The 143,955-nt window shown below is 41.1% G+C and overlaps 2 protein-coding genes across 3 annotated transcripts; both read left to right on the top strand.

Moving 5' to 3' along the window:
- Positions 1 to 22,867: 22,867 nt before the first annotated feature.
- ndufc1 (NADH:ubiquinone oxidoreductase subunit C1) lies at positions 22,868 to 36,634 on the top strand. The gene is made up of 4 exons (XM_072584090.1): positions 22,868 to 23,044; positions 27,923 to 28,026; positions 34,081 to 34,165; positions 36,353 to 36,634. Exons 1-3 carry the CDS (start codon positions 22,999 to 23,001, stop codon positions 34,138 to 34,140), a joined length of 210 nt encoding a protein of 69 aa, XP_072440191.1. The 5' UTR covers positions 22,868 to 22,998; the 3' UTR covers positions 34,141 to 34,165; positions 36,353 to 36,634.
- A 9,759-nt stretch (positions 36,635 to 46,393) lies between these two features.
- On the top strand, positions 46,394 to 113,800 carry mgarpa (mitochondria localized glutamic acid rich protein a). 2 transcript variants are annotated; one of them, XM_072584089.1, is made up of 7 exons: positions 46,394 to 46,620; positions 53,923 to 54,026; positions 55,629 to 55,734; positions 72,482 to 72,694; positions 83,823 to 84,035; positions 113,349 to 113,419; positions 113,780 to 113,800. In XM_072584089.1, exons 1-7 carry the CDS (start codon positions 46,530 to 46,532, stop codon positions 113,783 to 113,785), a joined length of 804 nt encoding a protein of 267 aa, XP_072440190.1. In that variant the 5' UTR covers positions 46,394 to 46,529; the 3' UTR covers positions 113,786 to 113,800. The 2 variants fall into 2 exon arrangements, with proteins under 2 accessions (XP_072440190.1, XP_072440189.1); XM_072584088.1 differs by lacking the exons at positions 113,349 to 113,419; positions 113,780 to 113,800 and adding an exon at positions 85,189 to 85,521 and having other exon boundaries at positions 46,395 to 46,620.
- Positions 113,801 to 143,955: the final 30,155 nt, after the last annotated feature.

The raw sequence follows: 143,955 nt of genomic DNA, 5'->3' as shown, positions 1-143,955 counted from the left end.
CAGTCGACCTCAATCAGGAATAAACTGGAAGTTGCTGATGATCCCCTTTAAATAGGTTGAGGGTTCTTTCTGTTGATGAATGCATGTTCAGTTGAACAAGTTCAAGAGAGGACTCTAGCTGGAGGATTCACATTGAAAATAACAGAATAGACTCAAATTTGCATAAGAAGGTGACTGATGTCACAATCTGCCCAGATTTTATACCTGTGGTACACATTCCCAGTTCCTATGCTCCTATTCAGCCAAACTCATCCCATTGCAGAAAAAAGTTCAGAGCAACTTTAGACTAATGCAACACCCCAAAAGTATGATGTTATAAACTGATTTTAAAAATAAGTGAAAAAGAATAGGAACAAGATTCCTGCTGAAAGTACTCACTGAACATAAACTGTCAGAAAAGCTACATCTAAAAGGCATTTGACTTGAAGTTCCTAATGTATTAACAGATCATTTGGAACACTTCACAATTTTATACTTTCTCTTTTCAAAACATATGTTGATACATTGAAATGCTTTCAGAGAACAGCAGAATGATTTCAAAAGTTAGGGCTCTAAGCTTGAAAAGGGTAGCCAAAACAGAACTGGTTATCATCCGAAAAAATAAACTTTGATGGAGACACAATCCAGGTCTTTAAAATTCTGAGGATCGTTTCTAATAATGGTTTGTGGATAAATGCACTGTGTATTGGAAATATGCCATGTAGATGAGAGGGATCAGGCTTCTTTCACGGTCTGTGATTAACAAATCTCTATGGCTGAGTAAAGGAAAAAAATGGCTGGGTTCTGATTCCAGAACACTAACTGGTGCTTCCTGGTGGAAAATATGCGTCTATAGAAATTAGAGTTGAGCAATGAATCCTCACAATTACCGGTTAGCTTGTAAGGGCTACAGGAAGGACTTTGCACTGAAGAAATATCAGCTCCATTTCATAATTCGAATGGACATAGACAACGTCTGAACATGCATTCTGTGCAAACGTCAGTTCTCATCTAAGGAACAGTAGTTAGAATTAAATTGTATTGAGCAGAACACAGCCTACAATATAATAATAAAATTATATGCACTGCCATTGCATTAACCAGTTAGAAAGTGCTTAATTCATGGGCAGATTGAGAGAAAAAACGCATGTTACAAACTATCAGTACAGAGAGAAATTGGCATTGAAACAAATTCACACCACTTGTCATAAGATAATAAATTGTAATCAATCACTCACCATCATATTGCACTTTTTATCAGAGCAAAACCGTCCTCATTATAAAGGAGCATTTCTCTGACTTATTGTGAAGTATGAGACTCAAGATTTGATACTGCATATAGATATAGGATTTTATAATTTTAAAATAACAATTTATAATTTACAAAACAACAATTAAATTTTCTACATCTATACTTCTCCAGCTGACATTGATGTATTGTTTTGTATCAACAGATTCGGACATTGTTTTGTACTTAAATTTAAATTTTCCTCTTGGTTTTCTCTTGTTAGACACTGACAAGTGGATGATGTTATTGCAATGAAGTCTCAAGATAAGTGAAGCCACTGACACCTTCCAAAGAATGAAGTGTATGCAAATTAGAATCAATTCCGTTCCTTGTGTTAAAGCTGCTTTAACACCTTACCATCAACATCTACAAAGCAATGTGGATTCTTTACCTTCAAACATCTTCCCTACCGAAGGATTGATGGAAGCTATGGATATTTGCATATCTGGGGTTTGAAAGAAAAGGAGTGATGGAAGAGGAAGGTGAAGTTAGAGGGTCAGAGATGGTTGACCTTAGCTGAAAATCACAAGGTTTGGATTACACAGGTTCTGCTATTAAAAGGTATATGTTTGCAGAGCATCTGCAGACAGTGGGGAAAGTGCTGATCAATTAGAGAAGTCCATTAGCTATTCATTTGGCATTGTGAAGATGGTTCCTTAGCATTTAGTACATCGTGAAATCCAGCCAACTTCTCCAGACAGATTTTAATCACATTCCTGCATGACACAACCCATAAAAATAGTCTTTGTTCCTGAAATATACTTGGTTTGCTGCTGTTGAAGCCCAATTGATGACAACTGTCCCAATGTGTCTTTGCTGCTATGAAACAGGAAAGTATCTCTTAAGAGTTCTTCCCATTTTAGTGGAGTCATTAAATCTTATTTCCTGAAGATTTTGTGGCTTTGTGAAAACAGTGCCAAATTTTCAGGAGCCAGACAGGGATACTTTCATGTGAAATAGCTGCATCCCAGGAGAGCAGCCCACCTGAGCCCTAATAACAAGACATTCATCTCACAGCAGGGCTTGGTGGCTGTGAAACCAGAGACACCTTGGTCTCATAAACCTCGCATTGACTTACAGTAGCCAGACACTTTTGGATCCAGGACGTCTTGAGGTCTGGCATGAGTTTAAAGTCAAGATTTCATACCTTCCATTGGTACCACTGTAAGGTATGATATTAAGAAGACTTATAAAAGAAAGCAGAGAAAATTATCAAAAAGAGGTGGAGGACATATCTCATATATTTGTTATAATTCATTCATGTATCATGCTGGAAATAGAGCCCTGTCATTCCTGAGTCATCACAAAAGTAAAAATTTTATAAAGTATGCAAAGTTCCCCAATTTATCCGCCCCTTAAGATCCAGGGTAATGAAAACAATGATCAGGTTTTTTAAACTGAACAAGAATTATTATTTATCATAAGTAATTGGACTCTAGCAATGGGTAAACAGTTATAAACATAGGCATATAACACTATTAAGTAAAGCTTTTAACCTCTGCTCACATAGACAGACTATAAAATAGGGAAAATAGGTTATTGGGTGGGGTGTGTGGGGGGGCAGGGGGGTGTTGGAGATGGAAACTGGAAAGCGAGTTCAGTAGTCTTTATTTCCAGGTTCTATGGTTGAAATGATTCTTCTAACACCTCTGCTAGTCAGCATATTACTTTAGGTATCTTTCTCCAGATGCTTCTACTGTTTGGTAAGATACAAAAGATGACCAATTCACTTTGCAGAATTTCACAGGTCTCTATTGTGTGGAAACAGGCCATTCTGTCCAACAAATATTGACTTTGGAGGACACAGAGACACTCCTGAGCTGAGGAAGAACTGAAAACCTCTCTCTCTAGATTAGAGTTGTGCTGGAAAAGCACAGCAGTTCAGGCAGCATCTGAGGAGCAGGAAAATCAACATTTCGGGCAAACGCCCTCTCCCACTGCAACTCCCAGGTCATTTCCTCTGCCCTGAAGCTCTTCAACCATGTCCTGAAACAGATTCGCTACCAGCACCATTCCAATCTAGAATCTGGTTTCCAGCATCTGCAGTCTTTGTTTTTACCTAGTTGATGAAAACCTCTCTCTCTCTCTTTCTCTCTCTCTCTCTCATTTATTCCCAACTTCAGGTTTACTTGAGAATCAATCACAGTTTTTGGCAGACAAAAAGGTTTCTGTCATTGGGATAATTAACCACTAGTCCATAGACCAATAAACTTCTCATTGCCAACAAAAACTATGTCAGTGCAATCATTTCCAAGTCAAAGTTCAATTACCACTGTTTCAAACAGTTGTTTATATGCTGCTTGCAATAGATGATAGGTTACTTGTTTTCAAGACATACAGCCACGCTTTCAAACAGTAGTTTTTAAAGAGCTCTTTCTCATTTCAGTCCAATTATTAAAAAAAGAATATAAAAGTCCTGATCATTTATATACTGTTCAGGAGCATATCTGAACTGCACCCAGATTATAAACACTCCGAGGCAATCAAGCATCTCACTAGTTACGGGCAAGTTGTACAATATAATAACTGAAAATAGTTTGGGAGATGACATAATCCATGTCTTTAACATACAGAAGGAAAGAGTTATGCAGGTTTTAACAGGTTATTTATCTGAATGATTTTCATTTTATTGGAGGATACATATGTGTAATCTCTCAGCCGAGACAGAGGCCTTTACTTACTATAGACAGGTTTCCATCAAATCTACTAAATAACAATAATCTCCATTAAAAAAGATGAATGACCATCAGGTTAAAAATGACTTAATAACTCAGGCAAAGTAAATGTGCTCAGTATCAGTCTTGTGGCTTTCTTAATAAATAATCAAAACTGTAATTCAGAAGGGCTGAAACCTTTACTTCATGTCTGCATGCATTTGAGATTTAATCTTAAACTCTCTAATTTTAATGAGAGAAAGCAACATTTCTAGAGTATTCTTAAAACTCCTTTTAAACATTACAATATGTTAAATGTTCCAGTACGTGTGGCACCTGCAATTGTCTTTATATTATACCTTGAACATCACAAAATGGTCAAGACACTTCATGGGGCCACAAATTATGGCATCAAACCATGTAAGGAGACATTCAATCAATTTATTAAAAACTTGGTCAGAGCTCATTGGTCATTGACAGTTCTGTTAGAAACTTAACAAAGATTTATGAAATACATGGAGGCCTTTTTTAAGTGCACTAAATCCAAATGAAAACCATTGGTTTCCTTCTTCCTCATATGGCTTAGCTATTTTCACTTTAAATGCATCTTTACTATTTGCTTCAACCACTCCATGTGGTGGCAAGTTCCACATTCTCAACATTCTTTGATCGAAACCTTTTCTTCTGAATTCCCTTTCAAATTTCTTTCCAATATGCAGTATACATAATCCATAGTTATTTAAAGACTGTGTCACATCAATTGCATCAAATTTTCAATGTTATATTGGACAGAATCTTATAGGTACCTGAACAACATGCAATATGGCAGAATTATGCGAAATGTCAAGCTTAAGAAACAGATCATAACACCATAAGAAACAGTAACAGGAGTAGGCTGTTTGGCCCTTGAACCTGATCTGTCATGTAGTTGGATCATGATTGATTCAACATTCTTCACATTCACTTTTCTGCCCTTTCCCTTGATTCACTTTTTGATCAAGAAACTATTTATCTCAGCTTTAAATAAACACAAGGACTCGACTCCTACAGCTTTTTGTGGCAAGGAGTTGTGGAGACTCTCAACATTCAGAGGGAAGAATTTCTTCCTCATCTCAGTCTTAAATTGGTATCTGTTTATTCTGAGATATGTCATCTGGTCCAAGACGCTCCCAAGTGGGGAAACATCCTGTCAGCATTCATTCTGTCAAGCCCTTTAAGAATCTGGTGTGTTTCAATTAGATCACCTCTCATTCTTCTAAATTCCAATGAGTTCCAACCTGTTTAATATTTATTCATAAGACAATCCCTCCTTGTCAGGTACATCCTGGTGAACATTTTCTGAACTGAAAATTTGTTTCCTGAAGAAGGGCTCATGCCCGAAACATTGATTCTCCTGCTCCTTGGATGCTGCCTGACCTGCTGCGCTTTTCCAGCAACACATTTTCAGCTCTGATCTCCAGCATCTGCAGTCCTCACTTTCTCCTCGAACATTTTCTGAACTACCTCAATGAAATTGCAGCTTTCCTTAAATAAGGGGATCAAAACTGCTCGTAGTACTCCCATGTGTCACCAGCACCTTATATAGTTCGCAGTAAGACTTCCGTACTCTTATACTCAAGCCCCCTTTAAATAAGGGTCACCATTTCATTGGCCTTCCTGATTACCTGCTGCACCTGTGTGGTAACAAGTACCCCCAATTCCCTTTGCGGTGCAGATCTCTGCAGTTTATCTCCAGTTAAATAACATACTGTTCTTTTATTCTCCCTTCCAAAATGAACAACTACACATTTTCTCACATTATACCCAGTTTGTCAACTTGTTTCCAACTTAGGTAACCTATCCAATATCTCTCTGTAAACTGATTGTATCCATCTCATGCCTGCCTTTGCACCTACTTTGTGTCGTCTGCAAATTCAGCAACAGTACATTCACTTGCTTCTTCCAGGTCATTAATATATATTGTAAACAGTTCCGGTCCCAGCACTGATCCCTGTGGAACCCCATCAGTCACAGGGCCAACCTGAAAAAAAAACCCCTTTTCCCCACTCACTGTTTCCTGCCCATGAGTCAATTCTCTGTCCATACCAATACGCCCCCTACAACACTGTGGGCTCTTATTTTATGACTTAATCTTTGTGAGGTACTTTGTCAAATGCCTTCTGGAAATTCAAATATAACACAAGTATTCCCCTCTATCCACTCTGATTGAGATTTCCTCAAAAAACTCTAATAAATTAGTCAGACACAATTTCACTTTCATGAAGCCACTATGACTCTGCTTAATTTGATTATGATTTTCCAAATGTTCTGCTATTACTTCCTTAATAATTGATTCCAATACTTTTTCCAACAATAGATGTTAGGCTAATTGGCCTATAGTTACCTGCCATTTGCCTCCTGCCTTTTTTCAATGGGGATGTCATATTCACAGTTTTCCAATCCTCTAATACTTCAGTAGAATCCAATGATTCTTTTGGAAAATTACAACCAACACATCCACTATCTCTGTAGCTACATCTTTTAGCATCTGTGGATGCAAGCTATCTGGGCCAGGGGACTTACCTGCCTTAGTCTTGCTAGTTTGTCCAATGCTACTTTTTTAGTGGTGATGATGGTACTTAATTCCTCCCCTGTATTATTTAGTATTAATGGAATGATTGATGTATCTTCCAACCTAAAGACTGAGGCAAAATATCTGTTTAACTCCTTGCTCTCTAAAACTGTCTCTTCAGATTCATTTTCTATGGGACGTATGTCCACGTTGACCTCTGTTTTCCTTTTTTATTTAAAGAAGTTCTTAATTTCAGTTTTTGTATTCTTTGCCCTCATAGTTAATTCTTTGTCTTTATTATCTTTTTAGTTCTCCTTTATTGGATTCAGAATTTTCCCAGTTCTTCAGGGCTATTACCAACAGTGACCTCCTTGCATGCTTTTTCTTTCACCCTAATATTCTCTTAACTTCCTTGGTTAGCCATGGTTGGTTTATCCCTCTTTTTGAATCTTTCCTCCTTATTGGAATGTATTCTTGCTGAGAGTCCTTACATGTCTGCTACTGCTCGCTTACAGTCATTCTTGCTCATTTAACTGCAAAGTTTACTTTAGCTAACTCTATCCTCACTTCATCTTCGTTCCCTTCATTTAAGTTAAACACAATTGTTTCCAATTATAGTTTCTCAATCTTGAACTGAATATTAAATTTTATTGTGTTATGATCACTACCTCCCAGGAGATCATTTACTCAGTTGTCATTTGTTAAATCTGCCTCATTACCCCATGGCCAGATCCAAGGTAGCCGGTTCCCTGGCTGGTTGCCTGACATATTCCACATCCATCAAAGTTTCACCTGCACATCCACCAATATCATTTATTGTATCCATTGCTCCCGATGTGGTCTCCTCTACATTGGGGAGACTGGGCGCCTCCTAGCAGAGCGCTTTAGGGAACATCTCCGAGACACCCGCACCAATCAACCAAACCACCCCGTGGCCCAACATTTCAACTCCCCCTCCCACTCTGCTGAGGACATGGAGGTCCTGGGCCTCCTTCACCGCCGATCCCTCACCACCAGACGCCTGGAGGAAGAACGCCTCATCTTCCGCCTCGGAACACTTCAACCCCAGGGCATCAATGTGGACTTCAACAGCTTCCTCATTTCCCCTTCCCCCACCTCATCCTAGTTTCAAACTTCCAGCTCAGTAACTGTCTCCTTGACTTGTCTGGACTTGTCCGACCTGCCAATCTTCTTTTCCACCTATCCACTCCACCCTCTCCTCCTTGACCTATCACCTTCATCTCCTCCCCCACTCACCCATTGTACTCTATGCTACTCTCTCCCCACCCCCACCCTCCTCTAGCTTATCTCTCCACGCTTCAGGCTCACTGCCTTTATTCCTGATGAAGGGCTTTTGCCCGAAACGTCGATTTCGCTGCTCGTTGGATGCTGCCTGAACTGCTGAGCTCTTCCAGCACCACTAATCCAGATATTGCTTGAGGAAGCTATCCTTAATGCATTCCATGAATGTGCTGTTGTAGTTACCCTTTCCAATTTGATTAATCCAAAATTAAAATCACCCATAATTATTGTTGCATTTGTTTTAGATGCTCCTATTATTTGTTGATTTATAGCCTTTCTTGCAGAGTGTCAATATAGTAGATGTCATAGAATCCCTAAAGTGTAGAAACAGGTATTCAGCCCATCGAGTCCACAGTGTCTCTCAAAAGAGCATCCCATCCACACCCAATCCCCTGACCCCGTAATCCTGCTTGTCTTTTTATCATGGCTAGTGAAACTAATCTGCACATCTTTGGACGGTGGGAGGAAACTGAAGCACCCAGAGGAAATCCACACAAACACAGGGAGAATGTGCAAACTGCACACAGGCTGAGGATGGAATCGAATCTGGGTCCTTGGCCCAGTAAGGCAGCAGTGCTAATCACTGAGAGACCGTGCCACCCACGACAGCACTCCCACCATCGTCTTCTTTCATTTGCTGTTTTTTTACTGCCACCCAAATGGACACTATATCATCACTCACAACTATTCATCATTTCATTTCTTATTAACAGTGCTACCACTCCATCTTTTCCATCTCTCCTGTCTCTCCAAAAGATTAAACATCCCTGAATGTCAAGTCCCCAGTTTTGATCTCCTTGTAACCATTGCTTTGTGATGGTTACAAGAGCAGATTAATTTAACTCTAATTGTGCCATCACCTTGTTTACTTTCATACAAATATTTTGTGCATTAAGATACAATGCGTTTAGGTTTGCTCCATTTTCGAGTTTCCCTACACTTTTAGGTTCCTTGGTACAATACGACATTCAAATATGCTGTCCCTTACTTTTATTTTCTGGTAACAATCAATTCTATCACTAAACTTTTCCTATACTACCTTCTCTTGTACCTTTTGCTTTTTAAGATTTCCATGCAAATGATCCTGTCCTCCACACTCCTTCTGTTTAGTGTAAAGCCCGATCTACAGCCCTAGTTATGTGATTTGCCAGGACTCTGATCCCAGCATGATTCAGATGGAGTCTGTACCATCAGAACAGCTTTCTCCTGCCCCATTACTGATGCCATATCTTATGAATTCAAGCCCATTTCTCCAACACCATTCTTTCAGCCATACATTTACCTCTTTAATCTTGTTGACTCTGTGCCAATTAGCTCATGGCTTAGGTAGTCATCCTGAGATTATCATCTTTTTGGTTCTGCTTTTTAATTTAGCCCTAGTTGCTCCTATTCCCTCTGCAGAACCTCTTTCCTTACTCTACCTATATGGTTGGGACCTATGTAGACAATGATAGCTGGATCTTTCTCCTACCACTCCAACTTCCTCTGTAGCTTGGAACAATTCACTGCATATTTTAACTGAGTATTGGGTGTCCTGGCAATACTCCCACAAGGCAGCAGTGAGGTTCTATATCAGGGGATTATTGCTTGTTAACAATCTTCTTAACTGCAGATGTCTCCTCATTACTATGCGGCATTCTATCATACCACATTCCACAAGCACATTGGACACTGAGAATTCTCAACATGGAAGTCAGGTTGGCTACCTGGAGACTTTAGCTTGCTGCTTACCAGAAAGGATGTCCATGTTAGACGCCTGGTACCAATACCTTGGGGCATGCTCCATGGGCATCATATATGCACTTCACACCTATGGCCATTGTGTGATACGTGCTAGCCATGAGAGCCCTCATGGCACATGTCAATCCACTTACAATCCATTTTGCAATTTAATGCTGTAGGACACTATGGCAACCATCATTGTAATGCTGCAACAAGGTGATTTGTGTTTAGGGACACACACCCAACTCATTCACTGGACCAGATGCATCTCCCACCTGTTTGCTTCCTCTTTTTGACATTCATTCACTTTGTGCCTATCTGGATCTTCATAGCATCCCTTGCCTTGCCTTGCCTATTTTGATCTTGCCTCTCTGTTAGAGCTACCAGGCTCTCAATACACTGCACTGCCATTCTGTTTAGTCTAGTCAAAAAATCAGGATGCCTGTCATAGCTATCAGTAGCCCTCAGTCAAGGGTGATAGCCTATAATCAGGGGTCCTGGCACAATAAGTCAAATGCAGCTTCTGCTCCCAGTCCAGGGGTTTGGACACAGCCAAATGTCAGGTTATCAATCACTCACCTTCACTCCTTTCTGACCTATTGGTTTTGTTCAAGAGCAAGAGAGAAGCAAGTGTGATGAAAGTGGGTGGTGCAGTTATTACATTTTGGTACAGGTAGCAAGATGTCCCAAGTGGTCGAATAAGAGTTGAGGCAAGGGAGAGCAAATGATGGAAGATGTTGCAGGTAATATTAATTGTGGCAAAGCAAAGGTGTTGATGGGAGGTGGGTACAGAGATGGAGTGAGTGTGAGGTAGAGAAAGAAAATGCTGCACTCATGCTGGAGTGGAGAGGGTGATCGATCTTCTTCCTACATTGCTGTGCATTACTTCAGACAGATGAGAGAGCATTGACCTCTGATCACAATGCCATGGTCTGGTGTTGTGGCCTCCACTGCCAGTCCTGCAGGAAGAGGCCATCTTGCTTCTACACCATCCCATCTTCCAGGATCTCCAAGTCCATGCTTGCAAAGTGGGGTGCCAATTTTCCCTTCTCAGCTATGGCTGGGCAAATATTAAGAAACCATGCAGGACAGGTCCACATGTTTCGAATCTGGTGACATGTTTAGTAAGATGCAGCGAGTAAACTTCTAGGCCTCATGGACTGAAATCCTCCAAGAACTTGACAAAACTAACATTTAATAAAAAAATCTGATTTTTCTTGCATTAGTTCTCTTGCCATCCATGAAATTGAGGCTCCAACTTAATCATGTAATACTTATGGGTTAATGATTGGACCGATATATGTAGAAAGGATGTTGTGTTTGTTCAATCTATGCTGTAGACTGCCTGTCAAAGCATATTTATTAAAATTCTGCAGATGCCAATGATTAAATAAGGTCATGGCAGACAAATATTTACAGCTATGAACTGTTAAAGTATTTTCTCAGTATATGCACAGTTTCTTGAAACATGATTGCGATGGTTGATGTAGTAGAGTCTAAAAATAGAAACATTATAGAGACATCGGCAAAGTATGCATGTGTACAACCAGACAAGCAGAATAAGCCCTTGCAAAATCAGAATACGTAATACCCCAAAATAACTGACCAAACTTCAATTTGGCTATTAATTTGAAATAAACTAATGAAAGTTAGCATTAAAGCAAAGATATGAATGAGTCAGATTTTTCTGAATGCAAAAAAATTGCAACAAACATACTTAAAGGACTGTTCAGCATCAAAGCTGGAGCAATGAAGACCAGGCATCAGATACTGCCACCTGCATCACCCTACATCATTTCAGTACAGGGAGCTTAAAAATGAATGTAAGTTTAGCTTAAAAATGAACATAGGTTCAGTCCATTGTCTGTAATAATTCTTTCTGACACTACATTAATATGTTTGTATGCAGATAGCCATTCTATTTTAAAATTATGTTCATTATGTGAAGCAGATTGAGGTAGTACAATGTGATACAATCATATATGAACGTAAATGTTTACTTTTTGGGTAAATAAAATAATCAAAGTCATTCGTATGAAAACAAAAATGTGATATTTTTCTACATATTTCCTTGAAAAAAATAAAGTTTATTTATTTAAGTTGAGTGCAACATGTAAGGTTTAACCTCTGACCTTTCAGCTACTGGAAACAGTTTGTCCTTATTTACTTTTTGAAGCTATTCATTTTTTGGAACTTTTAAAATCAAATCTCCTCTTAATCACCCTGCTCTGTGGAAAACAATCCCTTCTTCCTCCGTCTCTGTATAATTAAAGTTCCTCATTCCTGAGACCCATTCTTAGAAATTTTCTCTGCACCTTCTTTAACTTGACAGTCCTAAAGTAAGGTATCAAAATTGGGCCCAACTTTAACTCATTCAAAACCCATTCATTTACTGATACTCCACAATTAAATTTCACATGTTCATATCATAGTCTGCCTATATCCTCCTAAATATGCTACGATGATTGTTATCTTTTACTACATACTTCTGTGTTGTCTGCAAACTTTGAAATTATGGCCAAATCCAATTCATTAATACATATGCAATAATGTTTTATGTATGGTGGTCCTAATGGCAACCCTTGGGGAACAACACTGTATATTTCCCTCCATCATATAAAGGTAAAGTTGCCATTGTCTTACCAGACCATAGAGCTACTCTCTCATTAGAGAGAGAGAGAAAGAGAAAACTGGTGCTGGTTTAACCTCAAAGTCAGCACATCTCAGGCAAGGGGGAGAGTTTAAAAAGAAATGTCCTTTATGCTAACTTCAGTTGCTTTGGGAACTGAACCAATGCTGTTGGTGTCACTCTGCAGCTAGTCAAACGACCCTCAACAATTTATTATGATGAAAAAGATCATTCTGCTCATGTGTCTGCACTGGCTTTCTGAGCATTTTAATTTTGTGCCAACAATCTGCTTTTTCTCTGTGTTCCACATTGGATAAAGTCTTCTCAGGCAATGTTAAGAAAGTTGCGAGAGTTGTGTGAAATCAGTAGTAAGGAGATTTCCAGTTTTGTTGAGCAGTGAGATGGAATTCTTGGCCTGCCCCTGTGTGATGCTAGTATTAAGCATAGGTCACAAAATCTCCGAGAAGGGTGCAAAGAGGGGGAAAGAAGAGGCATCCTGGAGCCCAGCTCTCTCTGATTTTGCACCTTTAACAATGACATCTCTATACAGCATCTTCAAGCGACAGCCAAGCTGCATAGCATCTTGTACTTTGCGGTGAGCATTAACAGACTGACCAGATCCAGAAAATCACCTCAGTGAGACAGCCTAAGAGTTGAACAAGCCCTAGATGGAAGGGAAAGCCAAAATAAACAACTATACACCCTGAAATGCCAGCCAACCCTCAGAAACAGGAACAGCCTGCCCCAGCATTATTAAGTGGGCATTACCAGTTCTTGTTGATAAAGTGTGGAGCTGGAAAAAAGCACGCCAGGTGTCAAACAGTATCAGAAGAGCAAAGAGTCGACATTTTGGGCAGGACCCTTCATTAGGACTGGTGAGGGGGAAGGGGGCAGAGAAATAAGTAAAGGCAGCAGGGTGGGGCTGATGAGAAAGGTAGGTGGGATGGCAATAGACTGATGCAGTTAGGAAGTGAATGGGATTGGTCAGTGTGAAGGGTGGGGCTGATGGGTGGGAAGGAACATTGACAGGTTAGGTCAGGTCAAGGGGTGAGACAGAGAGGGAGGGTTGGACTAGGGATGAGGTTGGGATTGGGGAGATTTGGAAACTGGTGAATTCTATTTTAAGGCCCCTCTGTACCTGGCACTTGCCCTGTGGCCGCAGGAGGTGCAACACTTGCCACCACACCTCCCCTCCTACCTCAATCCAAGGCCCTAAAGAATCATTCCAAGTCTGACAGAGATTTATCTGTATTTCCTCTAACCTGATTTACTGCATCCATTACTCCTAATGTGGTCTCCTCCACATTGGACAGACTAAGCGCAAACTCGGGGACCGGTTCAGGGAACACCTATGGTCCGTACGCTCTAATTAATCCCACCTCCCAGTCACCAGCCGTTTCAACATCCCCTCCCACTCCCCCAACAGCATGTCCATCCTGGGCCTGCTTCACCATCAGATGTAAACTTAGGAATCACACCTCATCTTCCACCTTGGAAGCTTACAACCACAGGGCCTTGAAGTGGAATTTACCAGCGTCCAAATCTCTTCAACACTCCAATTGACACTTAGCTAATTTCTGAAATAATTCAGCCCATTGTTTCTATTTAAAACATGTCCCCTTAAGTGCCTCAGTCGAAACTGCCTCCACACTTCCAGATGGCCCTGGAAGTTCTGTGTCCTACTCCTAATTACTCACTGAGTGACCAAAGGTTTTTCTCACTTCACATTCGCTTTAAAATTGTGTACACTGGCCCTCGATCCATTCATGAGTGGTAATATTTCTCCCTATCAACTCTGTCCGGATCCCTCATGATTTTGAAAAGTTCTTTCAAATTTCCTCTTGGCCTTCTCCCCGCAACTGAATTATCTCCTCCCACAACAATTCCCAGAAATCTCCTCTGCACACGTTTCATCATTCCTATCGTGTGCTGCTCAGTATGCAATACTGCAGCTGAGGTCTTATACAGTTCATCATAACTTCCCTCCTTTTGTACCCTCTGCCCTTGTTTATGAAGCGTCGAATACTGTATGCTTTACTATCAACTCTTTCTACCTGTCCCGTCACCTTTCATGACTTACATACATATATACGCAGGTTTCTTTACTCTGCACATTCTTTAGAATAGTACTCTTTATTTTATTCTGTCTCTCCATGTTCTTTGTTTTCTAGTCTCTTAAACTACCTTCCATCTCTGAGCCAATTCTGTATCCATCATCACATAAATTCAATGGGCTTTAATATTGATAAGTCTATATTTTTGTGGTATTTCAACAAACTAGCTTTGGTCAGATTTTGAAACAAATACAGTAACCTGATACATTCAGAGAAGCCATCAGAAGCCCTTTGCACTCAAGTCAAGATAACCATTAATTTGTTTTCCTTGATTAATTCAAAGGAGCTATTTTATGTCAAGTAGAACCCAATATGGTTATATCCTTGAATTTAAATAAGCTATTTTATGCAAAGGAATCATTGCATCTGACAAAACAAAATAAACAGCAGCTGAAAAGGAAATGCTAATATAGTCCTAAATGTTACTTTAGGATTGTCTGCAAAGCTTATTTCAAAAGTCACAATCTACTTCTTGTGGTAGAGTACTAGAATTTCCTGCCTATGTATTTCTACCTCTATTATTTTAGTTACAAATAAATTCAGTCATTTACCCTGTTCAAAACAATTCAATGGTGTTAAAATGTTGTGCTGACCCAAATAGAGTCATAGAGATGTATAGCACAGAAACAGCAAGGTTTGTGAAGGTTTGTAGCTCAGGTTGAGGTTTAGGGTGTAGGTTTGCTCGCTGAGCTCTAGGTTTGATAGAAACAGACCCTTCAGTCCAAGTCGTCCATGCTGACCAGATATCTCAACCTGATTAATCCCATTTGCCAGCACTTGGCACATATCCCTCTAAACCCTTCCTATTCATATACCCGTGCAGAAGCCTTTTAAATGTTGCAATTATACCAGGCTCCATCACTTCCTCTGGTGGCTCATTCCACGCATGCACCACCCTCCGCATGAAAAGGTTGCTCCCTATCCATGCCCATCATGATTTTATAAACCTCTATGAGGTCACCCCTCAGCCTTTGACGCTCCAGGGAAAACAGCCCTGGCATATTCAGCCTCTCCCTGCAGCTCAAATCCTCAAAACCTGGCAACATCCTTGTAAATCTTTTCTGAAACTTTTCAAATTTCACAACATTCTTTTGACAGGAAGGAGACCAGAATTGCACGTAATATTGCAAAAGTGGCTGAACCAAAGTCCTATTCTCCAGTATACAGCTTACCATGAGCAGGGTTCATTATTCGAGCTAAACTAGCCCCACCATGGCAGTAAACTTGCAGATTTGGTTCATAACAACAGATTATTAAAACCAATTACCGAATAATTTACGTGAAAAGGTGTTAGGAAAAAGCATGACCCCAGACAGAGACTTTAGGGCAGACGGTAAGGTTTCAATTTCAAACTGATTTTATCACCACACTGGAAGCAGGCTGTAGGCTGGAACTGCAAATTTGCCATGGTGCAGTTTGTTTCCCAGAATTTTACAATGACACCCCAGAAATTGAAACCTTACTGTTTGCAAAGGAGTTACTTTATGGTTGTCTGCAAAGCTTATTTCAAAAGTTACAATCTGCTTCTTGTGGTAGAGTACTAGAATTTACATTCTTTTAACAAGTGAAGAAAAGCAAAAAGAGCAATTTGGACAGCAAATGCATTCATCCTGCACAGGTTTACCTCTTTAACCAGTAGGTTAGTGGTATGGAAGAGTGGCTTTTGGTGCTTCCTTTTGAGAGGAAGCATCTGGGCTCCTCATAATAGCACATAAGAACACCACCCACAGGATTGCAGTTACTACCTTGTACTTTTGTAGTTGTATTACTGAAATGTGACAAGATAAACAAAACCCTTTCTGCAGTTTTATTTCTTTAAAAATCTTAAGTATACACACTCTGCAGCTGAACTTTTATCCTGTTGGAAGTAAGTGTAGTAGTAACTTTGTGCTGCCAATGAATGCACCTATGTATTGACATGTCCTTGGCTCTGGCTTATTTCAGAGAAGCAGCTTCTGGGGGTTGAAACTACTAGTTCACAGCCACGAGTAGCCATTTAAAGTGCTAATGGAGGGGATTCTTCACTCACTCTTTGTTTTATCCAAATGATGCATGGCCCTCTGATGCTCAAAGATGCTCCCAGCCTGATAATGCATGATCACAATGTCTCTGGGTGGGGTTGCCAGCTGTTCATAACTTTGAGTGCTCCTATTGCCACACTTCATTGTGTAGTCCACCTATTATCCTTAATTAGATGGGCTCCAAGTGGCCTCTGAATTGGCTGCTGCCTCTGAATGTCCTCTTTACAGAGTCCCGCCAGGGACACCTCTAAGCCCCCAATCCTGCAATTCAGCATATTACCAGGATTAAAACCCTGGAATTAAAATTCAACCTCATTTGTCTGCTTGTTTTATTTTCTTTATTTATATTTTCTATTATTCAGCTAGCAACACAATTATGATCTGACAAAATGAAGTCACTGAGGCAGGTATGTGAATCATAGTTTCTGTTTGTACTCAACATGCCCTGTAGCAGACCAGCCTATGAATTCTGCTCTTTAACTATCACCTGATTAAAAGTGATTGGGGCAGCAGTTCAGAAATGAGGATTTTCAAGTTATATGACACTGCCCTGTATGCAGGTAAGGAACTCCCCTGCTCACTATATTCTTGCTGACAAGTTTGAGACTTCACATAATAAAACTGTCTCCAGATTTCTGGATTTAGAATCTAACAATCTTTGATGTACTTTTTATTAGCAATAACAGCATATATCACAAATTTCTTTCAAACTTTATTTTATTTTTTTCTCTATCTGAGGCTGTTTTATGTTAAGTTTTGTGTTTTTATCAACTTCATAAAATGTTTCACTCAATGAGTATTTATTTTAAAAGGGTTTAGATACTGTTGCAAGTATCAGGCCTGACACATGCAGGATGAATAAATAACAAAGATGTAAAAAAGAAAGATTGGACTTGAGTATGACTATCAATATAATATTGAGCTGCAAATGTGTTGCTGGAAAAGCGCAGCAGGTCAGGCAGCATCCAAGGAACAGGAGAATCGACGTTTCGGGCATAAGCCCTTCTTCGCCTGTTCCTTGGATGCTGCCTGACCTGCTTCGCTTTTCCAGCAACACATTTTCAACTCTGATCTCCAGTATCCGTAGTCCTCACTTTCTCCTATCAATATAATATTGAAAATATTATTAACTAGGCTAATTAAATACACATCTGAAGAATGTTTGCCTCTGATATGAAACAGGTGCTGCACTGGGAGAGTTGTGATGATTCATCCATGGTATTTCTTCAATGTGTATGTAATTCAGATGAAAGGTTCCAACCCGAAAAATCAACTCAACTGCTCCTCTGATGCTGCTTGACCTGCTGTGCTTTTTCCAGCTCCACACGTTATCGACTATGTCACTCAGAAGCAATCTACTTTCATTGCAGCAAAAGGAGACATAGAAGTGATTGAACATTTTGTGATTCTTAACTAGAAGACAACCCAGACAACTTCGGCCAAGTTTTCACAATTAAGGAGTACAAGTATAAACCAACAAACCTGAAACAATACTACAGCTTAGAGACTTCTATTTTCATCCAAGATCAGCTTATAAATGGAACAAACTGATAGTACCTGCGATCAGTACGCATCAGCTATAACAAGGGTTAAATTAGTATCTGGCTCCAAATGGAATTGAAAGCTATAAGTATAAAATGTTCTACAAAATCAATGCTTTCTGATGCAATAAGAGTCACATAAATATCGCCAATAGTGTTTTATTAACTAGATTGCAATGATAGCAGATGTAATTTTAATTTTGCTTAATTGTCTCATGAAGAGTTTTTTCCTTCTTGTTCGATGCTGTTAGGAGACAATATTAATTGTATGGAATTCCCTGGAGGAGGGAATGGGCTTATGAGCCATAACTTCATTATGAAATCTTTGTTTAACCAGTTTATTTTTGTGTGTTTCAAGGAATGATTTTAAATGAAGCAAGAAAAGTAGAGAAGGCACAGCCAACAATGGGGGTACAATTAAATCAAGAACGGCCGAAGGATTTTGATGATGTCCCAGAAATCACTTGGTGGGGGAGATACAGAAATAAAGAAGGACAAGACTATGGAGGAATCTGCAAAAAAGGAAGAGAATTTTAAAATCAAGGTATTGCATTACCAGGAACTAATGTAAATCAGCAAACAGAGGGTGTGGGGTAAACAGATCTTAGTCTGAGTTAGGGCATATGTAGTAGAGTTGTGGATGACCTCAAGTTTATGAAAGGTAGAATGTGAAGGGTCAATTAGGAGTGCATTGAAATAGGAGAAAGTAAGGATTGCAGATCCTGGAATGTGTGGCACTGGAAAAGCACAGCAGGTCAAGCAGCATCCGAGGAGCAGGAGAATTGACGTTTTGGGCATAAGTCATCAGGAATTTCTAACAGAGCTTAAAAATAATAGCTTAATCTTGCCAATATTTAATTGGAGGAAATTTTTGTTATCTAGTACTGGATTTATGACAAACAATTTGACAACTTAGAGGCAGTGGAGGAGTTAAGGGTGGTGATGCAGAACCTGGTGCTTCCACAGTACTTGTGCAGAATGATTCACAGTTTTTGAATGTCATTCAGTATGTCAATGATATATGGTGGACATGGTGGTGCTTGGCGCTGGGGTAGGGCATGAGTGGATGCAAGGATAAATATTTGGGAGACACCAAAGATAATGGAATTGGGAAGAGAAACTGTTGTAGGTGATATTTTTGCTTTGATCTCATGTATAAAAATGGAACAGGACTTCGCAATCTGTTGTAGCTGGATGAGAATGGAATGGCATTGGAGGAAGATGGTTTGATCATAGAAACATAGAAAATAGGAGCAGGAATACGCAATTCAGCCCTTTGAGCTTGCTCTGCTATTAACTATGATCGTGGTTGACCATCTAACTCAATACCCTGTCCTGCTTTTCTCCCTTTAGCCCCAAGTATATCGATATATCCAATTCCTTCTTGAAATCTTACAATGTTTTGCTTCAACTGCTTTCTGTGTTAGCCAAATTCACAGGCTCACCTCTCTCTAGGTGAAGAAAGGCATTGAATAGGCGTAGAGTTGAGGAACCGCAAAGGAAAAGGATCCTGATAGGAGTTGTATACAGGTCTCCTAGCTGTAAGCAGGACGTGAGAAAGAAAATAAATCAGGAGATAGAAAAAGCATATAAAAAAGGTACTATTACAATAGTCAATAAGGATTTTAATATGCAGATGAACTGGGAAAATCCGCTACCAATCTGGGTTGGTAGCGGATCTCAAGAAAAGAAATTCATGGAATGTCAGCGAAATAGTTTATTGAAGCAGCTGCGGTAGAGCCCTATCAGGAATAGGCAGTTCTGAATTTAGTGATATGTGATGAGGCAGACTTGTTCAGGGAACTTAAAGTAAAGGAACACATTGGGGGGAGGGGGCAATAATTGTAATATGATAAAATTCACTCTGTATTGTGAGAGGGAAAAGCTTGAATCAGATGTAATGGTATTACAATTAAGTAAAGGTAAGGCTTTTTTCTTATTCACTCACAGGATGTGGGTTTCTCTGGCTAAGCCAGCATTTATCACCCATTCCTAATTCCCAGAGGGCAGTTAAGAGTCAATCATATTGGAGTCTCATACAGCCCAGACCAGGTAAGGGTGACAGATTTCCTTCCCTAAAGGACATTAGGGAACCAGATGCATTTTCCTGATGGTCATCATTAGACGCTTAACTCCAGATTCATTTTATTGAATTCAAATTCCATCAACTGCCATTGCAGGATTTGAACCTGGGTCCCCAGAATATTAGTTGAGTTTCTGGATTAGTAGTCTAGCAATAATGCCACCAGGCTCTCACCTGAAGTACAAAATAAATAAGGGAGGAGCTTACCAGTGTTGACTAGAAGGAGAGTCTGACAGGGAAGACATTGGAGCAGTAATGTTTCATCTTCGCCGTCCTTATTGCTTTCTTAGTTATCCACTGTGTTTTCATTTCCTTTGGTTTCCCATTAATTTTCACCACATTGTATGCTTTTTTTCTTTTGCTTTGATGCTGTCCCTAGTCAACTGTGATTGCCTCATCCTCCCTTTAGTATCTTTCTTCTTCCTTCTGATGAATTTCTGCTGTGCCTCCCGAATTACCCCACAACATCCTTCTGAATAGGAGGGAGACCAGAATTGCATGCAATATTCCAAAAGTGGCCTAACCAATGTCCTGTACAGCCGCAACATGACTTCCCAACTCAATGCTTTGTCTGATAAAGGAAAGCATACAAACGCCTTGTTCACTATCCTACCTACCCGCGACTCCACTTTTAAGGAACTATGAACCTGCACTCTAAGGTCTCTTTGTTCAGCGACACTTCCCAGGATCTTACCATTAAGGATATAAGTCTTGGGCTGAAGGGCCTGTTCCCACGCTGTTGGAATTTGCCTTTCCAAAACACTGCACTTCACCTCTACCTAAATTAAACTCTATCTGCCACTCGTTGACCCATTGGTCCATCTGATCAAGATCCAGTTGTGCTCTGAGGTAATGTTCTTCGTTGTCTACTTACCTTCAATTTTGTTGTCATATGCAAACTTACTAACCATACCTCCTGTGTTCACATTCAAATCATTTATATAAATAACAAAAAGCAGTGGTCCCAGCATCAATTGTTATGGCACACCACTGGTCACAGGCCTCCAGTCTAAAAAGCAACCCTCCACCACAACCCTCTGTCTTCTACATTAAGCCAATTCTGCATCCAAATCACTAGTTCTCCCCGTATTACATGTGATTTAACCTTGCTAAACGGTCTGCCGTGAGGAACTTAGTCAAACGCATTACTGAAGCCCATATAGATCACATCCACCTCTCCGACCTCATCAATCCACTTTGTTGCTTCTTCAAAAAACTCAATCAAGTCAATGAGATATGATTTCCCACGCACAAAGCCAAATCAGTCCCTGCCTTTCCAAATGTGTGTAAATCCTGTCCCTCAGGATTCCCTGCAACAACTTGACCACCACCAAAGTCAGGCTCACCAGTCAATACTTCTCTGGCTTTTCCTTACCATCTTTCTTATATAGTGGCATAACCTTAGCCAACCTCCAGTCTTCTGGTACCTCACTTGAGGCTACTGATGATACAAATATCTCAGCATAGGGCCCAGCAATCAATTCCCTAGCTTCCCACAGAATTCTACAAGAACACCTGATCAGGTCCCAGGGATTTATCCACCTTTATGCATTTTAAGACGTCCAGCACCTCCTCCTCTGTAAAATGGGCATTTTTCAAAATGTCAGAATCTATTTCCTAACATTTTATATCTGCCATATCCTTTTCCACAGAAAACACTGATGCAAAATACTTGTTTAGTATCTTCCTATTTCCTGTGGTTCCACACAGACACAGCCTTGCTGATCTTTAAGGAGTCTTATTCTCTGTCTAGCTACCCTTTTGTCCTTAATATATTTATAAAATCCCTTTTGATTGTCCTTAACCCTGTTTACCAAAGCTATCTCATGTCCCCTTTTTGCCCTCCCAATTTCCCTCTTAAGTATACTATTACTGCCTTTATACTTTTCTAAGGATTCACTCGATCTCTGCTGTCTCTACCTGACATATGCTTCCTCCTCATTCTTGATCAAAACCTCAATTTCTCTAGTCATCCAGTATTCCCTACACCTCCTAGGCTCCTGAAATGTCATGAGCTTTCCTCTCTGGTACTCTTTATGTGATATCCAGATATCCACAACCCTCTGGGTGAAAAAAAAGAAAAATAAGGTTGACCTGCTATCAGAGGGAACAGGTATGTCAATGAAAAAGGACAGAACATCCTGTTATCAGGAGGTGGCACGATGGCTTAGTGGTTAGTACTGCTACCTCACAGTGCTAGGGACCCGGGTTTGATTCCTGTCTCAGAAGATAACTGTCTGTGTGAAATTTGTCCATTTTCCCCATGTCTGCGGGGGTTTCCTCCCACAATTCAAAGATGTGCAGACTCGGTGAATTCAGGGATAGGTTCGGTGTAGGTTAGGTGCATTAGTCGGGGTAGTAAGCGGATGGGTCATGGTTCGGTGTGGACTTGTTGGGCTGAAGGGCCTGTTCCCACGCTGTTGGAATTCTAATTCTAACTCCTTCCAACAAAGAGAAAATCTGGAACTCGCAGTTGGAGAAGATTTCAAGGTTGGGATTTGATTTTTCAGGATGGCACGGTGGCTCAGTGGTTAGCACTGCTGTCTCACAGCACCAGTGACCCTGGTTCGATTCCTGCCTTGGGCAACTATCTGTGTGGAGTTTGCACATTCCCCTGGTGTCTGTATGGGTTTCCTCCGACAATCCAAAGATGTGCAGGTTTGGTGAATTGGTCATGCTAAATTTTTGCCCATAGTGTTCAGGGATGTGTAGGTTAGGTGCATTAGTAAGGGTTAAATGTAGAACAGTAGGGTATGGGTCTGGATGGGTTACTCTTCGGAGGGTCGGTGTGGACTTGTTGGGCCGAATTCCACACTGTTGGAATTCTAAATAATTCTTCATATATTGTTCCAAAATAATTCCCACCCCGTCGCCTGCCCAAGCGACAGCCACGCCCCTCAGACAAGTGGCTCCATCAGCGTGGCCCTCTTGATTGACAGTTGGCACACGGCCCGTTCTGTGCGACGATTGGGTGGCCGCTCGCGCAGCCGCAGATTCGCGGGAGTGCTCGCGCCGGAGCCGTTGGGGCGGGGGGAGAGTGGGCGGACGGAGAGCGACGACACCAGCCGCCATCTGCATCACGGTCGGCGGCGCAGGCAGAGAGGGCCGTCTAAAATGCCGGCTTCCCGCGTTCTCCTGAGGTCGGCCCAGATCACTCGAGGTGGGTGCATGAGGACGGGCTCAAGGTCAGGCAGGAGAGGCCGGGCTGACATTGTCACCGGGGCCTGTCAGCCCGGGGTCCTCTCCTCAGCCTCTATCAGGGTTTCGGTGTTGAATGTGTGGAGCCTCCCCCCCCCCTCTCTGTCTCCATCCCCTCCGCGCTGCAGGCCCGGGTTTTCGCTGAGACGTTAAACCAAGGTCCCATCTCTTGGTGGAATAAGAATGACAGTCTGAAATGTCTGAAGTTTTGGTCATATTCGACTCAAAAGTCGTTCATTTGTCTGCAAAGACCTGACGGTTTTCTGTTTACCTTCCCACACATCCGTTGCGAAAAAAAGTTGGTCCTCGAATAATACTGAGTTTTTATTTCTCCACTGCACCAACTGGATGTTTAGTTTAAAGTATGCACAGCTTCCTGAATATTAATCCTGAATGTGTATCCTTTTGTTGGAGTCAACCTGTGTCTGCTTGTCCTCCATTCTTAGTTTGAATTCATTTTAAGGCTTGTCTTTTTCTTATTGCCTCGATAAGATCACCTTTCTAACTGCCAGAGAAGGTGATAAGCTTTGTTTTTAAATAGGATGTTTTAGTCTGGAGTGCTGTAGCCAAGTAGGTGGTTCAAGTGGTTCTGTTTAAAAACTTTAACAGGTCATTGGATTTCTGCTTGTAAAGGTAAAATTTGATAACGCTTTAAGGTTTTTATTCCTGATGAAGGGCTTTTGCCCGAAATGTTGATTTCGCTGCTCGTTGGATGCTGCCTGAACTGCTGTGCTCTTCCAGCACCACTAATCCAGTATTTGCTTTCCAGCATCTGCAGTCATTGTTTTTACCTCACGCTTTAAGGTTTGATGAGTCTACTACCTCCCTGTAATATATTCTGCAATTCTTCTTCCAAATCTGAAAAGCCAAGGATTCTTCAGTTCCACATACTCTGGCTTCTAAAGCATGTAATGATTAAAATGGCACAACACCAGGTTATAGTCCAACAGGTTTAATTGGAAGCACACTAGTTTTTGGAGTGTCACTCCTTCATCAGGTGATGTATATTCCTGATGAAGGGCTTTTTCCTGAAACGTCGATTTTACTACTGCTCGGATGCTGCCTGAACTGTACTTTTCCAGCACCACTCTAATCTAAACTCTGGTTTCCAGCATCTGCAGTTATTGTTTTTACCTAATGATTAAAATGATCCAATTCTGCGGAAGGATTACTTGACCTGAAATGTTAACTCTGATTTCTTTCCACAGATGCTGCGAGACCTGCTAAGCCTTTGCAGCAATTTCTGTTTTTGTTAATGATTAAAATTGTTTTTTTGTGCTGCTTCCCTGGAATTTTTGTGAGCAGAAAACTACAATTTCATTGCACGTTTCCCTAGTATCTTTCGGTTTCTTTTATTGCACTGCATTAGATTAGATTACTTACAATGTGGAAACAGGCCCTTCAGCCCAACAAGTCCACACCAACCTGCTGAAGCGTAACCCACCCAGATCCATTCCCCTACATTTACCCCTTCACCTAACGCTACAGCCAATTCACCTAACCTGCACATTTTTGGATTGTGGGAGAAAACCGGAGCACCCGGAGGAAATCCACGCAGACACGGGGAGAATGTGCAAACTCCACACAGTCACCTGAGGTGGGAAATGAACCCGGGTCTCTGTCACTGTGAGGCAGCAATGCTAACCACTGTGCCACCATACCACCCATTGGTTGGACTTAAGACGTGTTGAACCTGCAGAGGCTCCCTGATCTATCTTGATTCCATACTTAATCATTTTCACAACATTTATGAAATACATATGTTGCCCACTTGATCCTTCCTGCAAGTAATACTCAATATTTACCTGTCACATTTAATCTACTATTGTTCTATTCATATTTTGTCAAGGTCATTCTTCTTAATCCTTCACCTATTGAAGTCTATCTGCTAGTTCATTTAGATGTAAAAGATCCTCTGGAACACCAGAGGAGTCTTCTGGCTACCCATCATGAACCAATATTTTATGTTTCTTCAGCTATTTGTGCCTGTCTTTGTTTACATAACAAGTGTTACAATTCATTGTTTGGAATTTTTTGAAACATTTAGACCCTGGATTAGTTTCTAAAGTAATGCCTAAGATCTGCCTTTAAAAACTGAACCTCCACTCCATTCTCTCAAAACTCCATTCCATTTAAGATCTGCTATGTGCTCCTCTGCCATATTTAAACGAATTGCAGAGGTTTAATGCATTGATTAATGTATATATGAATGTGTAATATTTTTGTTCCGATACTATAATGTTACATTAAATTGCAGACATGCTTCCTCCTTTGTGGTCATGACTTTGTTTGCACCAAGCAGTTTGCAATGTCAGGTTACTGCAGTGTTCAAAATTCATTATTTCCAATTTCAGAGCATTGCTGAGAGCTACAAGAACCAAATTTGTTCTGGGCAATAGATTTATGTTTTACAGCTGAGATATAAATACAAGAGGTTTTCAAAAAGGAACACTTGATCCAGCCCTCAAAAGTGTGTATGACGTGATATATGTAGGCAGAGTAGAGTACTGAAATGATAAAGTTAGGTCCACAATTTTAGCTTGGCTGGTGAAAGCAAGATTGTCTTCACAAACATTTACAGTATTTAGCATGCCACTTGTTTCAAAGCCATCGATGACTGTATCGGTGCTGCCTCATGCTCCCACGAGGAGGTTGAACAGTTCAGCCACTTTACCACAGTTTCCACCCCGACCTCAAATTCACCTGGACCATCTCAGACTCCTCCCTCCCCTTCCTCATCCTTTCCATTTCCATCTCGGGTGACCGAATTGACACGGACATTTATTATAAACCAACCGACTCCCACAGCTACCTAGACTACACCTCCTCCCACCCTGCCCCCTGTAAAAACACCATCCCATATTCCCAATTCCTTCGTCACCACCCCATCTGCTCCCAGGAGGACTAATTCCAAAACCGTACCACCCAGATGGCCTCCTTCTTCAAGGACCGTAATTTCCCCCCAGACGTAGTCGATGATGCCCTCCACCGCATCTCTTCCACTTCCCGCTCCTCTGCCCTTGAGCCCCGCCCCTCCAACCGCCACCAGGACAGAACCCCACTGGTCCTCACCTACCACCCCACCAACCTCCATGTCCAACGTATCATCCGCCGTCATTTCCGTCACCTCCAAATGGACCCCACCACCTGGGACATATTTCCCTCCCCACCCCTATCAGCGTTCCAAAAAGACCACTCCCTCCGTGACTTCCTCGTCAGGTCCACACCCCCCACCAACCCAACCTCCACTCCCGGCACCTACTCCTGCAACTGCAAGAAATGCAAAACTTGTGCCCACACCTCTTCCCCCACCCCCCCCCTTACCTCCCTCCAACGCCCCAAGGGACACTTCCATATCTGCCACAAATTCAACTGCACCTCCACACACATCATCTATTGCATCCGTTGTACCCGATGTGGCCTCCTCTATATTGGGGAGACAGGCCGCCTACTTGCGGAATGTTTCAGAGAACACCTCTGGGACACCCGGACCAACCAACCCAACCACCCCGTAGCCCAACACTTCAACTCCCCCTCCCACTCCACCAAGGACATGCAGGTCCTTGGACTCCTCCATCGCCAGACCATGGCAACACGACGGTTGGAGGAAGAGCGCCTCATCTGCTGCCTGGGAACCCTCCAACCACAAGGAATGAACTCAGATTTCTCCAGTTTCCTCATTTTCCCCCTCCCCCCACCTTGTCTCAGTCAAATCTCTCGAACTCCGCACCGCCTTCCGAACGTGCAATCTTCTTCCTGACCTCTCCGCCCCCACCCCACTCCAGCCTATCGCCCTCATCTTGACCTCCCTCCACCTATCACATTCCCAACGCCCCTCCCCCAAGTCCCTCCTCCCTACCTTTTATCTTAGCCTGCTGGGCACACTTTCCTCATTCCTGAAGAAGGGCAGATGCCTGAAACGTCGATTCTCCTGTTCCTTTGATGCTGCCTGACCTGCTGCGCTTTTCCAGCAACACATTTTCAGCTCTGATCTCCAGCATCTGCAGTCCTCACTTTCTCCCTGTAAAAAAAAAAATCTGGGTGGGTACATGAATAGGAATGGTTTAGAGATATATGGGCCCAATGCTGGTAAATAAGGGGAGGTGATGGCCTTGTGGAACAAACACAGGACTGTTAATCCAGAGATCCAACTAATGTTTTGGGCACCCAGATTCAAATCTCACCATGGCACGTTGTGGAATTTGAATTCAATAAAAATCTGGAATTAAGAGTCTAATGTTAACCATGAATCCATTGTCGATTGTCAGAAAAATCCATCTGGTTCACTAATGTCTTTTCGGGAAGGAAAATGCCATCCTTACCTGGTCTGCCCTAAATACAACTCTCGATCCAGACCATGTGGCTGACTCTGATCTGCTCTCTAGGCAATTAGGGATTGGCAATAAATGCCCTCACCCCATGAATAAATAAAAGGAACTGCATTAATTTAGGATATCTAATTGGCAGAGACAAGTCGGACCAAAGAATCTGTTTAGATACAATACCACTCTCTTACTCTGTCATTACCCTGAACAATCCCTGTTGTGATGTGCTGAAGCTGAGACGACTGACCTCCAGCAACCACAGCCTTTTTTTGGTACCAGGAATAATTCCAACCTAATCACCAAAACTAATGGTGTTGGAGAGGTTACTCGTTCAAACTTCTATTTGCATTACTTACAACCCAGCTACTTTGGGTTTTTAGATGTCTGTTGTGTGTCTTTTGCAATTTTGCATATATAATATAATATAAAGAACTTTTTTAATAGCAAAATGGATGGAGCACTGCTGCAGGCAATGTTTGAACAGTTTAGTAAATAAGCATATTTTCTGTTTTCAGTTTTGACTCGTTCTGCTTTCACTGCAAGAAAACCTGACTACACAAATCCCAACTGGTTGCGTGTTGGTCTAGCATTTGGAAGCACAATAGCACTGTGGGTGATGGTAAGTAATTCTGTAGAAATATCTGAAGGAAAAAGACAGGGGCAACTGTTCCAATAGTCAGCACCTTACTTAATTGTTAAACTAGAAAGCAAATGTATGACATTACAATTATATGGTAAATGTGAAAATGAACATTATCCAGTTTATGCAATAAGTAAAAAAACACTTTGAGTTCTGCTGTTATTAATAATAGTTTTGGAAAATTGGTGTGGCATAAGGAGAGGCTGCAAGTCAGAAGGCTGGACATGGTTGGGGTGAGGCGGGGAGGAGTTCTCGGAATGCACCCAATTGGTTGAAGCTACAAAAACAATGTTAAAACAAAATTTATGACTTTAAATGAGATATTAGGCTTCAAATACTTGATTTAATGCAGGCAATGGTAAACCGATGATGTGAAACAAGGATTCTGGTTCAGACTTTCTCAATATATAATCATGACAAAAAGCAATGTTTCCATAAGCTGACTCAATGCTTCTTGGTGGTAAATTTGCACATTATGCTGACTCTGGCTCTGAAATTTGCACATTATGCATGCCATAAATGAGGTAACCTGTCAATTATACTTTTATTCTGAAGTGATCAACCAGAAGCCACACAATTCCCAATGCACTGACCTAGGAATTGCCAAAGTTGCTTAATATCAGACTCTTACATTTTTAAAAAGCTTATCTATAAATGCATTTTTGGCCGATGTTACCATCAGGTGAAACATCATGTGCTCTTTTAAACTTGTGTCCAGTAATAAATCAGTGTAAATAAAGTCACCCTAGCCAAAGAATTGTAAGTACATTTTGTGGACTGGCACTAGGTCCAAATATAAAGCTAAAAGACTTTTGACTGATTTTTCTACCAAAAGAAATTCTTCCTCCAGATACTTACAAGCTGATTGTACAAAACTTTTTTAAAATAAGGAACTGTTTAAACCTATTTGGAAGTTGCAATACATTTTAGTTTAATCACAATGTACAGGCGAATGTCATTGAATGTTTGATTTGAATGTGTCTACAATTACTACAATGGTTACTTTATATCATAAATATTTTGCTTGATGAAACTTTGTATGGTTTCAATTACTATCGAGTAGTAGTGTGAGTACATGGGGCAACCGCACATATGCAGATGGATCACAGTACACCTATCTCCTGCATTTGGAATATGTACTACGTTTATTTGCAAACAAAATAATTGCACAGAAGTAGAACAAGTTCGCGATCACATTAATACTTACTAAATACTGATTTGTCTGCAAATGTTACTTTTAAAAATGTCCTTTAAGAAACTTACACAGTATGATAATCTGTAAATTGGAGTAAAGCAGTCTTTAATAGACTTCTCAATGTGATGTTCCTAAATAGTTCAAATGATGTTTTGCACAGTGCAGGTGTGACTTTCGACTCTTTAGAAATATTCTGAAGTACATTTTTCATGTTCCCCTGAACTTTGAATAGCAAGTTATCAATCAATAAAATTCTGAGTGATAATGCCTGTATTTTATGTGAATCTACATCTTGCCTGTAAGCTCATGCATATTTGACTTGCCAGCACTCAAAATCATGCATTTGACTGGAACTTAGAAAATTTTGCACTGTCCGTTAAATTGTAGTAGTTTAGTTTAGCTAAATCTTGAAAGCCTTGGAGCATTGTTTTGAAAATCACATTGTGATTCCCCTGCTACCAATACTAGTCTAACCTCAGTGGTGGGAAAGTTATTGGAAAAATGTGAGGAACAACATATATCATCACTTAAAGAGACACGGACCAATCAGGAATAGTCAGCATGGATTTGTTAAAGGAAGTTTGTGTTTGACAAATTTGATCCAACTTTCAGAAGAGGTAACCAGAAATGTTTCTGAGAATGATATATTTGATCTGATCTACAGGGCCTTTAACAAGACTTTTGATTATGCAGACAAGTCAAAAAAAAGACCCTGTGCACTCCAAGGTAGATTTGCATATTAGATCCAAAGTTTGCTAAAAGACAGGAAGGGGAGAGATGATTTTGTAACTGGAAGTCTGATTTCTGTGGGATACCACAGGGGTCAGTGCAGGGCCCTTGCTAGTTGTGGTCCGTATTAAGAATGGGTTTTAAATATTGGGTATGATCATGAAGTTTGCAAATGACAGGAAAATTGATAGCATGGTAAACATTGAGTTTAGCCATAAACTGGAGGAGGATATTAATGGACTGGTCAAGTGGCCAGACAATGGCAAATGGAATTTTACATGGAAAATTGAGAGGGAATACATTTAATGAATCAAGATATTATGCTATCAATGGAAGCACTTGGAAAGTCCAGAAGATCAGATGGTTCATATCCACATATGGTGTTCATATCCACAGATCCCTGAAGATAACAGGGTGGATAGATAAGAATGGTTAAGAAATGTATAGGATACTTGCATTTAATATTAGTTGAGGCATAGAATATAAATGCAAAAAGGTTGTGCTGGAACTGTATAAAGTGCTAGTTAAGCCGTAACTGTACTACTGCATGCCATTCTAGTCTTCTCATTTTAGGAAGAATGTGATTGCACGTAGAGAGGTCAGAGGAAATTTAGTGTGATGCAGCCTGTGCTTTAGGGTCTGAGCTGAGAAAAGATGAGATAAACTGGGACTGTTTTCCTTGGAGTAGCAAAGGTTGAGATGGTGGGAAGCTGATAAAAAGGTGTATAAAATTATTAGGGACAGAGAGTGGATAGGGGGGCAGTTTTCCCATGAGTACAGGGCTCAATGAGATTTAAAGGGAGTATTGAGACAGTTTTTTGCAGAGTGGTGGGAGTCTGGAACTTGCTTTCTGAAAAGGTTGTTGAATCAAACTCTAACATTTAAGCAATACTTATTTTCAGTTGTGTTGCCATAGCATTCAGAGAATTGGGCCAAGAACTGGAAAATGTGATTTGTGTACTGAAGACTTGTTGACTGGTTCAGACACAATGGGCCAAATGGCTTCCCTCTGAGTGTCTACAATAGAGAATCCTACTTAACATCTGTCAAAACGTATTTCTAATTTTTTCATAATAGAATGACTTTCTTTATCCAGAGTCATCATTTCCCCCTTTTAAGGTTGACTTCAAGTAGGTTTGCATCATGTGGATACTGTAGTAAGTTAATGCTTGAAAATCCCTGTGTGCTCTTCGTCAGTTCCTCCATCCAGGCGAGGATAGTTTGCATTCTCTAATAACTGAGGAAAGTACTGTTTTTAGATGGCAATGTTTCAATTGAATTTGCAAAAGCAATGCTTGTGGCAGATCCCCTATAAACAGTGGGCTGCACTTTGGGTAGAAAATCATACGTGAACCAACTGCTGCAATTTACTTGGGGAAGGCTGTTGCATTGAATAAATTTAGATGGTTGGTAGCATTTATTTTTCATTCATGGAATGTGGGCACCACTGACTAGGTCAGCAATACACCTTTCACTGTACTCTTGTATTCCTATGTTTGAGTACATGTGGCAATAAAATTGAATTCTAAAAAGTTATTTATCTTCCCTAAATTACTTTGGAACTGATGGTGGTGGTAAACTGCCTTCTTGAATCACTGCAGTCCTTGGGTTGTAGGGGCACCCAAAGTGCTGTTACGAAGGAAGTTCCAGTACACACTGCTGCCACTGTGCATCGGTGGTGAAAGGAATGAACGTTGAAGGTGGATGAGTCGCTAGTCAAGTGTGTGAAGGTGGATGCATTGCTAGTCAAGTAGATTGCTCTGTACTGTATGGTTTCAAGCTTCTTGTTGTAGCTGCACGCATCTAGGTAGCTGTAGCATAACCTTGTGGACAGTGGGTAGGCATTAACGTGATAGTTGAATTATTTGCTACAGAGATCTTAGCATTTGACTATCTCTTGTAATCACAGTATTTATATTGCCTGTCCATTTCAGTTTCTGACCACTGATAACAGATAGTCATTGTTTTTGGGGATTTAGCAATAATAATGCTGTTGAATTTCAATGGGTGGGTGGTTAGATTCTATTTTGTTGGAGATGGTCATTGCTTTGCACTTGTCACATGAATGTTACCTGCCAGAAATCAGCCTAAATCTGGATGTTGACCATGTCTTGATGTATGTTTACCTGGACTGCTATAATACCTGAGGAGTCATGAATGATTTTGAACATAGTGTGTTCATCAGCAAATATCTTCACTTCAGACCTTATGGAGGGAAGATGAAGCAGCAAAAGACGGTTGGGCCTAGGACACTATCCTGAGGTGTGACTTTCAGTGACCGTCACCATCTTCCTTTCTTCTAGATATGACTCCAACCTGCAGTCCCCGACCTCCCATTGACTCTTGATGTGTTGGAGATAAATGCTGCCTTGATGTCAAAGGCAGTCACTTTCATCTCGAGTTCAGCTCTTTTGTGCAACTTAACCTTGGTCCAGTTAAGGTCAGGAGCTGAGTTACCCTGGTAGAACCTAAATTGAGCATGACTGAGCAAGTTATTGCTATGAAATTGCCATTTGGCAGCACTGTCAATAATCCCTCTGTCATAGAGTTATACAGCACTGAAAAAGACCCTTCGGTCCAACTTGTCCATGCCAAACAGATATCCTAAACTGATTAGTCCCATTTACCAGTATTTGGCATACATTCCTCTAAACCCTTCCTATTTATGTGCCCATCCAGATGCCTTTTAAATATTGTAATTATACCTGCCTCCACTGGCAGCTCATTCCATACACACAACACTCTCCGCGTGGAAAAAGTTGTTCCTCAGATCCTTTTTCAACCCTCCCTTCTTACCTTATACCTATGCCCTCTAAATTTAGACTCTCCTACCCTGGGAAAAGTCCTTGGCCACTCACCCTACCCATGCCCCTCATGATTTTATAAACCTCTATAAGATCACTCTCGGCCTCCAATGCTCCAGGGAAAAAAGCCCTAATCTATTCAACCTGTCCCTATAGCTCAAACTCTCGCACTTTGCTGTTCAAGAGTAGACTGAAAGGTGGTAACTGGCTGTGTTGGATTTGACCGAAATTTTATGGGCAAGATATAATTGGGCAATTGAGGATTTTTGTTGCATTGTGCCGATTAAAGTACCACCTGCATCAACTGTGTCACAACATGTCTGAATAGGTTGATTAAAATAATTATAATTAGGCAATTTTCCACACTGTTAGGTAGATGCATATCACCAGTGACATGCATTACCCAGTGACAGATGGAGGAAAGAGCCATTCATATGTACTTCCAATTATTATGTGGTGTTTGTTCAGATTAGTCCTGTCATGAGTGGTCATTAGTAACAATTGATTGCTGCTCAGTTGTTCTATAAAGGATCTTTTAAAAAATTAACATTTCTGTTGTTAGGACAAATTTATAGAAATGTCATTCCGAATGGATGCACCACTCTATAGCAGAGTCCATTTTCTGACCGTTGTTAGTTTGAATTGTCCTGCATTTGTGTAAAGTCTCTCATCTTTCTTTCTCACCTCCTTCAATGCATGCCATGCATAAGAAAACAAATTTGTTTTGAGCAATCACTACCAAAGACCGTGGTCTATACCTTGTGCCTTGCCCCCACAATCTTGTGTGTTCATTCAGACCTTGGTGGCCATCATTCATGGGTAAATACCAGAGGTAGAAAGGAGTTAACAATATAAAACCTCATGTTAATCTCACAATACGGAGAGTTACTGGACAATATGTAGGAAACATACCCAATGTATCTGTTCCTTACAGATTTAAAAACTCACGCTAAGATAGCATTTTCAAGAAATGAATTGGAATGCTTTTGTTTCCTTTTCCCCTTTTTAGGGGTACTTCTGTCTCTCTGTTTTTTTCCTATTTAAAAACTGGCGTGGTATGATCCTGTGGTCAGCAATAAGGATGCATTGAAGCATATAACAGTACTCTGCTGCTGCCCCACCCATTAAAGACTAACACTACAAGTTAGAGATTTGCAAAACATAAAGCTCGTTTATGAAACTGACAGTTTATTCATTCATTTGATTAAGTTCATTCAGTTGATTAAGTTCAATTGTATGAAATAACTTTATGAAGGTATTCTCTACAAGTCGAGTTTATTGTGCACCATTCTGTTAAATGTTCAGCTCTTCAACCAACATGAACATGATGTCCAAGAATACAAAGCACATCATGGAATCAAGTAACTGTCCAACTGCCATTCTATGCACAGTAAGTACAAAAATTCAATATATTATTAGCCGTATGTTTAGAATGAGACAAATTCAGCAAGGAATTTGTCACATTGCCATTGTTTAGGAGGTTGTTCAAAGCTACCTTTCATCTAAGATAGTCATGATCAAACTGTATAATATACTGGACAGATTGTGCCTTTAATGTTGCATCCATTTGAATGCTATGTCCACTTTGCTGACTAACTAGGAAAGGTTTGCTTGTAGGAGACTATACACAAGGCTGTTCTGATTATCACGGATCTGAATAATGAGAATAGCGGGTACCTAAGAGATCATTTAATAGAGTTTAAGGCATTGAAGGGGAAGAAAAACATGAACCTGAAATACTGCTCTGAGTTGAGTTGAGGGTTAGAAAAAGGTGACACATTTTCAAGCAAGCAAAACATAAATTTTAGACTCATCTCAGGAAGTCCTCAGCATGAACAGTGTACTTCCACAGTGATTCCACCTCTTTCTCAGACTGTTGTCTCAGCCTCCACTGGCTTGTAAGCATCAAATAGGTATCTTGTTTGTTCTGATGATTAGTCACTGAGCCCAAAAGGTTGGCTGTGCTTTCTCTCCACAGATGCTGCCAGACTGGCTGAGTTTATCCAGCAATTGTTTTTGTTTTAGGTATCATTTTTGGCCTTGAGCTGGACAGCTGAAGCTACATGTCCCATCATGAGGATTACATGCCCCCACCTCCAATTAGGGAGATTTAAACCAATCCTTGGATAAGCACATGGATGATGATGGGATAGTGTAGGGGGAACGAGCTGAGAATAGTTCACAGATCGGCGCAACATCGAGGGCTAAAGGGCCTGTTCTGCACTGTATGGTTCTGTGTTCTATAATGCCTGCATTATTCCATCATCTTTGAAACAGTAAACCAAGTTTTTGTTGATTTCAAACTCCACTGTTACAATGTTCCCTAATCATCCTTCCATCTTCATCCTCAAACTTGACATCATCCAAACTTTGGCTACCTGTATCTTAAACCTATGCTATGTCCTGTTCACTATTACCCCATATGCTCGTTGATCTACTTTGGCTGCTGTCTACTCTTCCATCGATTTTAACATTCCCATCTTCATATTACATATGTACAAGAGTAGGCCATTCAACTCCACAAAAACTGCCACCAAATTAGATTGCAGATGATCTGTAGACAGATTTTGGCAAGTCAATGGTAATTAGCATGGTCATGGTCACTGAAACAAGCTTTCACTTACAGATTTAATAATTGACCTTAAGTGCCATCACCTGCTCTGACAGGATTAGTACCTGTCAACAGGGCATTAGTTTGGATTACTAGTCCAGTAATATTGCCACTAAACCACCAGCTCCCAGAATTAAGAGAGCAAATTTATGCATATCCTAGCCCTCTTTCTCTTCCCTGTTGGCCTCCTTTTCTTCCTTACCTGATTTACACCTTTTACCCCTTTTTTATCCTGAAGAGTGTGACTTATGTTGGATATATGGCTGAGTCTCAAACATCTCTGGGTAACCTGGCTAAGATATCATGATTTGTGTGGATAATTAATATTCATGGGCTGTTGGACCATGGGGCAAGTTAACTCTATCTCTAATAAGTCTAATAAGTGCAATCAAGATTTCTAACTTTAGGGCCGGCATCATAGCTCAGTGGTTAGTACTGCTACCTCACAGCGCTCGGGACCTAGGTTCGATTCCAACCTCGGGTGACTGTCTGTGTAGAGTTTGCGCATTGTCTACATGGGTTTCCTCCCCCAGTCCAAAGATGTGCAGATGTGCAGGTTAGGTGAATTGGCCATGCTAAATTGTACATAGCTTTCAGGGGTGTGTAGGTTAGCTGCATTAATCAGGGGTAAATGTGGGATGGTGGGGAACTGGGTGGGTTGCTCTTTTAATGCTTGGTGTGGACTTGTTGGGCCAAAGGGCCTGTTTCCACACTGTAGGGATTCTAATTCTAATTCTTTGTTGCCCTTCATTGTTTTAGTTTGTATTGTAGATGTGTAATGCCCCTGGCTGTCATACAATGAGAAACAAAGTTGAGGCAATTTCACTGAGAATCTGTAATAGAACAGGAAAATGTTGTCAGCTGTTATAGAATAGTACTGGACCACATGGTCACTTTCCTAGTAGGTTCATGGGACAAGTCTTCAATTTAAAAAAAATAATTTGTAAACTCTTTTTCTATCTACAGTACTTAGAAATAATTAATTGAAGGAACACTGGCTTATGATAGAGTGCATCAGGAAGATGAAAGCCATTTGTCAAATGAAAAGCTTGAATTGACACCTCGAATTACCTTTTACTTATTCTTAATAAAACAGACTCATTCTGGAATAAGTGAAGAGAAAAAAATCTATATCTGTGCCTCATTCAGTGTCAGCATTGTAATATATTTGTGAAAATTGTGAAATGTACCATCTGCTGTAAACTGAAATGTTCCTGTGGTGAATAATAAATGTAGTGGAAGGTCTTACTCAGTGTTGTACTTGTGCTTTTTTGAAATAAATCTGATGTTTTCATTGATATATATTGCCTTGAGAGTTCTAACAATTTTTCCATCTCTGTTTAATTCTTTGCCACCACCATAGTTCTTAACCACCTGCCTCTCCCTGACATGCACATTTCCCAATCAAACAAGAAATGATTATTTGCTGCTTGTTGTGAAGATGGACTAATTTCTACTTTGTCTTTTTCATAAATATAAATTCCTTGTCCTCAAAGTAGCTTGGTTGACATCAATGATTTCTATAAAGGTTGAACTGGCTTTGTATGACTATCTCCAGTGCTATGCTGACTTCCCAGCACATTTGTTCAGTGTTGTATGTTTTATCTTTTTTATTAATTCATGAGATGTGAACATCATGGGCAAGCCCAGCTTTGCCCATCTCTTCTACTGGAAAAAAGTGGTAGTGAAGCACTTGAATCACTACAGTCAATGTGGTATAGATATACCCTCAGATTTGTTCAGAGAGGATTTCCCAGATTGTGTGCCTCCAACAGTGAATAAATGACAATTATAGGCTGTTTTAATCCATCTACACATGTCTTCAGCCAGGAGTCACTCTATAATAAGTTGGAGTTCTGACTAATTTGTTCCGAGGAACAGTAGAATCAACTTTTCGGACATAATTCCTTCATCAGATGAAGGGTTTATGCCTGAAACATTGATTATCCTGCTCCTTGGATGCTGCCTGACCTCCTTTACTTTTCCAGCACCACACTTTTCAACTCTGATCTCCAAAATCTACAGGCCTCACTTTCTCCTATTTCAACATGGAGACTATTAATAGAAAAACTTGATCTCATCTTCCTTAAATGGTGCTGTATATTACAAGATGAAACTTGACAAGTTTTGTTAAGGCACAGGGGTGAGCACAGCTGCCACACAGTGCCAGAGACCTGGGTTCAATTCCCACCTCCGGCAACTGTCTGTGTGGAGTTTGCACATTCTCCCCATGTATGCGTGGGTTTCTTCCGGGTGCTCCGGTTTCCTACCACAGTCCAAAAATGTCTGGGTTAGGTGAATTGGCCGTGCTAAATTGCCTGTAGTGTTGGGTGAAGGGGTAAATGTAGGAGAATGGGTTGCTCTTTGGAGGTTCAGTGTGAACTAGTTGGGCCGAAGGGCACGTTTCCACACTGTACATAATCTAATCGTATGGCACGACCAGCTGTAGCACCCACGACCACCGCATGCAACACAAGATGAAGAATTTTCTTATAATGCTGGATGGCCCTAATTGTGCATTTATTTGTTTTGGGGACTGGGGAGAATTTTATTTTGACCTTTATGCTCAATGCTTGGCTATCAAGTATCACGAGATGAACGTGCCAAGCTTTCTCCTCTTGGAGACTGGACTTGATATGGTTGAAGGCCACTAATTTTTAATATTAGCTCAGTTGGCTGGATGGCCAGTGTGAGCACAGAGCGATATCAATAGTGTGGGTTTGATTCCCGCAGTGACTGATGTTGCCATGAAGGACTCTTCTTCTCAACCACTTTGGCATGAGGCATGGTGACCCTCAGCTTAAACCACCACCAGTCATGTCTCTGTAATGAGAGCAGCCCCATGGGACAATGGCAAGCAACTTTACCTTAATTTTTTTTTTGGCATCATTTACTTTGTCCATTACTTTGTCTCATCTGAAGAATGACAATGTGGCCATCACAGCTTGGTTTGATTCGATGATTACCTGATGCACTTGATGGTAGCTTGGACTGCTAGGGACTTGGTTTTGATTTCATTCTTGAGCAACTGCCTGTGTGGAGTTTGCACATCTCCCCATATCTGTGTGGGTTTCCTCCAGGTGCTCTGGTTTCCTCCCACAGTCCAAAGATGTGCAGGCTAGGTGGATGAGCAATGGTAAGTTTTCCCACAGTGTCCAGGGACGTACAAGCTAGGTGGATTAGCCATGGTTAATGTAGAGTTATAGGGATATGGTAAGGGGCAAGGTGGAACTGGTTGGTTCGCTCTTCAGAGCGTTGGTGTGGACTCGATGGGCTGAATGACCTGCTTCCATGATGTCTACCCAGCTGCACCTTCCAGCAGAAATGACAGGCTGATTTTTCTTTCTTTCTTTCTTTCTTTCTTTCTTTCTTTCTCAGAAAGGAGGTCATGAGACCAATTACAGCACTCTAACTACTGCCTTTTCTGAGATCAGCTAACAGTAGAGTCCTTACAGAAGGATGGCATTGTTGAAAGACTTTACACATACAAATCAATGTACATCTCTATAATAATTCAAATACCTTGGTCTTGGTCTTGATTCCTACAGTGAAGTTCCTGATGAAATTGACTAATGATTTCATTTGTATTTTAAAATGACCAATTGGGATAAAATTAGTACATTACAATACTAGTATTATTGCAGTATGGAAATTTTTTAATGTTATCTAAAAAGATAGGTAAGCAAATATAAGTGAATTATGTGCCATGATACTGAGCAACAGAGCAGAATTTCATAGATTTTAGCTTAAATTGCATCCCTTTTGGAAATTCAAAAACTAATTGGGCTTATGATCATGGCTTCAGTTTTCCTTGATATTGATACAAAATAATTGAAAACATTAAATAATCTCTATTTTATAAAACACCAACTTTGAGAAAAATGAGATGTCTTTCAGAAAATAGGCAAGAGCTGTTGGTTTATTCTATATAAAAGTATGCTTGACAAAAGAAAAGGATTTATGTCAAAAGGAAATAAAGAGTAGCAATCTAGCCATCATTCACATTGGTACAAGTAACATTAGTCAGACTTGAAAGGAGTTTCTGCTAAAAGAATTTGAACAGTTGGAAGCGCAATTAAAAAGCCACAATCTTCAACATAATGACTTACCTGATCCATGAGCAAACTGTCATGGGTAAATAAAGTCAAAGTCTTAAATATATGGCCCAAAGATTGGTGTGAGTGGAATCAGTTTATCAGCCACTGGCACCAATATTGGGGTACAAGGAAGCTGTTTCAGTACATAATGCTTCACTTAAACCATACTGGGACCAGTGCCCTGGTGAAACAAGTAAACAGGGCTGCAGAGAGGACTTTAAACTAATTAGAGGTGGGGAAAGTTTGGTAGATAGGAAATTAAGTCTTACAAAGCACCACAGGAAGTGCACTGGCACCTTTCCCTGCCACTGCAGATGTGCAATAACCACCCACACCATTTCTCTCACCTGTGTCCAAGGTCCCAATGGATCCTTCCACATCCATCAGAAATTTACCTGTACCTCTACCAATGTCACCTACTGCATCTGTTGCACACTATGACTTTGATTCTTACTTCCCTGGCTAAGAATGGTTAGCTTCTTACCTTCCCAGCATTCTTCTTTCTCAGTGAGATGCATTTTTATTGTGAGCTGTGAACTATTTTCTTAAACATGCTCTATCTGCAATTACAGAGGAACCTCTATTATCCGAATTTTGGGTTATCCAAAGAATATCATACGGTCATGATGCTTGGTAAACTATTATCCAGCATTCGATTATCCAAGCATTTGATTATCTGAACAAAATACTCACCGCCCATGTTGTTTGGGTAATCAAGGTTCCTCTGTATTCCTCAACCATTTTTGCAGCTAAATCTAAACCTGCCACATTATATATCAGCAGATCTGAAATAGCCTAAAGGTTAGTTAGAACCCCTACAGTTCTAGCAAAGAATCCCAAACACACTCCATGAATTCTGCCCCATGGCTACTTCTGCCACATTAACTTTTGCCAATTTACATAAAGGTTAAAGTCACCCATGATTAATGTGTTTCCTTTTTTATATGTCTCCGTTAAATCTTGATTTATTCTCTGTCCTACTGTATGGTTACTGGTAAGGGGCCTATAGACTACACCTACTAGTGACTTCTTTACCTTGTTATTTCTTACTTCCACTCATTTCGATTCTACATTTTCCACTCTAAGATCATTTCTTGCTATTGTACTTATTCCATCCCATACTAACAAAGCTACCCAACCAACTATTCCTTCCTGTTGGCCTTTTCTAAAAGACACATGCTGCTCAATATTTAATTCTCACCATACATTTCCTTGTCCCTTTCATGGTTAAAAGAGCATACCCATTAATATCTATTTGTGCTTTTGATTCATTTATTTTATTCCGAATATGATCTGCACATAAATAAAGAGCCATTAATTTTGTCTTTGTTCCTATTTTTTCTCCTTTTGACCCTATTTGCTGCTATTTTTCTCTGCTTTCACACACTGGTGTCCCACCCTCGATATCATTATCCATGTTGCTGTAATTCTGCCATATCCTTTTGCTTTCGGAATCGAGAGTGTGGTGATGGAAAAGCACAGCAGGTCATGCAGCATCTGAGGAGAAGGAGAATTGATATTTCAGGCATAAGCCTTGTGGGTCAGGGCTGAGAGATAGATGGGAGCAGGTGGGGTTTGGGGGAAGGTAACTGGGAATGCAGTAGGTTGGCATTGGGTGGTAACAGTTTGGTGGTGGAGGAGACCCAGGACCTGCATGTCCTTGACGGAGTGGGAGGTGGAGTTGAAGTGTTCAGCCACGGGGTGGTGGGGGTTGATGGGTGCAGGTATCCCAGAGATGTTCTTTGAAACAATCAGCAAGAAGGTGTCCTGTCTCCCCGATGCAGAGGTGACTACACTAGGTGCAAGGGATGCAGTGGATGACATTGGTAGAGGTACAGGTGAATTTCTGATGGATGTGGAAGGATCCCTTGGGCCCTTGGACAGAGGTGAGGGGAGTGGGTGGGTGCAGGTTTTGCACTTCCTGCAGTGGCAGGGAAAGATGCCAGGAGTGGGGTATATCCAAGGAGAATGAGAATTGCCGTTTTGGGCATAAGCCCTTCATCAGGAATGAGGCTTGTGGGTCAGGGCTGAGAGATAAGTAGAAGGGGTGGGGTTGGGGGGGAGTTAGCTGAGAAAGCGATAGGTGGATGAAGGTGAGGGAGAAGGTGATAGATCAGAGGGGGCAGTGATGGACGGGCCCGGAGGGCGACATCGAGTTAGAGGCATAAACATTTTAGGAAACAATACTGGGGAAAATAGGAGAGAAATCAGAAAATGGCAGAATTGAATAGCTACTTTACACCAGTCTTCACAGTAGAAGACATTATTGGCATTCCAAAAATATAAAATAATCAAAGGGCAAAAGGGATAGAATAAATGCAATAACTGTTACCAGAGAAAAAAATACTGGAGAAACTATTGGGGCTAAAGACCGATAAGTCCTCTGGACCTGATTAGATGTATTCTCGGGGATAAAAGGAAGTAACTACAGAGAAAGTAGATGCGTTGGTAGTAACCTTTTGAGAATTATTAGATTAGATTCCCTACAGTGTGGAAACAGGTCCTTCGGCCCAACAAGTTCACACCTACCCTCCGAAGACTAACCCACCCAGACCCATTTCCCTCTGAATGATGCACTATGGGCAATTTGGCATAGCTAATTCATCTGACCTGCATGTCTTTAGAATGTGGGAGGAAATCCACACAGATACGGAGAGAATGTGCAAACTCCATACAGACAGTCGCCTGAGGCTGGAATCGAACTTGGTGCTGTGAGGCAGTCGTACTAACCTCTGAGCCACCGTGCATTCTGGAGGATTGGAAAACTGTCAATGTAACAGCTTTATTTAAGAAGGGATGGAAGCAAAACTGGTAACTTTGACAGTTAGCTTAGCCACTGTTATAAGGAAGATGTTAGAGACTATTCTAATGGATGTAATAGCAGACGAATGCATGGTATATTCAGTTAAAAATCACACAACACCAGGTTATAGTCCAACAGGTTTAATTGGAAGCACACTAGCTTTCGGAGCGACGCTCCTTCATCAGGTGATAGTGGAGAGCTCAATCGTAACACAGAATTTATAGCAAAAATTTACAGTGTGATGTAACTGAAATTATACATTGAAGAATTGATTGTCTGTTAAGCCTTTCATCTGTTAGAATACAATGATAGTTTCATTTCTTTCATGTGTAAATCACAAAACCTTTATTTTAAAGTTGCATTCTCGGGTTAGCTGTTAACAATGGTGATAGCTGGACAATATGTTGAAGGTGTTGGCCCCCTGTGTTCTCTGTCTATGAGACGGTGTCAACATGGACTCCACCGGAGGGTCGCTGCCCTGGGCTTGACATGTATGCTCAACTGTCAGGAAATATATAAATGCCAGATTCATCAGCCATACCCACAAGGTAGAGCAAAACATCACCTGTTCACAACGCAATGCCATCCAGGCTCTCAAAACCAATCACAACATTGTCATCAAACCAGCAGATAAAGGAGGAGCCATTGTCATTCAGAATAGAACAGATGACTGCAAGGAAGTGTGCCGACAACTGAACAACCAGGAACACTACAGGCAACTACCAGCTGATCCGACCAAAGAACACACCTGAGAATTAAACACACTGATCAGAACTTTGGATCCAGTCCTTCAGAGTTCCCTACGCGTCCTCGTCCCACGTACTTCTTGTGTAGGCGACTTCTACTGCCTTCCAAAGGAACACAAAGCCAATACACCGGGACGTCCCATCGTGTCGGGCAATGGGACCCTATGTGAGAATCTCTCTGGCTATGTGGAAGGCATCTTAAAACCTATTGTACAGGGGATCTCCAGCTTCTGTCGCGACACTACGGATTTCTTACAGAAACTCAGCATCCATGGACCAGTCGAACCAGGAACATTCCTCATCACAATGGACGTTTCCACACTCTACACCAGCATCCCCCACAATGATGGCATTGCGGCAACAGCCTCAGTACTCAACACTAACAACTGCCAGTCTCCAAACACCATCCTACAACTCATCCGCTTTATCCTCGATCACAACGTCTTCACCTTTGACAACCAGTTCTTCATCCAGACACACGGAACAGCCATGGGGACCAAATTTGCACCCCAATATGCCAACATTTTTATGCACAGGTTCGACCAAGACTTTTTCTCTATGCAGGATCTCCAACCAACATTGTACACCAGGTACATTGATGACATTTTCTTCCTCTGGACCCATGGCGAGGAGTCACTGATAAAACTACACAGTGATATCAACAAGTTTCATCCCACCATCAAACTCACCACGGGCTACTCTTTACTATCTGTCTCATTCTTGGACACATGCGTCTCCATCAAGGATGGACATCTCAGTGCCACACTCTACTGCAAACCCACAGACAACCTCACAATGCTACACTTCTCCAGCTTCCACCCAAAACATATTAAAACAGCCATTCCCTATGGACAAGCCCTACGCATACACCGGATCTGCTCAGACGAGGAGGAATGTGATGGACACCTGGAAGTACTCAAGGTTGCCTTCACAAGAACGGGGTACGATGCTCAACTCATCGACCGCCAGTTCCGACGTGCCACAGCAAGGAACCGTAATGATCTCCTCAGGAGACAGACACGTGCTGCAACCGACAGGGTACCCTTCATTGTTCAGTACTTCCCAGCAGCTGAAAAATTACGCCATGTTCTTTGTGACCTGCAACACATTATCGGTGAGGATGAGCACCTCACCAAGACCTTCCCCACACCTCCACTACTTGCCTTTAAACAACCGCCAAACCTCAAACAGATCATTGTTCGTAGCAAACTGCCTGGCTCTCAGGACAACTCCATACAACCCTGTCACGGTGGACACTGCAAGACGTGTCAGATTGTGGACATAGATACCACTATTACACGTGGGAACACCTCCTACCTTGTACATGGCAGGTACTCATGTGACTGAGACAACGTTGTCTATCTTATACGTTGCAGGCAAGGATGCCCGGAGGCATGGTACATTGGGGAAACCGAGCAAAGGCTACGACAACGGATGAATGGGCACCACACAACAATCAACAGACAGGAGGGTTCCCTCCCAGTTGGGGAACACTTCAGTGGTCCAGGACATTCAGCCTCGGACCTTCAGGTGACCATCCTTCAAGGTGGACTTCGGGACAGGCAGCAGAGAAAAGTGGCCGAGCAGAGGCTGATAGCTAAGTTCGGTACCCATAGGGAGGGCCTCAACTGGGACCTTGGGTTCATGTCACACTACAGGTGATCACCATTGCACTATACACACACACACAAATATTCCTACACACACACACACTCTCACATACACACAGACACAGGTACACACAGACGCGCACACAGACACCCACACACACCCTTATAGACACACACACTCCCACACTCACACATGCACCCCCTCACAGACTTAAGACACTCTGAACTCACTACACACATACACACACACACACACTTTCTCACACTCACAATCCCCACCCCAGACAGACAGACACACACACACACAGACAAAGACCCACATGCACACAAATATTTTGTGGAGTGAATTTGTACTTTCAGGGTTACATTGTACTTTGCTCAAAAACTGCATGCATTCATGTAGAACTCTGAGCTCAAAAACTGCATGAATTTATGTAAAACTCTGTTATCTCACTTTTTAGATTAGAATCAGTCTAAACATCATGGCATAGACAGAGAACACAGGGGGCCAACACCTTCAACATATTGTCTAGCTATCACCATTGTTAACAGCTAACCGGAGAGTGCAACTTAAAAAAAAAGGTGTAGATAGTAGTCATGATTTGGAGATGCCGGTGTTGGACTGGGGTATACAAAGTTAAAAATCACACAACACCAGGTTATAGTCCAACAGGTTTAATTGGAAGCACACTAGCTTTCAGGTCTGGATCAGGACCTGATGAAGGAGCGTCGCTCCGAAAGCTAGTGTGCTTCCAATTAAACCTGTTGGACCATAACCTGGTGTTGTGTGATTTTTAACTTTGTACACCCCAGTCCAACACCGGCATCTCCAAATCATCTCCTGGTTGTGAATGTCTGGTTGGTTGACCTTGACTGTGATCCTTCTTTCCCCTTCCCACCACATCGCCAAATTTCCTGCCAACATTCCAGGTTCGCATTAAAGTACATACCTGAACATTGTGACAGGTCATGAAGTTTGACGTGAAAGCCAATGTTTTTGTGTTTATTATTTGCTGGTTTCCCCAATGTGAATTTTGTGAGCCTCAGGAGGTTGACACAACAGTAGTATCGTCGACTGGTAAATTATGAACGAGGCTACCAAGATTTGCCGGTATCAGCGATTGAAGTACGTACATGATCGCGAACAAGTTTAAAATCAACTCGGCGAAACGAAGTACTGCAGGTGCTGGAAAAACACAGCAGGTCAGACAGGTCAGGTCCGAGGAGCAGGAGAATAGACATTTCGATTCAGGATTTTGTCCCGAAACGTGGATTTTCCGCCTCCTCTGATGCTGCCAGACCTGCTGTGCTTTTCCAGCACCATCTTCTCGACACGAACAAGTTTAACACAAGGCTCCGTGGTAGAGCCAGCGAAGACGAAAACGTGGGAATCCACGTCCTTGAAAGTGGCTGGCTACAATAAAAAAGTGTTACGGTTAGAGAATCAGAACAAGTTTTACTTAGAAAATACGACGTGTAGCGGCCGATCAGCTGCACAAAACGCGGGCCATATCTATAATAAGCAGAGAAACGCTGGACCCCTTCTCAAGTATGCGGCTGTAATGTTTGCTGTGTGTGTCTGTAAACAGCCGGTGTGGTTCCAGCACGCTGTGGCAGTCTGGGATGTTTTTCTATGGTTGCTTAATAATTATTCAGACTATTGTTTTTGCGTGACCTGTTAAACGCTGCAGCCACACGGCAGGATTGAACCCCTTCACCCCCCGCCCCACTCCGGTCACGCTGTCTTCTCCGACTGTGCGTTTGCGGTGGACGTGACGCTCAGGCAGAGGTGGGCAGACCGACGGGATCTCCCTGTTTTCCATCTGCAGTCATCCTCCCACCTCCATTAGCTGCCCAGACTGACGTGCAGCGGCAAGCGAGCACACCATGTATCTCTGCAGAATCGCCTGGCACAGCCTAGTGCCCTTGGCAAGGATCCCGCCCCCCTCCTTATTAATCAGGAACGTGTACAGAAATGGTAAGTGCAGGGGCTTGCGTGAATTCTGAAAGGCACGAGATTAAAACGAAACGATAGGAGGAGAGGGCGATCAGTATCTCATTCATTGCTGCGGAAGCACAAACATCCCGCCACCCCTCTGTAAATGTGTCAACGATTTGCGGTGGATTTTTTTTATGCTTGAAAGGATCGGAGTTCTGCTTTTCTGTGCGATAATGGGGCACGGATATTGTTGGATCGGTCAAACTGCAGTGAACTCACTGTCCTCCAGGAGGGGAAAAAAAAACCCAAGGTCACTTTCCCGTGTCAAAAGGCTGATCCTCGTTCACCACACGGCAGTGGCTCTTGGAGGCGTAGAGAGGGCGGGCGTGTTTTTGTTAAACATATGTATCGGGAGCAGATCAGACTGGTTCCACACTCGCGTGTGTTTTCGTGGCTTTGTTCTGAAATCATTTGGCTGCATCTGCTGAGATACTTTGCTGAATCAGCGATAGACCAGAGAGGAGATTGTGTCCCTCTCCCCTCCCCCGCCACCAATGAGCAAGCTCTTTTAAAATCCCTGTACAGGGCTGACTTGGAAGTTTTGCCTGCGAGTATTTTGTTCCCTCCTGGGTCGTCATTGGTGTCGAGTTGAAAATGAATGAAAGTTCCCGTGCGTTCATTGACCGGCCTTTGCAATGTTTGGTAAAATGGAGAGAGAGAAGCAGATAACCCCGATGTCCGGATGAGGACTGTCCAGTGTGTTGTTGCTTCCTCAGTCACAGCATGTTTACAGCGCAGGAGGCCATTCGGCCCAAGGTGTCTGCATTGAATCTCCAAGTACCTTGCACATTACACATCAGTTGACCATCTAACTCCGTCTTTAAATGACTGAATTGAACTTGCCTCAGGCAGTGCACTCCAGATCCTGATAACATGTTGCATGAAAGCGTTTTTTCCCCCATATTATTTTTGCTTCTCTTACTAATTACTTTAAATTACTTTAGATGATTGGGAACATTTTCACCTAATTTATTCTGTGCAGACCATAACTTTAAATACTTCACCCATATTTCCTTTCAGTATTCTCCTCCAGTTAAAGCATTTCTGACTTCTCCAATGTATCCACATCACTGAAATTCCTCCTCCCATGATCAATTCTCATAAACATTTGTTCTTTTCAAGAAAAGTTAAACAAGTTAGATAGCCGGGAGGGATACTGTAACAAAAAATAAAGTCTAGTAATCAAAGGAAATGTATAGAACAAAATAGAAACTTATAAAATTGGTGGCGGGGGAGGGGAGAGGGACACAATCTTCTCGCTGGTCTATCACTGATTCAGCAAAGTATCTCAGCAGATACAGCCAAATGATTTCAGAACAAAGCCAGAAAATTTTAATTTTCCAGTTGATGCCCTCTAGCCTCCCCCCTCCCTCCCTCCCTCTCCCCGACACAGTGTCTGCTTGTCTGTAAAGGCTTCCACCATGCCTGTTGTCACCACAATCTCCCTCTAATTGTAAACCTTTCCTACACTCTCTCTCCAATGTCCTTACATCCTTCCAAAAATGTGGCTTCCAGAACTGGACACTGTGCCTTAGCTGAGGCTGAACTGATGTTTTATGCAAGTTTATCATAACCTCATGATTTTGTACTTTATGTCTGCATTTATAAAACCTAGGATATTGTATGCTTTATTAACTGCTGACTCCACCAGTCCTGCAGCCTTTAATGACTAATAGACACACACCCTGGTCTTTCTGCACCTGCACATTTGTTACGAGTTTGCACCAGCTATGCTTACAAGTGTGATGTAGTATCAAATACCGCCTGGATGTCTTTATTCAACAAATCATCAGTTGTGTTATAATCGACCCTCTATTGGCCCTGTTTGGGTGAAAAACCACTCAAGCTGTTCAGGTCCTTTCCCACACAAAGCCTGTCCAAATGTCCGAAGAATGTAAAGCCCTCCCTCCTGCATCAGCATTTCTGGCCGCTGATTCATCTGTCCCAATCTCCGAGGTTTTCAAACTCACTTGCTCGTGGCACTGACAGTAATTCAGAGGTTACTACTTTTGAGCTCCTCCTTGTTAATTTTCTACCAAGCTCCCTAAATTCTGACTGCAGGATATCCATTGATCATCCTATGACATTGGTTCCAAAATGGACCGTAACTGCTGGATGTTCGCTGTTTTCCCTCAGGGTGTTCAGCTGCTGAGTGACATCCTTGACCTTGACACCAGGAAGGGAACACACCATCCTGCGACCAAGAACATCAATCTGTTCTCTGAACTATTGCATCATCTATCACTATAACTCTACAGGACTTATTTGAACCCTTGTGTAGTTGATCCAGCTGTGATACCATGGACTTAGGTTTGGCTGCACTCCCAATCAGTCTCATCAAAATTATATCACTGCCTCAGGCCTTTCTGCCAATGTTTAATATGGGTCTGGTCAGTCATTAGACCCTCTTGTTGCCTCAATGGATGTAAATAGTGTCCTGCATGACTAAGAAACGCAACTGCAGAGAATATGAATTTCCAATGTTTTTCTTGATATGCAACAACTGTACCTAACAATTACAACATTTAAAAGGCATCTGGATGGGTATGTAAATAAGAAGAGTTTAGAGGGATGTGGGCCAAATACTAATAAATGGGACTAGCTCAGATTAGGATGTCTGGTTAGTGCAGATGAGTTGGATCAAATGGTCTGTGTCCGTGCTGTATGACTCTGTGACTTAGAGGTGCCAGTGTTCGACTGGTGTGGACAAGGTTAAAGGTCACAAAACACCAGGTTATAGTCCAACAGGTTTATTTGAAAGCACTAGCTTTCGGAATGCCGCTCTTTCATCAGGTGATTGTGCTTCTGTAACTACTTTAGTACATGTGAATGTAGATAAAGTTTTTTTTGTGAATAAAGTATATTCTTGCAATTAAAAAATCAGTCTCATCAGAATTCAGAAATGAATGATGGGCTGATAATGGGATTCACTCAGGAAACCGCTGGACTGAGAAAGGGTCACCAGACCCGAAATGTTAACTTTGATTTCTCTCCATGGATGATGCCAGACCTGCCGAGCATTTCCAGTAACTTTTGTTTTTGTTTGTGAGCTCCTGTAATATCTGTCAGTTTTTATTTGACTTGCAGTGGTCACACATTTCCTCTCTCACTGTATGGGGTCTTAAACCCCGAGGTGACCATATTTATAAATGTGCTATATACAGAGCATTCAGCCTCACAGAAGCACTGCTGTGACGCCAGCTGCTGCTCATGGTATGAAACCCAAAGCTCAAAGTCATGACACTTGCTGCACAGATGGTTATCCAGGACATGGGAACAGCCCAGATTAGCCACATTGCACAGGATGTGGACTCTGGAGGCTGGGACGGCCTGCCGGTATGCTATTTATTAATTGAAACCCAGTTACTATAGTAAACCCTATTAATGCCAGTCCAGCTTACCAATAGCAAACAGCTTTACCAATAATAATATTCAACCTCAATATCAATAAATCTCACTACTGCTAATAATCCTTACTCATTATTCATACACCTTATTAGTGCAAATATAGCTTTTGTAAAAATAAAAACAACGGTTGAATAATTTAGCTTTTTTTTTCTCATTAAAAGTATTAACATTTTTAAACATCTGATTATTTACGTACAGCTCCAAGCTTTTTTACTGCTTCTGGTCTCTTTGTACTTTCCCACTGTCGGTTTTATGCTTTCCTGCTGCTAGACTCTCTCTTTCCTGCTGCTAGACTCTCTCTTTCCTGCTGCTAGACCCTCTCTTTCCTCCTACCAGACCCTCTCTTTCCTCCTACCAGACCCTCTCTTTCCTGCTGCTAGACCCTCTCTTTCCTCCTACCAGACCCTCTCTTTCCTCCTACTAGATCCTCTGTTTCCTGCTGCATGACCCTCTCTTTCCTCCGACTAGACTCTCTCTTTCCTCCTCCTAGATCCTCTCTTTCCTGCTGCTAGACCCTCACTTTCCTCCTAACAGACCCTTTCTTTCCTGCTGCTAGACCCTCACTTTCCTCCTAACAGACCCTTTCTTTCCTGCTGCTAGACCCTCTCTTTCCTGCTGCTAGATCCTCTCTTTCCTGCTGCTAGATCCTCTCTTTCCTGCTGCTAGATCCTCTCTTTCCTGCTGCTAGACCCTCTCTTTCCTGCTGCTAGATCCTCTCTTTCCTGCTGCTAGACCCTCTCTTTCCTGCTGCTAGACTCTCTCTTTCCTGCTGCTAGACCCTCTCTTTCCTGCTGCTAGACCATCTCTTTCCTGCTGCTAGACTCTCTCTTTCCTGCTGCTAGACCCTCTCTTTCCTGCTGCTAGACCATCTCTTTCCTGCTGCTAGACTCTCTCTTTCCTGCTGCTAGATCCTCTCTTTCCTGCTGCTAGACCCACTCTTTCCTGCTGCTAGACCCTCTCTTTCCTGCTGCTAGATCCTCTCTTTCCTGCTGCTAGACCCTCTCTTTCCTGCTGCTAGACCCTCTCTTTCCTGCTGCTAGACCCACTCTTTCCTGCTGCTAGACCCTCTCTTTCCTGCTGCTAGATCCTCTCTTTCCTGCTGCTAGACCCACTCTTTCCTGCTGCTAGACCCTCTCTTTCCTGCTGCTAGACCATCTCTTTCCTGCTGCTAGACCCTCTCTTTCCTGCTGCTAGATCCTCTCTTTCCTGCTGCATGACCCTCTCTTTCCTCTGACTAGACCCTCTCTTTCCTCCTACTCGATCCTCTCTTTCTTCCTACTATACCCTCTCTTTCCTCCTACCAGACCCTCTCTTTCCTGCTGATAAACCCTCTCTTTCCTGCTGCTAGATCCTCTCTTTCCTGCTGCTAGATCCTCTCTTTCCTGTTTCTAGACCCTCTTTTTCCTCCTACTAGACCAACTCTTTCTTCCTACCGGACCCTCTCTTTCCTGCTGATAAACCCTCTCTTTCCTGCTGCTAGATTCTCTCTTTCCTGCTGCTAGACCCTCTCTTTCCTGCTGCCAGACCCTCTCTTTCCTGCTGCTAGTTTTATGCTTTCCCGGTGCCAGTCTCACACTCACCCCTAGCCGGTCTCTTGCATTCCTGCTGCCGCCCTCACTGTTTTCCATTGCCAGACCCATTTATCTCTGCTACCATACTTGCTCTTTCCTGCATCTATTCTCTCACATTCCCACTGTTAGCCTCTAGCTTTCCCACTGCCAGTCCTATTTATTCCTATTTCTGGTCAGTCTCTTCTCCACAGTTCATCAATCTTCTCACCCTGAATATCAGGAGTTTGATTATCAGAAGTTAAGCGATATTTGTAGCTCAAAGTCACTGCTCATCATTTGAGTATCTGAGGCTGTTCCAGCTACTGGGTCTTGCTGAGTTTGTGGAAATGCTACATGTTTGGAGGAGTTGATTTCAATTGGTGTGATCTACATGAAGTGGAACTGAATGTGAGGAAGACATTGATTCCAACTGTAAGACCCTGACCACATGACTTACTCCCAATCAACAGGCCTTTCGTTGCAGTCACCCTTGGGCTGCAGCATCAGATGGAGAGGGTACAAAGAAGACAAGCTGCTTATAGAAGCTGTAAGATAGGTTGAAGGGCTCTCTGAATTGGCCTGATCCACCTCAGGGCTGCCAGAAACCATGCATTCAGCTACAACAAATCACTATGGGGTGAACAGCTGCCATTCGCACTGCAGAGCAAACCAAGGCACAGTGGCACAGTGGTTAGCACTGCTGCCTCACAGCGCCAGAGACCTGGGTTCAATTCCCGCCTCAGGCGACTGACTGTGTGGAGTTTGCACATTCTCCCCGTGTCTGCGTGGGTTTCCTCCGGGTGCTCCCGTTTCCTCCCACAGTCCAAAGATGTGCCGGTCAGGTGAATTGGCCATGCTAAATTGCCGGTAGTGTTAGGTAAGGGGTAGATGTAGGGGTATGGGTGGGTTGCGCTTCGGTGGGGCGGTGTGGACTTGTTGGGCCGAAGGGCCTGTTTCCACACTGTAAGTAATCTAAATCTAAAGGATGGCATTGCCAGAGGCAGTGAAGGTGACTTTAATTCTCCATGACTAGATGTTTTCAAACTGATGACATAGCTAACAATTCTTTGTGTTGCATTTGGGCATCAGGCTCTGTACAACAAGACTTAATTGTTCTGGAGGAGCATGTATTTGTGTGACTTTGTGGAGTTTTTCACACAGCAGACTGTCATCACAGCATATATAGCTTAGGAGATGTTGCATCTAATGGTAACGACTGAAACTGCAAAGCTTATCACTCACTCACTGTGCAGTTGGTGCTGACCATGGCTGGCACTTTTTCTGGTAAATACCTGTCACCCTGGATGCAGTCATAATGCAATTATTCTGATCCAACCTGCTGCTCCACTAATCTGATGGTGGCTGTTTGACAGCAGGGCTATCTACTCTGTTTCTGGCCGAGGACTTCAGCCTGCAGTTCTGTTATAAGACTATGCATGGTCGTGTTCAGGTAATGAAGACCATGCATTATGAATCTCTGTTAAATATATAATAACAAACAATATCTGATATACATGTTGGGAATATACATACAGAGTGGGCAGCACAGTGGGAGTGGGCGGCATGATGGCACAGTGGTTACCACTGCTGCCTCACAGCGCCAGAGACCCAGGTTCAATTCCCGCCTCAGGCAACTGTCTGTGTGGAGTTTGCACATTCTCCCCATGTCTGCGTGGTTTCCTCTAGGTGCTCTGGTTTCCTCCCACAGTCTAAAGATGTGCAGATTAGGTGAATTGGCCATGCTACATTGCCCATAGTGTAAGGTGAAGGGGTAAATGTAGGGGAATGGGTCTGGGTGGGTTGCTCTTCGGAGGGTTGGTGTGGACTTGTTGGGCCGAAGGGCCTGTTTCCACTCTGTAAATCATCTAATTAGATTAGATTAGATTACTTACAGTGTAGAAACAGGCCCTTCGGCCCAACAAGTCCACACCGACCCTACGAAAAGCAACCCACCCAGACCCATTCCCCTACACCTAACACTACGGGCAATTTAGTATGGCCAATACACCTAACCTGCACATCTTTTGGACTGTGGGAGGAAACCAGAGCACCCAGAGGAAATCCACACAGACATGGGGAGAATGTGCAAACTCCACACAGACAGTCGCCCAAGGTGGGAATTGAACCCCGGTCTCTGGCGCTGTGAAGCAGCAGTGCTAACCACTGTGCTACCGTGCCACCCACAAATCTAATATAGAAATGCCAGCGTTTGTGATTTTTGATCATTTTTAGCCAAATTGTCCCATCACTGTTGACATCAATGATGAGGTCTAAATTCAGCTGTATCTGGTTCTTACACTGATGACTTTGCATTCCTTTGCAGCATCCATTCGCCAGATGTCTTCTGGTGGTCCTCCAGGATCATCAAGTGAGAGCATGCTGTACACACTAATGGTCGGTGCTGTGATTGCAGGAGCAAGTGTTTATGTAAGACTCTGTTTCATTAACTATATTTCCATATAAATGACCTATAAGAGGATGGTCTTCTACTTTTAACATGAGGTCATCCTTCTTCCTGAGCTGCAAGTTGTGTGTTTAGGATAGAAATGCATTATTGATCTAATGTGCCTCCTGACCTGCTGAAGTCATGTGACCTCTACCAAGAACTATTGACTGCAGGTACCCACCTTAACAGCCATTTCACTAAAGACACGTTAGAAGTCAGACTGTTGCCCTGTGAGTTCATTGTTTGGTGCCCAAGTGGAGCTGAGATTGACTGTTCAAGCACTGTAGAGAAGTACAACTATTAAAAGATGAACACAGAAGTGCTCAGAGTTGCTGAATTCTGCTAAAAAAAAACACTGAAAAGGAACAAAAAAGCAGCCTACAGTGAAGTCAGTAGGTAGGGCACAATGGCTGCAAATGTTACTGACCCAGGGCTGGTGGAAATGGAAGGTGTAATAAAAAGAACTTTCTACTCAGTGGCAAATCTACAAGTTTGCAACAGATTTAATTAACAAGGCAGAGAAAGGACGAGTAGCTGTGCTTGTACCACTGTTGAGGAGAGATTGTTTCAAAGTGTATCCCACTTTAAATCTCTCTGAAGACAGAGAAAAAAAACTGCAGTAATACGCAAACCTTGAGACATGTGAATGTAAATCATGATGAATGTGTTCAGTAGTAGGGCCCAAGTTGACAAGATAATCAGTTCCTGCGAGATTGAAGTCATCTACTCACAGCTTCGTCCTGGATGTCATCTGTCATCATTGCTGTTTAACTTGCTTAGCTTGATACACATGACAAGCACAGCACTGACTGATGTGGTCCTTGATCTCATTGCTTATGTTGGGCCAGTGGGCTTCTTCTTTAGTCCTTCTCAGACTTGACGTCTTGGTTACTTGTATTAATGTACTTTAGCATCTCTCCTTTAAACTGCTTTGGGATAATGCCTCAGTTTCCTTTGTACAATAGGCCATCCTGGACTGTCCATTCACCTCCCATGATCAATATGCTCAGGTGACCATAGGAGTGTCCTTGATGCCTTTAGTCCATCCACTCATCACTATCTCTTGTAGAGTTTGAGCATTTCATCTTGTTGCGTGGTTCACTTGTCTATTATGATCCAAGTCTCTGCTGAATTGGTGACTTTGAGCATGTGTAGCATTATGGATTCACAAACAAGATTCTCTGTGCACCAAGTGCTGCATTGCGCTTCGGGTGTAGAACGATGGTGTGTTGCTCCCCATTGAAAGAGAAATTTAGAGATTGTTGACTTGAAACACAATCTGAAATGTCCAAATAGGCAGTTTAGATTCCCTACAGTGTGGGAATAAGCCGTTCGGCCCAACAAATCCACACCAACCCTCTGAAGAGCAACCCACCCAGATTGTTACAGAGCAATGCTAGAAAGGACCCACTTGCAGATTAACTTTCTGGTCTCCCAGCAGGGTGTGGTGGTATGGGCTGAGAACACCCAAAGAGGACAGATATAAATGACTTCCATTAGAATGATATGGAGGTTTATGGGAGAGACCTCCTATGTTAATGCATTTCAAAATATTTATTTAATATTGTCTTATGTTAATGTAGACATATAAAGTTCTCCACAAGGACAAAGCCAGGTACACTGAGAGAGTTGCGGCGATAATGGGTCGCCCAAAGGGTGAATGGACAGCGAAGGAATGGCAACCAAAGCGTAAGTTACTTTCTTATTTTCAACCTCTTCAGGTCTTTATGTACTTGGTGCATTGGTCTCAACTTCAGTTTGTTGTCAGTAATTGTATCTATCACTTGGCACATGGGGATTGGAGCAATTTAGTGTTACTTACACATTTGGTTGGTATGACAGGTCTAAGATATAGGTAAAAACAAGGACTGCAGATGCTGGAAACCAGAGTCTAGATTAGAGTGGTGCTGGAAAAGCACAGCAGGTCAGGCAGCATTCGAGGAGCAGGAAAATCACTGTTTCGGGCAAAAGTCCTTCATCAGGAATAGAGGCAGGGTGCCTGCTGAGTGGAAGATATAGTGTCAGATTAAACATGAATGATCTAATGTTTTGTTTACAAAAAGTAAAACTTCAAAGAATTGCATGTGAGATTAGGTTTCTCTTCAGTTGTAGCCTATACAAAGGAAAGAAAGAAAGAAAATGAGAAAGCTGTTATGCTCATAGATTGCCCTTACAATAGATTAAGGACCTAAGTACTCTGAGTCAGGGTAATACACCAGAAAGAGGCAGGAAAAGAGAAATTCAGCCTTAGCTCTCAGAACACTGCTTTTTTTGGGGTGCATCAACAATGTAGGGTGACAAACTACTTTTCCATCTATAAAAAAAGCAACTTATGTTTGTGTTCAATCTCTAACATAGTAGAACATCCCAAGGTACTTGGCACAAGTGTTATCAAACACAATTTGACACTGTATCACGTTAAGGGATGTCATAAGGGCACTGCTACCTCACAATGCCAGGGAACCAGGTTCGACTCCTGCCTCGGGCATCTATCTATGTAGAATTTGCACATTTTCTCTGTCTCTGCGTAGGTATCCTCCAGGTGCTCCGGTTTCCTCCCACAGTCCAAAGATGTGCAGGTTAGGTAAATTAGTCAGGGGTAAATGTAGAGTAATAGGGTAGGGAGATGGGTCTGGTGGTTACTCTTCGGAGGGTCAGTGTGGACTTGTTGGGCTGAAGGGCCTGTTTCCACCCTGTGGGGAATCTATGGATAACAGAGAAGAGGGAGAGAGAGAGAGAGAACCTGCACAGTTACTGCCATTTCTGTTTGAATTCGTGTATCGCTGGGACATCGGTGGGCATCTGGGAAAATTAACAAACAGTGAAATTCACAACTAATCTTGGAGGAACTATTGGACGAAGTTCGCAGCACAGAATCAGATAAGTTAATTGTTGTTTTAAGTCTGTCCGAGAGAGGCTGCAGTAGTGAGTATAGTGGATTCTTTCTTGATTATATGTTTTTGGAAATAAGTCTCTTGATTAAACTTAAAATTTCAGCCATAGCTATTAACTTAACCAAGGGCAGTGTTTGTAGAGGAGTAAGACGGTGTTATTTTCTGGTCTGTAGATTGTGAAGGAGCAAAAATGGCCTTTGCAGTGATATGTACTTCTTGTCAGATGTGGGAGTTTAAAGAGAGTTTAAGGGTTACTGCGGATTATATCTGCCATAAATGCTGTTGGATGCGAATCTTATCAGATCGAGTGGATCGGTTGGAGAGACAGTTAGAAGCGATGAGGAATTTGCAACAGCAACAGTATGTGATGGATGGCAGTTATAGGAAGGGAGGAAAGTCTCAGATACAGTTACATAGATGGGTTAACTCCAGGAAGGGTAAGAGAGGTAGGCAGCTAGAACAGGAGTCTTTTGTGGTTATACCCATTTCAAACAGGTATGCTGTTTTGGAAAATGTAGGGGGTGATGGATTCTCAGGGGAACGTAGCACAAACAGCCAAGTTTCTGGTATTGAGACTGGCTCTAATGAAACGAGGGGTACGTCGGCTTCCAAGAGATCAATTGTGTAAGGGGATTCTGTAGTCAGAGAAATAGACAGATTTTTCTGTGGCCAGCAGAGAAAAAGCAGAATGGTGTGTTGTTTCCCTGGTGCCAGGATCAAGGATGTCTCAGAGAGGGTGCAGAATGTTCTCATGGGGGAGAAGGGCTCGCAGGAGGTCATTGTCCACATTGGAACCAATGACATTGGAAGGGAAAAGGTTGAGACTCTGAAGGGAGATTACAGAGAGTTAGGCAGAAATTTAAAAAGGAGGTCCTCAAGGGTAGTAATATCTGGATTACTCCCAGTGCTACAAGCTAGTGAAGGCAGGAATAGGAGGATAGAGCAGATGAATGTATGGCTGAGGAGCTGGTGTATGGGAGAAGGATTCACATTTTTGGATCATTGGAATCTCTTTTGGTGTAGAAGTGACCTGTATAAGAAGGACAGATTGCACCTAAATTGGAAGGGGATTAATATACTGGCAGGGAAATTTGCTAGAGCTGCTTGGGAGGATTTAAACAAGTAAGGTGGGGGGGGGGGGTGTGGGACCCAGGGAGATAGTGAGGAAAGAGATCAATCTGAGACGGGTACAGCTGAGAACAGAAGTGAGTCAAACAGTCAGGGCAGGCAGGTACAAGGTAGGACTAATAAATTAAACTGCATTTATTTCAATGCAAGGGACCTAACAGGGAAGGCAGATGAATTCAGGGCATGGTTAGTAACATGGGACTGGGATATCATAGCAATTACGGAAACATGGCTCAGGGATGGGCAGGACTGGCAGCTGAATGTTCCAGGATACAAATGCTACAAGAAGGATAGAAAGGGAGGCAAGAGAAGAGGGGGAGTGGCATTTTTCATAAGGGATAGCATTACAGCTGTGCTGAGGGAGGATATTCCCAGAAATATATCCAGGGAAGTTATTTGGGTGGAACTGAGAAATAAGAAAGGGATGATCACCTTATTGGGATTGTATTATAGACCCCCCAATAGTCAGAGGGAAATTGAGAAACAAAATTATAAGGAGATCTCAGCTGTCTGTAAGAATAATAGGGTAGTTATGGTAGGGGATTTTAACTTTCCAAACATTTACTGGGACTGCCATAGTGTTAAAGGTTTAGATGGAGAGGAATTTCTTAAGTGTGTACAAGAACATTTTCTGATTCAATATGTGGATGTACCAACCAGAGAAGGTGCAAAACCTGACCTACTCTTGGGAAATAAGGCAGGGCAGGTGACTGAGGTGTCAGTGGGGGAGTACTTTGGGGCCAGCGACCATAATTCTATTTGTTTTAAAATAGTGATGGGAAAGGATAGACCAGATCGAAAAGTTGAAGCTCTAAATTGGAGAAAGGCCAATTTTGACGGTATTAGGCAAGAACTTTGGAAAGCTGACTGGGGGCAGATGTTCGCAGGTAAAGGGACGGCTGGAAAATGGGAAGCCTTCAGAAATGAGAGAACAAGAATCCGGAGAAAGTATATTCCTATCAGGGTGAAAGGGAAGGCTGGTAGGTATAGGGAATGCTGGATGACTAAAGAAATTGAGGGTTTGGTTAAGAAAAAGAAGGAAGCATATATCAGGTATAGACAGGATAGATCGAGTGAATCCTTAGAAGAGTATAAAGAAAGTAGGAGTATACTTAAGAGGGAAATCAGGAGGGCAAAACGGGGCCATGAGATAGCTTTAGCAAATAGAATTAAGGAGAATCCAAAGGGTTTTTACAAATATATTAAGGACAAAAGGGTAACTAGGGAGAGAATAGGGCCCCTCAAAGATCAGCAAGGTGGCCTTTGTGTAGAGCCACAGAAAACGGGGGAGATACTAAATGAATATTTTGCATCAGTATTTACTGTGGAAAAGGATATGGAAGATATAGACTGTAGGGAAATAGATGGTGACATCTTGCAAAATGTCCAGATTACAGAGGAGGAACTGCTGGATGTCATGAAACAGTTAAAAGTGGATAAATCCCCAGGACCTTATCAGGTGTGCCCGAAAACTCTGTGGGAAGCTAGAAAAGTGATTGCTGAGCCTCTTGCTGAGATATTTGTATTATCGATAGTCACAGGTGAGGTGCCGGAAGACTGGAGGTTGGCAAACGTGATGCCACTGTTTAAGAAGGGCAGTAAAGACAAGCCAGGGAACTATAGACCAGTGAGCCTGACCTTGGAGGTGGGTAAGTTGTTGGAGGGAATCCTGAAGGACAGGATGTACATGAATTTGGAAAGGCAAGGACTGATTCGGGATAGTCAACATGGCTTTGTGCGTGGGAAATCATGTCTCACAAACTTGATTGAGTTTTTTGAGGAAGTAACAAAGAAGATTGGTGAGGGCAGAGCAGTTGATGTGATCTATATGGACTTCAGGAAGGCGTTCAACAAGGTTCCCCATGGGAGACTGATTAGCAAGGTTAGATATCATGGAATACAGGGAGAACTAGCCATTTGGATACAGAACTAGCTCAAAGGTAGAAGACAGAGAGTGGTTGTGGAGGGTTGTTTTTCAGACTGGAGGCCTGTGACCAGTGGAGTGCCATAAGGATCGGTGCTGGGCTCTCTACTTTTTGTCATTTACATAAATGATTTGGATGCGAGCATAAGAGATAGAGTTAGTAAGTTTGCAGATGCCACCAAAATTGGAGGTGTAGTGGACAGCGAAGAGGGTTACCTGAGATTACAACAGGATCTGGACCAAATGGGCCAATGGGCTGAGAAGTGGCAGATGGAGTTTAATTCCGATAAATGCGAGGTGCTGCATTTTTGGAAAGCAAATCTTAGCAGGACTTATACATTTTATGGTAAAGTCCTAGGGAGTGTTGCTGAACAGAGAGACCTTGGAGTGCAAGTTCATAGCTCCTTGAAAGTGGAGTCACAGGTAGATAGGATAGTGAAGAAGGCATTTGGAATGCTTTCCTTTATTGGTCAGAGTATTGAGTACAGGAGTTGGGAGGTCATGTTGCGGCTGTACAGGACATTGGTTAGGCCAGTGTTGGAATATTGCGTGCAATTCTGGTCTCCTTCCTATCGGAAAGATGTGAAACTTGAAATGTTTCAGAAAAGATTTACAAGGATGTTGCCAGGGTTGGAGGATCTGAGCTACAGGGAGAGGCTGAACAGGCTGGGGCTGTTTTCCCTTCAGCGTCGGACGCTGAGGGGTGACCTTATAGAGGTTTACAAAATTATGAGGGGCATGGATAGGATAAATGGACAAAGTCCTTTCCCTGGGGTCGGGGAGTCCAGAACTAGAGGGCATAAGTTTACGGTGAGAGGGGAAAGATATAAAAGAGACTAAGGGGCAACTTTTTCACGCAGTGGGTGGTACATGTATGGAATGAGCTGCCAGAGGATCTGGTGGATGCTGGTAAAATTGCAACATTTAAGATGCATTTGGTTGGGTATATGAATAAGAAGGGTTTGGAGGGATATGGGCTGGGTGCTGGCAGATGGGACTAGGTTGGGTTGGGATATCTGGTCGGCATGGACGGGTTGGACCGAAGGGTCTGTTTCCATGCTGTACATCTCTATGATTCTATGAAATGCGGAGTCAAAAGAGGTCAGTTTTAAGGACCATCTTAGAAGAGAGAGAAGAGGAGAGATATATTCAAGAAATTCCAGAGTTTAAGATCTCAGCAGTTGATGACGTAGTCAGCAATGTAGGAACAATAAAACGTGGGATGGCCAAGGTGGAGAGGAGTAGGAGTGTGGTGTGGTCTAATGAATGGAACACCGTAGACAGGTCAAGAAGAATGAGAAAAGATAGTTTTCCTTGTCACAGCCACTCACCTCCACTCATTGAGATCCCTTTTAAAGTAAGGTCCCAAATGGAGGTCAGATACATGGAGGAGGAAGTGGAGGACTGGGGAGATTTGAAGGATAAAATGCATAAATGGGTCTTTTGTGAATGACTGCCTAAATCTGACTGCCACGATGCTGCAGGGATCTGTGCTGGGGCCTCAGCATTTCACAATTTACATCAATGATTTGGATGTTGGGAGTGAAGGCATGTAGCTACATCTGCAGCCAACAAGCTGGGTAGGAAAGTATGTTGTGATATAAGGATGTTGAAGGTGGATATAGATAGATTAAGTGAATGGGCAAATATCTGGTTGGTCAAGTATAATGTGGGAAAATATGAGCTTTGGCATGAAAAAGCAAAGTATTATTTAAACCAAAAATGACTGCAGAATTCTGAAGTTCAGAGGGATTTAGGTGTTCTTGTGCTTGAGTTAGTATGTAGGTATTCCTGTTTTAGAGGTTTTAATCAACCTGTTCAGTGATATTACGCCACATTTTTGGAATAGGTGTGACTTGAACCAGGGCCTCTTATCTCAGAGGTAGGGACACTATCAGTGCACCACAAGAGAGTCCTGGTGTTCCTCCTTAAATATTTTATTAACCTATTTTTCCTAATCAACCTCTTCAGTGATGTTATTACACACGTCCAGAGCAGGTGGGACTTGAAGCCAGGCCTCCAAGTCCAGGGGTAGGGACACTACCACTGTACTACAAGAGTCGTGGCATTTCTTTCTAAAGAAGGGGTGTAAATGCATTGCAGATGGTTCTAAATGAGCTTTACTAAACTGATATCTGTAATAAGTGGATTGACTTAGGAGGACAGGCTGGACATAATTCTCCTAGAATTTCGAAGAGTGAGGGGGTGATAAAAAATCACTTTCACAGAGTCATAGAGTCAAACAGCATGGAAAGAGACACATTGTTCCAACTTGACCACGCCGACCAAGTTTCCCACTCTAAGCTAATCCCACTTTCCTGAATTTGGCCCTCTAAACCTTTCCTATATATGGAACGATCCAATTTTCTTTTAAATCTTGCAACTGTACCAGGATCTGGCAATTTATTCCATGTATGGACTGCCCTCCATATACAAAACTTGCTCCTTAGGTTTCTTTTAAGCTTTCTCTTCACACTTTAAAAATTTGCCCCCTACTTTTGAACAGAAACCTGATGTCTATATTTCCTCCATTTTCCATCTAAACCTTTATCATACTTTGAAAAAAATATTTTGAAGGTTTTGTTTTGTCAAAAATGACAGAAAGAGAGGGAGACTATGAAGTGCCAGGTTGGTTCTGTGGTAACTGACAGATGAACATATGTCGAGATAAAATTTGATAACTGTGCAAAATCAACATAATGGATTGGCAGCTGGATTTGTACAGTGCCCTTTGAGAATTCAAGCTGATAGAAATTTAAATTATAGATATGAAATGAAGTCAAAAGAACCTGTCACTTTCATTCTGTAGGTGTCTGCTGACTTCTAAAAACCAGCGAAATCAAAAATAGCTCCTATCATATTTCTCTTGGATAATTTGGAAATTATATTTATGAGTAATATAAATAAATGTAATCCCCACTGTATTTAAATGCAAACCACAAGTTAGCATCAGAAATTATTACATGTGGTTCACTGTTTGTGCTGTTTGGGGATATCCTTACCATTTGGTAAAGGCAAATTCTGGTGCTGCTGGGAGGGTTAGAAGAATTCAGTCAGTTTAAGGAGTGTTGATCTGCCTTGAAATTTAAATCACACCATTAAATAAGAATTTAGAAATATTCATCAAACTCTTGCTGAGGAGAAAACAGGTACAATTACATTGCTTGGAATTGTACCTCCCATGACATCAAGTCTATATATAACTGAGTGTGACATCAAAATACCCTAGCAAAACACACGTCAATGGGAATGATGAGGGAAGCTTCCCTGATGGATGGAGTTCTACCTGACACAAAGAATGATGGTTGTAGTTGTTGGAAGTCAGTCATCTCAGCTCCAGGACATCTCTGCAGCAGTTCCTCAGTGACCTAAACCCAACTATCTTCAGCTACTTCATCAATGACCTTCCGTTTATCATAAGGTCGAAGTGAGGATGTTCAGTGAAGATTGCACAATATTCACAACTCTTCAGGTATTGAAACAGTCCATGTCCAAATGCAGCAAAACCTAGACAGTATCTAGGTTTGGGCTGACAAGTAGGTAAAAACAATGACTGCAGATGCTGGAAACCAGATTCTGGATTAGTGGTGCTGGAAGAGCACAGCAGTTCAGGCAGCATCCAAGGAGCTTCGAAATCGACGTTTCGGGCAAAAGCCCTTCATCAGGAATAAAGGCAGTGAGCCTGAAGCGTGGAGAGATAAGCTAGAGGAGAGTGGGGGTGGGGAGAAAGTAGCATAGAGTACAATGGGTGAGTGGGGGAGGGGATGAAGATGATAGGTCAGGGAGGAGAGGGTGGAGTGGACAGGTGGAAAAGGAGATAGGCAGGTAGGACAAGTCCGGACAGGTCATGGGGACAGTGCTGAGCTGGAAGTTTAGAACTAGGGTGAGGTGAGGGAAGGTGAAATGAGGAAACTGTTGAAGTCCACATTGATGCCCTGGGGTTGAAGTGTTCTGAGTCGGAAGATGAAGCGTTCTTCCTCCAGGCGTCTGGTGGTGAGGGAGCAGCGGTGAAGGAGGCCCAGGACCTCCATGTCCTCGGCAGAGTGGGAGGGGGAGTTGAAATGTTGGGCCACGGGTCGGTGTGGTTGATTGGTGCGGGTGTCCCAGAGATGTTCGCTAAAGTGCTCTGCTAGGAGGCGCCCAGTCTCCCCAGAGTAGAGGAGACCGCATCGGGAGCAACGGATACAATAAATTATATTAGTGGATGTGCGAGTAAAACTTTGCTGGATGTGGAAGGCTCCTTTAGGGCCTTGGATAAAGGTGAGGGAGGAGGTGTGGGTGCAGGTTTTACAGTTCCTGCGGTGGCAGGGGAAAGTGCCAGGATGGGAGGGTGGGTTGTAGGGGGGGGGGGGCGTGGATTTATATTTATGAGTAATATAAATAAATGTAATCCCCACCTTATTTAAATGCAAACCACAAGTTAGCATCAAAAATTATTACATGTGGTTCACTGTTTGTGCTGTTTGGGGATATCCTTACCATTTGGTAAAGGCAAATTCTGGTGATGCTAGGAGGGTTAGAAGAATTCAGTCAGTTTAAGGAGTGTTGATCTGCCTTGAAATTTAAATCACACCATTAAATAAGAATTTAGAAATATTCATCAAACTCTTGCTGAGGAGAAAACAGGTACAATTACATTGCTTGGAATTGTACCTCCCTTGACATCAAGTCTATATATAACTGAGTGTGACATCAAAATACCCTAGCAAAACACACGTCAATGGGAATGATGAGGGAAGCTTCCCTGATGGATGGAGTTCTACCTGACACAAAGAATGATGGTTGTAGTTGTTGGAAGTCGGTCATCTCAGCTCCAGGACATCTCTGCAGCAGTTCCTCAGTGACCTAAACCCAACTATCTTCAGTTACTTCATCAATGACCTTCCGTTTATCATAAGGTCGAAGTGAGGATGTTCACTGAAGATTGCACAATATTCACAACTCTTCAGGTATTGAAACAGTCCATGTCCAAATGCAGCAAAATCTAGACAGTATCTAGGTTTGGGCTGACAAGTAGGTAAAAACAATGACTGCAGATGCTGGAAACCAGATTCTGGATTAGTGGTGCTGGAAGAGCACAGCAGTTCAGGCAGCATCCAAGGAGCTTCGAAATCAACGTTTTGGGCAAAAGCCCTTCATCAGGAATAAAGGCAGTGAGCCTGAAGCGTGGAGAGATAAGCTAGAGGAGAGTGGGAGTGGGGAGAAAGTAGCATAGAGTACAATGGGTGAGTGGGGGAGGGGATGAAGGTGATAGTTCAGGGAGAAGAGGGTGGAATGGACAGGTGGAAAAGGAGATAGGCAGGTAGGACACGTCCGGACAAGTCATGGGGACAGTGCTGAGCTGGAAGTTTGGAACTAGGGTGAGGTGGGGGAAGGGGAAATGAGGAAACTGTTGAAGTCCACATTGATGCCCTGGGGTTGAAGTGTTCTGAGGCAGAAGATGAGGCGTTCTTCCTCCAGGCGTCTGGTGGTGAGGGAGCGGCGGTGAAGGAGGCCCAGGACCTCCATGTCCTCGGCCGAGTGGGAGGGGGAGTTGAAATGTTGGGACACGGGTTGGTGTGGTTGATTGGTGCGGGTGTCCCGGAGATGTTCGCTAAAGTGCTCTGCTAGGAGGTGCCCAGTCTCCCCAATGTAGAGGAGACCGCATCGGGAGCAGCGGATACAATAAATTATATTAGTGGATGTGCGAGTAAAACTTTGATGGATGTGGAAGGCTCCTTTAGGGCCTTGGATAAAGGTGAGGGAGGAGGTGTGGGTGCAGGTTTTACAGTTCCTGCGGTGGCAGGGGAAAGTGCCAGGATGGGAGGGTGGGTTGTAGGGGGGCGTGGACCTGACCAGATAGTCATGGAGGGAACAGTCTTTGCGGAAGGGGGAAAGGGGTGGGGAGGGAAATATATCCCTGGTGGTGGGGTCTGTTTAGAGGTGGCGGAAATGTCGGCGGATGATTTGGTTTATGTGAAGGTTGGTCGGGTGGAAGGTGAGCACCAGGGGCGTTCTGTCCTTGTTACGGTTGGAGGGGTGGGGTCTGAGGGCGGAGGTGCGGGATGTAGACGAGATGCGTTGGAGGGCATCTTTAACCACGTGGGGAGGGAAATTGTGGTCTCTAAAGAAGGAGGCCATCTGGTGTGTTCTGTGGTGGAACTGGTCCTCCTGGGAGCAGATCCGGCAGAGGCAGAGGAATTGGGAATACGGGATGGCATTTTTGCAAGAAGTAGGATGGGAAGAGGTGTAATCCAGGTAGCTGTGGGAGTTGGTGGGTTTGTAAAAAATGTCAGTGTCAAGTCGGTCATCATTAATGGAGATGGAGAGGTCCAGGAAGGGGAGGGAGGTGTCGGAGATGGTCCAGGTAAATTTAAGGTTAGGGTGGAATGTGTTGGTGAAGTTGATGAATTGCTCAACCTCCTCGCGGGAGCACGAGGTGGCGCCAATGCAGTCATCAATGGAGCGGAGGAAGAGATGGGGAGTGGTGCTGGTGTAATTACGGAAGATCAACTGCTCTACGTAGCCAACAAAGAGACAGGCATAGCTGGGGCCCATACGTGTGCCCATGGCTACCCCTTTGGTCTGGAGGAAGTGGGAGGATTCAAAGGAGAAATTGTTAAGGGTGAGGACCAGTTCGGCCAAACGAATGAGAGTGTCAGTGGAAGGGTACTGTTGGGGACGTCTGGAGAGGAAAAAACGTCGGGATTGGAGGCCCCGGTCATGGCGGATGGAGGTGTAGAGGGATTGGATATCCATGGTGAAGATGAGGCGTTGGGGGCCGGGGAAACAGAAGTTGACAAGTGGCAAGTAATATTTGCACTACAGAAGTGCTGGGCAATGGAATCTCCAATAAAAAGGAATCTAAACATTGCACTTGTCATGAAATAGCATTATGATCACTGAATCACCCACACTCTGGGCATTACCATTGACCAGAAACTGATCTGGACTAGCCATTTAAATCATGTATACAAGAACAAGCCAAAGGCTAGGAGTTTTGCAGTAACTCACCTCTTGGCTCCTCAAAGCCAGTCCACTATTTACAAGGCACAAGTCAGGAATGTGATGGAATACTCTCCACTTATCTCCAACAATGCTCAAGGAGCTTGACACCATCCAGGATAACTTAGATGACTGGCGTCACATCCATAAGCATCCTCTCCTTCCACCACCAATGCTGAGTAGCATCATCTACAAGATGTGCTTCAGAAATTCACCAAAGCTCCTCAGACAACACCTTCCAAACACTATCACTACAATTTAAAGGAAAATGGCAGCAGATACACGGGACCGTTGTTGCCTGAAAATTCCTCTCACAGCTGATTACCGTCGTGATTTGGAAATATGCAGCTATTCCTTCAGTACCTCTGGATTACAATGATGGAATTTCTTCCCTTATGGCTTTGTGAGTCAATGGACTGCAAATGGACTGCAGAGATTCAAAGGGGAATTCATTATTATTTTCTGAAGGGCAGCTAGGGATGGGCAATAAATGCTGGTCTTGCCAGTGATGCCAACATTACATATGAATAATTATTATTTTAAAATACCCATTAACACTAATGATACTTTCAATGTTTGTGTTGTTCTGAGTAAAAGCTCCTGAATGATTTTCTGAGAATTTTTTTTCTCAAATCCATGGGATCAATTTAGAGCATCAGAGCATATTGTCAAAATATTGTGATTCAAGATAGGAATCTTCTCGCGCGCTATTCAAACAAAAGAAGTTGACAGATAATCAAAAGTTTCCAAATGTTGCTGTTAGACATTGTGTAGTTCCTCATTACAGGAATGAAAGTTCAATTCAAATAACATCACCTAATCTTCAATTGTGAGGATGATATATGTCAGTGAAATTGAGACTGGCCTGCACCCACAGAGGTTCAGACTCAGATTTTAATGAATGCTGCTCTGGTCCTTGCAGTTGTGCAACGAGCAGATGTGTCAGTGTTGGAGGGTTTGAGCTATAAGGAGAGGCAGAATAGGCTGGGGCTGTTTTCCCTGGAGCGTCAAAGGTTGAGGGGTGACCTTGCAGAGGTTTATAGAATCACGAGGGGCATGGATAGGGTAAGTGGACAAGGTCCTTGCCCTAGTGTAGGGAGTGCAGAACTAGAGGGCATGGGTTTAAGGTGAGAGGGGAAAGATTTAAAAGGGACCTAAGGGGCGCAAAGGGTGGTGCATGTATGTTGCTCTGCCAGAGGCACTGATGGAGACTTATGCAGTTACAACATTTAAAAAGCACCTGAGTGGGTATATGTACAGAAAGAGTTTAGAGGGACAGGAGCCAAGTGCTGGTAAATGGGATTAGATTAATTTATGCTATCTGGTCAGCATGCACAAGTTGGACCAAAGGGTCTGTTTCCGTGCTGTACATCTCTATGGCTCCATGTCTCAGGGAAGTCTTTGGCCTCTGAAAATTCCAGCAGCTTATGGATAATAAAGGCTTTGCTACATTAAAATAGAGTCATGCAAGCATTTAAGTAATGCATCATTCACCCTTGCATTCTGTTAACGTAATTATTTGCACATCATTTCTCTTCAAAGTATTATCACATATTAGTGAGTAGACTATGGACAGAATTATCACATGAACTGGAACAGTAAGAATCTGAGATTGGGAAAGCATGTGCTCCTTTTTTTAAAGAGTTAAGTAGTAGTTACAATATCATCTAGAGAGGTTAATGATGAGGCTGTACTGATTATGTTGTAATTATGAACAGTGGTTTTAGAGAGATCCCAGAAATCCATTCAAGCCTCATGTAAATTGGTGTTTCCATATGCAGTGTCAAATATCGAGGGTGCTCATGATTACTGTATTAAAGTGACTGCTTACATTGCGCTTAATGATATTTATTTGAAGGACTGAAGTAACATTTAAGATTCAGTTTAACCCTTCAAGGCCTCCCCCTTTTCTTAGAAGAAAGTTATATTAGACTGCTTCTACTTCATTTTACAAACCAAGCCATTCAGAGAATGAAAATAAAGATGATGTAAATTAATAAAGCACAAATTAGTGCAAATCACTTGGATAATGATAAATGGTCCCTCCCTCCACTTGAAAGTGATCTCTGCTCCATGAAATAATTTACCATGAAATTCATACCCCTTTAACTAAAAATATTAAAATGATTTGCCTTTCATTAACAAATTTCTTTTCTTTCCCTTGGCCTGTTTTTGTTTACAGAGAAAAATGGTGAGTACATTTAGTACAAATTACTACATCTTATTGCTTACAGTTATTAATGTACAGGGTTGTGGGAAGAATTTTTCATTCTGAGAGGTGATGCAGACAGTTCTGTGATTCTGTAACTCATTGCATGGAACAATGTTAAATCACATTTTCAAACTTTGCTTAAGAACAAAGTCCATGAACAACTAAAAGCTGCATCTAACTATTCGCCATTGTAAATTGGCTTGTGTTAATTAATGGGTATTTTGAGACGTTCTAAGTAATATGCAGCCAGGTACATGTGTTTAAGATAACCCAGACAGTGGCTTGCACAGTATATAATATAATATTTGGATGTGCTAATAGCTTAGCTTCCATTATGAAGGAACTGTAACCCAAATTAGTGTGAGCCTAGAATGCTTCTTGAAAAGAAAAGTGTAAAAATGTAGGAAGCACCCAACAAACGTACGACTTGTAACATTCACACCAAAACTGGAACTTGAGCACCCTAAGAAATATATTTTTATCTAAATGACAGATTAATGGTAGCAATGCACCATTTGTCCCATTCCCAGTAAATATAACAATTCATTGAAAAGCAAAATACGTTGGATGCTGAAAATCTGAAATAAAAACAGAAAATGCTTGAAACATTCAGAAATATCTGGGGAATGGGAAGTACAGTTACTGTTTCAGGCCATAACCTTTCATCACAACTGGGAAAAGTTATAAATGACATAGCTTTTGTGCAGGCACAATTGGGGAGGATGGAAAGTGATAAATAATAGGAATCCACCAGTCCCAGTGAGACTGGGGTGAAATGCTAAAAATAAATGACTTCCAGTAAGATTATTCTTGTTAAAGCAGCTACATTTCTGGCAGCAGTAAATTCTTGACTCTCTCAAAGTGCATTGGAAGACTTGAGATGAGTTCAGTGGGAATTCTGATGCATGAGACTATTTCTCCAAACCTTCCTCTTTGCCAGTTGTCATATTAACCCCTGCCCCAATTCTTTCTCCTCAAAACAAAAGCCCAATTCTCTACAGAACAAAAGTAATTTCTAGAAGGAGGTGAAAACCCAGCATGAGTGGGTGCCACTTTGAATGTTCTGCCTTCTTGCCCTAATATTTTCTCAATTCCAGCAGAGAGATTGTGGACTACTTGGGATCATAACATTTTGAAAATCAAATCTGACAAAAGAAAATCTATGCATTGAGTTTTGCCACACACCTTCATTTTCATACAAAACATACATAAGTGCACACATGTATAAACTTGATATACGCACAAAACATACCCAAACTCAAGAGTCCCAGAATGTCTATGAAAAGTAATGGTTCCTCTGGAATACTCTATTAATAACTTTATTCCACATTGTGTAAATAAGAATCTTTCATGCCTGAGATATCAATTAATGTAAGCTACTGATAGCTTCCTGATATCGAGATGAAACCTGATGGAAAGAATATCTCAAATTTAAGGAATCTAGCTCCAAACAGGATCAACAAAGATAGAAACTATATTTAAAGTATTTGAAAAGGAAACTCAGCAGTAAATTTCTTTGTTCTTCTCTGCTGAGAAATTTAATCTTATATATTATTTCTTCCCTCCCTTCCCTTCCTTTATGGTAGTATGTGATTCCAAGATTGATATAATCTCTACTTTGATTTTGTTTGAGCAAGTCTGGGCAGTTTGAGAGTAAATCCTCCTTGTTCTTCCCTCTTGTCTATATTCTCTTGTCTCTGTGTTTATGTTAGATAGTAGCTATCTAACCTTTTCATCATCGATCTTAACCATTGCAAGAAAATGTGCCTATTTTAGTTTTTAATTTAACAGGAGAACAATAGCTAATAATAAATGTGGAACTGTGATTTCCTTTCCAGAATTTCTTTAATCTTTTATGTACACTTTACAGAGTAAACTGCCAAGAATTCGTCAGTCCAAATGGCGATGTATAATTGGAAACCGGGGTAGTCCTCTTATGTTGGTGTTTGGGTCCCATTGGGATTTTTATTTTTCTGAATGAGTGCTTACTTACTGCCAACAATGCAACAAAAATAACTGATTAATCTTTAACAGAAGTGGAGTTTGACCTGTCCAACCATTAAATATAATTTTGTGTTTGTGGCAGTGAGTAAGAAATTAGAAGCACATCTTTCACAATTACTGCATTTGTTCAGTTAGCCTTTTTGAATGCTAAACATATTTTTTATGCCACTTGTTTTTACGTTGATTCATCTGCTACTATCTCTTATGCAGTAATCCCTTCCTATAACTCTGTCTGATGGACAACCAAGCATATGGCTCCCACATAATTGGAGAGTCCATATAATGCAGAGTCTTTGTACCATGACTGTTATCATGATACTCCTCATTTAACTCCCAGAGACATTTTATAAAGAGGGGAATTACTGTTTGTCAGTGTTGTCTTTCTTTCAGTGTTTTGTTCTTTCTGAGTTCTGAGTTTAGGCTAATAATTGTCATATTTTTCTTTAATGAATTGCATGCCTATAGCATGGCAGATTAATTTGGTATGGAGGCTTGTAAGTGATTTATTTTTGTATTTTTGACTTAGATGGAAGACTTCACCCCAGTCATCATAGGAATAAACTTAAAATGACCCACTAATGTATGCCTGGAGATGCAGTGCTGTTTGTCATGGGGAATTTTAGCATTGCATTCACCAGGATCTTAGTGTTGCAATTATCTTAAGTCTCAACTTTGACAATTACTTTGAGTATTACAGAATTTCCCTCCTTTCTTCCAAATTGCTGTCCTTGCTTTCTCCACAAGCTGCGTCTTGTTACACCATGGCTCAATTGACACTTGCTGACCTGTGAAACCTTGTCCGAGTAGCCATTCTGCTTGAGTGAGTGTAGGCTGAGCATTAATCATGATAATCTCTTATGATATAATGCACATCACGGCTCATTGTGGTCATGACCTTACTTGTTCTCCCTCCAGTACACACACAAAGTCCATTCTTGATCAGATTAACCGAGTATTGATTGATTGGTGGGGTAGGGAAGACGGGGAATTAGATTGATTGATTGATTCATTCCGTATTTTTGACCTCGTAGAGCTGAGAGCAGATACAGCTTTGCCTGAGGTTTACTAATGAGGTACAGATTGAGAGTTCAATTTTGAATCTGGTCATATGTCATAGTAACAGACCATAGTGACCAGAGCAGTACCCAGATTATTTGAAAAGCAGATGTATTTCACTGTGGATTCTGTAAACAGCACTGCATCAGTCTGACTGGGGCAAAGTTCCTCTTTAAATGTAGTTAATACAGAGCCTGGATATATTTTGACACGGCAATGTTGATCTGTTGTTAGAATCGGATGAAGTCCAGTCTTCTGACGTTGTTGCAACTCGCAAAGAGGCCTTGGAGTCAGCAACAGAAGAGGTCAAAATCCCTATAGCTGCAAGTATTGAGCAAGCTGAAAATCCTGCATTGGTTGTAGAACCCAGTGAGAGTCCATTGGAGGGCAAGGTTGCTGCGGAAGAGGCAATGATGGAAGTTCTGACCACGCCTGCTTCAGTCAAAGGTTAAAAACCTTTCCAGCCAGAAATCATATATTTCAATAGAACTATATCATTGGCTCATCATTTGCTCAGTAGATGGATGTTCTCTTTTGTCAGCCTATGTAGGCACAATTTACCTATAACATAAGCTAATGCAATTTGTTTTCCATATTTTTCACTTCTAACAAAGTCCTAAATAAATCTAACCAAAGTCCTAAATACGATGTCCTAAATAAATCTAACCAAAGAATTAGTGTATATATCAATAATTAAAAGAAACATAGGAAAATATTCATAAGTCAAACTGATTAATTAACAACCAGTATGTATTATAATGGTATTAGCGCTTTATTTTGAAAATTATTTTTAAACTAACGTGTATATTTTTATGATCTAAATGCGGAAAAATATGTCCATGTTTGGAATAATAGTATAAATTATTCAAAGCAAATATTTGATACTTTTCTACAATTGTATGACAAGGTCTAGGTGTATCATGTGAATTATTTTTAAACAGGTTTGTGAAACACAGCTATAGTAGGCTGACAATGGAAGAACAATAAGTTATCTTCTCTTGAATACTATGACGTTTCCCTGGCTAGTTTTTTTTTCAGTGATGGCGACTTATATACAAACTAACTTACTTGGACAGATTAATAATCTTTGGCATTAAACACGAGCAACAACACACTGAACACTTTGAGGTATACTCAACAGTCTAAAAGATGGTATTCAAGATGCATTACTCTCTTGAATAGCTTTGTAAAAATGACATTTTGCTCTGTGCCTCATTATTGAATTGCATCGAATGCTGTGAAGTTGCTTTATTTGACTAGTAGACATGAAATATGTTCACTACAGTAAGTGAAATCTTGCTCTTCCTCAGCTGTTTATTACTGTACATCAATTAACTCCTACACATAGAATCTACACATAGGTTTTAATTATCAGAAATTTTAAAAGAATTAAAATATAAAACTAAAAAATCTTTTCCTTTCTGTCTTTTCTTCTCTTTTAATACAATCTTTCTTCCTTTTATTTACCTTTCTATTCCAGATTTAACATTAAATTCTTCATTTGCCACTTTCATTCCCAGTGCTGTTATTTTCACAATCTTTCAATTTGATTGATGAAGGGGCTACTCACTGACTTGCGCTGTTCACACCAGCCCCAGATATCATATTTCCCTTGCTACAATGTTGCCAGTTTGAACTTTCAACAATTGTCTTGCATAAAAGTAAAAATCTAAATGTGCTAGGGCACATCTACCAAATGTCAAGATTAGAGTGGTGCTGGAAAAGCACAACAGGTCAGGCAGCATCCGACGAGCAGGAAGATCGATGTTTTGGGCAAAAACCCTTCATCAGGAATTCCTGATGAAGGACTTTTGCCTGAAACATTGATTTTCCTGCTCCTCTGATGCTGCCTGACCTGCTGTGCTTTTCCAGCCACCACTCTAATCTTGACTCTGATCTCCAGCATCTACAGTCCTCACTTTCGCCTACATCTACCAAATGGCAGATGCACAGCACATTACAGTCTGGTATTAATAAATAAACCCCACAAATTTGAAATTATGGGCCAGTGTGTGGTCTATCTGTTCTATTTAGAAAGATTAGGAACGTAAGAAGGAGGAGAGCAGGCTCCTCATTGAGCCCATTCCTTACATATGTTGTGTCCTTTTTGCAGTCCCTAGGACTCTACAATTCATTTACGTAATCTTTCAAACAAATATTCCATGAAATGCTTTCCTTAAATGACCAAAAGCAATTGAGAAAGGCTGCATTCAAATCTGACATGGTTATAATCTAATTTCAAACGCAACTACATTGCCTTGATGACATTTCCCTGGTCTCAATTCTCAGTATATGTACTGAATGAACAAGTTACGGGAGTTACAATGATTTGTATTACGGGTGCATTAAACAGAATAAGAATGTTTTGTATTGATCGATTATACTGTATATGGTGATAAAGATGGAACAGGGTCTGTTGTTCACAGATTTAAAAACATTTCCTTCTCTTCGTACAATAATAATTAGCTCTGTGCCTCTGTGTGTAATGATAATTGCATGAATATAAACACACAAACATATGAATTAGGAGCAGGAGTAGGCTGCTTGGTCCTGAGCCTTTTCTGCCATTTCATAAGATCATGGCTAATCTGGTTGTGACACCAAGACCATAAGACATTGGAGTAGCAATTAGGCCATGCAGCACATCAAGTCTGCTCCACCATTCAATCATGGCTGATAAGTTTCTCAAACCCATTCTCCCACCTTCTCCCTGTAACCTATGATCACCTTAACAATCAAGGACCTATCTACCTCTGTCTTAAATATACTTAATGACCTGGCCTCCACAACCTTCTGTGGCAATGAACTCCATAGATTCACCACTCTCTAGATGAAGAAGTTGCTCCTCATCTCCATTCTTAAGGGTCTTCACTTTACTCTAAGGCTGTGCCCTCAGGTCCCAATCTCTTCTGCTAATGGAAATATCTTCCCAATGTCCACTGTATCCAGGCCTTTCAGGATTCTGTCATTTTCAGTTAGATTCCCCCGATCCTTCTAAACTCCATCGAGTATAGACCCAAAGTCCTCAAACTTTCCTCATATGTTAAGCCTTTCATTCCGGGGATCATTCTCATGAACCTCCTCTAGATCTGCTCCAAGGCCAGTACATCATTCCTGAGGTATGGGCCTCAAAAGTGCTCACAATGTTCTGAATGTGGTCTGACCAGAGCCTTATAAATCCTCAAAAATACATCCCTGCTTTTATATTCTAGTCCTTTCAAAATAAGTGCCAACATTGTATTTGCCTTCCTAACTACTGACTCAGCCTGCAGGATAACCTGCTGAATTTTCTTCCCATTTAGAAAATAGTCACCGTCTCTATTCTTCCTACCAGAATGCATGACCTCACACTTTCCCATGTCATATTCAATCTGCCATTTCTTTGCCCACTCTCCTAACCTGTCTAAATCCATCTGTAGCCTCCTCATCTCCTCAATACTACCTGTCCCTACACCTATCTTGTATCATTTGCAAACGTAGCCAGAATTCCCTCACTTCCTTCATCTAGATTATTAATGTATAAAGTGCAAAGTTATGGTCACAACATTGACTCTTGCAGAACTCCACTAGTCACCGGCTGCCGTTCCCGAGAAGGACCATTTTATACCCACTCTCTGTCTTCTGCCAGACAGCTAAGCTTTTATCCATGCTAGTAACTTTCCTCCAACACCATGGGCTCCTATCTTACTCAATAACTGTCTGTGCAGCGCCTAGTCAAAGGCCTTCCCGAAGTCCAAGAAGGTAACATCCATTGGCTCTCCTTGGTCGAACCTGCTTCTTACTTAGAGTCATAGATGTACAGCACGGAAACAGACCATCCTGTCCAACCCGTCCATACCAACCAGATATCCCAACTCAATCTAGTGCCACCTGCCAGCACCCAGCCCATATCCCTCTAAACCATTCCTATTCATAGACCCATCCAGATGCCTTTTAAATGTTGCAATTGTACCAGCCTCCACCACTTCCTCTGGCAGCTCATTCCATACATGTACCACCCAGTGCGTGAAAAAGTTGCCCCTTAGGTCCCTTTTATATCTTTTCCCTCTCACCCTAAGCCTATGCCCTCTAGTTCTGGACTCTCCAACCCAAGGGAAAAGACTTTGTCTATTTATCCTATCTATGCCCCTCATAATTTTGTAAACCTCTATAAGGTCACCCCTCAGCCTCTGACGCTCCAGGGAAAACAGCCCCAGCCTGTTCAGTCTCTCCCCATAGCTCAAATCCTCCAACCCTGGCAACATCCTTGTAAGTCTTTTCTGAATCCTTCCAAGTTTCACAACATCTTTTCGATGGGAAGGAGACCAGAATTGCATGCAATATTCCAACAGTGGCCTGTACAGTCGCAACATGACCTCCTAACCCCTGTACTCAATACACTGACCAATAAAGGAAAGTATACCAAATGCCTTCTTCACTATCCTATCTATCTGCAACTCCACTTTCAAGGAGCTATGAACCTGCACTCCAAGGTCTTTTTATTTGGCAACACTCCCTAGGACCTTACCATTAAGTGTATAAATCCTGCTAAGATTTGCTTTCCCAAAATGCAGCACCTCGCATTTATCGGAAGTAAACTCCATCTGCCACTTCTCAGCCCATTGGCCCATCTGCTCAAGATCCTGTCGTAATCTAAGGTAACCTTCTTCGCTGTCCAATACACCTCCAATTTTGGTGGCATCTGCAAACTTACTAACTGTACCTCTTATGCTCGCAACCAAATCATTTGTATATATAATAAAAAGTAGAGGACCCAGCACCGAACCTTGTGGCACTCCACTGGTCACATGCCTCCAGTCTGAAAAACAACCCTCCATCACCACCCCCTGTCTTCTACCTTTGAGCCAGTTCTGTATCCAAATGGCTAGTTCTCCCTGTATTCTGTGAGATCGAGACATCCTGAGGACTTGACAAGGTGGATAATGAAAGGGTTTTCTTCTTGCAGAAGAGACTAAAACTAAAGTATACAGGATATTTTTCAGACAGAATTTGATAGATTAAAGTCTTACTAAAGTCCATATAGATCACATCCACCACTCTGTCTTCATGATCCTCTTTGTTACTTCTTCAAAAAACTCAATCAAGTTTGTGAGACATGATTTCCCATGCACAAAGCCATGTTGACTATCCCAAATCAGTCCTTGCCTTTCCAAGTACATGTACATCTTGTCCCTCAGGATTCCCTCCAACAACTTGCCCACCACCGAGGTCAGGCTCACTGGTCTATAGTTCCTTGGCTTCTCCTTACTACCCTTCTTAAAGAGTGGCACCATGTTAGCCAACCTTCAGTCTTCCAGCACCTCACCTGTGACTATCGATGTGTCCCCTCCCCTTGATGAAACCATGCTGACTTTGTCCTGCATTACCATGCACTTCCAAGAATTCGGAAATCTCATCCTTCACATTACACTCCAAAATCTTCCCAATGACTAAGGTCAGGTTGGCCTGAAATTTCCCATTCTCCCTTCCTCCCTTCTTAATCAGGGTGGTTACATTAGCAATTTTCTAGTCCTCTGGGACCCTCCCTGCAAGATCACCACTAATGTCTTCAGTATCTCTTCAGCTATCTCCTTCAGAACTCTGGGGTGTAATCCATCTGGTCTAAGTGATTTATCCACCTTTAGACCTTTCAGGTTTTTTAGCACCTTCCCCTTGGTGATGGCAACCATACGCGCCTTTGAAATCCACATTCTCACCTATTTCTAACAATCTCTGACTCCCTTGTTGCTCAAGAATCTATCAAATTCTGTCTGAAAAATATCCTGTATACTTTAGTTTTAGTCTCTTCTGCAAGAAGAAAACCCTTTCATTATCCACCTTGTCAAGTCCTCAGGATGTCTCGATAAGACCACCTCTCATCCTTCAGCATTCCAGTGGTTGCAGGTCCAGCCTGAACAGTATTTCCTCATAAGATATACCTCCTCTCTGGTATCAGTTGAGTGAACTTTCTAATGCATTCACATCTTTTTTAATAAGGAGATCAAAACTGCACACTGCAGAGCAGATGTGGCCTCACCAACATTCAATATAACTCAACCAAAGGTCCCTACTTTATATTCCATTCCCCTTGCAGTAAACAATCACATTCAATTTGCTTTCCTAATCACTTTATGTGACTCATGCTGCAGGACACTCAGATCCCTCTGTACCTCACAATTCTGCAATCGCTGCCTTGTGGTACTGACAGGGAGAAAGTGAGGACTGCAGATGCTGGAGATCAGAGCTGAAAAATGTGTTGCTGGAAAAGCGCAGCAGGTCAGGCAGTATCCAAGGAGCAGGAGAATCGACGGTTTGGGCATAAGCCCTTCTTCAGGAAGTACTGACGGGGACCCTCACCCAAGACCAACACATTTCAGAAAATTTGGCAAACAGTACTCATGATTTTCATTTCAGTGATCACCATCAGAAGTGGAAATTCTTGAAGTTTCCTCAAGAGGGTCTCTTTGAGCTCCCTTCATCCTGTCAGTGAAGTTTTATACAACTGGAGCCTGGTGTTATAATGTGAAGAAGGAAGTTCAGTGGTTTTAATGTGCTCAATATTAGTAAGTTTCTCCACTTAATATACATTTATATTTGAAGAATGGTTTTAGAAAGTTTGTCAACATCAGTAGGTTAATCACTTGTAGAAATTATTTAAATGCTTAAAGTGGAGTGAATTCATTTGTTGAAAGAATTCATCCAGTTAGTTACCAAGTCAAGAAGACCAGAATGATCCCATGCCTGATTAAGATGTTCAAAGCAGAAAGGTCAGGATGCATCTTAGGCTGTAGAGGGAAGTAAGTGTGGAAATGGTGAGGTTTTACCTGCAATATTTTAATCTTCCTTGGGTATGGGAGTGATACAAAACTACAACCTCTGCTTAAATAGGAAGAACAGAGTGAATTGGCTATTTACAGTCAGCCAACCTAATGGCATTGGTTGGGATAATGATAAATACGAAAAACATCAGGATTTATAAATAACAACCAGCAGAGACATTTAAAAAAGGCAAATGATGTCTGACAATCTTGATTGAATTATTTGTTGAAGTAACAGAAAGCATTTATGAGGGTAGGATGATTGATGTTGTATGCATGGACTTTAAAAGACAAAACAGATTTCTTAGCGAAATGCAGATGATGTGCTTAAAGGGACAGTGACAGTGTTGTAAAGAATTGGTCAACAGATGGAAAGCAGAGAGCATCAATGAACAATTACTTTTCAAACTGAAGTAGAGTTCGCAAGAGTATCATCCAGTGTTCTGCAATAGGGCAACTATTCCTTTTGACATATCATCTGACATACATGTAAATGACATAGCATCAAAGTCTGCAATGAATATTGAACTCAGAACTGTGGCAAGCAATGAAGAAGATTGCAAGAGATTTCATGCATTCTATGTGCAACAAAAGGACAGGTTGGAGACTTGCACTCAAGTCTGTCATTATATATTATGACTATTCCACAGCAACTCTTGCTATTTTCTATCATTTTTCTTAACACAAAAATACTTCAACAACATTCCATGGGGGATACTTATCAACTTTGCTGCTTAAATAGTAACCTGGGAGGACCTTGTGTGACCAGTGGACATCCAGTTTTCAGTCTAGTATAACTGTAGAATAGCAGGCAATCCACTCTACTATGGATTAGTATCTGCATAGTTAAATTAGAAATTGCTCCATTGTACTGTCTGTTATAAAGGAATGCATTCCAGAAGATCTCATTCTTCATTTCACTCCAGTTAGAGTCATAGATTCATACAGAACGGAAACAGACCTTTACTGTATGAATCTATGACTGTATGGCTCTAATTGGCACAAATGTTAACCTTCCCACAATACCCACGTCCCATGAAAGCACTTTTTAAAATTCTTTATGTCCCTCAAACTGATTGGTTTCATACACTATTTAAGAGGGCAGCTAAGAGTGAACCATATTGTTATCAGTCTGCAGTCATATGTAGGCCAGACCAGGTAAGGATACCAGATTTACTTTCCGAAAAGACAAAATTGTTAATGCCCAGAAGGAGGCCATTTCGCCCATTGTATTTGCACTGGCTCTCCAAACATCGCTACCTGGTGCCACTCTCCTCCTTTGTCCCCATACCCTTGCACTTATTTTCTATCCGAATGATCATCAAATATCCTCGGGAATATCTCAGTTGAACTTGCCACCTCATCATTTACAGGCAGTACATTCCATTCTCTAACTTCTTGCTGGAAAAGATTGCTTCTTTTGCATATCACTTTAAATCCATTCCCTTTTGTTCTTGTTCCTCTTGTAAGCAGGAATTACTTCTCCCTATCTTCCATATCCAGCCCACTCATGATTTTGGAAGCCTCTGTCAAGTCTCCTTCCATCCTTGTGTTTCCAAGCAGGACAGAACTATCTTTTCAACCTGTCCTCAAAAATTGAATTTTCTCTGTCCTGCAACCATTCTTATAAATTGCTTCTGTACTCTTTCCAATGCATTCACATCTATTATATAATCTGGCCCCCACAACAGTACATAAGTTTAACATCACCTCTTTACTTTTGTACTTCCGACACTGTGTTTTACTGTATGCAAAGACAGCAATAAATTCTTTTAATTAAAAGTGTATGTTCTATATAAGTAAGAAAGAACAATTAGATTAATTACAGACACCTTTTAAAATACAGGAAAGAGACTAAGTTGATTCCACTGGCCAATAGTTTCTCCATTGAATGGCAGCTTCCATTGGGAATATATTTAAATTAACAATAACCTGAGGAGAAAAGATAAAACAATATTTATTTATGTATGTGTCACTTTTACTGTAAATTAATTATTCAAGGTCATTTCATGTCCTGTGAAAAGAAAATAAGTGGTTTTCTTATCCATGTACTTGGTCTGTAAATGTGTATGTGAGCAAGCGTAGAGAGATACAATCAGAAATGAAATGTCACATTTGATTTATTTCACATCAAAGTATTTTTTGGGTGAAGTGGGTAGGGATGGTGATGGGGTTAGGACACAATGGGACACCTACAGTATGTTCACCTTATCAAACCACTTCATAAACTTAAAGGCTTTTATCAAGTCATCTCTTTGTGTTAGGAATGTAGAACATGAGAAGGAAAATTAATATCACTCTCTGTTTTTTGGAGAAAGGCAAGTTCAGCATTTTCTAATAATTATAACCTCTTAATTTTGTATCTGCACCTTCTGTATCCTTTTCACAATATGGCAACTATATGCAGTGAGGTTAAGGTTAGTCTTGGTTGTGAGTCCTTACACAGTTAAACAGACCCAAAGCTTTATTACAGCTAGATCAAAAAATACTTCTGAAAATCTTCCTTCAGAGCCACAAATGTTCTTAAAATTGAATTGAAGTAAGTGTAGGGATGCATAGTGATGTGTCCATATAGGTACACACATGCATGTCAACAATATAAGCACATGTTGTACTTTTTTTAAGGGGGCATTTTTTAAGGTCAGATGAGAAAGACTTGAAAAGGACTTCAGGGACAAGCCTTTTCCACAGAGAGTGGTTAGTGTATGGAATGAATTGCCAGAAGAAGTGGTAGATGCAGGTACAGTTACAATGTTTAAAAGACATTTGGATAAGTACATGAACAGGAAGGGTTTGAAGGGATATGGGTTAAACACCAGCTTTTAGTTTGGGAATATGGTCGGCGTGGACTAGTTGGACTGAAGGGTTTATTTCCATGCTGTATGACTCAATATTATGTCATCTTCACAACATACTTCCCTATCTATGTATGTGTCCTCTTCAAACTTAGCCACCATGCCTTTGCTCCTTGATGTAAACTGTAAAATATTGAAGGCCCAACACAGATGTGGGACTCTCCTCTTCTTACCCTCCAAATCTAAAAAAGATCTATTTATGCATACTCTGTTTTCTGCCAGCCAGCCAATCATCTGTCCAAGCTAGAATGCTACCCACTATACCATGAGCTGTTACTTTGCAACAATTTTTTTTGTGCGATCTTTTTGAATGCTCTCTGTAAATCTAACAGCAGTACATCAACAGCCTCCTCTTTATCACGTCACATTAAATTTTCAATAATAAAGGATTTCCATTTCACTGACTCTTCCCAATTACCTTGAGTTTTTTCTACCTTGCCCAGTTGCAACCTCTTTAATGATCAATTCTAACACCATTCCAAGCTAACTGGCCTATAGTCTCCTGTTTTCTGTCTTCCTGCTTTCTTGAATACAGGGTTATATTTCCTATTTTTAATGGAACTTTTCCAGAATCTACCAAGTTTTGAAAAATTAAGATCAACACATTGACTACCTAATGACTATCTCTTTTAAGATACTTGGGTCAAGTCTATCAGCACTTGAAAACTTATCAACCACCAGGTCCATCAATTCATTTAGTACTGCTTCTCTACTGATTAGAATTTCACCAAGTTCCTGACTTCCTTCGACTTCGATTTACAGGTATATCTGGTTTTTTTTGTATCCTCTGTTGTCAAGGCGGAAGCAAAATATTATTCTTTATTGGTACAATTAATTCTCCATTCTCACCTTCTGGAGACAAATGCTCACATGACTTACTCCTTGTCTTTTTAGACAATCGTCATTTGTTTTTACATTTCTAGCCAGCTTCCCCTCATGCTGTTTGTGTTTATATTAAATAGTAGCTTTGGAATGCAGCCTTTCCACCATCTAATCTTAACCATTGTGGCAAATTTGATAATGAGTATGGAATTGTCATTTCCTTTCCAGAATGTTTTGGATTTGTTTGTTATTCTACACTTTGTAAGGTAAGATGGTATAAATCCATGCACACAAAACACAATGCCAGGGATCGTCTTCTTGTTTTTCTCTTCCTATTCCATTTGGAATTATCTTTTTTTCCCAGAACGACTATTTGCTTGTGAAGTTAAAAAAATGAAGTAAAAAATAATTAGTTTACAACACAGGGAGACCCTTCAAATCTGTTCAGCAAAAGTATTTAAATTATAGGTGTGAACAAAACAACCAAAGCAAATTTTTAGAAATTGAAAGAACTGCAGATGTTGTAAATCAGAAACAAAAACAGAAATTGCTGGAAAAGCTCAGCAGGTCTGGCAGCATCTGTTGGGAGAAATCCGAGTTAACGTTTTGGGTCGAGTGACCCTTCCTCAGAACACTGAAACAAAATTTAACTTTTTTTGAAAGCCAAAGATATCTCCTGTCCACTATTTGCCAGCTTAAATCATCTGCTCTAGTTGCTGAGTAATGCTGTGCAGGGTTCCAGTCACCGGCACTGGGCTGGGTTTGTGTTTATCTAATGCTTTGGCTGAGACCAGATAATACAGCACCAAATTAGACAACAATGTGGGAGCTCTGAGCTGAATGGTTTTGAATGAATTACTGAGAGTTGATGTTGACATTATACCACAATGTAATATGGGTGACAAAAAAAAATCAGTAACTTGTTCTACTTTGCTCCGTGTTTTCATTGACAAAGTTAAAAAAAAACTATTCCTTTTATGTTTCAAAATATTCTGCTGCAAGCAGCCTTGCAACATTCTGAATGGGGTAAAGTTTCACTTTAAGTGTAGCTAATATAGTGGCATGATATATTTTAACATGATTGTGTTGAACTATGATTAGAACCAGATGATGTCCAGTCTCTTGAGGTGGTTGGAGCTTCTGAAGAGGCCACAGCATCAGGAACGGAAGAAGCCAAAGTCCCCACAGCAGACAGCATCGAGCAACCTAATAGCCCTTCAACAATTGTAGAACCCACAGAGATCCGACTGGAGCAGGAGACCAACACATCAGCTGCAGACCAAAAGGATGAGTTACAATCTAATCAAATCAAAGGTTAAACAATCCTTCTTGGAATGAATTTTATACCTAAGTTGAACTAAATGGTGATCCTGGGTTATTTAAATATCCATCTCACTTCGTCCTCACTCCTTCTGACTTTACAGCACATTTGTTCTCCCTCAACGTTTTCCTCCATATAAATACTCCTTTCCCTGGCTACTCCTTTGACCTTATCTTCACACATAGTCTATCCATTCTCCTCATCTGAATCACATGCATGACTACCTCTCTACAGTTTCCTTTAATCCTGCGATTCCTCGCAGTCCCCCTTCTAACCCCAAATGTTTGCCTTTGGACACTTTTACAAGTCACAGACAGATTCATTTTCAAATATCAGCCATTGAGCATTTAGCCTTCCATCTTCCAGAGTACTTCTGCAGCTTTCACATTGCCCAACAAGCCTTCATCTCAGTTTTTGATGCTGTAGTTCATGCCAAATCATGCATTCCCTCCTACATTGGTTGTTTCCTTTAGTAGCCCTTATCTTCACTTCCTTAAGTTCAAGGGGTGCAGATTTGAGTGCACATGATACTATAGAAGGGTCAGCTATTTATCACAGCTATTAGTTATTTAGCTCTTTGCCAAAACTCTGCACGGCTCCAACAACAAGGTATTTAAGTATAACCTTTCAGTTGAAAAGATTCCAAGGAGGTACAGTGTTACCAAACAAACTTTCTCACTGAACCACACCAGGAGATATGGGACAGATGACCAAACTTTGGTTAGAAAAAAGTTAAATGTCTTAAAGTCCAAAGTTGTGCAGGTTAGGTGGGTTAGCCGTAGAAAATGCAGGGTTACAGGGATAGGGTAGTGGGGCTGAGATGTTCTTCCGAGGAGTGTTGTGGACTTGATGGGCCAAATGGCCTGTGTCCATACTATATGAATTCTGTGGTTCAAGGGGAAACAACAGAGTTTGGAGAAGCTTAGGAAAGCTTGAAGTAGAGAGTAGCAGATGTTTTAGAGAATTTTTGAGCAGGTGGAGATTATTAATGATTGGGGGGGGGGGGGGGGGGTGAGGAGAGGTGGAGCTCCCTGCCACTACCTCTATTTCCTTCCTTAAAACCCTCCTTAAAATGTTTTTCTATGATGGAGCTTTCTCACATATCCTAATGTGTATATATTAACATTCTTGTATCCTATATCATAGTTTGCAACTGCTATTCATCAAAGAAAAGCCTTCTCATGGAATATCTGATAAGCGTGAGGTGGGATAATCTGACCACCTTAGTCAAAAACATTGACTGAAAAATTTGAACAATGCTCAAAGTCACCAGGAGTCCAAGTGTGATGGTATTGTAAAGAATTGTAAACAACCAGAATGGTCTGAGGATGTTTATTCCAGTTTTAATGGGACACATTTATTATTGGGCTCATTGGGAGTTTCTTCTGCTATGATGAACAAACATAATATATAATTCTAAATTATGTATCTTAATAAGTATCAGATTTACTATATTAAACTCTTAGTTCTACTGCCTCATATGTCTTGTCTGTCCACCAGAATGGTGTGGAGATTTCAATGTCCCAAAGTGATGTCTGTATGATTCTGATGACTTGTCCACCACTGGGGTGGACAAAGTGAAAAATCACATAACAGCAGGTTATAGTCCAACAGGTTTATTTGAAAGCAATAGCTTTCGATTTTGCTTTGATTAATGAAGTTAAATGATCTACTTGAAGCTGGCGCGTAAATGCTGGCTTGTACAGAATAAATACTTACAAGGAAAATCTGAATTTCTCAGTATTTCACAACGTTGACTTAATGGACACCTCTGTGAAAACTAAGGGTTTTCATCTGAACATAAGAACTGAAGAAATCAAAGCAGGTGTAGACCAGGCAGCCCCTTGATTCTGCTCTGTCTTTCAGCAAAACCAACCTCAGCTTTATTTTCCTGGCTGTTGAAGTGTGTTGCAGAATAACATGTCTCAGAAACTCAGGTACGGATTTGATCATTTATTGTACAAATATTCAAGAGCCACCTTGGGCATTCAAAGTGAATTCTTTCATTCACCCATTGAAATTACTTCATAAATCCCAGTTAAGGATGTTGGCTCACAAATTTACATAGAACTCAATTACATTCACAAATAACTAATGAACTGCTTGTATCATCAAAAAACTGATTACCTTAATGAAGCACTGATTGCATTTAGAAAGAACTGATTAACTATCTGTGTTAATTAAGAACAGATTGCACTAATGCTGTAAATTCACAGCACTTCACAGGCAGCTAACTCAATGTCTGTTACCTTGTTGTTAAGCTGTTGTTACATCAACTTAATCTTCTCTTGTGTTCCCCACTACGATTCATCCTGTCTGTAAGCTTTGCTAATGTCTATATTGTTTTCTAAATTAGTCCAACACCTATTAAACTTGCTTACCAATAAATTTCCCTTAAAACTGCTCCCCATATCCCTAAGTTCCTCTTTGTTGGGGAAACAGCTTCTTAATGTCTACCTTACCAAAATCAATATGTATCAACGATGTCTAAATTTGTCAAATTATATGCCTCACTCTTTCAGCCTTTCCTCATAAGACAAACCTCTCAATTCAGAAATCAGTTTAGTGAACCTTTACTTGAATCACTCTAACATCGAGGGCTGAAGGCTGACAAACCTCTCAACTCAGAAATCAGTTTAGTGAACCTTTACTTGAATCACTCTAACATCGAGGGCCGAAGGGTGACAAACCTCTCAACTCAGAAATCAGTTTAGTGAACCTTTACTTGAATCACTCTAACATCGAGGGCCGAAGGGCCTGTACTGCGCTGTAATGTTTTATATATATCCTTCCTTGGGAGTGGAGACCAATGGAAAACCAAGGAATTCAGAGGGCTAGTAGGGACCATGAAATACCTCTGGCATACTGGATTAAGGAAAATCCCAAGGCATTTTATACATATATAAGGAATGAGAGGATGGCTGGGGAAAGAATTGGTCCACTCAAGGATGAATGAGGGAATTTATGCATGGACCCAGAGGAAGTGGATAAGGTCTTTATGACTACTTTCCATTGGTATTCACAACGGAGAAGGACATGGTGGTTGCTCAGTCTCAGGATAGATATTCTACAGTATGTCAATATAAAAAATGAGATGATGGGTGTTTTGACAAGTATTTTAAGATAGACAAGTCTCCAAGACTTGATAGGATCTATCCCAGAATGCTGAGGGAGGCTGGTGAGGAAATTGCTAGGGCCTTGTATGAAATCTTTGTATCCTCTTTAAACACAGGAGAGGTCCCAGAGGACTGGAGAATAGCCAATGTTGTTTCTTTATTTAAGCAGGGCAACACATATAATCCAAGAAATTACAGGTAAATGAGCCTTATGTCAGTCTTAAGGAAATTATTGGAGAAGATTCTTAGGAACATTTATTCACATTTAGAAAAAATATGGACTTATTAGTGATAGGTGTTGTGTGGGGAAATATGTGTCTCACAAACTTGATTGAGTTTTTTAAGGAAGTGACAAAGATGATTAATGAGGGAAGGCAGTTAATGTCTGTATGGACTTTACGAAGGTCTTTGACAAGGTCCCTCGTTGCAGGCTGATACAAAAGGTGAAGTCACATGGGATCTGCAGGGTGGTGGTAAGATGGTCACAAAACTGGCTTAGTCATAGAAAACAGAGAATAGTTTTGAAGGGTGTTGTTCAGATTAGAGATCTATGGTCACTGGTGTTCACAGGAATCAGTGCTGAGACCCCTATTGCATATAATATATAATTGATTTGGAAGAGAATGTAGGTGGGCTGATTAGTAAATTTGCAGATGACACAAAGTTTGAAAGAGCTGCTCATAATGTGGAGGATTGTCAGAGGATACAGCAGGATACAGATAAGCTGGAGACTTGGGCAGAGAAGTGGCAGATGGAATTTAATCCAGGCAAATGTGGGGTGATGCATTTTGTGAGATCTAATGCAGGAGGGATTGACAGGCAACTGTCAACAGTTGAACCCTTAGTAGCATACAGAGGGATCTAGGTGTACAGGTCCACAGTTCCCTGAAGGTGGCAACACAAATAGATAAGGTAGCCAAGAAGGCATTTGGTATGCTTGCTTTCACCAGTCAGGGCATAGAGTATAAAAATTGACAAGTCATGTTGCAGCTGTACAGAAATTTAATTAGGCTATGTTCAGAATATTGTGTACAGTTCTGGTCACCACACGACAGGAAGGATGTGGAGAGGATCCAGAAAAAGTTTACCAGGATGTTGCTTGGTTTGGAGGGTACTGGCTATGAGGAGAGTTTGGATAAACTTAGTTTGTTTTCACTTGAATATCGAAGGGTGAGGGGAAACCTGATAGAAGTTTGCAAAATGATGAGAGGCATAGATAGAATGGATAGTCAGAGTCATTTTCCCAGGGTAGAAATGTCAATTACTAGGGACATGGGTTTCAGGTAAGACGGGGTGAAGGAGATGTGAGAGGCAATTTACCAGTGCCTGGAATGTGCTGTCAGAGGAGGTGGTGGGGGCGGATTCAGTAGCAACGTTTGAGAGGCAACTTGACAGATACATGAGTAGGCAAGGAATAGAGGGATAGGGACAGCGTAGAGGCAAAAGGGTTTTAGTTTAGAAAGGCATCACCTGTCAGAGCTATCTTGGTGGGCTGAAGGGCCTGGCTTTGTGTTATCCTATTCTTTGTTCAAAGCCGAACACAGTAATCCAGGTATCATTTCACTAAAACTATGCACAATTGCTGCAAGACCTCCCCAACAACATAAATTTCTTCCTAATTACTTATACCTACCTATTAGCTTTCTGTGTTCAGTGTACAAGGACACCCAAATCTCTCAGCATGCCAACAATTAGTTTCAGATGTTGCCACTACAACACAAATATAGAACAAGTCATTAAAAGAATTAGTAAAAAAGAAGTGTAATGGATGTAATATTTGAGGCAGTGTTAGAATAAACCAATGTAAAACAAAACAGATTGAATACATAGGTAACCGTTTTAGAGCAGTGGATTTAGGTGCTAGTTTACTAACATTGATAAGGATCTGCACCCTGAGTAGCTCCATTGAGCACAAATTGCTGTGCCCTCTCAGGAAATCAATGTTCCTCGTGCAACTCCTACCACTTCACCAGTGTCCTTGCTCTTGTCTATGCTGCATATTGCTGCCAGCCAGGTGTTCTAGGCTGAGCATTGTTCAAGGTCATTCTCCAAGATCATCTGTAGTTTCCTCAGTTGAAAATCAGCAGCCCTTCCAGCATTCATGATGCAGTTACTGGGGTAACAGGGCATAGGTGAACAAGTATAGACAGAAGCCATACAGAAGACAAGCAGTCAGGGAGAAGCACAGTGGAGATTTGCAAGTAAGTTGGAAAGGTTTTACTTCATAGTTTGGTTTGAATGTTTATTTTGTGATAGCCTGAATGTTAGTATACGATTTGATGGTCAGTAAGGTGTGGAACAGTTGATGGATGTGAAATTGAGATTTCTGCTCCTGATAACTTCTAACAATGCGTTTGTACAGACTGCAGCAGATCACCATAATCTTGATACCTTCTGGTATTTCAGACAACATAAGTGTTGTTTCAGCCCCTGATGGTCTGTCACAGCATATTTTCTGAGGCAGCAGGTCTTTTATTGTCTGCATGAGTTGTACATGGTCCTTGTCAGCCTTTGATATTCCACAATAGCTTAAATGCAACTAGTGCCCTACACTGCCAGAGAATATGACTTTAGATTAGATTAGATTACTTACAGTGTGGAAACAGGCCCTTCGGCCCAATAAGTCCACACCGCCCCACCGAAGCGCAACCCACCCATACCCCTACATTTACCCCTTACCTAACACTATGGGCAATTTAGCATGGCCAATTCACCTGACCTGCACATCTTTGGACTGTGGGAGGAAACCGGAGCACCCGGAGGAAACCTGCATGGTTTTCTGCCTATGGTCATATAGCAGATGGATGTTGAGGGAATCTTTATGTTTATCACCAGAGTACAGAGTTGATGTTTGGTAGCACTGATTGTATATGCCTCTTTCTAACCCCTCCTCCCCCTTCTAGAAGCTTGTCCTGCTCTGTGTAATCTCTGTACATTCTCCAGGCCAGACCGTATTCTGCCAAACTAGTGCACTTTAAAGTTATCAACAAAACATCTTCAGCACATGCCACATCACTTCATATGGACTTGTTCCAAATTGAACTGGCGATACAAAGCGTCAAGTACTTAGAGAGACAACAAATAGTTGGAAGAAATCAATCTGCAAATAATCTGTAAACTGTTAAATAGTGCTGGTAAAGGCCTCTCCTGCTGTTGAATGCAGGTTCAGTTTTAGAATGCATTAACTGGAATACTGAGCTGCAAACCTCTGGTAGGAGTTCTCTGTTCATGTTCATGCTGTCACCAGTAGGTGTGGTGCAGCTTGCCCTCAAAATATAGCTGAAATAACTCCACAAGGTCAGTATCCTGTCACCAAGTCATCCTTTACTTACATGTACACTCTACATGGTCTCTGACTAGCTAGCTCAGAGCCAGTCCCGAGAGTGAGAGAATCCCTGAGACTCCAGTTTATATCTGTCACCCAGGATTGCCTCAGGTTAACAGCTCCAATCAGGGAACTCTTACTCAGTGAGATCCACCTAGCCAACCTTGTTCCAATCAGTGTAGTGATTGGACATACCGTGGCCCCTAAAATGAGATGCAGAGTGTCCAAATAATGGCAGTTGCCCTTCCTAATTTTGTATCGGTGCAGCCTTAGCTAAAGAGGAGAAGGATTTTGTTAAGGTTTGCTGTAATGACCTCCTTTCCAACATTCACAAGGCAATCTGCTTGTAATGAAGCTTCCTCCAGTAATGCCATCCTGAAGCATGACAATCATGCTTTAATGTTCATAATAATCAGCCAATGACTGAAATAATTCCACCAGTTGATCTCTTATAGTTACCATTGCACTTTTATTATTACATACAGAGAGAGGAAGAATGTCCAAACCTTCACAGCATATAGTTGGTAAGAATAACCAGCATATTCCTGATGAAGGGCTTTTGCCCGAAACGTCGATTTTACTGCTCCTCGGATGCTGCCTGACCTGCTGTGCTTTTCCAGCACCACTCTAATCTAGACTCTGGTTTCCAGCTTCTGCAGTCATTGTTTTCACCTAAGAATAACCAGCAGTCCAATTAATAATTCAAATAATCAGTCACATGGATTGGGGCTATTCCAATGAAAAGCTTTTTAGTAGCCGTCATTACAAAAAATCAAAAGTAATAGTAGAAAGTGCGAGAGAAACTCTGCAGGTCTGGCAGCAAGTATGGTGAGAGAAATAGAGTTCATGTTTCAAGTTCAATGTGACATTTCTTTGCAACAGAAGAAATCTTCTGAAGAAGAGTCAGAGCAGACTTGAAACATTAACACTGTTTCTCTCTCCACAGGTGCTACCAGACCTGCTGAGTTTCTCCAGCACTTTCTGCTATTATTTCCAGCCTCGGTGGGGGGGGGTGCGGGGGGCTGGGAGAGTGTTCTCAATAGGATAAGTGTTCTCTAGTCTATAGCCTGCTGTGACTTGAAGAGGAGCTGGTTGGAGTGGCAGTGGAGTAGAGTGGATATTGGGGTGAACGACAGTGGAGATTCCCACTGAAAGCCCAGGTTGAGCTCAGTTGGAAGAGCAGCTAAACCCCAACAAGAACCCAACAGAATTTAAAGAAGCTGAGGAAAGTGACATCAGCACAAAGGTGTTTGCAAAGTTGTACGTGTCCATTTCAAAGTTGTATGAATAAAAGGTAAGCATTCTGGGTTCCTTTTAATATAAAAAGAATTTCCTGCAATTCTTAAACTTAGGGTAAAAGTTTTTTTTCCATTGAAGGTATGGCAGGACACTCAGTCCCTTGAGTTGTACATCTGTCGGATGAAGGAAATCTTAATGCTCCTGGCAATCTGGATGACCACATCTGCCACTGGTTTGATCAGCTTGAGCACTGGGTTTTGGAGCTTGTGCATTGACTGATGGCACAGCAGTGCATCTGGGAGGCTGAGGGTTATGTGGATAGCACATGGTTACAACCGCAGCTGAAAGCAGTGCAGTTAAGGAAGGAATGAGTTACCATCAGTCAGGGAAGGGAGGCAGGAAAACCCCAGAATACGTCTCACACAAGAATGGTGTCTTTATGTTGGTAAATAGGCTGAGGTAGTTGTGAGGAGTGCAGTCAGAGCTCAGCTGAACAAAGAGCAGACAGAGAGGAAAAAAAACTATAGCAGTGGGAGAGTCAATAAAGAATTAGAATTTAAATTAGATGTTATTGTTATGTGTATTCAAATGCAGGAATACAGGGGGACAGTGAAAAGTGTACTAAGTTGCCATTCTACAGCAGCATCTTAAAATACAAAACCAGAATTTTTAAAAAACTAGAGAAATAAAAGAAACAGAGCCAAAATGTAAAGAAAAACGTCCAGATTTTAAGATCCTGATCCAAAAGAAAAGGAAAAAGTCCAGATGCGAAAGTCTTACCTCGGTAGGCCTAGTCCTGGCCTGGAGTTTCGCTCAGTCTCTTCCTGGGGCATGCTCCACTGATCACCTTTGCTGTTGCCGATGCCGCCACTGCTTGTTGGATCATTGCAAATGCAAATACGGAACCTATGAAGCTCTGCAGTAATGGGGTTGCAGCCAGCTATGTCTGCAATTGCAGCCACGACTCCAGGATGGTTTTGTTGACTCCCTGGGACCAGAAGCCAGGATTTCACTGAACGGTAGCAGGCCATTCAAAAAGGGGAAGTTGAATAGTCAGAGGTTGTGGTTCATGTCAGTACCAATGTTGGTAGAAAGAGAAACAAAAACAGAAATGGCTGGAAACACTCAGCAGGTTTGGTGGAGAGAAATCAGAGTTAATGTTTTGCGTCCAGTGGCCCCTCCTCAGAACTGCAGTTCTTTTGGTTTTTATGTAGTAAGAGAGATGAATTCCTGTGACAAAATCTAGGAAGTTAGGTAGCAGTTTAAAAAGCAGAAACTCAAAGGTTGTAATCTTTGGATTACACTCAGGGCCATGTGCTAGAGAGCGTAGGGATATGGGGAGAGAGTGGATGAATATGTGACTAAAGAGTAAGTGCAGGAGGGCAGCTTTAGATTTCTGGAATACTGGGTCTGTATCTGGTGACGGTGGGACCTGTACAAAACTAACAGATTAAACCTGAACAGCAATGGCACCGTGCAGGGAATATGTGATGAGGTTTGTTATTGGTGGAAGTTTAAACTAGTTTGGCAAGGGAATGGAATTCAAACTGGAAGTACAATACTGGGTGATGCACTGGCAAATACAGAAGAAAAGCCAGATCAGTTTGGCAGGCAGATCATATACTGCATAGCTAACTTTAAGTATAAGGGAAGTTGGCAACGTTGGATAGCAATTATTTTAATGCAGGGTGTCTTGCAAGAAGGCAGATGAATTGAGGGCTCTAAGTAACACATGGCATTTGACAACATTGCTATATTGGCGACATGGTTAAGGGACAGCCAGGGCTGGCAACCCAATTTTCCAGGGTATAGAATCTTTATGCAAATGATTGAATAGGTTGTCCTCACCCTCAATAATTTCTCCTTTGAATCCTCCCATTTCCTCCAGACGGAAGGGGTAGCCATGGGCATCTGCTTGGGCCCCAGCTATGCCTGTCTCTTTGTTGGCTATGTGGAACAGTCCATCTTCTGCAGTTACACCGGCCCCATTCCCCACCTTTCCCTTGGCTACATTGATAACTGTAGCGGTGCCACCTCGTGTTTCCATGAGGAGGTTGAACAGTTCATCAACTTCACCAACACATTTGACCCCGACCTTAAGTTCACTTGGACCATCTCAGACACCTCCCTCCCTTCCTGTTCCTCTCCATCTCCATCAATGGTGACTAACTCAACATGGACATCTTCTACAAACTCAACAACTCCCACAGCTACTTGGACTATATCTCCCCTCACCCTGTCTCCTGTAAAAATCATATCCCTTATGCCCAATTCCTCTGCCTCTACCGCCTCTGCTCCCAGGAGGACCAGTTCCGCCACAGATCACACCACGTGGCTTCCTTCTTCAAAGACTGCAATTTCCCCTCCCACGTGGTCGATGATGCCCTCCAATGCATCTCACCCATTTCCCGCACCTGTCCTTGAACACCACCCCTCCAAATTACAACAAGGACAGAACCCCCATGGTCCTCTCCTTCCACCCCATCAACCTCCGTACACATTGCATCATCCTCTGCCATTTCCACCACCAGGAGAGATATATTTCCCTCCCCAACCCTATCTGCTTTCCATAAAGACCACTCCCTCTGTGATTCTCTTGTCAGGTTCACACCCTCCCCTCCCTGTACCTTCCACTGCCATGGCAAGAATTGCAAAACCTGTGCCCACACCTCCCCCTCTCACCTCCGTCCAAGGCCCCAGAGGAGCCTTCCAGATCCATCAGAGTTTTACCTGCACTTTCACACATGCCATTTATTGTATCTGTTGCTCCTGATATGGTCTCCTCTACACTGGGGAGGCAGGACACCAACTTGCAGAGCGCTACAAGAACATCTCCGGGACACCCGCACCAACCAACCCCACCGTCCCATGACTGAACACTTCACCATGGCCCATTCCACCAAGGACATGCAAGTCCTGGGCCTCCTCTATCGCCACATCTTAATCATCCGATGCCTGGAAGAAGAACATCTCATCTTCTGCCTTGGGACCCTCCAACCTCACAGCATCTAGGTGGACTTCACCAGTTTCCTTCATCTCCCCTCCCCCCACCTTCTCAAAGTTCCAACCTTCCAACTCAACACCACCCACATGACCTATCCTACCTGTCCATCTTCCTTCCCACCTATCCACTCCACCCTTCTCTCTGGTCTATCACCATTAGCCCCACCTTCACCTACCTATTGCACTCTCAGCTACCTTCCCTCCAGTCCCACCCCCTCCCATTTATCTCTCCGCTCCCTCAGGTCACAAATCTCATTCCTGATGAAGGGCTTATGCCCGAAATATCGATCCTACTGCTCCTCGGATGCTGCCTGACCTGCTGTGCTTTTCGAACACTACAAATACTTGTAGGAAAATGTCAATTGGAGCAGTGGGAGTGTTTCAAAAGGATATGGTAGAAGTCTAGGGCCAATATGTCCCTGTAAAGGTGAAGAGTGAGACCAAAAATTCCAAAGATCCATGGATATTGAGGAATGAAAAGATTGGACATTCCTGATGAAGAGGTTATGCTCAAAATGTCAACTCTCCTGTTACTCAGATGCTGCCTGACTGGCTGTGCTTTTCCAGCCACATACATTTTGACTCTAATCTCCAGCTTCTGCAGTCCTCACTTTCTCCGAGGATTGGACAAGATCGGCAAATAAAAATAAAATGCATCTCATGATAGAATCCAAGGATTGAGCACGCAAGATGCCATGGAAGTGCATAGGAAGTGCAAGAGTTACTTGAAAAATAAATTAGGAAAATGAAGAGGGGCATGAAATAACACTGATTGGTAAACTAAATGAAAATACAAGGCATCTTACAAGTATATTAAGGACAAGAGGATAACCAAGGAAAGAATGGGATCCACTGGGGACCTAAGTGGCAAGTTGTGCGGGGAGCAGGAAAGCATATGTGAGGTTTCACATGAATATTTTACATCTGTATTTGAAATAGGGAAGAATGATGTAGGTGTAGAGGAATGTGATATATATGAACAAATTACAAGTGAGGGGTAGGAGGTATTAATGGTTTTACGCACATAAAATTAGATAAGTCCCCTGGCCCAGATGAGCTGTATCCCGGGCTGCAGTGGAACACAAAAGATTGCTAAAACCCTCACATTAATTTTAAAATCCTTTCTGGTCACAAGAGGACTGGAAGAAAGTTAATGTGGCAGCATTATTTCAGAAAAATCATAGTGATAAACTAGGGAGCTATAGGCCAGTGAGTGATACAAAAAATCTGATGGACACAATTAATGTACAAGGCAAGGATTAATCAAGGTAGTCGGCATGGCTTTGCAATGGGGAGATCATGTCTGACAGGTTTGATTGCGTTTTTCAAGGTGTGATGTGTGGATAAGGGTATTGTAGTAGATATAGGCTACATGGACTTCTATAAGATTTTTGAAAAGATCTGCCATGAGAGCATGGGAGATTGGTGAAGAAGGTAAGAACTTGTGAGACCCAGGGAAGTCTGGTAAATTAAACCCAAAATTGCTTTAGTGACAGGATGCAGAGGTTAATGATTGAAAGCATTTTTTTGTGACTAGAAGTCTGTGTTCAGTGGTGCAGAGTCATGGAGTCATTGAGATGTACAGCATGGAATAGCCAGGCTTTGGTGCTGGGTCCCTTGTTGTTTGTAGTATATATTAAGGATCTAGAAATGAAAGAAGGATATATGATCAGTAAATCTGCAGAAGATATAAAAAGTGATGGTTGAGTAAATAATGAGGAGAAAGTCAGATGGACAGAACAATGGCAAGTGAAATTTAATCTTGAAAACTGTGAAGTTTTGGGAGGACCCTAGGAAATACAGAAGGCTAGTGGACATATACACAGATCCTTGGTGGTGACAAGACAGGTTGATAAAGTGGTTAAGAACGCATGAGAAATACTTGCCTTTATTAGTTTTTTATAATTGCAAAAATATACTTTATTCATAAAAAGTCTTCATCCACATTCACAAATACTAGAGCACTTCTGTACAGTTTTTGCTTATTAAGGAAAACCAAAACTTTTGGAATTTGACATTCCTTGCAGTTGCAAAAACCACAGGCGTTTCTTACTCACACAGAACACTATATTTTAGGTTTTTTTTATATTACAAAAATTACTTTATTTATAAAATACTGTAAAATCATTCTCATGCACTAAGGCAGTTCTGTACAGTCATTGCATGTCAAGGAAGGCAGACACTGGAATTTGATATTCCCTGCAGTTCAAAAACCAAAGGCATTTCTTACTCATGCAGGAGAGTATTAACATACATTAGGCAATGAGAGGTTCTGATAGGGAAGGGATGATGGAGCTGTATGAGTTGTTAGTTAGGCCACTGCTTGGGTGCTGTGTGCACTATAGAAAGAATCTGATTGCAATTGAGTGGGTGCGGAGGAGATTCATCTGCCTGAAGCATTGCAGCTGTAAAGAGAGACAAAGATAGACTGGTGTTCTCCACCTCCTGATGCTGCCTGGCTTGTTGTGTTCTTATTGCCTCCTGCCTTCTTTTCCTTGGAGCAGGGAAGACTGAGGAGGGGTCTGATGGTGGTGTGCAAAATATGAGGGACATAGATAAGAATAGATGGGAAGAAACGATTCATCTTAGTAGAGGGATCAGTAACCAGAGGGCATAGACTTAAGGTAAAGGGCAGGAATTGTAGAGCAGATTTAATGAATACTTTTTCACCCAGAGGTGTTGGGTATCTGGAACTCACTGCCTGAAATGGTGCTCGAAGCAGGAATTACCACAATATTTAAAAAGAACAATCACTTGAAGTGCCATAGCATACTTACAAAATATATTTTATTCATAAAAAGTCTTTATCTATATTCACAAGTACTAAAGTAGTTCTGTACCAAAGAGGTTCTTTAAGTATATTAAAGGAAAAAGACTAACGAGAGAGAGAATAGGATCCCTCAAGGACCAAAGTGGACATGTATGTGTAGAACCGCAGGAAGTGGGCAAGGCCCTTAATGAATGTTTCTCCTGTGTGTTTACTGTGGAGCAAGACATGAAGACTTGGGAACTTGGGGAAGTTAGTGGTCATATCTTGGGGATAGTCCATACCACTGTAGAGGAGGTGTTGGATGTATTAGAATGTGTGAAGGTCGATAAATCTCCTGGTCCTGACCATCTGTATCCAAGAACACTGCAAGAGGCTAGAGAATAAATTGCAGAGACCCTGGCTGATATTTTTGCACCATTGTTAGCCACTGGTGAGGCCCTGAAAGACTGGAGGGTAGCAAATGTTGTGCCTTTATTCAAGAAGGGCTACAAGGAAAAACCTGGGAACTATAGATCAGTAAGCCTACCATCTGTGGTGGATAAGTTACTTGAGAAGATAAGATTTACATGCGTTTGAAAGACAGGGTTTGATTAGGAGCAGTCAGCAAGGCTTTGTGCATGGGAGATCATGCCTCTCAAATTTGTTAGATTTCTTTGATGAAGTGACCAGGAATGTTGATGAAGGTAGGGCAGTAGACGTGGTCTATATGAATTTCAGTAAGGCCTTTAATAACATTCCACATGATAGGTTCCTCTGGAAGGTTAGCTCGCATGGAATCCAGGGGGAGTTGGCAAACTGGATACACAATTGGCTTGATGGTAGGAAGCAGAGGGTAATAGTGGAAGGATGCTTGTCAGACTGGAGACTTGTGACGAGTCGAGTGCCTCAGGTGTCAGTGCTGGGCCCATTACAGTTTATATCAATGATTTGGATGAGAATGTACAAGGCATGATTAGAAAGTTTGCAGCTGAACTCAAACAGGCAGTATCGTGGACTGTAAGGAAGGTTATCAGAAATTGCAGCAGGATCAGCCGAGGAATTGGGCTGAGAAATGGCAAATGAGGTTAAATGTAGATAAAGTGTGAGGCCTTGCATTTTGTAAAGTCCAAATCAAGGTAGGAGTTTCATGGTGAATGGTAGGCCCTTAAGGAGTGTAGTGGAACAGAGAGATCTTGGAGTTCAAGTGCACGGTTCTCTGAAAGTAGTCACAGGTAGATAGGGCAGTGAAGGAGGCTTTGGTACACTGGCCATCAGTCAGGGCATTGAATATAGAAGTTGGGAAGTTATGCTGCAGTTGTACAGGCGTTAGTGAGGTCACACTTGGAGTTTTGTGTTCAGTTTTGGTCACCTTGCTATACGAAGGATGTTGTTAAACTGCAAAGAGCGCAGAAGAAATTTACAAAGTTGTTGCCAGGATTCAACAATCTGACTTATAGGGAGAGGTTGGACAGTCTAGGACGTTTTTCTTGAGAGCGTAGGAGACTGAGGGGGGATCTTACAGAAGTGTCTAAAATCATGGATAGGGTGAGTGCACTCAATCTTTCTCCCAGGGTTAGGGAATCACAGACTAGAGGGCAGGGGTTTAATGTTAGAGGGGATAGAATAAAAAGGAACCTGAGGGGTAACATTTTTACACAGAGGGTGGTATGCACATGGAATGAGCTGCCAGTGGAAGTTGTTGAGGTGGGTACATTAACAATATTTAAAAGGTATTTGGACAAATACATGAATAGGAGATCATTAGAAGGATATGGACCAAGGGCAGGGAAATGGTGTTAGGGTAAGTGAACATTTTGGTCAGCACGGACCAGTATGGGCCAAACAGCCTGTTTACTTGCTGTAGGATTCTATGACTCCATGACTCAGCTTTGAGCGATTGTTGGGAAAATGAGCCTCAAGTGCCTTTTGGTTGGCATGAACTGTGGCAAGAGCGAGGTCATGTTTTATCGACCGATCTTTTATCCCCTTCAGCATCAGGACAGATTACCTGAAGGTGCTCGAAATACGGTATGGAGGGGCTGGGGTGTGCGCAAAATCTTGGAAGGAATGCATCACCAAGGTGAGGCAGAACTGATCTTTTGGGAACATCGCTCCATGTCCATTGCGGGTAAAAACCTGGTCATCAGGTGTGAAGCACTCTCTCTGTTGTTGTATGTAGCGCAGTTCTGGCCTATTCCCAGAATTAGTGCCATTGCAGTCACCCAAGCCATCTTCCATTTCATCTGGAAGTCTAAGATGGATAGCGTCTGCAGGGACACTATGTACATAACTGTAGCTAGGGGGGGGAAGAATGTACCAATGTTGTCCTCATCCTTTTTTGTATGTAGCTGTATCAAGTTGTGTGTAGATGCTTGGTGTCACGACTTACTAAGGTTCTAGCTATCCCTGGTGTTGCGAAGGATGAGACTAGCTTTGTTGCTGTGGAGTAGTTGGATTGTTCCATATCACCTGTTCTTTGTGGAGAAATTTGCAAAAAGAAATTGGCCGCGCGTCCATCAGAAAGCAATCAGCATATAGCATCCTAGAGACCCTGAGGGAGACGGAGTGGGTGGATCCTGTTGTGTGGTTCCCTGAGCAGACTGTCAAAGACATTTGGCAGAATGCCTCATCACCAAAAATTCCCAACAAGCACCAAGAGGGGTGACGAGAAGGGCATTACCTGTGAAATCTTTCATGTATGCCCGGTCGGTCTATGTCACCACACGCCACTCTCAAAGCAGCTGCAGTGGGGGGGAGGGGGGTAGAGACTGTCACACACCTCCTCCTGGGAGAGAGATGCAGTGGTTTTTGTCAAGGTTCATCCCGAGCAGCTCTGTGATACACCATCAGCTCAGTGAAAGACACACATTGGTTTGCCTAGAACTTGTTGGTCTTCCAGAACAAGGAGTTGATCCCAACTAAGTGTTGCAAACTGGCACATTCCAAGGTCCAGGACTATGGATAGAGGGATGCACTAAAGCTTGAAGCAGCAGCTGCCAAAGTGCAGTGGGGAAAGACCATCGTCTGAAATCTTCCTGCTGAAGTTAGATTGGGTCCGTTTAGTTATAAGACCTTCCTGTGCCTCAAATACATGTAAATGTAGTCTTGCACAAGTAAGAGATGTCTTTGGCTTGTTTGTTGGTTAGAGTCAAACTTCAATATTTGCTTGTTTCCTTGACAGAACTGAACTGTGTTTGTGATTATGTATATATAATATATATATATATATAAAATATGGTCATTATTAAATACTATGTATACCATGTATATGGTCATTATTACATGTTATGTGTGTATGTGTATATATATATTTAAAAATATAATGATATATTTTATGAATAATGTATATTTTTCAAGTTAAAAATAGAACACAAAGGACTGAAGGTTCTCTTTCTAGACTCTTTCAGAATTCTGTGACCCCATACCTAGTATTTTGCTTTTATTTCAAAAGATCAGACTGATTTAAAGGCAGATTTAGGGATACTTGGAGCTAGGGACAGGAATTTCCATTCAGGAGCTTCATATTCCCTCATAAATAGAAGGTTCAGTCTGGAGAATTGCTAACACATCGTTCTAAAATATAACTGCTTATCAAGAGAAGAAGCAACACAAGCAAAGTGGGACAAAGGTAGCAGGCTGCAATGAGAGCCATTATGAGGAAGGATGGCATATTAAAACAAGCTCAAGTTGTCTTCAGTTAATTCTTGGATGGGTGCAGAGTGATAAATGGTGTTCCCTAGGATATCACCTTTTACTATCTTAAAGAGACAGATGAAGGAATACAGAATTGTGTATCTATTCTTAAATTTGCAAATTACATTCAATTAGGAAGTATGGTAGTTTGGTATATACAGGGGTAAGTTGCAAAGGACATAGACTAAGTCAAAGGCAATGACCAAGTGGTTTTATGGGTAGATTATTAATCCAGAGCTTCAGGTAATGTTTGGGGGACCTGGGCTTGAATCCTGCCTTTACTGAAAATCTGGAATGAAGGATTTCATAATGACCATTGTTGATTGGGGAAAGCCCGTGCAGTTCACTAATGTTCTTTACAGAAGGAAACTGTCATCCTTCCCTGGTCTGGGCTACATGCGACTCCAGACCCACAGCAATGGGGTTGACTCTTAACAATTAGGGATGGGCAATAAGTGCTGGGCCTAGCCAGCAATGCCACATGCTACAAATTAATGGGCAGTTCCCACATTCTCCACGTTCTTGCTGACACTTACTAAATGAGCAGCTTTTTTCTTTCTGGTGGGAATGGTCTGCGTAGTCTCCCTTGCAGTTCAGTGGTTTTGGCCACCGGCCATCCCCCATGAGCCGCTGATCAAAGTGCTGTGGTTGGACAGAGTCTTGATCAAACACTACTTACTTTTAATTTTAGGCAATGCATTTCAGGGAAAATATATTAGCAGACATACAGTGTATATTCACCAGAATTAGATGAGGGCTTAAAGGATTGGCCTCATCAGCATAGTTTATATTCCAATTAGTTTGGAAGGTTGAAGGGTAATCTAATTGAGATATTTTAAAATATTTGAGGGATTTGGTAAGTAGAAGCTATTCTATAAGGAATTGGAAAGTTAACTGCAATCATGCAAATCTCTGCAAGCAAAACATTCAGCCAGACGAAACAAAACCTAAATGTCATCATCATAGATTGTAAGCATACATTCCAATCAAAACCTATACAACGCATCAATGAAGACAGGCCGATCCAGATAATCTGGTTCCTTTGATGTTGAATACAAGGGTAGGAAATTAAAATTAAAATTAAACCATGGTGATTTGGTGCCAGATTGGGAAAGGGCAAGACCTTATACACCAGTTGCTGAAAGTAAGCCTGAAGGGGGCAGCAGGAGGTGAAGAAAGTAAATGGGATGTTCTGGTGATGGAGGGAGTGCAGTGAAGGTTTACCAGGTTGGGGTGGCGGGACTGAGATATGAACAGAGACTGGATCAGTTTGGACTATTTGTTTGGACAACTGTCTGTGTGGAGTTTGCACTTTTTCCCTGTGTCTGCATGGGTTTCCTCCTGGTGCTCCAGTTTCCTCCCACAATCCAAAGATGTGCAGGTTTGGTGAATTGACCATGCTAAATTGCCTATAGTGTTCAGGGATGTATAGGTTAGGTGCATTAGTCAGGGGGAGTGTAGAGTAATAGGGTATGGGAATGGGTCTGGATGGGATACTCTTTGGGGGGTCAGTGTGGACTTGTTAGGTCAAATGGCCTGTTTCCACACTGTAGGGATTCTATGATTTAGAAATAAAATCAAGAAGCACTTATTTACACGAATAATAAAAATTTGCAACTTGTCTCCAGAAAGGCTGTGGATACAGGATCAATTGAAGTCTTCAAAACTTAAGCCAGTTAAGAGTTTTGTTACCTAATGGCATTAAAGTTTATGAATAAAATTAGACAAATGGAATTCATCAGCATGATCTCATAGAGTCATGCAGTCATACTGCACGGAAACAGACCCTCAGTCCAACCAGTCCACACCAACTATGCTGTCAAACTAAACTAGTTCCATCTGCCTGCGCTTGGCCCATATCCCTCCAAACCTTTCCCATTCATGTAATTATCCAAATGTTTTTTAAATGTTGTAACTTGTATTCTTTATTTTCTCGGGCAGTTTTTTTTCCAACACGTGTGAAATAAAGTGGCCCCCATGTCCTTTTTCAATCTTTCTCCTCTCAACTTAAAAATATTCCCCATAGTTTTGAACTCCCCATCCTAGGGAAAAGACCCTTGTCATTCACCCTTTTATAAACCCCAATAAGGCTACCCCTCAAACCCCTATGTTCCAGTGAAAGAAGTCCCAGTCTTTCCAATCAATTGTTATGTCTCAGACCCTCCATTCCCAGCAACATCCTGCTAAATATTTTCTGAACTCTCTCTAGTTTAATAATATCGTTCCTGTAACAGGGCGACCAGAACTGCACACAATACTCATTGGATGCCAGAATGGGCTTGGCAGCTGAATAGACTGCTTCTGTTTTAATATTTCCATATGAATTGTGCTCCCCTGAAATGTCAATTTGTCGCTGAGCACAATTGCCCCCAGCCAGACAGGTAGGTGTGTTAATTTAAACGATCCAGGTGAATCAAAGATTTAGACATAAGTTCACTGGTCAGAATTAAACCAGCTTCTCTGGAACAAAATATTTCACAAAAACTGGTTGTTGCTTTTGAGTTTTGGAACAATCAATGCAAGATGCCTATTCATTCAACTACAGACAGTAAATGTCTAATGGATTATACCAATTCAGCTGCAAAACCTAATTTACTGGTGAAGCACAGAGTGTTGCAGTGCAAAAAGGAGGCCATTTAGCCCATCATCTCACGGCACTAGACATTTAATATATATAGACAACATTCAAATGCCAGGCAAAACTTGGACAGGACAGGATGAAGGCTGAGGAATACACTGACACAGTCAAGAAATGCTGGAATGAAATTGCTGTCATTCTGATGGAAGGACAGTGATCCTAATGACGCAGAAAAATCTGGATATGGTATTAAATGAGATGGTGTTCCTACCGTAAAATAATCAGGTCAAATGCATACAAAATATTGGACTATGAAGCTGACTGAATTGACTGCTTTGTGAGATTGCCAAACTGCCCCAAAAATGTGGAAATCGCTTAGCTCCTTGCTAAACCTTTCGAGTGGGAAAAGGAACAGTCCATCAACTCTGCCTCAGTTAGAGATTGCCATTAGAAATCTGTCTGGCTGAAGCTGTGTTGCTACTTGAAATTAGGAAAACAGTGTGAATCAGAAAGAAGGAGTTCATTTCCAATCTTTAGATTAAGGGTTCTACGCGAACTGAACAGTAGTAAGGATCCTGATAAAATATGTAAAGCTTCCAATGGAATATACTGATACTTATATTGGATGCAATTCAGCTCATTTACTGGCAAGCAGGTAAATAACTCTGCAGGGAGGGATGATCCCATTTGAAATGATCACAAATAAATTAATTATCTTGTTTATGTAACTTGTACAACCCAAAGGAAGTAACATGGATCAGACAGTATTGGGAACTCAGTGTCTTGTACCATTATAATACAGATCTTTGCAGTAACAAAATAACAATAGGATTTATAGTAGTTAACAGGTACAATGTCAGATAACCAAACATGTTGTCTCTGGACAACATCTGGGGTCAGCTTCAATGACACCCAGCCCCACCTCTCCACTATCTTTTATGACTTTCAAACTTCTGTGGTATTAGGCTTCTTATCTGTTATTCAGTCTCACATGAATTACAATTTAGTTTAGTTATAGAGTCATAGAGAAGTACAGCATGGAAACAGACCCTTCGGTCCAACCTGTCCATGCCGACCAAATATCCCAACCCAATCTAGTCCCACCTGCCAGCACCCGGCCCATATCCCTCCAAACCCTTCCTATTCATACACCCATCCAAATGCCTCTTAAGTGTTGCAATTGAACCAGCCTCCACCACTTCCTCTGGCAGCTCATTCCATATACATACCACCCTCTGCATGAAAAAGTTGCCCCTTAGGTCTCTTTTATATCTTTCCCCTCTCACCCTAAACCTATGCCCTCTAGTTCTGGACTCCCCGATCCCAGGGAAAATACTTTGTCTATTTATCCTATCCATGCTCCTCATAATTTTGTAAACCTCTATAAGATCATCCCTCAGCCTCCAACGCTCCAGGGAAAACAGCCCCAGCCTGTTCAGCCTCTCCCTGTAGCTCAATTGAATGTTCAGCAGGTCTGACCTTTGGTCTTTGGTCCCCACCACAATACTAACAGCACAGATTTTAATGTCATCCACTATCTTAGACTTTTTTTTATTTAGTTGTGGGACATGGGTATTGCTGGCTGGTCACCATGTATTGCCCGTCCCTATATGCTCTTGAGAAGATGGTGACGAGCTGCCTTCTTGAATCGCTGCAGTCCACCTGCTGTACGTTGATCCATAATGCCGTTAGGGAGGGAATTCCAGGATTTTGTCCCAGTAACAGTGAAGGAGCGGCAATATATTTCCAAGTCAGGATGTTGAGAGACTTGGAGGGAAGCTTGCAGATGCTGGTGTTCTATTGACAGTGTCCCTCTGTTTGATCTGAAGCTGAGTTTGCAACCTCAAGGAAGAGGAGCTGGGAGGCTATACAGCTGTATGGATGTCATCAAAGGTAAATTACACTTAGCTACCAGCATCCTCTCTTCCACATGAAGGAATGTCTGGCTGTGTTTGCTGATTAAATGATAGAAGTACAAGGCAAATAAAGGGATGATACTGGGACAAGTAAAAGAATCAAAGATTGGTCAAGAAGAAATGTAAATGTGAGAAGTGAATTCAATACCAACGCATGTCCAAAATAAAAAAAACATGCTGCCAACAATTATGACTCTCAATTGTTAAATTCAATGATATAATCAAACAGAACAGAAGGAGGCCATTCAGATATTGTGCCCAGTTATCTAACATGAAGATGGGTGTACAGTCATAAAGCCATAGAGATGTACAGCATGGAAACAGACCCTTTGGTCCAACCCATCCATGTCGACCAGATATCCCAACCCAATCTAGTCCCACCTGCCAGCACCCGGCCCATATCCCTCCAAACCCTTCCTATTCATATACCCATTCAAATGCCTCTTAAATGATGCAAATGTACCAGCCTCCACCACATCCTCTGGCAGCTCATTCCATGCACGTATCACCTTCTACGTGAAAAAGTTGCCCCTTAGGTCTCTTTTATATCTTTCCCCTCTCACCCTAAACCTATGCCCTCTAGATCTGGACTCCCCAACCCCAGGGAAAATACTTTGCCTATTTATCCTATCCATGCCCCTCATAATTTTGTAAACCTCTATAAGGTCACCCCTCAGCCTCCGACGCTCCAGGGAAAACAGCCCCAGCCTGTTCAGCCTCTCCCTGTAGATCAGATCCTCCAATCCTGGCAACATCCTTGTAAATCTTTTCTGGACCCTTTCAAGTTTCACAACATCTTTCCGATAGGAAGGAGATCAGAATTGCATACAATATTCCAACAGTGGCCTAACCAATGTCCTGTACAGCCGCAACATGACCTCCCAACTCCTGTACTCAATACTCTGACCAATAAAGGAAAGCATACCAAATGCCTTCTTCACTATCCTATCTACCTGCGACTCCACTTTCAAGGAGCTATGAACCTGCACTCCAAGGTCTCTTTGTTCAGCAACACACCCTAGGACCTTACCATTAAGTGTATAAATCCTGCTAAGATTTGCTTTCCCAAAATGCAGCACCTCGCATTTATCTGAATTAAACTCCATCTGCCACTTCTCAGCCCATTGGCCCATCTGGTCCAGATCCTGTTGTAATCTGAGGTAACCCTCTTCGCTGTCCACTACACCTCCAATTTTGGTGTCATCTGCAAACTTACTAATTGTACCTCTTATGCTCGCATCCAAATCATTTATGTAAATGACAAAAAGTAGAGGGCCCAGCACCGATCCTTGTGGCACTCCACTGGTCACAGGCCTCCAGTCTGAAAAACAACCCTCCACCACCCCCTCTGTCTTATACCTTTGAGCCAGTTCTGTATCCAAATGGCTAGTTCTCCCTGTATTCCGTGAGATCTAACCTTGCTAATCAGTCTCCCATGGGGAACCTTGTCGAACACCTTTCTGAACTCCATTTAGATCACATCTACTGCTCTGCCCTCATCAATCTTCTTTGTTACTTCTTCAAAAAACTCAATCAAGTTTGTGTGACATGATTTCCCGTGCACAAAGCCATGTTGACTATCCCTAATCAGTCCTTGCCTTTCCAAATACATGTACATCCTGTCCCTCAGGATTCCCTCCAACAACTTGCCCACCACTGACGTCAGCCTCACCGGTCTATAGTTCTCTGGCTTGTCTTTACTGCCCTTCTTAAACAGTGGCACCACATTTACCAACCTCTAGAAATGATATGAGGGGGTCTGGTCTGGTCCATAAGAGACATCAGAGAATTTAGCTTTCCCCCCTTGGGATGTTATCCTTTGTCATATGCCCATGAACTTATGAAGAAGATGAACATTTTACTTTTAGAAAACAGCATGGAGCATGGACAATTTGATTTTCTATAGGGAGAGGCTGAATAGACTAAGGCTGTTTTCCCTAGAGCTGAGGAATGACCATATAGAGGTTATAAAATCATGAGGGTCATGGATAGGGGAAATAGACAAAGTCTTTTCCCTGGGGTGGGGGAGTCCAGAACTAGAGGGCGTAGGTTTAGATTAGATTAGATTAGATTGCAGTGTGGAAACAGGCCCTTCGGCCCAACAAGTCCACACCGCCCCGCCGAAGCGCAACCCACCCATACCCCTACATTTACCCCTTACCTAACACTACGGGCAATTTAGAATGGCCAATTCACCTGACCTGCACATATTTGGACTGTGGGAGGAAACCAGAGCACCCGGACGAAACCCACGCAGACACGGGGAGAACGTGCAAACTCCACACAGACAGTCGCCTGAGGCGGGAATTGAATCCGGGTCTCTGGTGCTGTGAGGCACCCCCAGGGTGAGAGGGGAAAAATTTAGAAGGGACCCAAGGGGTAAATTTTTCATGTAGAGGGTATTGCATGTATGGAATGAGCTGCTGGAGGAAGTGGTGGAGATTGGTACAATTACAACAGTTAAAAGGCATCTGGACGGGTTTATATTCGAATCGGAAGGGTTTAGAAAGGTATGGGCCAAATGCTGGCAAATGGGACTAGATTGGTTAGGGTATCTGGTCGGCATGAACGAGTTGGGCCAAAGGGTCTGTTTCCGTGCTGTATATGTCGATGACTCTATGACTCTAATTTAACTTGATAAGATGGTGTCCAGTGGTCATGTGACCTTTTGCCTTTTCTGTATGGACAGACTCTGATTAATGTCTGAACGTATATGGGAAGTTACCTAATAGGTAAGCAGCTTTCCCAGGTTTTCTGGTCTCATGGAGACAGAAGGGCAAATTAGGATATTTGGAGGCTATTCATATCTGAAAATTGATGGGATCATAAAATATTGTTCATTGTGTCATGATTGCTTAGCCTTTCAAATTATTTGTGTGGACAATGGGAACATTGATACTTTGGTCACATGACAGAAACTAGTTTACAGTAGGAATCACCTTTTAATAACCAGGACAGTCCAGGGAGTCCTCTGAAACTAAGACCATGGCAAGAAACATTTGCGCTCAGGAAAGGAAGAACTTTACAAGGAAATTACTGGAACCCAAACATGGACAAAAAGAGAAGTGTTGGTCTTAACCTGCAGACTGCACCTTTATTACATGGGGTTAGTCACAACCTCAACTGCAAAATGCAGAATGTCACATGAAGTTAGCCACTGTCAGTTTATTGCCAGAAATCTCCAATCTCTATTGTCTTCAGTGAACCAAGAAAGAATGCTCAGACCCAGACAGTTCCATTTCGAGAATACGCAGTAAAATTGACTTTTTGGACTCTTGGTAATCTAAGTGTATGTTATGTATTTTGTAAACACTTTTTCTTGTGTGTGTGCATCTTGTGTGGATGACTGAGTGGGTGCTGTCTGATTTACATTTTGTTTGTTGAGAAAGTAAAAGTTTATTCATTCTTTTAATTTAAACCTCTGAGAAAGTCTGACAAGAACTACAACGACACTCAGGAGTGGGTGAAGCGATGAAACCAAAGGAGGGGGGTAAATGAAATACAGACGGAAATTCAGAGGTAGGGGGAATTATGATCCTATTAGTAACTAATGATAAATCATTGAAATTACAGCTTACAGCTGCTTTAAACTCCAGTCTGTCACTACATCTAACCTGCTGATAGCTTGAAACTACATTTAGAAATCTTCTGTTCTTTATGATGTTTTGTTAGGTTCCCCAGTTGATGCCATTTTTAATAGGTTCCATGACCCTTCTTTGACTCTGGTCACATGTGAAGGTGGTAGCTCTGAATTGGGAATCTCAGTCTCAACAGATCTATGTATGGATGTCACATCAAAACTTGCTGCTATCTTGTCTCATCCTCCACGGATTTGCTGAGAGACTCTGTGTGTGAAATAAGGCAGCCTAAAAGTGAATATTTCTACCAAGTGAGCTACCAATGGAATTGTGATAGATGCCAACCCTTGCCATTATGATGCAGATGAGACTTGAAAATGAGATGGAATTCTTATTTGAAATTTGAAATCATTCATTGAAAACTGGAGTAAACTATTTTCTCAGCCCTTGTGGACAGTTAAGTTTGTCCTGTATGTTTCAGAATATGGAGCGAACAGGAATTTGCTCATGGTTTCTAATCTGCTGTTCAGATACTCAAAACAAAGAGATTGAAATCTACATGTGTTTCTTTCTGAGGTCACAGTTACAAGTTAAAAGGAAGGACCAGGTTAAAGTTATTTGGAGTAAAAGTATCTGTGTTCTCAAGATTCTGCTGAGCTCATCAGAATTATGCTGCTCTCACAAACCAATTACTGACTCATGGAAAGGGCAGAGATATACTAAACTGCAAAGAATTAAAAGGAGAGTCCAGATGTCTAACCAATGTAATTCAACAGCTGACTGTGCAGGCATTCTCAAATAATCATTTAATTTTGAAATATTTTGGGCTATTTTAACACGTTAAAACACAATGCCACACAAATGCAAGTTGTTCTTAGCTTGAATCATAGAGTTTATTAATCAAGATTCCAGCCCTAAGATTCTGTGGAGGTTGTCTGCATTTCCTGCTGCAATTGGAAAGTAAATTATTCCCTTAGGGTTCCGATGTCCTGAAACTTCAGGGTCTCTCAGTACTTCTGCTCTGAACAAGCAGTTATAATATTGTCATCCCATTTCCCGTCCTCAGTCGAAGCAAAGCGCTCAGAGACACAGTATGGCTTTGCCTCCTTCATCCTTATTCTGGGCCCTGGAGGGAGAGAGAACAATTGCCCACATGCTCAGGGATGTGAGTTCTCGGTCTTCTCTGGAATTGCAGATTCTTAATGGACTATATAGTCATTTCACAGGGAAGAGCATCTAGATAAGGCAACATACATATTGATTGGGTGACCATTACAATCAGCGAGTATCAACAGTAAAGCTTAAGCCATCTGCTGTTACACAATGAATGTTCTTAACCTCAACTAGCTTCACATAATGAATACTTTTCACCTTGTTAAACTGACCTTACATACTGAATACTTCCAATATTGTTAAATGGCTCTACATACTGACTGCTTTCCACCTTGTTAAGCCATTATCCTTGCCTCCAGCACCCCATTGTTAGCTGCAAGTTCTTATCTGATCTGAGTCATGCTCAGCTGAACCTCTTGTTTCACAAAACTCAAAACTTAACTCTTTCCCGACTTCCTCATACCCGATACATTCTCAATAATATTATTCCCACAGTATCAGGAAACAGGCACCAACACTGGAATGCTTTAATGAAAGTGAGAAGTAAAGTAACAAGTGGAAGCTGCAAAAACAAAAGAGTATGTACAGGTAGTCCTTCTATATCATGATGGTTGTGTTCTTGTGCAGTCCTTTATTATAGAAAAATCACACTTTAGAAACAGCGCTTAAAGTATTGATGATGTAATCGCATTACAGTCAATACATGTTTTAAAAGTCTATGCTTTAGAAACAGTGTTTCCAGTTTGTCAATCGTGCTACAGTGAATTTCCATTAATGAAATGCACGTAACAGCAGAATGATTTGTGTTCAAGATTATGTCCTGTAATTCCAAACGAAAACTTTAACAACCTAATCAACTGAAATCAGTAAAATTATTAACAGGGTGATTAAAACTCAACCTGCTGGACCTGAATCAGCAAAGAAAATAAAGCTATGATCTGAAAGACTTGGAATTTGAAATTATGAGGAAGCAATTCCAGCATTAAGAAGCAGAAAACACAGAATTCTACCAAGAGTTAAAACGTTTGGACAGAGATTGCAGTCAGGCAGTAACCTCCTGCAATGTCATAGTGAACAGGCAAAATGAATTAAAATTCCAATCTGATCTGTAGGACTGCCTGACTGTGAAAATTAGAGAATTAGAAAATATTCTTGTCTGGCTAAAGAGAGTCTGAAAAACACAAAGGAGGATAAAACCAAAGAATAAACATTGATTTTCCAAAACTTCGTGATGGTATAAAATAGTGTGTGGTGTCAAGACACTGCCTGTACAATGTAAACATGCAATCTTCAGGCCTTCAATCCCACATTGGTCTTTCTTCTTTGTACACTTGTTAATAAAAAATTGCCTCAATGACATTTGGGAATCTTCTCAGCATGAGTTGTTTAAACTTGTCGAATCCAGATGCTTGGCTGAGTGTCTCCTTGGTTGTTGGATTTACACCAGTGAAGGAGTAGTCTTTATCATTTGGCTGGACCAGGAGCCATGAAGAATGTATATAAAAGCAAAATACTATGGATAGTGAGAATTTAAAATAGGACCAGAAAATGTTGGAAATATTCAACAGGTCAGTCAGAATCGATGGACAAAGAGAAAAACAAAGTTAACATTTTGGGACATTAGAGATTTTGACAAGTGATGGATCTGATGTAAGTTCTGCAGCAATGCTACATCTAGTCATGAGGAATGATGGACAACTAAACAACTAATTGATTGCCAAGGCTCTGTGAACATACCCATCCCTAATGATAGGGGAGACCAGCATGTCAGTGCAGGGAAGTTCAAGGTTTTACAACCATCTTGGCCAGATCTGCCAAGATTGTACAGCCTGACTTCCTCCTGACATCCCTACCGTCATCAGAAAAGCTAATAGAGTAGAGTAGAGTAACTTTTATTTATCATTTCTACCGTATACAACTGATATAGTAAAAATGAGACAGCGTTCCTCCAGGACCAAGGGTGCTACATGGACAGTACAAACTACACAAACATACATGGCATAAAGTTAAAAATCACACAACACCAGGTTATAGTCCAACAGGTTTAATTGGAAGCACTAGCTTTCGGAGCGCCTCTCCTTCATCAGCTAGTGCTTCCAATTAAACCTGTTGGACCAAAACCTGGTGTTGTGTGATTTTTAACTTTGTTCACCCCAGTCCAAAACCAGCATCTCCAATACATGGCATAAACTGTATAAGAAGTGCAAAACACATCCGTTACAGTGTAACGGAAGAATGATGGATAATAGACATTTTTCTAGCAGCAATATGAAAGAATTTCAGATGGGAAAGAGTCTGATTATACTGTGTTAAGGAGACTGATGGTTTGGGGGAAGACAATGTTGCACAGTCTGGCCATGACAGACCGAATGTTCTAGTGTCTTCTGCCAGATGGCAGGAGGGAGAAGAGTTTTAGTGAGGGGTGTATGTGATCTTCGACAAAGTTCTTAGTCTTTCGGATGCAGCATGTGGTGTAAATGTCTGTAATGGAGGGAAGAGAGACCCCGATAGTCTTCTCAGCTGTCCTCACTATCCGTTATAGGGTCTTATGATCTGGGATGATGCAGTTCCCAAACAAGGCAGTGATGCAGGAGCTCAGGATCCTCTCAATGAACCCTCTGTAGAATGTGGTGAGGATAGGGGTAGGGGTTGGGAGGTGGACTTCAACAAATCTTCAGCAAATTCAATTCATTTCAATGGTTGAGCACACTGAACACAGAAAAGACTGTGGGTCCCAATAAAATCCAAACCGTGGTACTGAAGAATGCTGTTGCAGAACTAGTTGCTCTTTGAATAAGTCATTTCAGTATAGTTATAACTCTGGTGTCTACTTATCGGGTAGGGCCTGTCAGAAAAAACAGGACAAATCAATCCTGACCATTTACCACTTCATCAGTTTGCTCTCAGTCATAAACAAAATAATGGAAGATGTCTGCAGCAATGCGAACAAACAAGACTTCCTCACTGATAACCTACTCATTATTCAATTCCATTAGGACCATTCAGCTCCAGGTCTCATTTCAGCGTGGTTCAGACAAGGACAAAAGAACCGAATTCCACAGGTGAGGTGAGTGAGTTTACTTGACGTCAAGACAGCATTTACTCTGTCTGGCATCAACGAGCTTAGTAAAATTGAAGGCGATGGGAATTATGGGAAAACTCTCCACTGCTGGGTCATTCAGTAATCATGGGAGACATAGATCTTTATACAGACTGGGTAAACCAAATGCACAGTAATAATGGGGAACGGGTTAAGTTTCTTTATTGCATTCAATTTAGGTTTCTAAATCAGTACGTCAAGGACAAAGACAGATTGTGTTAGGTCAAGGTTTTAGCATATGAGACAGGATTAACTGATAACATTTCAGTCAAGATACTTCAAGGATGGAAATTATTAAATTATCAAATTTTATATTTACTTTAACAGGACTAAAAGCCAACAAATATCCTGGACCTGATGATGGCCTAGAGTTATCGAGATAGTGAACCTTGATCAGTTTAATGTTCCAGACGTCGATAGATTTGTAGAATGATCCACGTGAATTGAAAGTTAGCAAACCTAACATGGCTATTCAAAAAAAAGGGAGAGACAATTACAGAATCCCTACAGTATTGGAGTAGTTATTTAGCCCGTCAAGTCTGAACCAACCCTCCAAACAGCATCTCAACCCCCTCCCTTATAACTCTACAATTTCCTGTGGCTAATCCACCTATCCAGCACACTGTGTGCAATTTAGCATGGCCAACCCATCTACGGACTGTGGGAGGAAACCAGAGCAAACCTACGCAACCACAGGGAACAATGCGCAAACTCCACACAGACAGTCACCCAAAGCTAGAATTGAACCCATGTCCCTAACACTGTAAGACGGGAATGCTAATCACTGAGCCACTCTGCCACCCAAAACCGAAGAAGGTGAAGTAAGAGAACAGGCCTGTTAGCATGACATCAGGAACAGAGTTTGGATTCTATGGCATAGAAATTCATTTTGGGCAGCCACTCATAGCAGACAAAATGAAATTAGCACCTGATATTCAGTTCCACTGAATATTCAATTTATTTTTGGGTAATTGTTCTGGTAGAGCCTGGTTTGTTTCACCAGCTGAGGAGAACTTAGTACTGTTTATTTAGATCACTTAGAAAATTCACAATATGAGTGAGAAGTGTTAACATGGATTTATGAAAGGGAACCCCTGTTTGACACGTCTGTTTGTTAACCAGTATACTAAGGGGTAACCAGTGAATGTAATATATTGGGATTTTCAAAACTATTAGATAGGTTTTGTTATGGATCAGATGAGACCCCTCAAAACATTTTACGAAGATAGCCCACAACCTAACTTTTCTCGTTTTAAGTAGATGTAAGGTGAATATTCGCAGATGAATGCAGATGGTCAAACCATTTGGTATTAAACAAAACAGAATTTATTGACACACGAACAAAAGAAAACCAAATTTAGGATAACATAACTATTTGAAAACCGAACTAACATGAAAATGCAACTCAACAAAGAGCTGTTCCAATTTCCTGCAACAACCCTTGGCAAAAAGGTAAATTCAAACACAGGTTCTTACAGTAGAGAGATGTCAGAGAGAGAATATCAGCATAGAGCTGTTTCTTTAGCTCCCCAGCTAAAAAAAACCTTAAAACTAGAAAGCCCCCTGAACTGGGAGAACCGGCCACTCCTCTTACATTGTACTAGAGCTTTAAGAAAAACCTGAAAGCCTTTTCTGACTTAGACAGCATCTGCTACCATTATTAAAATAGCCAGTTCAGACATTTCAGCACCTCTGCCTTTATGACCCCTCTGAAAAAACAAGGCCAGAATAAGCTTTGTTAAAGGAATAGCATGGTCACAGGTTCCATACCAGAGATTATTACATAAAATTAGCGATTGTGAGATTGATGCTAATACATTAACATGGAATGAAGTCAGGTTAATGTTAAACAAAGAGCAGGAATAAATGGGACATCTTCAGCTTGGCAAGCTGGAATCAATAGGATGCCCTAGATCAGTGCTTTGGCCTTAGCTCTTTAAATTTAAAAGAATAATATGGGGTCAATGCAGTTGATCTAAGTTCTCTGAGGATAAAAAATCAGATGGGAAAGTTAAATGTGAGCAAGACACAGAGGCTGCAAAATAAAATGGACGTGGTGAGTGAATGGACGATAACTTGGCATAGAATGTGAAATACTTGATGTTACCTGTTTTGGTATGAAAAATTTTAAAGAAAACTTATTACATAGGAATTGGAGCTCAGAATAAAGACTAACCATTTAAAGCTTTGGTGAGACTATATCTGGCTGAGAAGACTCAGAGTAAGAGATCAGCGGTTCAAGACTGAGATGATCAGGAATTTATTTACTCAAAGTGTTGTGCATCTTTAGAATTCTTCACAGTAGTGAAGTGAATTTGCACATTCATAGAGAATGTTCAAATCAGAGATTGAGAGATACTTGCATACGATGGGAGTCAAGGGATGTAAATTGAACCAAGAATTGTAAAGCTAAGGTAGAGACAGGCAAATTTCTGAAACTCTCTCAGGAGAACATCCATTGGCTCCGAAGTGAATCCTATCTCTTCTGCTTTAAGTTCATCTCCAATAATGAAGAGATGTTCTTTATCCTGCCACTGACTACAATTTGCTACAAGTATGGCGTTCATACAGTTATTCTAATTTGGGACTGTGCTTTTTAGTTTAGTACAAATGAAGGGGGTCATTTGACCTACTCTGCAATCAGTCTAACTGGATAGATCAAAGGAAATCCTAGATTTTTTTTGAGAAGCAAGTTCAGAGGGGTTATGCTTGGAGATATTGGTAGCGGTTCCTGAGTTTACCATGAGTGGACCCTGAGTTTCCTAAAGTTCTGGAAAGGTGTTGTCAGTATTGGATTGTAAATAGCTGAACTGCAAACTAGTTTACTTCCATTTATGATTAAAAGAGAGTTGTGGTCAAGGATAACTAATTAGCATTTCTCTGCAAATTTAATGTGTTTCACACTGCCCTTTTCCCAACTGGAGCCTTTTTTTTGGGATCAGGCTTCAAGTTTCCCTAAATATCAATGAATATCACAGGCAGACAACAAATATTCTGAATGTTCCAGCAGGTAGAAGAAGCCACGTGGCTTTGTGAGCTACTAAATCCAGATGCAGAAAGGGTATGGTCTCGAGTCACACCCATGTCTGGACTCTAGGAGATTCATTCTGGCATGGCTAAGTAAAGAGGGAAAAATATAATCAGAGTGGGCTGTTAGATTTAAGAAACTCTACAAAATCTGCAGAAAACATCTGGAGGTAGTCACTCAAAGTTACCACTTGGTGGAGTGCGGATACAGGAACAATTGGAAGTAAGAGACATCTGTGGACTGATTCTGGTAAGGAGGATATTTTCATGGAAAGTGTAATGGGTGATAAATATAGGAGACAAATGGTACTGTCGGTCATTTAGAGTACATGTTGTCAATGAAGAGAACACAGTATTTACTGAGCCATTTTTTTAGTTATCTGTTAGAGTAAAAGTCTTAAAATGTAAAACTTGTACCATTCTTTCAATCAAGAACTGTAAGTTTGAATTCTTTGGAAAACGTTTGTCTATATGGAAATCATAACAAGCTGCAGAGAACAGTCACTTGTCTCTCATCATGATCACGTTCCTACCACTTCAAATTGCCTTCTGAACCAAGGTGCCACAACTAGTTTGCTCATTAACATAGGTGGCAAGTATTTCCATCTGTGGTTCAAAGTCAAAGGCTGAGTCTCGTCCATCGCTACCTGCTAGGTTCCGATGCCTGCCTGATTCACAGTCAAATTCTTCACAGAAACACGATCTTGTCAGGGTAATGAGGTGGCAATAATTGTTGTCAACCCCACTGTCCCATGAATGGATGTAAACAAGTAAAATCAGAATATTACATACAGTCAATCAGGTCATGAAAAAAATTAACTTTAAATTAGTGAAAATGAAACCTAACCTAGATTTCAGAACCTCTTTAATCATGATGATAAACTTATGTCATGAGCTATCAGGTAAGCTCACAGAATGAAGGATTTGGGGAATTTCAAAGTTACTTTCATGTGCTAGATTGATTTAGACAAATTGCTATGGAGATCAATGGACTAAATTACCTTCTGTTCTCCTTGACATTATTTTCTATGCTGTGTTCTACCCAGAATTCTTTTCACAGGAAGGAAACATGCTTCATTTAATTCAATACACAAAATAAACCCAAATGGTATCATTGTTCATGTTTGTTTCAAATGGAATGGGATCAGTGTTAAGGACTGCATCTTCCCAGGATTGAAGCATGTACATCAGGGAGAAAGTTCAGAAAATCTTGTGAGATGGGCAGTGAGGAGTGTCTCTACACCAGGTGCAAAATGTTCCATTTTCCAACCAAGTGTTGAACAGCAATGTGAGATCTTCACTGGTTAATGCATTTTCATGCATTAATATCTCATCATTATTTAAGCTTGCCTTGTGAATATGCAGTTTCCCATTCTCCCACCCACTGGATAGACACTCGATGGTAACAATTGCTGATAAGAAAGTCAGAGCAATCACCTGGTGATTCCAGTTTGCTGCTTGCTCCTCTAGGCCTCCATTTGGTACACTAATCACCTCATCTGAGGGCATTCATGATGGGCAGTTACCACGTGCATTCCAACCATTCATAGTTGTTGCTATCTGACATGTACCAGCTGCACCCCCACACCCTCAAGGTACATCTTGAGTCTACAGAAAGCTCTGCACTTCCATACTTCGCTTTGACACATTCTGGCATGTTTTCTCAGACTGTTGCTGCAAACACATTTTGTATACAAGGACAGACACCAATTCCATGGATTCAAACAGAGTGCACCTCAAGGATCCATGCTTGCTCTCTTAGTGCTCGCTCACTCTTTGCCGACTTGGATGCTCACAGCATCCATGCTTTGCATTCCCTTTTTGTGCATTGCCCACTTGGCTAGATCTTAAAAGGCTCATGGTACTTCTGTCTTGCCTTTTAATGCAGACACAAAGTCAGATGGCTCAAGCTGGATGGGACAGCACTTGCCCCAATTCTTATCTACCCAAATATAACCAAAGTATAAATTGCAATAGCTTCTCTTGTCACTCCTGCCTGTGGGATAATTCAAAGGTCAATCTTTGTTTCCTGCTTATTTCCCATCGACAGTTGCCCTTTAGTATCACCATCTGGAAACAGAGCATAAACTTTCATATCTATGCCCATGACACCTGCTCTCAACTCTTCTACTGTCATAGAGTCATAGAGATGTAATGTACAGCACAGAAACAGACTCTTCGGTCCAACTTGTCCATGCTGACCAGATATCCCAACCCAATCCAGTTCCACCTACCAGCACCTGGCCCATATCCCTCCAAACCCTTCCTATTCATATACCCATCCAGGTGCCTTTTAAATGTTGCAATTGTACTAGCCTCCACCACTTCCTCTGGCAGCTTATCAGACTGTCAAACTTTCTCTCACTAAATGTCGAGAAGACCATTAGCCAGAATTTTACATCAGAAACATAATGGGAGGCAGAAGCGCACTATAATGTTCAGTGACAAAGAAGAATCTTAAACAAATCCAATTACATCAGAATGAGTGGATAAATGGCTAGTGTTATTTGGGTAAATAGATTCAAATGAATAGCATAAATAAATAGTGGGAAGAAACAATTGTAATTGTTAAACAAAAAGCATTCAATTAGAAAAAAATCTGAGTGAGAGAGGTCAACGCTTAGCTTATTAAGAAAGTTAAGAATACATTAAGGTAAAAGAAGAGATTTAAAGTGGAAGTGGGAACTAATGTAAAGAACAACATTAAACCTGAGAAATGAACAGCATTAAACCTGAGAATGAACAGCATTAAACCTGAGAATGAACAACATTAAACCTGAGAATGAACAGCATTAAACCTGAGAATGAATAACATTAAACCTGAGAATGAACAACATTAAACCTGAGAATGAACAACATTAAACCTGAGAATGAACAACATTAAACCTGAGAATGAACAACATTAAACCTGAGAATGAACAACATTAAACCTGAGAATGAACAACATTAAACCTGAGAATGAACAGCATTAAACCTGAGAATGAACAGCATTAAACCTGAGAATGAACAACATTAAACCTGAGAATGAACAACATTAAACCTGAGAATGAACAGCATTAAACCTGAGAATGAATAACATTAAACCTGAGAATGAATAACATTAAACCTGAGAATGAACAACATTAAACCTGAGAATGAACAACATTAAACCTGAGAATGAACAGCATTAAACCTGAGAATGAACAGCATTAAACCTGAGAATGAACAACATTAAACCTGAGAATGAACAGCATTAAACCTGAGAATGAATAACATTAAACCTGAGAATGAACAACATTAAACCTGAGAATGAACAGCATTAAACCTGAGAATGAACAACATTAAACCTGAGAATGAACAGCATTAAACCTGAGAATGAATAACATTAAACCTGAGAATGAACAACATTAAACCTGAGAATGAACAGCATTAAACCTGAGAATGAACAACATTAAACCTGAGAATGAATAACATTAAACCTGAGAATGAACAACATTAAACCTGAGAAGGAACAGCATTAAACCTGAGAATGAACAACATTAAACCTGAGAATGAACAGCATTAAACCTGAGAATGAATAACATTAAACCTGAGAATGAACAACATTAAACCTGAGAATGAACAGCATTAAACCTGAGAATGAACAACATTAAACCTGAGAATGAATAACATTAAACCTGAGAATGAACAACATTAAACCTGAGAATGAACAACATTAAACCTGAGAATGAACAGCATTAAACCTGAGAATGAACAGCATTAAACCTGAGAATGAACAACATTAAACCTGAGAATGAACAGCATTAAACTTGAGAATGAATAACATTAAACCTGAGAATGAACAACATTAAACCTGAGAATGAACAGCATTAAACCTGAGAATGAACAACATTAAACTGAGAATGAACAACATTAAACCTGAGAATGAACAGCATTAAACCTGAGAATGAATAACATTAAACCTGAGAATGAACAACATTAAACCTGAGAATGAATAACATTAAACCTGAGAATGAACAACATTAAACCTGAGAATGAATAACATTAAACCTGAGAATGAACAACATTAAACCTGAGAATGAACAACATTAAACCTGAGAATGAACAACATTAAACCTGAGAATGAACAACATTAAACCTGAGAATGAACAACATTAAACTGAGAATGAACAACATTAAACCTGAGAATGAACAACATTAAACTGAGAATGAACAACATTAAACCTGAGAATGAACAACATTAAACCTGAGAATGAATAACATTAAACCTGAGAATGAACAACATTAAACCTGAGAATGAACAGCATTAAACCTGAGAATGAACAACATTAAACCTGAGAATGAACAGCATTAAACCTGAGAATGAACAACATTAAACCTGAGAATGAACAACATTAAACCTGAGAATGAATAACATTAAACCTGAGAATGAACAACATTAAACCTGAGAATGAACAACATTAAACCTGAGAATGAACAGCATTAAACCTGAGAATGAACAACATTAAACCTGAGAATGAACAACATTAAACTGAGAATGAACAACATTAAACCTGAGAATGAACAACATTAAACCTGAGAATGAATAACATTAAACCTGAGAATGAACAACATTAAACCTGAGAATGAACAGCATTAAACCTGAGAATGAACAACATTAAACCTGAGAATGAACAGCATTAAACCTGAGAATGAACAACATTAAACCTGAGAATGAACAGCATTAAACCTGAGAATGAATAACATTAAACCTGAGAATGAACAACATTAAACCTGAGAATGAACAACATTAAACCTGAGAATGAACAGCATTAAACCTGAGAATGAACAACATTAAACCTGAGAATGAACAACATTAAACCTGAGAATGAATAACATTAAACCTGAGAATGAACAACATTAAACCTGAGAATGAACAACATTAAACCTGAGAATGAACAGCATTAAACCTGAGAATGAACAGCATTAAACCTGAGAATGAACAGCATTAAACCTGAGAATGAACAGCATTAAACCTGAGAATGAACAACATTAAACCTGAGAATGAACAACATTAAACCTGAGAATGAATAACATTAAACCTGAGAATGAACAACATTAAACCTGAGAATGAACAACATTAAACCTGAGAATGAACAACATTAAACCTGAGAATGAACAGCATTAAACCTGAGAATGAACAGCATTAAACCTGACAATGAACAACATTAAACCTGAGAATGAACAACATTAAACCTGAGAATGAACAACATTAAACCTGAGAATGAATAACATTAAACCTGAGAATGAATAACATTAAACCTGAGAATGAACAACATTAAACCTGAGAATGAACAACATTAAACCTGAGAATGAATAACATTAAACCTGAGAATGAACAACATTAAACCTGAGAATGAATAACATTAAACCTGAGAATGAACAGCATTAAACCTGAGAATGAATAACATTAAACCTGAGAATGAACAACATTAAACCTGAGAATGAATAACATTAAACCTGAGAATGAATAACATTAAACCTGAGAATGAACAACATTAAACCTGAGAATGAATAACATTAAACCTGAGAATGAACAGCATTAAACCTGAGAATGAACAACATTAAACCTGAGAATGAACAGCATTAAACCTGAGAATGAACAACATTAAACCTGAGAATGAATAACATTAAACCTGAGAATGAATAACATTAAACCTGAGAATGAACAACATTAAACCTGAGAATGAACAGCATTAAACCTGAGAATGAACAGCATTAAACCTGAGAATGAACAACATTAAACCTGAGAATGAACAACATTAAACCTGAGAATGAATAACATTAAACCTGAGAATGAATAACATTAAACCTGAGAATGAACAACATTAAACCTGAGAATGAACAACATTAAACCTGAGAATGAATAACATTAAACCTGAGAATGAACAACATTAAACCTGAGAATGAACAGCATTAAACCTGAGAATGAATAACATTAAACCTGAGAATGAATAACATTAAACCTGAGAATGAACAACATTAAACCTGAGAATGAATAACATTAAACCTGAGAATGAACAGCATTAAACCTGAGAATGAACAACATTAAACCTGAGAATGAATAACATTAAACCTGAGAATGAATAACATTAAACCTGAGAATGAACAGCATTAAACCTGAGAATGAACAGCATTAAACCTGAGAATGAACAACATTAAACCTGAGAATGAACAACATTAAACCTGAGAATGAATAACATTAAACCTGAGAATGAATAACATTAAACCTGAGAATGAACAACATTAAACCTGAGAATGAACAACATTAAACCTGAGAATGAACAACATTAAACCTGAGAATGAATAACATTAAACCTGAGAATGAACAACATTAAACCTGAGAATGAATAACATTAAACCTGAGAATGAATAACATTAAACCTGAGAATGAACAACATTAAACCTGAGAATGAATAACATTAAACCTGAGAATGAACAGCATTAAACCTGAGAATGAACAGCATTAAACCTGAGAATGAACAACATTAAACCTGAGAATGAACAACATTAAACCTGAGAATGAACAGCATTAAACCTGAGAATGAACAGCATTAAACCTGAGAATGAATAACATTAAACCTGAGAATGAACAACATTAAACCTGAGAATGAATAACATTAAACCTGAGAATGAACAACATTAAACCTGAGAATGAACAGCATTAAACCTGAGAATGAACAGCATTAAACCTGAGAATGAACAACATTAAACCTGAGAATGAACAACATTAAACCTGAGAATGAACAGCATTAAACCTGAGAATGAACAGCATTAAACCTGAGAATGAACAACATTAAACCTGAGAATGAACAACATTAAACCTGAGAATGAACAGCATTAAACCTGAGAATGAATAACATTAAACCTGAGAATGAACAACATTAAACCTGAGAATGAATAACATTAAACCTGAGAATGAACAACATTAAACCTGAGAATGAACAACATTAAACCTGAGAATGAACAGCATTAAACCTGAGAATGAACAACATTAAACCTGAGAATGAACAGCATTAAACCTGAGAATGAACAACATTAAACCTGAGAATGAACAACATTAAACCTGAGAATGAACAGCATTAAACCTGAGAATGAATAACATTAAACCTGAGAATGAACAGCATTAAACCTGAGAATGAACAACATTAAACCTGAGAATGAACAGCATTAAACCTGAGAATGAACAGCATTAAACCTGAGAATGAACAGCATTAAACCTGAGAATGAACAGCATTAAACCTGAGAAGGAACAACATTAAACCTGAGAATGAACAGCATTAAACCTGAGAATGAACAACATTAAACCTGAGAATGAACAGCATTAAACCTGAGAATGAACAGCATTAAACCTGAGAATGAATAACATTAAACCTGAGAATGAACAGCATTAAACCTGAGAATGAACAACATTAAACCTGAGAATGAATAACATTAAACCTGAGAATGAACAACATTAAACCTGAGAACGAACAACATTAAACCTGAGAATGAACAACATTAAACCTGAGAATGAACAGCATTAAACCTGAGAATGAACAACATTAAACCTGAGAATGAATAACATTAAACCTGAGAATGAACAACATTAAACCTGAGAACGAACAACATTAAACCTGAGAATGAACAACATTAAACCTGAGAATGAACAGCATTAAACCTGAGAATGAACAACATTAAACCTGAGAATGAACAACATTAAACCTGAGAATGAACAACATTAAACCTGAGAATGAACAGCATTAAACTGAGAATGAACAACATTAAACCTGAGAATGAACAGCATTAAACCTGAGAATGAACAGCATTAAACCTGAGAATGAACAACATTAAACCTGACAATGAACAACATTAAACCTGAGAATGAACAGCATTAAACCTGAGAATGAATAACATTAAACCTGAGAATGAACAACATTAAACCTGAGAACGAACAACATTAAACCTGAGAATGAACAACATTAAACCTGAGAATGAACAGCATTAAACCTGAGAATGAACAACATTAAACCTGAGAATGAACAACATTAAACCTGAGAATGAACAACATTAAACCTGAGAATGAACAGCATTAAACCTGAGAATGAACAGCATTAAACCTGAGAATGAACAACATTAAACCTGAGAATGAATAACATTAAACCTGAGAATGAACAACATTAAACCTGAGAATGAACAGCATTAAACCTGAGAATGAACAACATTAAACCTGAGAATGAATAACATTAAACCTGAGAATGAACAACATTAAACCTGAGAATGAACAACATTAAACCTGAGAATGAACAACATTAAACCTGAGAATGAACAACATTAAACCTGAGAATGAACAACATTAAACCTGAGAATGAACAGCATTAAACCTGAGAATGAATAACATTAAACCTGAGAATGAACAGCATTAAACCTGAGAATGAATAACATTAAACCTGAGAATGAACAACATTAAACCTGAGAATGAATAACATTAAACCTGAGAATGAACAGCATTAAACCTGAGAATGAACAACATTAAACCTGAGAATGAACAACATTAAACCTGAGAATGAACAACATTAAACCTGAGAATGAACAGCATTAAACCTGAGAATGAATAACATTAAACCTGAGAATGAACAGCATTAAACCTGAGAATGAATAACATTAAACCTGAGAATGAACAGCATTAAACCTGAGAATGAACAACATTAAACCTGAGAATGAACAGCATTAAACCTGAGAATGAACAGCATTAAACCTGAGAATGAACAGCATTAAACCTGAGAATGAACAACATTAAACCTGAGAATGAACAACATTAAACCTGAGAATGAACAACATTAAACCTGAGAATGAACAGCATTAAACCTGAGAATGAACAACATTAAACCTGAGAATGAACAGCATTAAACCTGAGAATGAACAGCATTAAACCTGAGAATGAACAGCATTAAACCTGAGAATGAATAACATTAAACCTGAGAATGAACAACATTAAACCTGAGAATGAACAACATTAAACCTGAGAATGAACAGCATTAAACCTGAGAATGAACAGCATTAAACCTGAGAATGAATAACATTAAACCTGAGAATGAATAACATTAAACCTGAGAATGAACAACATTAAACCTGAGAATGAACAACATTAAACCTGAGAATGAACAGCATTAAACCTGAGAATGAACAGCATTAAACCTGAGAATGAACAGCATTAAACCTGAGAATGAACAACATTAAACCTGAGAATGAATAACATTAAACCTGAGAATGAACAACATTAAACCAGAGAATGAACAACATTAAACCTGAGAATGAACAGCATTAAACCTGAGAATGAATAACATTAAACCTGAGAATGAACAGCATTAAACCTGAGAATGAACAGCATTAAACCTGAGAATGAACAACATTAAACCTGAGAATGAACAACATTAAACCTGAGAATGAATAACATTAAACCTGAGAATGAACAACATTAAACCTGAGAACGAACAACATTAAACCTGAGAATGAACAGCATTAAACCTGAGAATGAATAACATTAAACCTGAGAATGAACAGCATTAAACCTGAGAATGAACAACATTAAACCTGAGAATGAACAGCATTAAACCTGAGAATGAACAACATTAAACCTGAGAATGAACAGCATTAAACTTGAGAATGAACAGCATTAAACCTGAGAATGAATAACATTAAACCTGAGAATGAACAACATTAAACCTGAGAATGAACAACATTAAACCTGAGAATGAATAACATTAAACCTGAGAATGAACAGCATTAAACCTGAGAATGAACAGCATTAAACCTGAGAATGAACAACATTAAACCTGAGAATGAATAACATTAAACTGAGAATGAACAGCATTAAACCTGAGAATGAACAGCATTAAACTGAGAATGAACAACATTAAACTGAGAATGAACAACATTAAACTGAGAATGAACAGCATTAAACCTGAGAATGAACAGCATTAAACTGATAATGAACAACATTAAACCTGAGAATGAACAACATTAAACTGAGAATGAACAGCATTAAACCTGAGAATGAACAACATTAAACTGAGAATGAACAGCATTAAACCTGAGAATGAACAGCATTAAACCTGAGAATGAACAACATTAAATTGAGAATGAACAGCATTAAACCTGAGAATGAACAGCATTAAACCTGAGAATGAACAACATTAAACCTGAGAATGAACAGCATTAAACCTGAGAATGAACAACATTAAACTGAGAATGAACAGCATTAAACCTGAGAATGAACAGCATTAAACTGAGAATGAACAACATTAAACCTGAGAATGAACAACATTAAACTGAGAATGAACAGCATTAAACCTGAGAATGAACAGCATTAAACCTGACAATAAACAGCAGTTTAGAAACCAATTTAGAAACTATTTTAGAAACAAAAAGGGTGATCTAAAGTTAATAAAAAGAGAATGAATATAATTTAGTCAGAAACTAAAATAGATTCTAAGAGCTCCTACAAGCAAAAAAAAAAGGAGACTACTTAAGTAACCATAGGTACTTTGGGACAGGTGAAATTATCACATGGATCTAAGAAATGACAGAGGTGTTCAATGTGGTAAAAACAATCACTGCAGATGCTGGAAACCAGATTTTGGATTAGAGTGGTACTGGGAAAGCACAGCAGTTCAGGCAGTATCTGGTTTTCCTGCTCCTCGGATGCTGCCTGAACTGCTGTGCTTTTCCAGCACCACTCCAATCCAGAGGTGTTCAATGAGTATTTCCTGTCTGTCTTCACAGTAGAAGACACAAGGTATGTATTAGAAATAGAGGATGGCCTGAAGAGTGTGCAAGTGTTGAGGAAGAGAAAACATTAAAGATTCTGAAGGGATTAAAAGCTGAAAAATTCCAAGGACATAGTGGCTTCAGTCCTCAGTCTTTTAAAAGAGGTATTGCAAAGGTAGTGATGACTTTCTAAAATATTCTAGATTCTAGAACAGATTCAGCTGATTGGAAATGCTACTCAGGAAAAGAGGGAAAGAGAAAATATGGAATTACAGATCTGTACTCTGACATGAGCCATCAAGAAAATGCTGAAATATGTTAGGATGTAGGTCTTAACTCACTGAGAAATCTATTGTATGATCAGGCAAAGTTAACATAATTTTACAAAACTGAAGTCACGTTTCACAAATTTATCTTAGTTTATTGAACATTTTTCTTATAAGGTTGATAAAAAGGGTCCTGTAGATCTAGTATGCTTGGATTTTCTTATGATGAGATTCCACACAAAAGTTTAATGTGTAAGACAAGGGCTAATGATTGGAGTGATATATTAGTAAGCATGAAGCACTGAATAACTGATGGACAGGAAGCAAAGAATAGGGATAAATGGTCATTTTTGAGTTGGCAGCCTGCATTCACTGGAGTGCTTGGAGAATCAATACACTGGGCTTCAGCTATTTCTAATCTATATTAATGACTTACACAAAGAGACTGAAAGTAATACATCAAGGTTAGTTGAAGGTACAATGTTTGGATGGTATATAAGTTGCAAGGAGCACACAAAGATATTGTACAAAGAAAGAGGCAGATTCCATGAGTTGGGAATATGAAATATAACGTGAGAAACGCTGAGATTATTCAGCTTGGTGCTAACATAGAAAAGCAGACTGTATATTTTAACAAACATGAAACTTGTAATCTATGATGTTCTGGTACTTGCACAAAGAACATAAAATTAGCAGGTAGACTCAACAAACATTTCAGAAAGGAAATTTCATGTTTGCCTTTGTTGCAAAAAGAGAGAAGGACAAGAATAAAGAAGCCTTACTACATTTGTCCCAGGTTCTGTTACTACTACATCGGGGGTGTTTATATCTACGGAACAAAATACCTGTGTTGGACACTGTTGGTGCAAAGATTGGATCCTAGGTCAAGAGTGTTACCTTATGATGACAGACTCAATAATTCGGGTCTGTACTTTCTGAAATTTGAAACATACAATATTTTGACAAGGAGGAGAAAATGAGGACGGCAGATGCTGGAGTACCAGAGTTGAAAAATGTGGTGCTGGAAAAACACAGCAGGTCAGGCAGCATCCAAGGAGCAGGAGAATCGACGTTTCGGGCACAAGCCCTTCTTCAGGAATATTTTGACAAGGCTTGATAGGATATACACAGGGAGGTTGCTTCACCTGATTGATGGTGGATTGACAGGGGACCTTGACTGTAGTGAATTGTGAAGCAGGCATAAGGGCTGAATGGTCTATACTTGCTTTGATTTCTTTTGTTCTTAAATGTCTTCACTGTTCTTTTCTCCTTTAACATACACCTTCAAAACTGTGTAAACATGCTTTTATCCATCAGCCTTTATATTGCTTCATATGGTCTATTGTCAAATTTTGCTTTATAATGTACTCCTGAAGCACCTAGGATGTTTAAGTACATTAAAGATGATATAAAAATACAGGTTGCTCTTGAACAATAGAGATGAACTTCATATGAGAGATGGGCTTCAGAGCAGATCCTTAGCAGAAGTTTACATCTTAACCCAGTTGAAAATACACTGGACAATCTCTGGAGTGAGAGAAAGCAGCAAGGCTAACAATTTACTTTGTGCTGAATAACAAGTGATTTTCTGTCAGGAGGCACAAGCCCTGACAGAACCCTGAGGGTTGGTATTATTCCTAACTTATTTTCTTTTAGAAATCTGAAATTCCTGGCCTACAGCTGAGATTTATCCTTCAGCTTTACATAGTGATCAGACAACATGTGGCCGAGTATGGTAAAACCCTCTGATCAAATATGACAGAAGATAGGAAACTTTGATTTGAGTATTATTCTCAGAATAAGAAAACCTACCTATTTTCACAAAGTCATTTAATTATGGTTTTAAACTGAACTTAGAGAGTTTTGGAGAGTGAGAGTTTGTGCAGTGTGCACTGTGTGGAAACATGAGCCCTCTTGAGATCAGAGCAAATTCAGACCATGACATAGTGTCTGTTATTTGAAACCTTGTCATGTCCATTCTAATGCCATGTCTTACAGTAAGTTTTTTTGATTTGAATAGTATGCTGTATAACACAATAAAAGCATTAAGCTTTTATAATATTGAATGAAATGCCTTGCAATATTTTAGATGAAAAGGAACTGGTGTACTTACCTTTTCGATCTCTGTCTCGTCTGTGGCTTATTTTGAACCTTGTTTAAAAATAGTAATGAGCTTTGACATTTGTTTTATTTCATGACTCAACAACTAGTCCTAAGTCCTCTTTTGGTCTTTTGTTTTACTGTCAATTTCAGGACTTTGAGGCATTCACATCATCAGTTCGCGATCAACACCAGATTATTCTACAGTAATGTGGAAATCTCAGCTTTATCCTAAGCGCTTTGAAAATTGGCATAAAAGATTGTGATTAGTTAATAAACCTTTTAAAACATTCCTTTTTTCAAAGTTAATGAATTGTTACAATGGCAGTTCTCAAAGTGTCAGTGTAATTAGGGTTGGCTGTTCTGCTTTTCTTTTGGCAGAGTACAATTTTCAATACAAACAGAGTGTACTGACATGTTATACATTAGAGGCAAAAATATTGAAAATAAATATTGATTGACATGTCAAATAAAAAGGCCATGCTGTTAGATATTAATAAATACTGTGAATTGAGGCATTTTAAAGGAATAATTGTTTTGGAAGCTCATTCAGGTAAACCAGACAAAGTGGGGCTGCGTCAGAATGGAAGGATGTGGATTTACTCGAGTAATTTACTGTTTAGTGAACCTCTACTATCACAAATACTCATTGTGGAAAGAGCATTGATGAATGGAGATTTCAGTGATTGTGTCTTTAATGTACTCATATATTTTCTGCTGAAATAGGTTGTCGTGCTCTCTTTATTAAGAGAAGGAAAGGAAAGAAAATAAATAATAATTTACAAGTAAGGTAAGCAGAACTAAATGAACAATCCATCGAATGTGAACATTTACCTTTCTCAAAGGGTCAATTGAATCCCCATTCATTAGAATTGATCCCTACAGTAAATTATGGAATTTAACCATTTACTCTTAAAAGATAATAGAAAGTAGAAATCTTCTTTGTTTGAATCAGCAATGCATTAACATCTTAAAGCAGATTATTAACATCATAATGTACAATTTGATTGACTATTGAGCTAACCTTAATCCTACTTAAAATCTTCATTATTACAACATCTGTCACATTTCAAACCTAACTCAACAATTATTTACTAGTGGTTCGTATGTAGGCTACAAAAACATTCAGATTCTCTTTGTCAATAGGACTTTGAACAAATTAAAGCACTCAAACATTGCAGTGTGCTTTAGATTGCCTTCTGTGCCATAATGTCCTTATGTTGTGCTCTTTAAAATATCTGCTTCACATTTTATCAAGAGTGGTAAATTCACTTTGTTTCTAAAATATTATTATTTTAGAGGCCCAAAATAGCTGTGATTATTGAGCGTATAATTGCTGGTACATCCAGTATCTAATATAAAAAGCAAAGCCAATATACTTTTCATATTGTCTCATATTTACTAAATACCACTATTTACTAAAGAGAAATCTGGTAGCGGCAATTCCTCTGCCTTAGTAGGATGCAAATAAGAAGCAGTTGAGGCAGGAGAATCATTCTGGGTCTATGAAGTAAAGTCGATTTGCTCATCCATGTTTATCATGATACATGGCAAATGAATCATGATTTGGACTGATATTTACATTGACATGTTCCACAATATGCAACATGTGCCTATCTCTGTTAAATTACTTGATGCACAATTGTACTACTATTCTGGGACCCTTTTTGTCAGTGGGATTTGACCCTAAGCCTTCATTCCAGAGATAGGGACAGTACCATTGAGCCATGATATTCTTTCTCTTTTAGTGGTTTAGATGTCTGGGTGAATTAGAAGAAGTATTATACAATCTGTTTGACATAAAGCATCTTCAATATTTACAGAAAAGCACTTAAACACGAGATCACAATAGGTAAAAACAAGGACTGCAGATGCTGGAAACCAGAGTCTAGATTAGAGTGGTCTACAACTAAAAATCTACACCTCACAATGAGGAGTCTGCCATAAAATTCTTATCCGATTGTGGTCTCACCTAGATTAGAGTAGAATTCCTGATGAAGGGCTTTGCCCGAAATGTTGATCTTCCTGCTCCTCGGATGCTGCCTGACCTGCTGTGCTTTTCCAGCACCACTCTAATCTAGGCGAGATCACAATAGGATAAGAATTTTATGGCAGACTCCTCATTGTGAGGTGTAGATTTTTAATTCAAAATAATTGTGTAACAAAGAATATGGGAAGAAGGATAAGGATGGCAACTACATGTATTTCTAAGCAACAGATTACATGGGAACAGCATAACAGTGATGTTTCTTGCTGTAGGTAAGTATTTTCTGCATTTCTTTATGTGTGGAGGTTAATTGCAAAATATTTATTGCATTTGAAATCCTACTGATAACTCACCCATTGAGAAAGATATTGTAATTTCATTTGCATCTCTGCAGTGGAGATTTCAGTTTCATTTACAGGATTTTAAGAATCCCATTGAACAGTCCCCTTAAATTCTCCCTCCCATCCTAGTGTAGAAAGCATACATGTCCTACATTCTGAGTTCCTTGCATTGCCCGACACTCATTTGTCAGTTTTACCTGTTTCCCTTGCTCCTTTCCACCCTGCCCTGCCTTTTTTGTTCTTTTGTTACATCCTTCAAAGGTGAATGCAGTTGCTAAGGTATACCTGTAACAGAATTGCCTGCCACAGCTAGCCTAATTTAAATAATCTAGCTGTTAAGATCTCCAGGAAGTTTCCAATTACTGTTATGCATGCAAGTACCTACTTTGTTATGTATTAAAGCTTCATAAGCCATTTAACCATTTCCTGTAAACAGGACATGACACCCAGGTTGTTTGTGTGGGGGGTGTGCTCAGCTCCAGTAAAAACTACCAGCCGTTAATTTACTCTCAGGGTGAAGAGAGGTGCTGTGCTAAGAAGTAAACTGCTTAAAGGTCTGCTGTTAGACCACAGCTGTGGTGCTAATTTATCATGTTCATTATGGAACTTGCCAGAGCCGCTAACACAGACACTTACGAATGTAGGGGTTGAACATTCTTCAGGTGCAATCTTCATGGAACACTGGAAGGTGGGAACAAAAGAAGGTCATTTAACCCATCAACACTTCTGTCATTCATTGAGATCATGACTGATTTGTGACCTTCCTCATAGAGTCATATACAGCATGGAAACAGACCTTTCGGCCTAACCAGTTCCTGCTGACCATATTCCCAAACTAAACAAGTCCCACCAACCTGCACTTGGCCCATATCCCTCCAAATCTTTCCTATTCACGAACTAATCCAAATGTCTAGTAAACATTGTAACTGTACCTACATCCACTACTTTCTCTGGACATTCGTTCCACATATGAACCACTCTTTGTGTAACAAAGTTGCACCTCATATCCTTTATAAATCTTACTACTCTTACCTTAAAAACATGCTCCCTTTGTTTTGGACTTCCCCACCCTAGGGAAAAGTCTCTTGTCATTCACCTTTGTCTGTACCCCCTCATGAGGCTTTTCTCCATCTCCTTTAATATCTCTGGCTAACAAAAACACAAGGAAATGGGATTTAGGTCAGGACTCCTAAAGTTTGGGTCAGGACCCTAAGTTGTTCAAGTTTAAAATTAAGGGTCTGAGTTCAGAGGCAGCAGTGTTGCTGTGAAGCTCTGAGCAAGTTATAACAATTGTGCTGCTGCTCTAACAGATCCTTATTCTCACAGACCCCCTACTTAACTCTTACAACCTCTACTGAGGAGTCACAGTATAGAGATTATAATGAGGTCAGCCAGCTGGACATCATAGAACATCATAGGTCCCTGATTGGGGATGTTAACCTGGTCCAATCAGGGAGCCTTGGCTGACATAAAAAGGTAAAAACAATGACTGCAGATGCTGGAAACCAGATTCTGGATTAGTGGTGCTGGAAGAGCACAAGCAGTTCAGGCAAAAGGGTCAGGGTCACGGAAACTGACACTGACCTCTGTTGCCGAACTGTGTGTGTGGCAATACTATAACAAGGGCTGTTCATTAGGAAAAAGAAAAGGGGGACTTGATGATGGAATACAGGCGTCCATGGAGTTACTTCACGTGACATTTATTAAACCTTGATATGGGATCACAATGGGAGAAAAGAACAGAAGCAGACCATTCAGCCCTCTGCACCTGCTCTGCCATTTGATAAGGTGATAGCTGATCTGATTGTGGCCTTAACTCCACTTTCCTACCTGTCCTCAAAATCTTTTGATTCCTTTGCTGATCAAATTCTACCTAACGCTGCAATGAATATATTCAATAGTCCAACCTCCACTGCTCTTTGAGGAAGAGAATTTCAAACTGTGAAGTATCTCTGTGAGAGAAACCTAAACTCCTTATCTCTGTCTTAAAAGAAAGGCTTTACTTGTAATCTAGGTAAAGCAAAGAACGCCCCGGGTGCTCACCTTCCACCCTACCAACCTTCGCATAAACCAAATCATCCGCTGACATTTCCGCCACCTCCAAACAGACCCCACCACCAGGGATATATTTCCCTCCCCACCCCTTTCCGCCTTCCGCAAAGACCGTTCCCTCTGTGACTACCTGGTCAGGTCCACACCCCCCCTACAACCCACCCTCCCATCCTGGCACTTTCCCCCGCAGGAACTGCAAAACCTGTGCCCACACCTCCTCCCTCACCTCCATCCAAGGCCCTAAAGGAGCCTTCCACATCCATCAAAGTTTTACCTGCACATCCACTAATATCATTTATTGCTTCCAATGCGGTCTCCTCTACATTGGGGAGACTGGGCGCCTCCTAGCAGAGCGCTTTAGGGAACTTTCCTACTTTTGTACGTAACTGCCCTTGCAAAAAAAGGCTCGCATTCCATTTGCCTTCTTAATCACTTGCTGTACCTGTATATCATGTACCAGGCCAGCCAGACCCTTCTGTCCTGCAGAGTTCTGCAGTCGAAGAGGGTGGTGCTGGAAAAGCACAGCTGGTCAGGCAGCACCCAACGAGCAGGAGAATCGACGTTTCAGGCATAAGCCCTTGATCTGGAATGAGGCTTGTGGCCCAAGGAGGCTGAGAGATAAATGTGAGGGGATTGGGGCTTCAGGGGAAGGTAGCTGGGAAGGCGAGAGCTAGTTGAAGGTGGGGATAAAGGTAATAAGTTGGAGAGGAGGGTGAAGTGGATAGGTGGAAAGGAAGATGGACAGATAGGACAGTTCAAGAGGGCAGTGCTGAGTTGGAAGGTTGGATCTGGGATGAGGTGGGGGCAGGGGAAAAGAGGAAACTGGTGAAATCTACAGTGATCCCATGTGGTTGGAGGACCCCAAGGTTGAAGATGAGGCGTTCTTCCTCCAGGCGTCAGGTGGTTACGGTTTAGTGATGGAGGAGGCCCAGGATTTGGATGTCCTTGGTTGAATGGGGGTGGGGGGGGGGGGGGGGGGGGGGGGGAGTTAAAGTATTCTTTAAACCAGGCAGTGGGGTTGTTTAGTGCGTGTGTCCTCGAGATGTTTTCTGAAACGCTTCACAATTTGGCATCCTGTCTCCCCAATGTAGAGGAGACCACATCGATAACAATGAATGCAGTAGATGATGTGTGTCAAAGTACAGGTAAACCTCTGGCGGATGTGGAAGGATCCTTTGGGGCCTTGGATGGAGTAATGGGGGAGGTGTAGGTGCAGGTTTTGAACTTCTTTTGGTGGCTGGGGAAGATACCAGGAATGGAGGGTGGGTTGATGGGGGTGGGGGGGGGGGGGGCATGGTGTGGGGTGGACCTAACAAGGGGGTCGTGGAGGGAATAGTCTCCCAGAATGCAAGGTTCTGCAGTCTCTTTCCATTCAAATAGCACACTGCTTTTCTGTTCTTCCTGCTACAGTGGACGAGTTCATGTTTTCTCACCTTGTACTTCATCTGTCAGATTTTTGCACAATCACTCAAACGTTTCGGTTTTACAGGAAGGATATTATTAAACTGGAGAGGGTTCAGAAAAGATTTACCAGGATGTGGCCAGGAATGGAGTGTTAGAGATACAGAAATAGACTGGAAAGGCTGGAGCATTTTTCACTGGAACGTAGGTGGTCGAAGGGTGACCTTATTGAAATTTATAAAATCACGAGGAGCATAGATAAGATGAATATCAAGGGTTTTTTCCCTAAGGTGGGGGTTCAAAACTAGGGGGCATATATTTGAGGTGAGAAGACAAGGATTTAAAACAAACGTGGGGGGCAACTTCTTTATACAGAGAGTTGTCAGTGTGTCTAATGAACTGCTAGAGGAAGTGATAGATGCAGGTACAATTACAATTTTTATAAAACGTTTGGATGAGTACACAAATAGGAAAGATTTAGATAGATATGGGCCAAGTACAGGCAGGTGGGACTAGTTCAGTTTCAGATTATGGTGGACTGGTCAGACCCGAAGTGTCTTTTTTCTGAGCTGTATGACTTTATGATCAAAATCAGTTGGCAGACCCTTTGGGCTGAAAGGGGTTGGCAGGAGTTATATTGTTCATCCTTCCCCAACTCAAAGCTCAGTCAGGGACTGATCAGTGAAGGTCTGCCCCAAAACAACAATGTTCTGTGGTGGGATTATGTCAGAATTCAGTCCATCGCTGGAGAGGAAATCTGACCCTCTAGAAGTGCCAGCTAATCCGATTGAGAATAGACAGGCAGGAGGTGGAGAAGTCCTCACTTCACCACACTACCCCCATCACCCCTTTATCTGCAGCTCCCCCTACACCCACCCCCAGTCCTGAAGAAGGGTTACACCTGAAACGTAGACTTCCCCACCTCCTGATGCTGCCTGGCTTGGTGTGTTCTTCCAGCCTCCTGCCTGTCTACCGTGGATTCCAGCATCTGCAGGTTTTTTTTGTCTCTAGCTAATCCAATTGGCTGGACTCTCCAACAGGCTCAGCAGCACCACAGCTGAGTAGTGGTCACTGCCAACATTAGAAGTCAGGTTGACAAAGGAACCTGATAATTATGTTAGCTTCTGTAACATGACATAACATGAGTACTGAATTATACTGAAGCATTTAATGATAATTTTTTACAATGCCTGGTATCTATATGTGTACATTACAATCATGTGCAATTGCTGTACCTGTGCCCAAGCTAAATAATTCCATGTGCTGGTGCATGTTTCCCTCAGTGGTCCAGCTGCACGAGTACAGAACTCATTTAAATGGAGACTGAAAGCTTTGTACCATACAGGTCATATGCTGTGATACCATGATGATTTTATGAGCATGTCCCTTAAAGGTATATTACAAGCTATAACACAACTTTGATACCCATCCAAAAGATGGACAAAGATTTGAGTTCTGACGTATGTGCGATCAGGAAAGAGAAGAAAGGAATTAATGATGTTAGGTGGCAAGATACATCGATGATCTGTATCTATCATGCTGTGATACTTATATTAGCTCCCCTAACATAAATATGAATGAGACCAGGTCAAGTGTTACTAAAAGGTTCAATAAGCTTTAATTACAACATCTTGTATCCATGTTTGTTTTTTATACAGAGGGTAGTTCACATGTGGAATGAACTTCCTGAGGAAGTGGTGGATGTGGGTACAATTACAATGTTCAAAAGACATTTGGATGGATACATGTGTAGGAAAGGCTTGGATGGATATGGGCCAGGAGCAAGAAGATGGGATTAATTTAGTTTGAGATTATGGTTGGCATGGACTGGTGGACTGAAGGGTCTATTTACATGCTGTATGACTCTATGGTTTAGCTTTGTTGGCTGGATGGTTGGTGAGTGATGCCAGAAGTGTTGGTTCAATTTCTGCACTGGCTGAAGTTACAATGAAGGATTCTCCTCTCACCTTGCCTGAGGTGTGGTGACCTTCAGGTTAAACCACCACCAGTTGTCTCTCTCTAATGAGAGAACAGGCCTATGGTCTGGGATGAGTATGATGGTTTTATCTTTACAATCACAAATATCTGTGTGTCTGGGCTCAAGCTGAGTAATATGGATGTATAATAGCACGTCTTTGTCAATATGTCCTGCTGCAAGAAGACAGAGCTCAGTCGGACAGAGACCACAATCTTTATACCTTGAGGTCGCAAACTGTGAGGTGATGATGAAATAAGCATGTCCCTCAAAGTTATGCTGCATATTGGCATTCCCTTTTTCCAAAGAAATCTCTGATACCCATCATTGAACATAGGCTCGTGCAATTGAAAAATTACAGACATGTAGAAATAGAGTTAACGATAGTGTAACATTTTGGAGGTTTGACAACTCACCCTGATCTGGTGATCATATACCCATCTGAAGAAATATACGTTTTTCTTGGTTGCTCTTGAGTGATGATTTGGTTGTCTTGCTTCTGGTTGCTGTCACTAAGCATCATTGTATAATCACAGTTGTCAGAATTTCTCTCCTCTCTCCGCATGCATGATTGACGTATCATATATTTGTTTGAGTTGGCTCCTGTTCCTTCGGAAGGTAGCACAATGATTGCAGTGAATTCACAGGAGCTGTGCTGATCGCAGTGCTTAGTAACCTTTGCTGTTTTCCAGGTATTGGTGACTGGATTTCAGACTCGCACTCTCTGTCTGGTGTGTAGTTGTCGTCATTCACTGCTTGCTCACTGATAGTGTATCTGCTTCATTCTCCTTTGTCTGTGAAGAGACATGTCCTGTGCTTCTTTCGTTATCAACACCATGGGGGTGTTTTGAATTGCACGAATGGTTACAATGTTGAGATTTGTGTTTACTGGTATTCCTGCCACTGATTGGCCATTGTTATCTACCAAATAGATTCAATTAGATTAGATTAAACTGAATTCTGTACAGAATGGAAACAGGCCCTTCGGCCCAACAAGTCCACATCGACCCTCCGAAGAGTAACCCACCCAGACCCATTCCCCTATCTTACCCCTGACTAATGCACCTAACACTATAGGCAATTTAGCATAGGCAATTCACCTGACTTGCAAATCTTTGGATTGTGGGAGGAAACTGGAGCACCCGGAGGAAAGCCATGCAGACACGGGGAGAATGTGCAAACTCCACAGTCGACCAAGATGAGAATTGAACCCGGGTGCTTGATACTGTGAGGCAGCAGTGCTAACCACTGAGCCACCATGTTGGCCCAATATCAGGAATCAACATAGTTTTCAGGAATCAACATAGGCGGTATAGTAAGTTTGCAGACGATACCAAAATTAAACGTGTAGTGGATAGCGAAGACATTTACCACAGAGTATAATAGGACTGTGATCAGATGGGCCAATGAGCTGAGGAGTGGCAGATGGAGTTTAATTTATATAAATGTGAGGTGCTGCATTATGGAAAAGCAAATCAGAGCAGGATTTATACACTTAATGGTAAGATCCTGGGGAATGTTACAGAACAAAGAGACCTTGGAGTGCAGGTTTATTGTTCTTTGAAAGTAGAGTCAAAGTAGGATAGTGAAGAAGGCGTTTGGTATGCTTTCCTTTATTGGTCAGAGTATTGAGTACAGGAGTTGGGAGGTCATGTTGTGGCTCTACAGGACATTGGTTAGGCCACTTTTGGAATCTTGTGTAATTCTGGTCTCCTTCCTATCAGAAAGATGCTGTGAAACTTGAAAGCATTCAGAAAAGATTTACAAGGATGTTGCCAGTGTTGGAGGGTTTGAGCTAATAGGCTGAATAGGCTGGGGCTGTTTTCCCTAGAGTGTTGGAAACTGAGGGGTGACCTTATAGAGGTTTATAAAATCATGAGGGGCCTGAATAGGGTAAATAGACAAGGTTTTTTTCCTTGGGGTCAGAGAGTCCAGAACTAGAGGACACAGGTTCAGGGTGAGAGGGGAAAGATGTAAAAGAGACCTAAGGAGCAATGTTTTCATACCAGGGGAAGTGGTGGAGGCTGGTACAATTACAGTATTTAAAAGGCATCTGGATGGGTGTATGAATAGGAAGAGTTTAGAGGGATATGGGCCAGGTGCTGGCAAATGGGACTAGATTAGGAGGGGATATTTGGTCGGTATGGACGAGTTGGACCAAAAGGATTGTTTCCGTGCTGTATATCTCTATGACTCTATAACACCAAATCAAATGAGATTCATTTTCATTTCATTGCAAACCGAGAAAAACAAATAATTATTTTACATTAAACAACAGCCATATTCAGGCACTCATTCATAAAGCCTTGTATCTCATCAGTTCACCCACATAATTTATGTCATACGGAGTTGGGTTCAGTCAGATATCTGGAGGTTATTAATAACTAATTATGTACACCAATGTGACATCTCAGACTTACATATACAGTCTAAGCTATATGTTATTTAGATTATTCTTATATTACATTCATAGTTGACTGGATACTAACAGATTAACCTTATGCTTGTTGGAGTTGAGAAGATAGTGGGAGGGCAGACGGTGCATTTACAATAGCCTCTCACCCCAACTTCAAACCCACTATCAGGGAATGGAGGAGGGAGTGTCAAAAAACCCAAAAGAAATTGCAAGTTCTAACGCTCAGTTCAACCACATGAATAACAATTCAGGTGGCATGGTGGCACAATGGTTACTGCTGCTGCCTCACAACACTAGTTCGATTCCAGCCTCTGGCAATTGTCTACATGGAGTTTGCACATTCTCCCCATGTCTGCATGGGTTTTGTCTGGGTGCTTCAGTTTCCTCCCACAGTCCAAAGATGTGCAGCTTAGGTGAATTGGCCATGCTAAATTGCCCACGTGTTCATGTGTAGGTTAGGTGCATTGGCCATGGGAAATGTAGGGTTACAGGGAATGGGTAGGAGGATGGGTCTGGGTGGGATGCTCTTCAGAGGGTCAGTTTGGGCTGAATGGCCTGTTTCCACATTGTATGGATTTCTATGGAAAAACAATTGAGTTTAGATGGAAGGATCTAACAAACTTGTGACAAATTTCAATTAGTATCGATGGATGTAATTTGCATCTGCACAGATACAATGCACTAAAATCGAATGTAGTATTAAATAATAAAAATCTAATTTCCTTTCTCACCACAAAATGAATTGTAATTCAGTGAGACGATTATCAAAGATTTAATTTGTAAATGATGTGGGTGTTTTGCCATTACAAGAATTTCATTGAAGTGACTGCACATTTCTAATTACCCAACATGTTTGAACTTGTTATTCTCACCCTTTTCCCTCTCATCATTAAGGATTATTTGAAATCTTAGCTTTGGGGAATCACACAGTCTGGAAGATCAATTTGGATATTAGCTGGTTATACTGAGATACAAAGAAGTGAATCATTTGAGAATCCTGATGACTCCATAAACCTCAAAAGCAATTCTCTGTGAAGGCCTTCCACAATTCCTCCAATGGCTCAACTAAGAGAGAAAGAGACAGACAGAAGATGCATGTTGAATGGAGAGGAGACTCGAAGTCATATCACCTCGCTCTGCTCTCAAAATCATTTGCAGATGGGTCAAGAGTATTCAAATAATGCCCAGAAACAAGTTGCTTACCTGTATTTGCTGTTGTGCAACAGCACATGATGTATGTTAGAGTAATATCCCAACAATTAAGGAGAGTCAAGGGGCAGAGTTGAGTATGGTGGTCATTACAAAGGAGAGCGTACTTGATAAGCTGAAAGATCTAAAAATTGGTAAATCTCCTGGCCCAGATGGGCTACATCCTAGAGTTCTGAGGGAAGTGGCTGAAGAAATAGTGGAGGCGTTGGTTGCAATCTTTCAAAAATCACTGGAGTCAGGACACGTCCCAGATGATTGGAAAATCGCTGTTGCAATCCCCTTGTTCAAGAAACAATCAAGACAAAAATGGAAAATTACAGGCTGATTAACCTAACCTCAGTTGTAGGTAAAATTCTAGAATCCATTGTTAAGGATGAGATTTCTAAATTCTTGGAAGCGCAGGGTTGAATTAGAACAAGTCAGCATGGATTTAGTAAGAGGAGATCGTGCCTGACAAACCTGTTAGAATTCTTTGAAGAGGTTAAAAGTAACCTCCTTCAGACACTCTGTCTGTATTCCTGATGAAGGGCTTTTGCCGAAACGTCGATTTTACTGCTCCTTGGATGTTGCCTGAACTGCTGTGCTTTTCCAGCACCTCTAATCCAGAATCTGGTTTCCAGCGTCTGCAGTCATTGTTTTTAACAAGATTGTTAGACCAGTGAAATCCAGCAGATGTTATCTACCTAGATTTCCAAGAGGCCTTTGATAAGGTGCCTCACGGGAGGCTGCTGAGTAAGTGTTTGAGGTGAGCTATTGGCATGGATTGAGGATTGGCTGACTGCCAGAAAGCAGAGATTTGGGATAAAAGATTCTTTTTCGGAATGGCAGCTGGTGACCTGTATCCCACGGGGTTCAGTGTTGGGGCCGCAGCTGTTCACTTTACATATAAATGATCTGGATGAAGAGACTGGGGGCATTCTGGCGAAGTTCACCAATGATACAAAGTTAAGTGGACAGGCAGGTAGTTCTGAGGAGGTGGGGAGGCTGCAAAAAAGATTTAGACAGTTTAGGAGAGTAGTCTAGGAAATGGCTGATGAAATTCAATGTAAGCAAATGTGAGGTCTTGCACTTTGGAAAAAAATGAACACAGGCATGGACTATTTTATCAACGGTGACAAAACTCATAAAGCCAAAGTACAAAGGGATCTGGGAGCGCTAGTACCGGATTCTCTAAAGATTGTCTTGCGGGTTGAGTCTATGGTTAAGAAAGCAAATGTAATGTTGTCATTTATTTCAAGAGGGTTGGAATGTAAAACCAGCGATGTGCGACTGAGACTTTATAAAGCTCTGGTTAGGCCCCATTTAGAATACTGTGTCCAGTTTTGGGCCCCATACCTCAGGAAGGACATACTGGCACTGGAGTGTGTCCAGTGGAGATTCACACGGATGATCCCTGGAATGGTAGGCCTAACAAACGATGAACAGCTGAGGATCCTGGGATTGTTTTCATAAGAGTTTTTAATGGTTGAGGGGAGATCTAATAGAAACTTACACGATAATGCACGGCTTAGAAAGGGTAGACGCCGGGAAATTGTTTCCATCAGGTGGGGATACTAGGGCTCGTGGGCACAGCCTTAGAGTTAGAGGGGGTCAATTTAAACTGGAAATGAGGAAACATTTCTTCAGCCAGAGAGTGGTGGGCCTGTGGAATTCACTGCCACAGAGCACAGTGGAGGCTGGGAATTAAATGTCTTCAAAGCAGAGATTGATAAATGATTAATCTCACAAGGAATGTGGAGAGTGCTGGTAAGTGGCGTTAAAATGCCCATCATCCATGATTAAATGGCAGAGTGGACTTGATGGGCCAAATGGCCTTACTTCCACTCCTAATTCTTATGGTCTTATTAAAAATAGATATTAGCAAATGCATTTCAGTGTTGAGTTACTGTGAGGAATGTATTGCAAATATTGCTCATTATAACCTATGACAACGTCTATGTCTGTAAATGTAATGCAAATCAATTTAGTTTTAACACTTTTAAAATAAAATTTATGCAATTTAGAAATTTAAGTTTAACTGTCCCAGGATTGCATTGTGACTGATGGACAGATTCTTTAAAAAGACCATTATCATCCCACGGGTGTCTCACACAATTGCCCAGCAATTCTGATGGGGAGACAGCTGTCGCAATAATATACATTGGAATTATGTGTTGAGACCATTCAGAAACCTCGATGCAGATGACTCTGGGGAATTGTCCAGGAAGTTGAAATTTCCTTGGGCAATTACCCAGCATCTGGAACTGTTCTGAAGTAGCCCCGATTCTGAGATTGAGTCAGAGACTGCAGTGAGTTCTGACTCAGTTAAGCTTAATAGTTATTCAGGAGAAATTGCAGGATTTAAAAGCTTTTCTAACACCTGGTAACTATTAAAGCTGAATTCCAGGCTTAAAATCTCCTTCCCACAATCCAGCCATGCAGGACCTGGCAAGCACCCCATTCCCTGTCATAGAGTCCTACAGCATGGAGACAGGCCGCTTGGCCCAAACTGGTCCATGCTGACCAAAATGTCCATCACTGCTAACCCCATTTCCCTGCACTTGGCACACATTCTTTTAATCCTTTCCTATCAATGTATTTGTCCAAATGCTTTTTAAATGTTGTTAATGTCCCCACCTCAACCACTTCCACTGGCAGCTCATTCCATTTGTGTCCCACCCTGTGCCCCTCAGGTTCTCTTTTATTCTTTTCCCGTTTATCTTTAACTGATGCCCTCTTATTCTTGATTCCCCAACACTTGAAAAAAGACTGAGTGCATTCACCATATCCATGCCTTTCATGATCTTATCTACCTCTATAACATCCCCCCTCAGTCTCCTACACTCTAAAGAAAAATCTTCTATCTTGTCCAACCTCTCCCTAAAACTCAGACTCCAGGCAACATCTTTGTAAATTTCTTCTTTCCAGTTTAATAACATCATTCCTACAACAAAGTCCTATATAACTACAACATAACTTCCCA

The sequence above is a fragment of the Chiloscyllium punctatum genome, chromosome 14 (assembly GCF_047496795.1).
Source record: "Chiloscyllium punctatum isolate Juve2018m chromosome 14, sChiPun1.3, whole genome shotgun sequence".
NCBI lineage: Eukaryota > Metazoa > Chordata > Chondrichthyes > Orectolobiformes > Hemiscylliidae > Chiloscyllium > Chiloscyllium punctatum.
Note: the sequence above shows the minus strand (reverse complement) of the source record. Positions and strands in the feature narration are given on the sequence as shown.

What these genes read in the sequence shown, in the direction of transcription:
- ndufc1 (XM_072584090.1), top strand. Translation starts at nt 22,999, where the DNA reads ATGCCGGCTTCCCGCGTTCTCCTGAGGTCGGCCCAGATCACTCGAG. An exon ending in GTCGGCCCAGATCACTCGAG is followed by an intron (nt 23,045 to 27,922) that starts GTGGGTGCATGA and finishes TTCTGTTTTCAG; the next exon opens with TTTTGACTCGTTCTGCTTTC. An exon ending in CAATAGCACTGTGGGTGATG is followed by an intron (nt 28,027 to 34,080) that starts GTAAGTAATTCT and finishes TTAAATGTTCAG; the next exon opens with CTCTTCAACCAACATGAACA.
- mgarpa (XM_072584088.1), top strand. Translation starts at nt 46,530, where the DNA reads ATGTATCTCTGCAGAATCGCCTGGCACAGCCTAGTGCCCTTGGCAAGG. An exon ending in TTGCAGGAGCAAGTGTTTAT is followed by an intron (nt 54,027 to 55,628) that starts GTAAGACTCTGT and finishes ATGTTAATGTAG; the next exon opens with ACATATAAAGTTCTCCACAA. An exon ending in CACGCCTGCTTCAGTCAAAG is followed by an intron (nt 72,695 to 83,822) that starts GTTAAAAACCTT and finishes AACTATGATTAG; the next exon opens with AACCAGATGATGTCCAGTCT.